Consider the following 144,179-nt stretch of genomic DNA (forward strand, 5'->3'; position numbering starts at 1 on the left):
TGCGAGACATTGTCCACAGAAGCGGAACCTCAGAATTTAAGTGGGAACTGCACCTGCGATGGATTTTCCGCAGGTGCGGTGTCGAAGATGCGACTGAGTGACTGCAGGTGCGGAATCACTGGGAAGAAAAGGCCTAAGTTCGAGAGTTTGATTTCATAATTCATTTTTGGACCTAGAGAGCTCTGTTTGTGGCGATATTTCGGGAGATTTTCAAAGAAAACATTGGGGTAAGAAATCCTAACTCGATTTTGGTTAAATTATACAAATCTATTTTTATTTCATCATTTAATTAGTGATTTGAGTTGGAAATTTGAGGAAAAATTGTGAAAACTTCTTAGGCTAAAATTTAGGAATTTGAAAGGCGATTTGAGGTCGGATTTGAGTAATTCTTATATGGTTGGACTCGTTATCGAATGAGTGTTCGGAATTTGTAATTTTGGTCGGGTTCCGAGATGCGAGCCAGGGTTGACTTTTTGAGTTGACTTTTTATTTCTTTGCAAAGATCATAATTTTATTGTTCGAAATAGTTTCCTATAGTTTATATTTATGGTATGAAATTGTTTTGACTAGATTCGAGCCGTTCGGAGTTGAATAATCAAGGGAAAGGCTTAATAATGGATTGAGTTAGCGTGTTTTGAGGTAAGTGTCTTGCCTAACTTTATGTGGGGGGAATTACCCCTTAGGATTAGTGTTGTTATGTGATAATTGTGATGTGTGAAAGCAGTGTACGTAAAGTGACGAGTGTGTACACGTGCTAAATGTGAAAATTTACCGGTTTTAGCTATGTAGATTCCTTTCATGCCTTAATTGAGTTATCTTATCATGTTATATTTATCATCATTAGTCTATTTTCACATGTTCTACTTGTCTTATCCCTTACTTGTTGATTTCTCTGCATGTTTAGTCGAAGTTTTTGCTTTCTTTATTCCATATTCATTATATATCCGTTGAGTTCTTTACTTGAAGTTGTTATTCTTGGAATATCTTGTTGATGAAATTGGTATTGAGTTATAAGGGCCGTGATTCACATTGAGGCAAAGTGTTAATTTGTGAAATACTATTCTCGTTGAGTTATTCACTTTTGGTTGTTATAGTTGATACTTTTGTGAATAGTGTGGTTGAACCATGGACTACTTGTTGTGAAAATACTAATGTTGTTGGTTTCTTGGCAAGTTGTGATATTGGGCACTTGAGGTGCGATTTGTGATACGTTGTGATATTGATACGCATGCGGTGGTATAAGGTTTTGGGGTTGAAACGCATGCGGTGAGATAAGGTCGGCTTGATACGCGTGTTGCTAGTAGGGGTACAACTTGAAGCCACGCGGTGTGATAAGGTGGGCTAAAAAGCGGGAAGCTATTTCGGAAAAATGATTTTCAAAACTGAATGCAAGGCTCCCGCGGTGATATAAGGAAAGATTGTGAATTGATTTGTGATTTGAGACTGTGAGGCGATACCTCGGTAGTGACTCTTGTTGATACTTTCTTTCTTCACTTGTGTTTTGTTGTTTTGTTCTGTGTCATAGCATCCCTTATTTTCTTTTGTGATGCATTATTTTCCTTAGTTCAGTGTAGCTATTCTCAATGTATTTCTTTAATTGTCTCATTTCTATTGTTATCATTATTTCACTGTTATACACTTGTTCAGTTCCTTATTTATTCCAGTAGGGCCTTAACCTGACCTCGTTACTACTCTACCGAGGTTAGACTTGGTACTTACTAGGTACCGTTGTGGTGTACTTATGCTACGCTTCTGCACATCTTTTTGTGCAGATCCAGATACCTTATACCAGTCCAGGCACTAGCGAGAGCTCAGCTTCGGAGACTTCAGAGTATACCTGCTGGCGTCCGCAGGCCTCGGAGTCCCCCTCTACCTAAATTATTTTATTTCCTTATCCTTTTATAGACACTAATGTATAGAGATATTCAGTGCCACTTCATAGAGCTTGTGACTTGTATTCGCCGGGTTTTGAGAAATTATATATGCTGAGTTGTGGAGTTTTCTTTATATTAGTTGTTGAGTTTTGAGACTTTAATTATTATTTCCATTAATATTGCATGTATGTTAGGCTAATCTAGTCTTAGAGATTAGGCACTATCACGACATCCTACGGAGGGAATTGGAGTCGTGACAGGTACAATATCCTACCGTGGTGTACGGACCAAACCTATAACAATATATTACATGATACTACCAAGGGGAACGGTCCGATCCCATAAGAGTGTGTTACATATACTAGCGAGGCGAACGGTCCGATCCCATAAGAATACTGCTGAGGCGTTCATCCCAATCCCATAAGAATATGAAACATTGATGGGTCATACGTGTGAATTATGAAATTTAATACACTTTCGGACGAATACGCACAACACTGAAGAAATCCGTAAAAGGAAGTATAATTTCCACAACTAACCAAGTAGCTTGTCAAATATCTAAAATAGCAAGGTTCGATACTCTATACAAATCCAGTCTCAAGCTAAAGATAATAATTAAGGCATGTAAATAGGCAAGAATAACTCAAATAATACAATTAAAGTATGGTGTGAGTCTAAGTCTACCCGGACATAATAAGGAATTCTAGCATACGCACGGACACTCATCACCTCATACATATGTAGCTCCCATAACACATAGCACATAACAAGTATAACACCTACGGGATAAACTTTTTCTCACAAGGTTAGACATGAGACATACCATCCAAAGTCCTATAACTGGCTCCAACGCCTCTCTAGCACGTCAAACCAAAGGCAAACGATTCAAAACTAGTCAAAAGAATGTGCAAGCCAATCAATATATACTCAAAGAGTCGCAATTTAACAATAGAATTAATTCCCAACTCCACACAAAAAGTCAACCATCGGGTCCACGCGCCCGGATTTTGAAAAATTTCAAAGATAAATATTACTTATAACACCAGGAACTCAAATATATAATTTATTCCAAATTTCATTCTCAATTTTGTGGTCAAAACTCAAAATATCATTTCTAGGTTTTCTTCCATAATCACCCACTTTCTACAATTTTCTTGTTAAAATCCATACAGGTTCATGAAATATAATCAAAAGTGGGTAAGAAATATATACCCTCAATAGGTGGATGAAATAGCTCTTTAAAATTGCATCCAAAATCGACAGAAAATAAGATGAAAATGAGCAAATTCCCAATTTGCTAACTTATATTCTGCCCAGACCTTGTTCTACGCAATTGCGGAATCAACCTCGTGATCGCGAAGGTCAAATTAGCCTCTCCATGAATTACAAAACAAAGGGAAATGGGCCGAAACTATCCCGTAACACACCTGAGGGCCCCCGGGACCCCGTCCAATCATACCAACAAGTCCACATACTTTATCCAAACTTATCCAAAGGCTTGGAATGCCACAAATAACATCAAAACCAAGAATAGTCGATCAAAATCCTTCTCTTATCTTTCAAACCTTCAAACTTCGCCGAACGCGTCCGAACCACACTTAGACATTCTGGATCAATACCAAACTTCACACACAAGTTCCAATCCACTAAATAAACCTATCAACATTTCATATTATTATGGGATCGGGCTGAATTCCTCAACAATATTCTTATGGGATCGGGTCGTTCACCTCGGCAGTATATATAACACACTCTTATGGGATCGGGCCATTTGCCTCGGCAGTATATGTAACACACACTTATGCAATCGGGCCGTTCACCTAGGCAGTATCATGTAATATAATCTTATGGGAGTGGGTCGTATGCCACGATAGGATATTGTACCATCACTCTTATGGAATGGGGTCGTTCGCCTCCATAGAATCGTGCGTGATATTCAATAAAAAATTTATGTACCTATGAGTCTTTCTGACTTGAGATATGATATTTTATTTGGTATTGATCCTCATGTACCCCATACGAGGTAGTATCTGATTTTTTTATGAGGACTTAGTATTTTCTCTTCTGTTGAGGGTCATGTTATACACATATATTTGCTTCATTGTTTTTACTTACTATACTTCATACATGTCTACTTTCATTGTACTTGATTATTTGACCACTAGTAAGTGTCGTTATCGATCACTCGTTACTACTTCTTCGAGGTTAGTTTAGATACTTACTGGGTACGCGTTGATTTACGTACTAATATTATACTTTTGCATTAATTGTGCAGGTACTGAGACAAATATATTTGGTGGTCATCTAGGCACGTAAGCACGGTTGCTGAGGAGACTTTGTGGTGAGCTTCTCTCTATGTTACGATTTGCAGCACACAGAGCCCCCCTCCTATTCATTTATTGTATTCTGTCTATTTTCTATTCTTGACAGTTGTTGTAGTATTTTATATTCTGGTAGATGCTCGTGCACTTGTGATACCGTATCATTCTATTAGGAATCTGTTTGTTTCAAGTTAATATCCACGTGTCATTCTTAATTTCCTTGATATTCATGGGTGTCTTTGCAAATTATGAAAAGGACAATGAGAAAAATTCTTCTTCTTCTTTTTTCTTTGCTTTCATTTGCTTAGAGAGAAAGTACAGCGATGTAACAATCTGACTGATTGTTTTGTTTTCTAGATCTCTGGTCCCCTAATTACGACTTTTTGTATGTGCTTTTACTGTTTTATGACTAGAAAGGATGGTTGGTTTTATTTTGGAAGCGTTTGGGTTGAAATCGGAATACTTGGTTCCTTAATAGTGGCCTAGGATGGTCAAGTTTGACTCGAGTCAATATTTTAAGAAAATGACCTCGGAATCGGGATTTGATGATTCCAATAGGTTTGTATAATAATTTTGGACTTGGGAATATATTCGGATTGAGTTTCAAGAAATCCGGGAGCATTTCGGTGCTTAATGTCAAAAGTTGGCGCCTTGAAGGTTTAAGAGTTTCTTAAATTTGGTTTGGAATAGACTTCGGTGTTATTGTCCGTTTGGGATTCTGAGCCTTAGAATAGGTCCGTATGATAATTTATTACTTGTACGCAAAATTTGGTGTCATTCCGAGTTGCCTAAGTATGATTCGACGCGTTCGGAGCTAGTTAAAGAAATTTGAAGCTCATAAGTTGATTAATTTGGTTTTGGGGTGCGATTCTTAATTTCGATATTGTTTTATATGTTATGAGGTTTTGAGCATGTCCATATTATGTTTATGGACTTGTTGGTATATTTGGATGGGGTCCCGGGTGACTCGGGTGTGTTTCGGATCGCCCGGAGCTAAGTAGAATTTGTTGTTCTAGTTTCCTTCTTCACAAATGCGGAGTAGGCCTCGCATTCACGATGAAGGAAAGGGGTTGGGGGACATATTATTCTACGCGTTTGCGAGAGAGGTCTTTCCATCATGATGCTCAGGATCACTGGCCATCGCGTTCACGTTCATAGCTTCGTGTTCGCGAAGTGTGAGGGGGAAGGAGAGGGCGATAGCCTTCGCGTTCGCGGAGGTACCCTCGAGTTCGCGAAGGGTAGGTCAGCTAAGCCTTCACATTCGCTAGGCTGGTCTCGCGTTCGAAGTGCATTTTTCCTGGGCCTTGGCCTTTTTCCTTAGCGATCGCAAGTGCTTTGTCGTGATCGCGAAGAAGGATTCACCGGGCAGAAACTTTTAACAATTGGGATTTAGATTATTTCCTTCATTTCTCACATTTCTTGGCCGATTCTAGAGCTCCTTGGAGAGGGATTTTTACCTAGCTATTGAAGGTAAGTGACTTCTATATAATGTGAGCTTAATACATAAATGATGGGTAGATTTTAGATTTCTATATAATGTGAGCTTAATACATAAATGATGGGTAGATTTTAACATGTAAATTGTAGAAATTTAAGTATTTTGTTGAAAAACCTAAGTTTTGGTAAAAATGGGATTAGACCACGAAAATTATTGTGGAATTGAGTAGAAATCATATATTTATATTCGTTAGGTTATGGGTAATATTTATTTACGAAAGAGTTTTGAAATCCGGGCACATGGGCCCGGGGTAAATTTTAGGAATCTTCCAAATTGGATTGGGTAATTACTCTAGTTAAATTATGAACTTTTGAGCAAATATTGATTAGTTTGTACGACCTTTGGCTAGTTTCGAATTGCTCGGTACCGATTTAAGGCAATTAGTGTGGTTGAAGAGTCGAGTAGTGGAATTGTAAGCAAGGTAAGTCTCTTGCCTAACATTGTAAGAAGAAATTACCCCCGTATGTATTTTAAATTATTATTTTCTAATAATTGTGGACGCTATGTATGCACGATGTGACGAGAGTCCATACGTAGCTAAAATCATGCTTATGTCCAGGTAGACTTAGGTCTTTACCATGCAATATTAGTATTATTTGAACCCAACTTTTTAGTTTAATTACTCGAATTTATAATTAAAATTGGATAAGGGATTATATGAGATTGGGCTTTATTACATTGAGTTTTTGGTGGAATACTTAATTGTTAGTAAAAATTATGCCTTCTTTGAGCATTATTCCTACGTAGTAATCGTTGATCTGAATTTGTAGAGTTTCTCTATTCAAGTGGATCCGGTCGAATGCCTCTGTAGTATATTTATATGCATCTATAGTTCGCGTCGGTTGACCCTCGGCAGTGTACACATATTCTAGATCGGGCCATACGACCTCGGCATAAATCATGTGTAATGTTGCTAGGAGTCCGATTATACTTGATATCTCTTTTTTGACTTGAGACTTGATAATTACTTGGTGGCTCTTACGTGTTAAAATTAGCATGTGATACTTTGAGGTCTTAAATTGATATTATGTTAAAGAATCATTATTTATCGTTTCTTATTCCATTGTTACTGTTGTATTTTATGCCTATTTATAATTCCTGCACTTTATTTATTGACCTCTAGTAAGTGTCGATGTTGACTCCTCGTCACTACATTTTCGAGATTAGACTACATACTTACTGGGTACACATTTTTTACGTACTCAAGCTACAATTCTGTACTAATCGTGCATGATCTGAGGCAGGTACATCCGGTGGTCAGTCAAGCGTGCATCCCTGTTACCAAGAGATCTAGTGGTGAGCTGCTTCCTATGCTCCATTTTGCAGCACCCGGAGTCTTCTCCTTGTTGTTTTTTATTTTTCTGTCTATCTTGCTTCAGACAGTAGTTGTAGGAGGTTTTGTATATTCTACTAGATTGCTCATGCACATTTGACACCGGATTTTGGGAACTGCTAGTAGATATTTATGGGTTTTTTTGTTTATTAAATTTCACTACTTCACTCTTATGTTTTATTTTATGCTTTATATTACTATGGTCATTTACTATTAGTTTTCTTATTAAATAAAATTCATGACTTTAAAATAAATAAAATGAGTAATTGAGTGGATAGTTCACTGTTGGCTTGCCTAACAGCGACATTGGGCGCCATCACGGCCTATAGTGGGAATTGGATCGTAAAAAGATACTTGAATTATCGGTGGTAGTAATTCTCACTAGATAGATTATTCTCATTATTCAAATCCTGACCATTATTTGTTTTCCAATAAAAATGCTCAGTATTTTTTCTGCTCCCTGATAGATATAATTGTAGATATTAATTTTTTAGGAAAACAATATGAATGTGAAAATAAAATGGGATAATTAGTACTCTCTCTGTTATAATATATATGTTTTACTTTTCTTCTTAGTGTATTTTAAAAATAATGATATTTTTTTTATATTTAGTAACTCTTTAATTCCAACAACCTATATGGCAAGTTTAAGACCACCAGATTTAAGGATACTTTGGTATATTATACATATCTTTAATTTAAGATCACAAGATTCAAAAATCTTCCTTAATTTTTTAAACTCCGTACCCACTCAAACTTAGACACATAAAATAAAACGGAGGAAGTACCTTTCATGACCAGAATAGTCGATAATAATATTCCTAACACATACCAACTAAAAAAATAGTAGAATAATGCATGAAATAGTGTGTGTATATATATATGTGTGTACTAAATACTGAATACATAGACGACCCTTAAACTTATCAAAACATTTTATTCAGATATTTTCAACTCTTGCCATAACTTATTTGCCGTTGAACCACTCCTCAAAAGAGAAAAGGTATAAACAAGAACAAGAGCTTGCGAAATGAAAAACGATAAAAATACAAATATAAACTACTCAAGGGAGTTATCAAGAACCCCTTCTTTAATGGCCCGACCGGTCATTTTGATATTTAGCATTCCGTTCGATGGTTTGAGGTCTTGAGTGGCTTCATATTATGTATTATAATTTGCGTGCATGGTCGGTTTTGGTTTTTGAGTGATTCGGTATTGATTTCGAAGAATGGTTCTCATTTTAGAAGCTTTAAATTGGTAGAGTTGACCAAGTTTTACTTTTATATATTTGAACTCGGAACGGTATTTTGATGTCTCCAATAGGTTCGTAATGTAATTTTGGACATGGGTGTATGCCCCGAATTTAATTCGGAGATCCCTATGTTGATTTGACTTGTTTTGCCGAAAGTTGGCAATTTGAAGGTTTAGAAATTCCTAAGGTTTGACCATAGGGTGACTTTTTGGTTATCGGGTTCATATTTTGGTTTCGAAACTTGGAATAGGTCCGCTTTATAATTTGTGACTTGTCTGCAAAATTTGGTGTCATTCCGAGTTGGTTTGATAGGAATGAGACGCGTGGTTATGTTTTTAGAAGTTATTGAGTTTCATTGCAAACTTCATATGTTTAGGTGTCCGATTCGTGGTTCCGGATATTATCTTGGTATTTTGATCGCACGAGCGAGTTCGAATGGTATTTATGTACTCATGTGGATATTTTTTGTGGAGCCCCGATTGCTCGGGTGAGTTTCGGACGTATTTCAGAGTATTTTAGGATATTTTAGTTTTGTTGGTGTGTTGCTGGTGCCTCAGGTCTCGCAAATGTGAGATACTATTCGCATTTGCGAGATGGGGATCGCATTTGCGAGGTTCACTGAACAATGAGTAGTTCACATTTACGAACATTTTATTTGCTTTTGCGATGGGGGACTAGGCTACCTTGATCGCATTTTCGATCTCAGGATCCCTTTTGCGAAGGGCCTGACTTCAAAATTTGCGAAATCAGAGTCGCATTTGTGACCTTTTCTGTGATTGTCAGGTGTCGCATTTGCGATGTAATGTCCGCATTTGTAAGGGTTTACAATGGAGAACCCCATGTCGCATTGAGACATCTACACCTGAACAAAAGAGCTGGAAAACGAAACTTAGCTTCATTTTATCATATTTTGGAACCCTAAACTCGGTAGGAGGAAATTTTTAGGAGCAATTTTCACACACAACTATTGGGTAAGTGATTTTGATCAATTTTTAATTATATTATAATTGGTTTCTCTTGAATTATTTAATATTATTTAGTCGATTTTGGTTAGATTTGGACCGAGCGGAGGTGAATTTTAGAGAAAAGTCATTATTAGAGTATTGATTGAGGGCTTTTGAGGTAAGTATCTTGTCTAACTTTGTGTAGGGGAACTACCCCGTAGTATTTGGCTTAATTGCACTATTTGAATTATTTGAAAGGCATGTATATGAGGTGACGAGTGTGTGCACGGGCTTATATATAAAAATTGACCGGTTTAGACTCTTAGGTTTCTTATATGCATTTAATTGAAGTTATCATATCATTTTATATCGTTCATTTTTTAGCTTACTATTATATGCTTTAATTGAAGTTGTATTACATGTTCTATATTTCATTGTTGAGATTATTCTTATATGCATTCGATGGAACTTGTTAGTATATGGAATAGCTTTCATTGTTGTGTTTATTCTCATGTTTCATTGTGTTGTTGTTGAGACTCTTGGATATCTTGTTGTCAAGTCGTGGACTATGCATTATTGTGATATTGGTATTGTCGTTCTGTCAATGTTATGGTATATGGGCACGTGCGGTGTAAGTTGATGTGTTGTGTTGTTGTGATTTTGGTACATGCATACTTGTGAGCGGATTGTCGGGGTGTTTGCACAATATTTCTGTCGTGCTATTGTTATTATTGATATTGCACATGTGGTGAGACAAGATGGGGTACATATATATATATATATATATATATATATATATATATATATATATATATATATATATATATATATTGGTTTTGTGCATGTGGTGAGACAAGGTGGGATAATTATTTATGTATGTATAGCGGCACAAGACGGGCATTTACTTTATTGTTGCACACGCGGCGAGCCAAGGTGGGATAAGTCAAGGATGATATGTGATGTTCTGGGGGCATATTATTGATGATATCATATGGTGGTGTGACTTCTTTGTGTGTGTCATGAATATTACGTGATTTATTGTGTTGTTTCCAATGTGCTATTTCGATGTCTCTTATATTACTTATTGGTTTGAGTTGTGACCATACACTTGCACAAGAATACACTGTAACACGTCATCTATACCAGTCCAGGAGTTGAATCTTGATGTTCATACATCATGTGCATGTATTCTTATATACCTGCATTATGTGTGTGGATTGGACTAGTAGTACGTGAGTTTTTCGTGCGAATATGAGATATTGTTACTAGTGGCACGTGAGTTTTTCGTGCAGATATGAGATATTGATGTTATTGGCAGGTAAGTTGTCTATGCAATTGTGATCGATAATGAGGGCACGAGATGCCATATATATAAGATTCATGATCTGGGACTCGTTATTTGTGATAGTTGAGGTGTGGTACCTCGAAGTGATTTTTGTTATAATCCCTATAGTGGAACGATTTTACAATTAAAATTGTTGTTGTTTTTCCCTTAATTGCTTTCACTTGTATATTATCTGTATTTTGATTATTTTGCTGTTTATCAGATGATCACCCTTCGTTGCCATTTATTTACTTTGCTTTACCGTTGTTAGCTATATTGATAATTTGCACAGGTTATTTAACTAGTAGGTGTCTTGACTAGAACCTCGTCACTACTCCACCGAGATTAGTCTTGATATTTACTGGGTACTGCTGTGGTGCACTCATTGTATACTTGCTTTATATTTTTGTGCAAACCCAGGTACCTCGGAGTGTGCCGGTCATTAGTGAGCTGATTATGAATTGATGTGGAGATTTCAAGGTATACCTGTCATTGCGTTCGCAGGACTCGAAGTCACCTTCTGTTGTCTTTCATTACCGCTGTTTATTTTCATTTCAGAATAGTATTATATTCAGAGATTTAGTCTACTCAGTAGGCTTATGACTCCGTACTACCGGTTTTGAGAAAAATGTATAACTATTGATCTTTTTTAGCTATGTATTCCATTTACGGGTTTATGTTTAATGATTAAATGGTTTAAATCTGTTAATAACTCAACATGTGTTAGGCTTACCTAGTCCTAGGTACTTGCACCATCATGATCCTTAAGGTGATTTTTGGGTCGTGACAAGTTGGTATCAGAGCTCTAGATTCATAGGTTCTATGAGTCATAAGGAAGTTTAGTAGAGACTTGTGGATCGGTACGGAAGTATCTGTACTTATCTTCGAGAGGCTACGGAACTATTAGGAAACTTCACTTCATTCATTCTTATCGTGCGGACTTATTGATTTCAGAGTTTGAGCCTTTGTTCTTCTACTCTCTCGCAGATAGTGAGGACACGAGCTGCAGTTACTGATGATATTGCCCCAAAGCCGATGTTGCTAGGGGCCGACGTAGAGGCCTAGGAGGAGCATGTGCTATAACTAGAGCACCTGCCAGAGCAGCAGCTAAGGAGACACCAGTAACTCTAGTTGGGGGACAGGCACCGGAGGCGCCTGTTGCTACCCCTGGACTTCTGGAGACTTTTGCGCAATTCCTAAGCATGTTTGGTACATTGGCTCAGGCAGGACTGATCCAGTTGCACCAGCTACTTCATACACTGGGGGAGGAGCTTAGACTCCCGCCACCCCTACACAGAGCAGCGGGCTCATGTTGATCAGGTTTCAGGTGTTGTGCCGGTACAGCCAGTGGTCGTGGTTCAGCTTGAGGTCAGGCCAGTAGCATCAGAGGAGGATCAGAAGAGACATGAGAAGTTCAAGAAGTATTTTCCTCTTACTTACAGTGGAGCAGCTTCTGAGGATGTGCAGAGTTTTCTAGAGCAGTGTCATCATATTCTACGCACCATGGGCATCATAGAGGTGAGCGTGGTTGCCCTTACTACTTTTCAGCTGACGGGGTCGGCGTAAAGATGATGGTAGGCTTATGAGGAGGGAAGGCCATTTGGCGCAATGCCACTTACTTGGAACCAGTTCTTTGATTTGTTTTTGAGGGAGTTCGTTTCATAGACCCTCAAGGATGCGTGGCACACCGAGTTTGAGCAGTTGCATCAGGGGACTATAACTGTGTCTGAGTACGATATGAGGTTCAACGATTTATCTCGTCATGCACCTGCTTTTGTTTCTACTATTAGAAAGAGAGTCCGCAGATTTATCGAGGGGCTCAGTTATGGTCTCAGACTTGGGATGGCACGGGAGCTGGAGACTGATACTTTATTTCATCAGGTAGTGGAGATTTCTAGGAGGATCGAGCTCATTCGCGATTTAGAGAGGAAGGATAAGGAGTCTAAGAAGCCTCTTAGACCAGGAGGATCAACTGATCCCTATTTTGGAGGCAGGGCACATCATGGTAAAGGTTTCGTGGGTCAGCCAGTTCAGTCTGCACTTCAGGTTTCAGTGGTGCTTCAGTTATCCATGGGTGATAAGTTGGTATTTTGCCAACTTATCTTGTCTTCAATCTTATATTTTTGCTATGTTTGATTAATAAAATAGTGTATTTAATGTCGTTTACTTCTATTTTATAGGTCTATGTGATTTAGAAGTGATCGAGAAAGAAACCAAGTGAAAACAAGTTAAAAAGAGCTCAAATAAAGAAAATTGGTGAGAGGCCCCAGATCTCACAAATGCAAAATGGGCTTCGCATTTGCGAAAGTCAACCAAAGTAGTCAATGTTCGCAAATGCGAGCTGCTAGATCGAAATGGCAAAGCCAAGTGAGTAAAGCGGAAATTGCAAAAGCAAGGACAGTGTCGCAAATGCGAGGTCAACCAAACAAGTCAACTTTTGCAAATGCGGCCCATTGCATCGCAACTGTGATTGCTCAATAAAGAATCAAAGTTTGCAAATCTCCCAGCCGTCAAGGTAAGAAATCCAATCATGAGGATACGGGTCAAGATGATGAATATATTTAATAATATTATTATTCTTAATAATATTTTTTAATAAAAATAATATAATATATTTAAAACCACAAGGTGGTACTAGTACTTTTAAAACCACCAAAGAATGTTTCTTTAATGGTTAGATGAAATTTTACACTTTTAATCGGAAGTCTCAAGTTCGGATCTTTGGAATGGAGAAATTTCTAATTTGGAAAACTTCCCTCTTTAAAATCATACGTGATACAAATTCGAATTTATCAATAAATATTATCGGATGATTAATTAAAAAAATATATTTTTGGTGCATGAAACGGCGGGAGTCTCGAATTCAACAATTTACTAGCGAATTGTTCTATTGATAAATTTCCTATATACAATTTTATAGGCGAGATAGAGAGACAACTAACAAAATGGAAATGACGTATCACTATCCTCATGGGGCATGTGCAAATTGTGCAATAATGTCATACTCTGACGTGTGGAATTCCATCTTATTCAGTTTAGCGATCAAAAATCAATCTTCTAGTAAGGACGTTAGGGGGATAAGTGCACAGATAGCCATATCAAGGAAATCAATACTTATTTTATCGTGAAATTTAAATTAAAAATCTTAATTTCAAGATAATTTAAAACACTTTTGTCTCAAAAAATTAAACTGAAAATTACAATTCATGACGCACTGGCTAATTTCTAAATAGGAGTCTTTTAAAGTGGTTGCTTGATGTCATTTCTACGACATTATGTCCTCCGGCCAATGAGAAGTGTATGTAGTATCTTTCATATTAAAAAATAAAAACTAAATTTCATATCGATAAACACAAAAAAATGTTGGCTTTATAAAAATGTAAATCTTAAACCTTTTAAGTTCTAAAATCGGTTGTGTTTAATTCAAAGCAGATAATGTCTCAAGTGGAATGGTATAAACATAAGGATATGCCTGCTCGGATCAGCAATTTCCTTTTTTAAAAAAACATGCAAATTTGTCACTTCGAAAAAACAAAATTAAAAGGAGCTTTTGTTTTCCTTCATATATCAGTAAAACTATTTCCAGCAATCAAACAACAGCTTGGGCATTGTTTTTCGAGTGAAAACTAAAAAATTTAATTTTAGAAAAAACAATTGGAAACACAAATAACTATTTCTCAGAAGTATATTTATCTCCGAAAAAATATTCAGTTTTTTTAATACAATATTATATCATCTTTTGGATTAAGATATCATCTATTATTGTACGTTTTTTTCTCACTATGTCAAATGTGATGTTGGAGAATGTAGACAACATAACACAGCATACGCGAAGATTCTTTAAAGAAAACAGTTATTCAAAATACTTAAATTATTTTACTTTTAATCTCTATGTGTACGGGTAAAATCGGGGGCAATGTCTATCCCGATTCCCTGATGAGAGAACGAAGGGGGAGCCCAGAACCGGGAGGTTGTAGTCCAGTTCAAAGGCCTTTCGTATCGAGATCCCGAAAGAGTGAACGGTATATCCGACATCGGACATGGTAAAGCAGCACGCTCGAGCCAAGTGTGAGTTCTAGACCTCGGGAGACATGGTGAATGATTATGCATGACGAATAGAGGGTTGTGATACCCGCCCTCAACCGGATATCACGGCGCGAATCTCGCTCGATGTCGATTATGGATCAACAATTATCGGGAAAAGAAGATTTTTACCTTTTTTAGACTTATACTAGGGTTGAAACTCTCCTACTATATGAAGGAAAATTTTTTTCTGTAATCTGACAAATTGTAACAAGTATTTCAAGGCAATAAAAGTTTATTTTGTTCTCTAAGCTACTGTTGACAATTTTGTTCACTAGTTCTGCTCTTTATTCACGACTGGGCCTAAATCGAAGGCACAATCGAGGACGAGCTCGTTATTCAATCCAAAATCAGCCTTGTCCTTAACATTGCGAGTGGTTGGATAGTTTGTTTCATCTTTAATTTATTTATCTATTATTCGTAATTAACCGTATTAAATTAAATCAAGTATCCTTTAGACCGCGTATAAATTCAATTGTTATCCAATTTTGGAATAAACAGTTTGACTTCGTACGAAAATGCGATGAGTGCCAAAGACACGCCCCGATGATTCATCAATCGGGGGAGATGCTCCACTCGGTCCTGTCTCCGTGGCCGTTTATAAAGTGGGGAATGGACGTCGTCGGTCCCCTTCCATGGGCGCCCGGTAAATTTCAATTCATACTATTCATGACCGATTATTTTTTTAAATGGGTCGAGGCTCATGCGTTCGAAAAGGTCCGAGAGAAAGAAATCATCGACTTCATCTAGGACCACATAATATGTCGATTTAGGATACCAGCCGAGATCGTCTGCGACAACGAGAAGCAATTCGTCGGCAGTAAGGTGAGTAAGTTTCTCGAAGATCATAAGATTAAAAAGATATTATCAACGCCATATCACCCTAGTAGGAATGGGCAAACGGAATAAATGAACAAAACTATACTCCAAAACATGAAAAAGAGACTGACCAGTTCGAAAGGAAAGTGGAAGAAAATCTTGCCCAAAGTCCTGTGGGCACCGTGCGACTTCGAAGTCGAGCCCAGGGCGACCCCATTCTCTCTGGTCTACGGAGCAGAAGCCTTAATACCAGCCGAGGTAGGGAACCGAGCCTCAGCTTCTATTATGATACCGAGGAGTCAAACGGAGAGGCCATACCCACGAGCCTGGAACTATTGGACGAAAGACGGGAGGCCGCCCTGGTCCGGTTGGCCGCCCAGAAACAACGAGTAGGAAGGTACTACAACCGAAGAGCCAACCTCCAACACTTCCGAGTCGAGAACTTGGTATTGATAAAAGTAACACTACACACCATAAACCCAAACAAAGGAAAACTGGGCTCGAATTGGGAAGGACCAGATCACGTTGTCGGAATAACTGGCAAAGGCTCATATAAACTCGAAGCGGGAAATGGCATACAACTACCAAGCAACTGGAACATCGTGCACTTAAAGCGGTACTACTGCTAAGGTACGAACCTAATTTCTTTTTTAATTTTGTTACATTACGGACTAATGTATGCAGGTACTCGACCGATGGCGGATGTGACTATTAGGTCTGAAAGCACGTATAGAACTCTTTTTCTCTTGAACCGGTTTTGTCCCGAAGCGGATTTTCCAGCAAGGTTTTTAACGAGGCAACAGTAAAATATGCTACCTTAATCTTGAAGACCAGCTTTAAACCGGAATTGATGATCATTTATACCAAATCAACAGTATCTAAGCCCTCACAAGTTCAGCCTCGAATAATGGAGTCCATTACCCCTAGATTAAGATCTTTAGCAAGGGAAAAAAAATTTATGTGTCAAAAGCTAAGACTTAGTGATTAGAATTCATTATAAGGGTCAAACGGTCATACGAACCGTGCTTAAATAGTCCACTCTAGCCGCAGCATATGGCTTATGCGCCTCCGATCATGTACGTTACATATTAAAACAATGAAAGAAATCTTTGCTTCCCTTGTACTTTATTACTATATAGTTCACTTCTCCGATCCTGGATCCTAAAGCCCACAGGCTACCCCTACCCGGAAACTGTCAACCGATAAAAATTTGGACGACCCATGCTTCTGAATCCCGGAGGCACCAAGCCTATTAGGCAGTTCCCAAATATGAAAGGCTACGATCTTCCTAAAAATGGCTCGGAGATGTCCGAAGCCCGTACTCAGAAAGTAAGGCCTTTGCATAAAATCAAAACCTATTAAGAGGTTGCCCTTAGTAAAAACATCATCTAAGACACTTAAGCATCTTTAAAAAGACTTCAACTCTATCGAAACCTCGAAACCACGAGTAGCCCAGAATTGCCATCAAAATCGGGCCTCGTGCGGATCTCCGAAGAACGTATACTCCTCGAGGTCAAAGGCCTTTCGTATCGAGACCCCGAAAGAGTAAACGGTATATCCGACATCGGATATGGTAAAGCGGGGAGCCCGAGCCGAGTGTGAGTTATAGACCTCGGGAGACACAGTGAATGGTTATGCATGACGAATAGAGGGTCGTGATATCCGTACTCAACCGGATATCACGGCGCGAATCTCGCTCGATGTCGATTATGGATCAACAATTACCGAGAAAAGAAGATTTTTACCGTTTTTAGACTTATACTAGGGCTGGAACTCTCCTACTATATAAAGGAAAAAATTTTCTTTAATCTGACATATTGTAACACGCATTTATTTTGTTCTCTAAGCTATTGTTGACAGTTTAGTTCATTAGTTCTGCTCTTTATTCACGACTGGGCCTAAATCGAGGGCACAATCGAGGACGAGCTCATTATTCAATCCAAGATCATCCATGTCCTTAACATTGCGAGTGGTTTGATTGTTTGTTTCATCTTTAATTTATGTATCTATTATTCTTAATTATCCGTATTAAATTAAATCACGTATTTAAATCACGTACAAATTCAATTGTTATCCAATTGTAGTGTAAACACTCTAAATAATAGATTAGCAGATCTGGAAATTGTTTCAACTATTTAAGACATTACTTTATTAAATTATTATCTTGATATATACTTCCAAATCTCAACCTTTATAACATATGGACAGAAGTTGTGTCTGCCATGACAGGTAACATGGTATTGCCTTATTACTTATTAGACATAGAATAATAGGAGCAGTTTATTAATTGACAATTATACATCACTAAATTTTAGTAATATATTAACTAGATATGTACATCCCCACATGTTGGACATTGGATCAGAAGAGGACTGTCGTTGCCTTGCAGCGCCCCCTGTAAAGGAAACTGGAATTATGTTGCCACATTCGTATTTAGTATGTTTTTCAATTTGTTTGAATCTTTTTGAAGTATGAGCTAGGGTCAAAAATATAAATTCTTTATATATTGTATACGGTTAAATTCGAATTTGTCCTCCGTATAATTGATCGAGATTGGAACAAGATGAACCGAGGGTCGTTATTGTAACATCGAGATAAGAAGCAAAGTCAGGTTATCGAGCTCAAGATTCAGGGACCCATCAATATCGAGCTCAAATCAATATCGAGCTGTGATATGAAGTAGTGTTATCGAGCTCAAGAGCCAGAGACAGATCAGTACCGAGCCCGAGTCAATATCGAGCTCGAATCAATATCGAGCCCGAGATCCAGAGATCGACCAATACCAGGACCGACCAAGATCGAGCTTAGAGACAAAGAGCCGTTGCAGCCGCACTTAGGGAGAGAATCTCGGCGGGAATTAAGAAAAAGCTAATTAATTAATCTATCATGGGATCTCCACTATGTATTTTTTATTATATCCAAAGTAGGATTTTTCCACTATATTAAGAGTGGGTATCATTTTTGTAAGGGCAGATTGAAGATCCAGAGAAGAAAATATTGATACGCTCACATTTTAAAGATTATTACATTGACATATAGTTGAGATTATCCTTTTTTGAGCTTGGAGATTGATTCATTTTGCTTGTTTATAAATCACTTTCGACTCAATTTGATTTGTATTTCATTCCTTTATACAGTCAATATTCGATATATTTCTACTTATCTTTCCGGTTTATACCAATTTATACCACGTGTCTTTGAAACCGCGTATAAATTCAACTCTATCCGTTTTTCGGGTAAACAGTTTAGCGCCCACCGTGGGGCTAAGGATAATAGTGATTATTTGGTACGAATCTCTGTGAAACACACTATTTTACACTTGCTCTTGGAAGTGTCATTGATTTTAGGTTGAAAATAACGAATTCTCAATTAATGGCCCTACCTATCGACAACGAAGCTGGCCTTCAAGATGAGAACAACAACTTAACCCCCGGGGGTGGAAGGCCACTCGTCGATCCCGTTGGAGCTCGGGTCGAAAAGCCAATAGACATTAATTCACATGTGGCCATCGAGGCAAACCAATGTTTTGACCCTGAAAATAGCATTCATGGTGGAACTCGATCTGCAGCTTGAAATATCCAAAACATTGAAAAAAACGGAATCAGCTTGCGTATGATTTTCAAAATGTTGCAAGCTCAACAAGTAGTAATAGCCCAGTTACAGAGCCAAACCCAGGCACCGACCAGGCTCGAGCGCAGTCCACCCCAAGAAGTCACCCATAAAACGGGACCAGCTGTAGTAAGATCAAATGAGCAAGAATCAGGGACTAATCCCGAAATTGTTAAGATGCTCGAGGAACTGACAAAATAAATAGAGTTAGGAGAAAGGAGGACTGAAGAAAATGACAAAAAGGTGGAAACGTATAACCCCAGGGTTGATCAGATCCCGAGAACACCACCGATATTGAAAGGCTTGGATTCCAAAATATTCGTACAACCCCCCCCCCCCAGCGCAGCTCCGAAACCGATCCCCAAGAAGTTTCGCATGTCCGAAATTCCTAAATATAATGGAACGACCGACCCCAACGAACACGTCACCTCTTACACATGTGCCATTAAAGGGAACGATATAGAAGACGACGAGATCGAATATGTATTATTGAAAACATTCGGCGAAACCCTGTCAAAGGGAGCAATGATATGGTATCATAATTTACCATCTAACTCTATCGATTCTTTTGCTATGCCTGTTTATTCTTTCGTTAAAGCACGCGCTGGAGCCATAAAGGTTGAAATTAGGAAGTCCGACCTTTTCAAGGTAAGACAAAAAGATAACGAGATGCTAAGGGAATTCGTATCTCGTTTCCAAATGGAACAAATGGATCTACCGCCAGTCACAAACGATTGGGCTGTTCAAGCTTTCACTCAAGGTCTAAACGAACGAAGCTCAATGGCTTCACGACGGTTGAAGCAGAACCTGATCGAGTACCCAGCTGTTACCTGGGCCGATGTACACAATTAGTATCAATCGAAGATCAGAGTTGAAGACGACTAGTTGGGTTCTGGGTCCGTTATTAAAAGGGACATCAACCGAGAACAAAGGCCGGTCAGGGACCAATATCGGCCGTATAGTGGAGATCATAGGGGTAACGAATCAAGACGTAACCCCGTACAAGGCGATAAAAGAAGTTATTGAGGCCAAAGGTCTTGAGGGCTGATGAACAAGAATAGGTTCAACAGGCATATTGGACCTAAGGAAGCACCATGGTTATTAGAGTATAACTTCAATGTCGATGCATCCGCCATCATGTCGGCTATCGGACGCATCAAAGATACTAAGTGGCCTCGACCTCTGTAGATAGATCCAACCCAGAAGAATCCCAATCAAATGTGCGAATATCATGTCACCCATGGCCACAGGACGGAAGATTGCAGGCAATTGAGAGAGGAGGTAGCCCAGTTATTCAATAAAGGGCACCTTCGAGAATTTTTAAGTCACCGGGCCAAAAACCATTTCAAAAGCAGGGATTTCAGAAGACAAAACAAACAAGAAGAGCCACAACACATCATCCACATGATCATCGGTGGGATCGATATCCCTCAGGGGCCGGTGCTTAAACGCACTAAGATGTCGATTGTAAGAGAGAAGCGATCTCGGTCTCAGGATTACATACCTAAAGGAACCTTGTCCTTTAGTGATGAAGATGCATAAGGAATCATGCAACCCCATAACGATGCACTAGTAATATCTGTACTTATGAATAAAAGTCAAGTTAAGCGTGTGTTAATTGATCCACGTAGTTCTGCCAATATTATTAGATCGAAGGTTGTAGAGCAGCTCGGTCTACAGGACCAGGTCGTGCCTGCAACCCTGGTTCTAAACGGATTCAATATGGTATGTGAAACTACTAAGGGCGAGATAATTCTGCCAATAAACGTGCCCGGGACCATCCAAGAAACGAAGTTCCACGTGCTCGAAGGCAACATGAGGTATAATGCTCTTTTTGGAAGATTGTGGATCCACAATATGGGAGCTGTACCCTCGACCCTCCACTGGGTTCTGAAATTCCCAACATCGGAGGGAGTCAAAATGGTCTACGGAGAGCAACCGGGTGCAAAATAAATGTTTGCCGTCGATGAAGTAATTCTGATATCTTTACTATCATCGACCAAAGGATCGGATTCGAAGGGGGAATGGAATACCAAATAGCAATCACAAATATCAGCCTCGACCCAACTAGGGAATCAGAAGACTGGAGAAGATGATGAATATGGGATCCCTCGATCCTTCATGGTCCCCGATGATTCCGACGCTACCCAATCAACGGTCAAAGAACTGGAGCAAATCACACTGTTCGAACATCTGCCCGAACGAAAGGTATATCTGGGCACGGGGTTAAATCCCGAGCTCAGAAAAAAGCTTATTCAATTTCTTATAGCTAACATAAACTGTTTTGCTTGGTCCCATCTTGACATGATAGGGATCCCACCAGAAGTAACTACTCATAGACTAAGCTTGGATCCGAAATTCCATCCGGTAAAGCAAAAAAGAAGGCCCTAGTCCGAGGTCAAACATGCCTTCATCAAAGACGAGGTAACCAAACTTCTTAAAATAGGATCCATTCGGGAAGTAAAATACCCCGAATGGGGCTAGCAAATGTGGTGGTAGTCCCTAAAAAGGGAAACAAACTTAGAATGTGTATAGATTATAAATACCTGAATAAAGCATGCCCTAAGGATTCTTTTCCTTTGCCTAATCGTATGATCGATGCCACGGCGGGCCACGAGACTCTTAGTTTTCTCGATGCCTACTCCGGGTACAACCAGATACAGATGAACCCAAATGACCAAGAAAAGACCTTGTTCATCACTAAGTACGGTACCTACTGTTATAACGTAATTCCATTCGGTCTAAAAAATGCTGATGCAACTTATCAACGCCTAGTAAACCGAATGTTCGAAAAACAAATAGGAAAATTAATAGAAATTTATATTGATAACATGTTAGTTAAGTCCATGCGAGCAGAGGACCATTTAAAGCATTTGCAGGAAACATTCAATATACTAAGAGAGTACAATATGAAACTCAACCCCGAAAAATGTGCATTCGGGGTTGGCTCGGGCAAGTTTCTTGGTTTCATGGTATCCAATCGAGGAATCGAGATCAACCCCGATAAAATCAAAGCTATCGAGGACATCACAGTAGTAGATAATGTAAAGGTCGTGCAGAGGCTAACGGGACGGATAGCTGCCCTAGGACGATTCATTTTGAGATCCTCAAATAGGAGCCACCGATTTTTCTCACTACTTAAGAAAAAAAGCAGCTTTGCATGGACTCCGGAATGCCAGCAGGCTTTGGAGGAGCTGAAGTGGTATTTATCGAGCCCGATGCTTCTTCATACTCCGAAAGTGGACGAACAGCTTTACTTATACTTAGTTGTCTCAGAGCTAGCGGTAAGTGGAGTCCTGGTCTGAGAAGAACGAGGTACGCAATTTCCTATTTATTATGTCAGTCGGACCTTAGGCGAGGCCAAAACTAGGTATCCATATTTAGAAAAATTAGCGCTTGATTTAATAAGCGCCTCTAGGAAACTAAAACCATATTTCCAATATAATCCGATACATGTTGTAACAACTTATCCTCTTCAGAGTATTTTTCACAAACCCGAGCTTTTAGGTCGACTGGATAAATGGGCCATAGAAATCGGCGGGTACGATATTGAGTACCGACCCCGAACCACTATCAAATCTCAAATCTTAGCGGATTTTATGGCTGACTTTATGCCAGCCCTCGTACCCGAGATTGAGAAAGAACTATTGATAAAATCGGGTACCTCTTCGGGAGTCTGTACCCTCTTTACGGATAGTGCCTCGAACGCAAAGGGGTCCGGACTAGGCATCGTACTAAAATAGCCCACAAGTAATATAGTTAGACAGTCTATGAGAACTGCAAAATTGACTAACAATGAGGCCGAGTATGAGGCCATGATTGTAGGTCTCGAACTAGCCAGAAGTTTGGGAGCGGAAGTCGTAGAGGCTAAGTGTGATTCCCTCCTCGTGGTCAACCAGGTTAACAGGACCTTCGAAGTCCGAGAAGATCGAGTGCAGAGGTACTTGGATAAATTACAGGTGACTCTACATCGATTTAAGGAATGGACTTTGCAGCACGTACCCCGAGAACAAAACAACGAGGCTGTTGCCCTTGCAAACTTAGGCTCAGCGGTCGAAGATGATGAACTCAACTCGGGGAGTGTCGTACAACTCATAAGATCGGTGATCGAAGAAGGTCACGCCGAGATAAACTCCATCAGTCTTACTTGGGATTGGAGAAACAAATATATAGAATACTTCAAGAACGGGAATCTTCCTTCATATCCAAAGGAATCGAGAGCTTTGCGCATAAAGGCAGCACGGTTCACCTTGTCCGAAGATGGTACGCTGTTTAGAAGGACGTTCGATGGACTATTGGCAATATGCTTGGGACCGGGAGATACCTACTACATCCTACGTGAGATTCGCGAGGGCACTTGCGGGAATCATTCCGGTGTCGATTCGTTGGTCTACAAAATAATCAGAGCAGGATATTATTAGATCGATATGGACAAGGATGCGAGGGAGTTCATTCAAAAATGCGACAAGTGCCAAAGGCACGTGCCCATGATTCATCAACCCGGGGAACTTCTCCACTCGATCCTATCTCCATGGCCTTTCATGAAATGGGGGATGGACATCGTTGGGCCCCTCCCATCAGCCCCAGGTAAGGCTCAGTTTTTTTTTTATGACTGATTATTTCTCAAAATGGGTTGAAGCACAGGCTTTCGAGAAAGTCAGAGATAAGGAAGTGATAAACTTCGTTTGGGACCACATCATATGTCGATTCGAGATGCCATCCGAGATTGTATGTGATAATGAAAAATAATTCATCGGCAGCAAAGTAACTAAATTTCTCGAGGACCGCAAAATCAAAAGGATTCTATCAACACCTTATCATCCCAGCAGGAACGGACAGGATGAATCGACCAAACAAAACCATCATCCAAAATCTTAAGAAAATAGTAATCGACGCTAAAGAAAAATGGAGAGAAATACTACCCGAAGTCCTATGGGCATACCGTACAACATCGAAATCTAGTACCGGAGGCTCTCCATTCTCGTTGGTTTATGGCGCCGAATCTCTTATCCCGGTTGAGGTCGGAGAACCTAGCATCAGGTTTCAATATGCGACAAATGAGTCAAACAAGGAGACCATGAACACAAGCCTAGAATTATAAGACAAAAAACGAGAAGCCGCGCTCGTCCGATTGGCCACCCAAAAGTAGCGGATCGAAAGGTACTATAATCAAAGAACCAATCTTCGACATTTTAAACTTGGGGAATTGGTGCTAAGGAAAGTCACCCTCAACACCTGAAATCCGAATGAAGGGAAACTGGGTCCGTATTGGGAAGGACTGTATCAGGTTCTCGAAATCGTCGGAAAAAGATCCTACAAGCTCGGTGTGATAAACGAAAATCAACTACCAAGCAATTGGAATGTGTCGCACCTAAAACGATACTGCTGCTAAGGTACGACCCTCCCATGTTCATTTATATTTTGAAACTAACCCTTGCAGGTGTTCGACCAGAAACAGGGATAGATTATTCAACTCGAAGCCTTTAGGCCTGAAAGCACGCTTTGCACTCTTTTTCCCTTAGACCGGTTTTCTCCCAAATGGGTTTTTCGGCAAGGTTTTTAACGAGGCAACCATTGATCGTACTAACTTAGAACAATTCAACAGTATCTGAGGCCTCTTTACAATCAACCTCGAATACTGGGGGTCATTGCCCTCGTATAAGTCAAGTTCGATGCAAGAAAGTTACTTCATGTCAAACAGGGTCTCGATAGGAAAAAGTGTAAGGGACAAATGGTCAAATGAACCATGCCCGCGTAGTTTGCTCGAGCCCCGACAAAAAATATGAACACATGTATAATGACTTATAAACTGAAATTTCTTCTTTACCGATATCACATATCTAAGAAAGATATTTCTACTTCATGATCAAACAGGCTTAAGGGCCGACCATAAAGCCTAAGGGCTATTTTCATTTCGAGTTCGATCAAACACTCACTTGACCATAAAGCCTAAGGGTTGTTTTCATTTCGAGTTCGAGCCAACACTCACTCGACCATAAATCCTAAGGACTGTTTTTATTTCGAGTTCGAACAAATACTCACTCGATTATAAAGCCTTAAGGGTTACATTACTTCGAGTTAGAGCAGGCGCTCACTCGACTATTAAGCCTAAGGGCTACTCTTAATTCGAGTTCGAGCAAACAATCACTCGACCATAAAGCCTAAAGGATGTTTTTATTTCGAGTTCGAACAAACACTCACTAGACCATAAAACCCAAGGGCGGTTTTGATTTCGAGTTCGAGCAAACACTCACTCGACCATAAAGCCTAAAGGCTGTTTTCATTTCGAGTTTGAGCAAACACTCACTCGACCATAAAGCCTAACGGCTGTTTTTATTTCGAGTTCGAACAAATACTCACTCGATCATAAAGCCTAAGGGTTACATTACTTCGAGTTTGAGCAAATGCTCACTCGACTATTAAGCCTAAGGGCTACTCTTAATTCGAGTTCGAGCAAATAATCACTCGACCATAAAACCTAAGGGCTGTTTTTATTTCGAGTTCGAGCAAACACTCACTCGACCATAAAGCCTAAGGGCTATTTTTATTTCGAGTTCGAACAAACACTCACTCGATCATAAAGCCTAAGGGTTACATTACTTCGAGTTCGAGCAGATGCTCACTCGACTATTAAGCCTAAGGGCTACTCTTAATTCGCGTTCGAGCAAACAATCACTCAACTATAAAGCCTAAGGGTTGTTTTCATTTTGAGTTCGAGCAAACACTCACTCGACCATAAAGCCTAAGGGTTATTTTCATTTCGAGTTCGAGCAAACACTCACTCAACCATAAAGCCTAAGAGATGTTTTTATTTTGAGTTCGAACAAACACTCACTCGATTATAAAGCCTTAAGGGTTACATTACTTCGAGTTCGAGCAGGCGCTCACTCGACTATTAAGCCTAAGGGCTACTCTTAATTCAAGTTCGAGAAAACAATCACTCGACCATAAAGCCTAAGGGCTGTTTTCATTTTAAGTTCGAGCAAACACTCACTCGACCATAAAGCCTAAGGGCTGTTTTTAATTCGAGTTCGAACAAACACTCACTCGACCATAAAGCCTAAGGTCTGTTTTCATTTCGAGTTCGAGCAAACACTCACTCGACCATAAAGCCTAAGGGCTATTTTCATTTCGAGTTCGAGCAAACACTCACTCGACCATAAAGCCTAAGGGCTATTTTTATTTCAAGTTCGAACAAACACTCACTCGATTATAAAGCCTTAAGGGTTACATTACTTCGAGTTCGAGCAGGCGCTCACTCGACTATTAAGCCTAAGGGCTACTCTTAATTCGAGTTCGAGCAAACAATCACTCGACCATAAAGCCTAAGGGTTACATTACTTCGAGTTCGAGTAGACACTCACTCGACTATTAAGCCTAAGGGCTACTCTTAATTCGAGTTCGAGAAAACAATCACTCGACCATAAAGCCTAAGGGCTGTTTTCATTTCGAGTTCGAGTAAAAACTCACTCGACCATAAAGCCCAAGGGCTGTTTTCACTTCGAGTTCGAGCAAACACTCACTCGACCATAAAGCCTAAGGGCTGTCTTCATTTCAAGTTCGAGAAAACACTCACTCGACCATAAAGCCTAAGGGATATTTTCTTTTTGAGTCCGAGCAAACACTCACTCGACCATAAAGCCTAAGGGATGTTTTTATTTCGAGTTCGAACAAACACCCACTCGATTATAAAGCCTTAAGGGTTACATTACTTCGAGTTCGAGCAGGCGTTCACTCGACTATTAAGCCTAAGGTTTACTCTTAATTCGAGTTCGAACAAACAATCACTCGACCATAAAGCCTAAGGGCTATTTTCATTTCGAGTTCGAGCAAACACTCACTCGACCATAATGTCCAAGGGCTGTTTTGATTTCGAGTTCGAGCAATTACTCACTCGACCATCAAGCCTAAAGGCTGTTTTCATTTTGAGTTCGAGTAAACACTCACTCGACCATAAAGCCTAAGGGTTATTTTTATTTCGAGTTCGAACAAACACTCACTCGATCATAAAGCCTGAGGGTTATATTACTTCGAGTTTGAGCAGACGCTCACTCGACTATTAAGCCTTAGGTCTACTCTTAATTCGAGTTCGAGCAAATAATCACTCGACTATTAAGCCTTAGGTCTACTCTTAATTCGAGTTCGAGCAAATAATCACTCGACCATAAAACTCACTCGACTATTAAGCCTTAGGTCTACTCTTAATTCGAGTTCGAGCAAATAATCACTCGACCATAAAACCTAAGGGCTGTTTTCATTTCGAGTTCAAGCAAACACTCACTCGACCATAAAGCCCAAGGGCCGTTTTCACTTGGAGTTCGAGCAAACACTCACTCGACCATAAAGCCTAAGGGTTGTTTTCATTTCGAGTTCGAGCAAACACTTACTCGACCATAAAGCCTAAGGGCTATTTGTTTCGAGTTCGAACAAACACTCACTCGATCATAAAGCCTAAGGGTCACATTACTTCGAGTTTGAGTAGACGCTCACTCGACTATTAAGCCTAAGGGCTACTCTTAATTGGAGTTCGAGCAAACAATCACTCGACCATAAAGTCTAAGGGCTATTTTCATTTCGAGTTCGAGCAAACACTCACTCAACCATAAAGCTCAAGGGCTGTTTTCACTTCGAGTTCGAGCAAAAACTCACTCGACCATAAAGCCTAAGGGTTGTCTTCATTTCGAGTTCGAGCAAACACTCACTCGACCATAAAGCCTAAGGGATGTTTTCATTTCGAGTTCGAGCAAACACTCACTCGACCATAAAGCCTAAGGGTTATTTTTATTTTGAGTTCGAACAAACACTCACTCGATCATAAAGCTTAAGGGTTACATTACTTCGAGTTCGAGCAGACGCTCACTCGACTATTAAGCCTAAGGGCTACTCTTAATTTGCGTTCGAGCAAACAATCACTCGACCATAATACCTAAGGGCTGTTTTCATTTCGAGTTCGAGAAAACACTTACTCGACCATAAAGCCTAATAGCTGTTTTGATTTCGAGTTTAGAGAAAACACTCACTCGACCATAAAGCCTAAGGGCTGATTTCATTTCGAGTTCGAGCAAACACTCACTCGACTATAAATCCTAAGGGTTGTTTTCTTTTCCAGCTCGAGCAAACACTCACTTGATCATAAAGCCTAAGGGCTATATTACTTTGAGTTCGAGCAGATGCTCACTCGACTATTAAGCCCAAGGGCTACTCTTAATGCGAGTTCACGCAAACGCTCACTCGATTATAAAGACTACACTGGTATAACTTCGATCAGATTGCCTAAAGCCTCGAACTTATGAACAAAACTTTCATAAGGCATGAATGAAACAAAATTTTCACAAGGCAGAAAATGAAATAAAGACAAGTCAAAAAAGAAAGAGATCTTTATATATATGATAACATTTACAAGGTCCGATCAGGACCCTACACAAAAAGATCAAAAATGAAAAACTCTAGGGTTCCTGATTTTCTCCGGGGGCAGCTTCTTCTTCATCGAGGTCCTCCCCACTCTCGGACTCGCTCTTACTCTCGGCATCATCATCATCGGAGAAGGAGGCCAACGCTCAATCATCGACTTCATGCTCTCTAGCCTTTGTTATTTCATCGGAAAGATCGAAACCTCAAGCGTGGATCTCCTCGAGGGTTTCCCTCCGAGATTGGCATTTGGTGAGTTCAGCAATCCAATATGCTCGAGTTCGAGCGGTCTCGGCTGCCTCTCTCGCTTGGACTTGAGCAGCTTCAGCATCAGCCCGGTAGACGGCCATGATCTCCTCTGCCTCGGCCTTTGCCTTTTCAGCTTCAGACTTGGCCTTTGCAAATTCGGAAGCCAACCGGGACTCGAGTTCCTCTATTTTCTTTGCCTGAATCGAGATTTCTTCCTTCATGCCTCGAAGCTGACTTTTGGTCGATGACAATTGGGATAAAGCAGTCTCTTTTTCTGCAGCAAAGTGGTCCATACCTTCTTTCCACCCCAAGGTCTCCGCCTTTATCATATCGACCTCCTCACAGAGCTGCTCGATCATCTCGATCTTCTGCTGCAGCTGTGAAATTGAAATGTTAGCCGCCATTCCTGAATCGAGCCCATGAGTTTTTAAGATTTTCATTTCTTGCTCGGTCAGGTCGGTCTGATCTTGGTGAGCCTTGTCCAATTCGGCTCGGAGGTCCTTGGTCTCCTCTTCTCTTTGCCCACAGAAAAGTCTGAGGGCATTTCTCTCCTACGTGAGCCCTCGAAGGTCGGCCTCATACCGACTCAGCTCAGCTCGAGACAGAGAAAATACTTCCCGATGAAGTGTTGAGGCCTACACAAAAAGAAGAAAAGAAGTTATACAGGAAGAGAAAAACAAACACAAGGATAATACCAACAAGGGGAGTAAAAGGACTCAACCCTTGAGGTTAGGGATTGCACCGGTATCCAAGCAACCGCTACATCACAGAAAAGGATATCGATAAGAAAGAAACAAAGGAACAAAACAATAAATAGGAGCTAACTGTGGGATTGTACTCACGCTTCATATTCCATTTCTCGGGAAATGGCATCTTCTCGGTCGAGATTAGGTCGAAAGTCCTCACTCGAATGAACCGGCTCATCCAACTTCGATCCTTATCTTCGTCTATGCTCGAGAACAGTACTTTGGTAGCTCGGCGTTAGAGTTTTATTAACCCACCTCGATAAAAGCAGGGGCTGTATAACCTAATTAGGTGGTCGAGGGTAAAAGGCATCCCCTCGACTTTGCTCACGAAAAATCATAGCAGAATAAACATTCGCCAAAAGGAAGGGTAGATTTGGCCTAGGGTTATTTGATACTGGCGGCAAAAGTCAACGACAACGGGGTCGAGGGGGCCTAACGTGAAGGGGTAAGTGTAAACACTTAAAAACCCTTCTGCATGGGTGGTGATATCTTCTTCGGGAGTCGGGATCACCACTTCTTTGTTCTCCCAGTTGCAATCTTTCCTTACATGTTTAAGATATCCCTCAGTTATCGAGCATATATACCTCGATACTGGCTCGCATTGACCGGGAACCGACGAGGCTTTATCGGTCTTAAAATCATAAGTGAGAACACACACCCCGGGAACACACTCCTCAGGTCGTGGCTCCACCGGTGTTTTGTCGCCGGTAGGCCGCGATGAAGAAACGTTTTCTTTTTTGAGGAACAGTTTTTGACGTTTTTGCCATTTGGATTTGAAGTTGAAAATAGAGGGAGATGACAAGATTTGGTGTTCTAAGAAGAGATTTGCAGTGAAAATCACATATTTGCAGATGAAGAACTCAGGAGATGCAAAAAAGAACTTAGAAGATTTGGAGATTGGAGATCTGAAAGTAAAAAATGGTGAAGAGAGGAGCTATTTATAGATTTGGCGATGACAGTTCAATATCAGCAATGGCCGATCATCATCTAACACACATTTAATGCCTTGGTAACTGAACCGACGGGACATTTATCACGTACGTCATGGTCGGGCTCGATGCGGACGTCAGTATATATCTAGTCATATCGTTTCTCGCCATATTCTTTACGAGAAACGGGGGGACTATCTGTATACGGTCAAATTCGAGTTTACCCTCCGTATAGTTGGTCGAGATTGGAATATGATGAACCGAGGGTCGTCATTGTAACATCGAGATAAGAAGCAAAGTCAGGTTATCGAGCTCAAGGTTCAGGGACCCATTAATATTGAGCTCGAATCAATATCGAGTTGTGATATGAAGTAGTGTTATCGAGCTCAAGAGCCAGAGACAGATCAGTACCGAGCCCGAGTCAATATCGAGCTCGAATCAATATCGAGCTCGAGATCCAGAGATCGACCAATACCAGGACCGACCAAGATCGAGCTTAGAGACAAAGAACCGTTGCAGCCGCACTTAGGGAGAGAATCTCGGTGGGAATTAAGGAAAAGCTAATTAATTAATCTATCATGGGATCTCCACTATGTATTTTTTATTATATCCAAAGTAGGATTTTTTTCACTATATTAAGAGTGGGTATCATTTCTGTAAGGGCAGATTGAAGATCCAGAGAAGAAAACATTGATACACTCACATTTTAAAGATTATTACATTGACATATAGTTGAGATTATCCTTTTTTGAGCTTGGACATTGATTCATCTTACTTGTTTATAAATTATTTTCTACTCAATTTGGTTTGTATTTCATTCCTTTATACAGTCAGTATTCGATATATTTTTACTTATCTTTCCGATTTATACTAATTTATACCACGTATCTTTAGAATCGCGTATAAATTCAACTCTACCCATTTTTTGGGTATATATATATATATATATATATATATATATATATATATATATATATATATATATATATATATATATATATATATAATGTAAACCTTGTTTGATTCTCCAAATAGTAATAAGTTTATTTTTTTAAATAGAGGGAGTATTTAAGCGGTACTATCAAAGGTTATGGTAGATTGGATGGGATCCCTCCATCCTTAATGACATTTACTTTTTTAACGGTCCTACGTGGTGCGAATCTGAATTAAACGGGCCTCCGATGTGATCATCAGACACGAATGGGAAACCAAACAAAAAGTTAGGCGGTTGTTGGATTACAATATATTGGATTAGTTAGTGTTTGATGGGAGTATTTATATGGGAAAATTATCATATATTTACTTGGAACACTTAAGATCAAAAGTCCGATAAGAAAATTGGTTAAGCAAATTGTTCATGTGCTCCCGTCACCTTCAAATTCTGAATTCGCCTATGATCGACCTCAAAACCTATTGTTACATAATCTAAAATGTGAACTACATCATAATCGTGCATTTGATGTGTCAGATATGTACAAAAATTAGGATTCGTAAAGTTATTATCATATGAATTCTCCAAAGAAAAAAGAATGAAAATTAAAAGGCTGAGATTTATCCATAGAAGACTTGTTTGTTATGTAGCTGGAATTCAGTGGGTTCCCATAGAATTGTCATGAGAATGTCCAAAGCCGCAAATGAAAGGGCAACGAATTCCTTATTTTGGCTTTTCATTCTCTTCTAACTTCTCTTCAAAATTCAGTTTATTTTAAGATAAACAGTTGTGGCTATATTTCTTTTTTGGCTCTTGAAAAGGACAATACTTTAACGAGTAACATTATAGGGGATTCGCTTTCATGAAAATGCTGCATTTGTACGTTTTCCAAATAAGGATGAACTATGAAAGAAAAATTGATATTATTAAAGTAAACTTTAATTTCGACAAAAATTGATATTATTAAAGTAAACTTTAATTTCGACATGTATTACTAATTAATGATTCATAAATTGATTTTTAAAAAGAGTCTATAAACGTCAAAATATAAGTATTCGACATTACGAAAGTCCTATTTATTGAATCCGATACAATTGAATCCCCTTTTAGAATTGAAAAACAAAATTTGCTCGTAATTACGAATATTTAGACAATAACGAAATTTACTTCTTTTTTTAATACAAAGAATAAAATAAAATATTAAAGAGACGTGCAAACTAAACAAAGTGACATTTAATGTAGTCTTAAGGAAATCGCACTTCTCTTAATGACTTAATTTGTTAGTTAATGATGAAAGAGAATTTGGATTTTCTATACATAAAGGAACTCTCTAGATTAAGAAAGAATTTCTTTGGTAATGAATTAGCATCCTTTTAAGTGAGTCGGAGGAGGCTTTGTATTGAATGAATGCGTCAAACCATCGACAAATAGATACTCACATGTTAAATAAAATTAGTAAGCCGTGTAATAGGCGATTATTGGCTTAATGGAGAGTATAGCTTAGGCCACTGTTTTTTTCATGGCACCAACCGCTTCTCAGGCAGGGGAGGAGTTCAGACTCCCGCTATCCATATCCCAGAGTAGATGGCCCATGGTTATCAGATGCCAGGAGTTCTACCAGTTTGGGTGGTTCGGCCTATTGTTGCCACACAGCACGGGGACAGGCCCCCTGATGTTAGCTGATGAGCTAAAGAGGTTGGACATGTTCACGTAGTTATTTTTTCCTCACTTTAGCGGTGCACCTTCAGAGGATGCCCATAATTTCTTGGACCGTTGCCAATCTGACTCAAGCGAGTGAGTGGAAGGCATGGCAAGATAGCGATTTCGACTCGCGAACGATCAGCAAATGAAGGACCGATCCTTTTGCGCCAATACTGTTGCGAGACTGGTATAAGATTCGCGCAATCTGGTGATACTTGAGTCAGCCCCTCGATCAAAGCCTTCCTACCTATGCGACACTCAATCAAGTCAATAAATACAACGGAAAAGAGCCAAAAATGCCCTTAAACTATTTGAAATAGCTCAAAAATGCTCTCTGTTTATTTTTGGTATTAAAAATATCCCTGTCGTCTATGTTGTGGACCACAAATACCCTTAAACCGTTAGTCTTGCCATTGAAGGTGACATGGCAGTCCAACTGGGTTAGATTTGCTTACATGGCCATCCACCTAAGCAATCCAGCATGGCAAAATTATTTTTTCGGAAAAAATATATTTTCGAAAATTTTTATTAAAATACAAAATCAACACTTATTCCGAAAAAAAGTAAAATATTTCCAGAAAAATTATTATTTCAAAAATTTTTATTAAATACAAAATCAACACTTATTCCGAAAAAAGTAAAAAATTCCCGAAAAAATTATTTATTTCGGAAATTTTTATTAAAATACAAAATCAACTTTTATTCCGAAAAAAGTAAAACAATTCCGGAAAAATTATTTATTTCGGAAATTTTTATTAAAATACAAAATCAACGCTCATTCCAAAAAAAGTAAAAAAAATTCCAGAAAAGTTGTTATGTTTTAAGATTTTCCCCACGCAAAATATTGAGAGCGTAGGTTTTAAAGCTTCTTGAGGTAGTACAAGTAGAAAACCTCCGGATGTAAAGAGCAAATGTTCTACTGGTGTTGACTGTAGTGCTTATTCCGAAAGTAAAAAAATCCGGAAAAATAACACCCAAATATTTATTTTTTCGGAATTTTTTTACTTTTTTCAGAATAAGTGTTGATTTTGTATTTTAATAAAAAATTCTGAAATAAATAATTTTTCTGGAAATTTTTTACTTCGGAATAAGTGTTGATTTTGTATTTTAATAAAAAAAATTCGAAATAAATAATTTTTCCGGATTTTTTTTACTTTTTCCAGAATAAGTGTTGATTTTTTATTTTAATAAAAATTTCCGAAATAAATAATTTTTCCGATTTTTTTTTACTTTTTTCGGAATAAGTGTTGATTTTGTATTTAATAAAAATTTCCGAAATAAATAATTTTTCTGAAAATTTTTTACTTTTTTCTGAATAAGTGTTGATTTTGTATTTTAATAAAAAAATTCGGAAAAATATTTTTTCCGAAAAAATAATTTTGTCATGCTGGATTGCTTATGTGGATGGCCATAAAGCAAATCTAACACAGTTGGACTGTCATGTCACCTTCAATGGCAAGACTAACGGTTTAAAGACATTTGTGGTCCAAAATATAGACAACAAGGATATTTTTGGTACCAAAAACAAATAGAGAGCATTTTTGAACTATTTCAAATAGTTTAAGGGCATTTTTGGTCCTTTTCGTAAATACAAATATATGCTTAAGGGAAAAGCATCTCAATTTTCAAAACAATATTGTATTTAAACCTAAGTTATATTATAAGTGGACCTATCATCTATGTCATCGTCTTTAACACTGTGAATTAGCATCAGCATTTTGACTTTTGTGTTTACTTTTTAGAGAATTAATCTTAGGTTCCATTTTAAAGAACAATGTGCATATTTGAAATTAGATAAGTCAATTTTGAAAAACAGTTTTATTTGAACAAGTCTCATTAAAGTTTGAGAATGAATATAATAAAACCGACCAAATAATTTTATATTTTCTGTTACATATTTTAAAATAAATATTAAAAAGAAAGAAAAGAAAAAAAAACAAAATACAAGTGGTCATGAGGCTATTTTGATTGGACCATGTTCAACTTAAAATTACTTTCCAAAGCCAACTTGGAAACATTATTGTTTCTCAAAACAGCCAATCAACGCATTTTCCTACAAATCCTCTCTCTCATTCCTACTTTTGCGTATATAAATAGTTGTACAAATTGCACTTTCAAATCTAGTGTCAGCTCAACTTTTTCCTAGTTGTTACAGAGGAAAAAAAAAAAGCTTTACATCTTTCTCAGAGAAAGTCAAGTTTCTGAATCTTGAAAAGCCAAAATTTGGAGCTTTTGAACACCAACGTGTAAACCCATAATTACTCCTTTTCGGACATTCATATCTCTTGAATCTTCTTGATTTTCTACTAGAAATGTCTGTATATTTCCTTATATAGAAAGTGTTGTGTTTTGTATATGTCTTTTTCTCTTTTTTGTGTCTGTGAGATGCCGACCTAAGATTTCAAGCTTATGGGTTTGTAATTCTAAGCATTTTAATTTATTAGGTTCTAAATTATTAAATTGTAAATAATCTATGAATTGTTCACAGACAAATAAAGAGTTTTAATCAAAGTTACTGGTTCGTCGAACCCGTGGGCAGAACACTGGCTCCGCCCCTGTGTGTGTGAGAGAACTCCATAATTCTCGAATCTGCAAATTCAGATCTGAATTTGCAACTTTCCTCTAAAAAGTTGAAAGTTTTCAAGATCTTTCATTTGTCACCAATCCATTACTTTTTACATTAAATATAGTTGTTATATTTTCTCCTTGTTTGGTTTCTCAATTTCAACCCAATTTCAAATCTGGTTTCTGATTCTGAGTTATCACTCATTCTCTTCTTCTTCTTTTTTTTTTTTAATAATTATGTGTTTACATATTGGTCTTATATTTATTCATGGCAAGTGTGCGATTTTGCACATTGCATGTATTATATGTATGTATGTATGTAGAAATAGCAAACTGCAACTAATTAATTGGATTTTCTGATTTCATTTATTTATGTTACATTTTGCTATGTAGGTTTTTGTGGGGATTTAAATAAAAGATGAAGAATTCTATATCAGAACAGAGTTTTTACATAGAAAGTGAGGAAGAGGATGATGAACAGGAGAAGCATGAGAATGAAGAAGAAGGGAATGAATCTGATTTTTCCAATTACTCGAATGAAAATGATGACGAAAATAATCGCCAGCAGAGCAAACCTAATTCCTTAACCTCTGCTTGGCCTCAGAGTTACAGGTATTTATATATATTCACCTTTTCATTGAATTGTTTGAATTTCATTAGAATTAACTTCATAAGCACATTGTTAGATTTCGGTTTAGTATGCGAGTTAATGTTGATGTAAGCCTGTGAATTAAGGTCCCAAATTGTAATAATTTTTGTAGGCAATCTATGGATATGTTCAGTAATGTACCATCTCCAAGTCTTAACTTTTTGGGAACGCCTTCATTATCTCGTCTAGGGAGCTCATTCTTGGGCTCGTCACTCATAAGGAGACACACTCCTGAGATATTGCCCTATCTTCAGAAGCCTCTGATACCGTCAGCAGAAGAAGAAAAAGTAGCTCACCGACGTAGTTCTCATGGTTTGCTGCCTCCCATACACCCCAGGAAGTCTTCTATGAAGAAAATTCCTGAACCCTCCAAGGATGCACATGGACTTACCATGTCTCGCCAAAGCTCCTACGGCCAAGCTGTGGTAAATGGTAAGTTCTCCAATATATACGTACTTTCATGTGGAAGTTTCGGTTTTCACTCAATCTTTCTAGGATCGGGTCTTATATTAGGGGTCTGGGAGTGGTATTACTTCTCAATCCAATTTATTCTGCCTTTTCCTTCTTTGGTTGGTTTCATACAGGCATGAATGTTCTCTGTGGGGTAGGAATCCTTTCTACTCCTTATGCTATGAAGGAAGGTGGATGGTCTGGACTTTCAATATTATTCATTTTTGGTGTGCTTTCTTTCTATACTGGCATTCTCCTGAGATCCTGCTTGGATAGCCAACCTGGGCTCGAAACGTACCCTGACATTGGTCAGGCTGCCTTTGGTACACCCGGACGTATTTTTATATCAGTAAGTTCCATTACTTTAACTTGTCTTTCATTCTGAAGGAACATTTCTGGTGGCAAGTTCTGACTGTATTCTGCATCTAGGTCGTTTGATAGATTTAGAGATGTTTCCACACCATTACGTTCCAGTAACTGTAGAAACTACTCTTTGAAGGGAAATATGATCTTCATTTGCTAAATAGCCGTGTAGTATTATTGACTAGAGTAGAAACATGTTGCTTATATAAATACTGAGATTAGATACTTCTATTGTATTATTTTGGCTAAATAACTTATGTCTTATATACGTTTAACATTTCTGGTTCCTCATACTGACTCTTTTTTATATTGTTGTATTTTTGTGGATGCAGATAATCTTATATGTGGAATTATACGTAAGTTCTTCTAACCTAAAAATTGGTCCTTTTTGTTTTTCCTAACAAACAGTATGAGTTACATTTTTAATATCTAAGTGTCTTGCCAACATCTTGATATATGCTTCATTTACAAATTATTTGGTATTTACGCTTTCTTATTCTAATCTTTTTATCCTTCACTCGCAGTTCTCTTGTATTGAATACATAATCTTGGAGGGCGATAACTTGTCTGCTATATTTCCAAATGCCCATTTAAGTCTGGGTAGCTTTGAGTTAGATGCTCGCCATCTTTTTGTTTTCATAGCAACCCTGGCTGTTCTTCCTACTGTTTGGCTGCGGGACCTCAGCGTCCTAAGTTATATCTCAGGTGAGTGACTAACTTCCTACAACAGGAGACAGCTTCATCACTGAACTGCCAAAATTATAAGCTGATACAATTGTTAGACAACGATACATGAAACAGTGATACCATAGTCCTACAAGAAAAATGCAGATATGTGGGTACTTGGTGTGCATGTATATAAATTTCTTGTACTCCTGAAAAAGAAGTTCACAGAATTCTTGGAAACCATTGTCGCTTAAGTTTTTACATGCTTTTTTTTTTTAAGTGTTAACCATGATTCTGAAATAAATGACTGTAATTTTCAGTTGGAGGAGTTGTTGCTTCTGTTTTGGTGGTTCTTTGCTTGTACTGGGCTGGCTTGGTGGATCATGTAGGCTTTGAAAGCAAAGGGACTGTCCTTAACCTATCTACTCTTCCTGTTGCTATTGGACTTTATGGATTTTGTTACTCTGGGCATGCGGTCTTTCCCAATATATATACATCCCTGGCTGATCGTAATCAATTTCCTGCAGTCCTCTTGACCTGGTAATTGTTTCACCAGATTCTTAGAAAATGATGCTGTGTATCCCTGGAGTTTGTTTTTATATCCTGTTTTTCCTTATAATTTTGCAAACTTTGGTTTAATTCGGATGCAGTTTTGGTATGGTGACTCTGTTGTATGGTGGAACAGCTGTGATGGGATACCTAATGTTTGGGGACTCAGCTGATTCCCAGTTTACTCTAAATTTGCCCAAAGGTTTAATAGCTTCTAAGGTTGCTGTGTGGACAACTGTAAGTAAAACTAACCTTCTGATCGAGTTTACTACTACCGTTTGAAGATGATGTAATTATAACTTGTCTCTCCTTCTTTTGCAGGTCGTTAATCCTTTCACAAAATATCCTTTACTGAATCCATGATGGTTACATTTATCACCATTTTGGTCCTCAGCAAGTATCTCATGCCTAGCTCTTGCATTAGTCTAAGTCATCAGCTAGAATTTAATTAAGGCGCTTCTTGTCAGAAGATTCTGTTCTTTGTATTCTGTCTGATTTAGCATGCAATTATTCTAACAGCCAGAATTTCTTGTGATTGAAAAAGGAAAGAAAAATTTCTTCCTTAATTTGAAACACATATGCTTTAACCTTGTCTCCTGTGGCAATGAGTTTGGAGGAATTGTTGCCGTCAAAGCACGCCAAATCTCACGTGTACCCAATCCTCATTAGAACTGCATTGGCATTCTCCACATTAGTGGTTGGTCTTTCTATTCCCTTTTTTGGTGAGTTTTCCTGCTATAACTCCACTATCGTTCTGAGCAATTTGCCTTTGATCCCATTAACCCCTCAGAACAGTAAATCGCTAATGCAACTAATCTACTGAGTGGTCCTGCTATAACTTATGGTTATTGCATGCTTCAGACGGTTTCATTTCCAACTAGATGTCTCCTTCTCTTTGTAGCATGACGTACATTAAGCATTAGTATTTGTCCTGCAGGTTTGGTGATGGCATTGATTGGATCTTTACTTACAATGCTAGTGGTGAGTCCTTCTATGCCTTATCTTAAGTTTGTTTTCTGTTGCTATTTATCAATCATAAATTTGTACTAATGGAAGCTCTAATTCCAGACTCTGATACTACCTTGTGTTTGCTTCCTGAGAATCTTGAAGGGAAAAACAAGTCGCCTTCAGGTATAGAGAAGTTTCGGCACTCACTTTTATCTGATTGCATCTGGATATATAATGAAGCCCATATCCCCTGCTCTTTTCTCGTTTTTAGTTGTTAGTCGCCCAAATGGATCAGAAGCCTCTTTGTGTTATAGTCCTTCAATTACTTTTTATGACAACTCGACTACCTAATTATACTTCATATTTAGCTTATTATTAAGATGTTTTATTGATCATCAGAATAATTAAACATCTTAGGCCAAAAACAAAGACATTGTGACAATGTGCACCGTACTGTAAGACGTCATGAGAAGTTGGGAATTTATTAGTATCTTAACTACTTAACCAGGCTGCTAGTAGTATTCAGTATTCACTTGTAATGGAACTTCTTCTCTTATCGTTTTCTATGCAGGTTTCAGTATGTGTCCTTATTATCACAGTAGGTACTATATCAGCAGTTATCGGATCCTATTCAGCTGTCTCCAATATCATCCAGAGTTTGAGCTGAATTTTGGTAATACTGACGATGGCACTAGATGATTTTGAGCTTAGACTACACTAGTTTCTAATTATAAGGACTACACAAGTTTCCATTTTCTTGGAAGAGAATACATAGTCCATTTTCGGGCTTGTGATTTTGATGGTGATTCTTTTTTTTTCTTTTTTTTTACATCTGCAGTCCATTGTTTTTAGAGAACAAATGCACTTCCATTTGATTGAAAGTTTTCTTTCCTAGACTTCCCAGATTATTATGTAGAGGGGATGTATCCAATTTTAGTTCAAAGTTATATTGGAAAACATATTTCTCCATTCAAAGCCTTTCTTTCATTTTGTTCTTACAATGCTAATTCAGTCTTGGAATCTTCTTCTGAATATGTTAGGAAGAGATATTCTGGTAGAAAGGGTTTTGAAACTCAGAATAGGATAGGTAATATGCAACTAAACCACAAGAATGGATGTTGCAGTGCAAACAACTTTAAGAGGCAGTCCAAGGCTTGGGTTGACAAAGTTGTTCACTTGCCTCCACCATATATGAATAAACAATGAATTTTAGGCCAGTCACTTGCCTCCACCATATATGAATAAACATGATTTCGCCGTGATTGAATTGGTGCAATAACCAACCCTGACTTTCTCTCGGATCCACAAAATTCAAAACAGAAAGTCAACATACCTTTTGATTTGGCTTCAATTATCTCCATCAACAAGGACAACGCCTCTCTACTTTACTCTAACTCTTTCAAGGGCTCTACTGTATACACCTCTCTACCTTACCCCAACCCTTTCAAGGGCAGTACCTCAGGGCTGGTTATTGCACCTGTGCGATCACAACGAGATCACAACGCAACATATAAGGTTATTGCACCAGCGCGAGCATAACAAGATAACTGACTTTCCAAACCATATATTGGTTTTAAAATTTTATTTAATATGTATAAATTACAAAAATTTAGAACCTCGTAACTTCATAGAGATAGAATCCATAACCTATGCTACAAACTTGGATCCGCCATTACTTCCAAGCCTTTGATGCAAAATCTGTAGCAGCAACCTCACAGAGAACACTGTCTGTAATGTTCATTAAATCGCACCCAAGTCCCTCTCTTTCATGTCTGTTGACGAGCACAAAACACGACACGAAATTGATGCTCGCTAGCGAAAGATAGCATAGTTTGATTATCGTCTCCACATGGATTGGATTTAAACAATGTTCTAAGTAATTTCTGGCTTAAATGCTATTCAGGATGATTAACATTTTGATTGGAATGATTATGAACTAAAATTAACAATTAAAACTAAAGCAATTAACAATTGATCACGAAAAAATAAGAGTTGAGCAACACAGAAATAATCAATGGGAGAAATAAGGGTCACGACAGGATAGGTGCAAGATAGCTATTCGGGATTTAAGTCTAGTTAAATTCACTTCTAATGTTCTAATGATTCTCATGAATTCACTCGACGATTAGTTCAATCCTATAGTCAAGACTCCTCTTTCGATTAAATCTTAACTCTACGAGGTAAACTAATATAAAGCACTGTGAAGGTATACAAGAACACGTTAATGGACTAGTCTTTAGGAAAACGTCTTTCGAATATTCTCCTAACTTGGTTTAGTCAACAATTCAAAAAGCTCTTTCGATTACTAAGAAGAATTGATAAATTAAACCAAACAAAATAATACAAAGATGATCACCAAAGTATTCCTCTTTCGATTAAATAATTCGGTGAATGAAATTGCAATCAATTCAAATCTCCATAAACAAATTCATGCAAAGAACTAGAGTTAAAATCTACAAATGTCAATTTAAATACCATATCCGTCAAATCCTAAAGTAAACTACTCCATAATCATAGAGAAAGTCATCACAAATAGAGTTAAAGAATAAGAAAACATGAATTCAATCCAAACTTGGGTGTTGAGTTGAGGAAATAATAATGAATCCTTGTGTCTTAGAGTCTCCAATGCGCTCCCAATCTTCCGTAGGTCAAAAAAAAAGTCCTCCCAAAATCGTATTTTTGATGTATTTATACTATGTAGAAGTGAGTTCGAACCGAACTGCCCTTTCCAAGCCGAAGTAGGAAAATACTCCGACGAAAGTGCACAAACGTGGCGTGCCACGCTAGTGGGGATCTTCAGAGAGCTTGTTCTGACAAAAATTGTTCAATTGTCGCGTCGCGCCTCACGACGCCCCATGCGGCGCGGTAGTACAAATTTCTCAGAGTAATTTTTTTTTACTTTAGTAAGTGCAAATCACCATCATTTAAGTGCAAACACGGGTAAAATACAGTAATTCGAGTGTAAAATAAGGCTAAAATACGAATTTCTAGCCTACCATCAACTGTCTTTTCTGACTCAATTTCCTCTCTTTCATGTCTATCTTTTGGTGTGAGTCCTAAATACAACATGCTAAATCAATTCTAAAAGATGTATCAAATTGGATTCGAACTCGCATCTCTTGAGAATAAAATATGGCTCTTCACCCCTGGCACCTTACACTCTCTCGTTACTTTGGGGAATCTGAAACCAAAGTGTTATTTTTTTGGACTGAAAGCACAAAAATATGAGGAAAAAATATGTGACCATTTTATGTATAGCGCATGGATTGAATACGCTATACCTTAATGATACATTTGTCCGTTAAGGTATAACGCATGCAATCCATGCGCTATACTTCTCAATTGATTGACCCACAATAATTGGTGGGTATAGCGCATAGCGTTATTGCGCTATACATATAGCGTGTTTAATTAATGTGCTATACCCTCTAATTATTGTACCCTCCGCATAACTTTTTTGCTTGTTTAAGGAGCTTCATCCTTTTTTCAAAAATCCATTCCGAAAAATTCAGTCTTCTGCATCCTTTTTATTTTCCTTTACTCATTCCGAAATATTTGTTTACTTAACTTTTTCTGCATTTTTTCATAATGTCTGAAGAGCGAAAAATTAGGATTTCATTATATTTGGGAGGGGGGTGAGGTTATCGTGGAGAATAACTCAGTACACTATAGTTATTCTCCACAGTGTATTGTTAAATTGCTACTTACATTGAAGTACGATAAATCGGTATCGTTGATATGTAAAAGAATAAGTGTGAAGAAACGTTCGATTAATATTTAATTAACCGGAAGATATCCATATTCTCTTACTCCGCAAAGGGTTGTTTGTTATGCTAAGTTTAACATCGAAGACGATAAAACTTTGAAAGATTTTTTGAGGACTCCGGATGAACACCGGAAACTTCTTGTGATAAAAATGCTGGAAATGTACGTTAAGTCTGAAGACGTTCGCAATATTGAGGTTCCGCAAAATAGGGATAACCCTTAATCATTGGGTGGTGTTTTTTATCTATCATATTCGTACTAACACTCATATATTCCAAAGGGGGTACCGGCCAGATATGAATTTTACAAGTTATGAACCAACCAACATTTGAAATATGCCCAATTTTGGTATTTTGGATCATAGTGGTCCATCCGGGAGTCATCAGCAACTCGATAATGTGCATCATGAGATATCAACAGATTATGAATTGTAAGTTCAGAGATAAAGTTAATATATAATGTTGGGATAAATTTGAGAAACTTATTATTTTGTTAGTTGTGCAGTGAAAACGAGCAACTTGAAGGTCATGTCCTTACTCAGTTGCCCGAAGACAATATATTTAATCAGGATCTAGCCGATGCAAAGAGTCAGGAATATGATAGTGATTATGACAACAGTGCTGATAAGTCTGGAGATGATACACCCTTCCCTGATGAGGGCGACGATGATAAGGAAACGCGCTTTGCTGATGAGAATGAAAATGAGCAGCCTGATTTGCCAAGGGAGCATGATGCCACCAATGAGCATGCTCCATATATGCAGACTCAACCTCCCATTAGACCCAGAGTGTACGAGTCCCATGTGCCCTTTCATACAAGGGTGATTCCCTACCTTGATCACTTGCCCAGTATGCCGGATGTGGATGCCCTCACAAGGAATCTTGATGACATTCAGACAGCAATGTAGGATGAATCTAGAACAACAGTGCTGTCAAAGAATATGTTTTTTGCTGATAAAGCGCGCCTTAGCAGGGCAGCATAAAAGAGTATCGTGAGATCGAGGTTCATGAGTCATCTCCGGAAGTATATAAGGTTATTTATCGTAGATAGTTTCAATGTTATAGATGGATGTTGCGTGCGAGAAAGTTGAAAAAAAATATGTGGATTGTGGGGAAATACATTGGCACCCACACTTGTGATATGGACACATTCAGTGGGAATCATTTTAACTTGAATGTTGACTTGATTTCTCTTATCTTGATTCCACACATTGAATCATCCATAAGGTATAAGAATAAAGAGTATATAACATTTGTCGACCAGGTATATGGTTGTATCATTACCAAAAGAAAGTCATTTCTCGGGCGTAAACGTGCGTTTGAGATTGTTTATGCTAACTGGGATAAGTCATTTGTCGTTCTACCCAGGTACATGGCTGCTTTGCAACAATTTAACCCGGGACTGTTGTTGAATGGAAGCTTGAGCATAGTTCGGGAATACCAGAATTCATATTTAGATGTGTGTTCTGGGAATTTAAACCAGACATTAATGGTTTTGTGCATTATTAGCCGGTAATCTCTTTAGACGACACTCATGTCTTTGGAAAGTATGATATTAAGATATTGATCGACGTTGCAGTAGATGCTAATTGAAGTATATTTTCCCTTGCATTTGCTATTTGTGCCAATGAAAGTCAAAAGACTTGGACATAATTTTTGAACCACTTGAAGGAGCACGTTGTCAGACATCGTTCGGGTATTTGTCTAATATCTGATCTGCATGGTGGGATTTTAAGTTATGTACATACTTTGGATGCATGGCAAGAACCGTATGCCTACCACCGTTATTGTGTTAGGGACTTGAAGGCCAACTTCCAGCGGGCTCATTCGAACAAGAGCTTACATGGTTTAATATGGATGGTTACAACAGATCATCAAGAGTGTAAATTCATAAGGCGAATGAAATTGATTAGGCAGGAAGACCCGGAAGCCTATCGTTGGTTGATGCGACATGAGCTTGATAAGTGAACTTTGCATAAGGATGGTGGTAGAATATGGGGAATTTTAACTACAAATGTGTCAGAGTCTTTCAACGTGTTGTTGAAGTCTGCTTGTGGATTGTCTGTCACTGCCATGGTGCGGATATTATTCAAGCAGATGGCAGAGAGGTTTGTTAAAAGATACTGGAGTGCATTGTCCTTGTTGGAAAGGGGTGTTCAATTTATGCCACAGTTGATGAAACGATTTGAGAAATATAGGAAGCGAGCATAGTGGCATACATTTTTGCAGTATTGCAACGAGCAAAATATTTTTGAAGTTTGCAATGGTCTGCATCAAAACCGCGATAATAATACCCATACCACCAATGGATCCAGAAGATTATGTTCATGTGAGAAATGGTCAATCTATCACGTGCCATGCTTACATGCCATGAAGTGATTTCAACATGCAAGTTTTGAGACGATGAGGTACGTTGATAAAGAATATAGTATTGTTGCATATGTAAACACCTATAGTGGCCACTTCTAATCAGTGGGTGCTGAGCATTATTGGCCGCCAGAACCATTTAAAATGGTGTGTAACAAGGATTATGTGCGTCACCGGCAAGTGCAAAAAAGAACGCGGATACGGAACCAAATGGATGTTGGTGATATCGTTTATGCATGTAAATGTGGTATATGTTCTCAAACAGGACGCAATCACCGTAATTATACTTCACTTGGTTTGGAAAGCGGTGGTAATTCAGTTCCCGGTGGTAGTTCATCCAATGTGCCCAATTTTCAAAGATAAACTTAGTGTTTTGTTGCAGTATTTTTGTTGTACTAATGTCTGTAATGGTGATGTTTAGAATATTTATGAAATAAAATTAAGTTTTCAATAGGCTTAAATCTAATTGACATTTAGCATTGAAGATTCAATACAACAATTATAAATAACTTCAACAAATAAATAACGATTTTCATTCTCCATTATTGTTACTATCTGGCACTATTTCATTATCATTGTCTTCATCTTCTTTGTCAACATCTTGTACCCATCCGTCCGGACTGAGGGTATCATATTCTAGGCCCCAGTTGACACACATTTCTCGTATTTTATCGATAATCAATAAGACCACTTGCTTGATTTCTACTACAATATCGGACTCCTACGTCTAACGTCTGCGGTAGAAACATAGGTAGTCCCTTCCACTCGACAACTGTTAGAAATACAGGATAATCAATGTCTCTATGCAATTTTTTATTTTCTAATAAATCCCAATACTTATCCTTCATTCCTTGCAGGTAGTTAAGATCATCCAGTGCATGATGAACGGCTAGTGCCTTTCATCTCTAAAATCTCCTTCTTTAAATGTCGAATCACTTCTGGTTCATCTTTGTGTGTGTTTATTTGGAATGTTACAGACAGTGATTATGGTACAACTAGCCCATGACAATGGCATAATACTTCATAATCACACCTTTTTTAGTAAAGGGGAACCCATTATAGTTTTTAACCCCAATTTCGCATACCATCAAGCTTTATAGAGTGTGCATCCCCCTCAATAATGTACCCTGAAACTTTGAGATCAGTGTGTATATTGATAGGCTTATTTTTCAAGGGACGTAGAACACCATACCACTTGTAATCCACCAAATCAGAATAGCAACCTAGCATGTATTTTTTAAGGTAGGGATCGATTGTGTTATGACGTGTTCCGTGTGAATCTGTTGAACTATCTTCACCTTTTTGCCTCTTCTTAAACCACTTATTAAATATTAGTGGCATTTCTAAAATGGATGTTTTAATGGTTCTTGAAATGGTTCTTGAATACTGGAATGTTAGTTCAACTTAAAAAGAACTAAACTACACGAACTTGTATGTTAAACGTAACACATCAACAATATGCGTTATGTGTATTGTCATGTCGACCTGAAAACGCTGTCGACCTGAAAAATTTGCACCGACTTGTACCATAAAGAATCATTAGCATGTTAAACATAGCACATCAACAATACGCATTATGTGTATTGTTATGTCGACCTAAAAATATTGTCGACCTGAAAAAGCTGCATCGACTTGTAACACAAAGAATCGTTAGCACGCGAAACATAGCGCATCAATAATATGTGTTATGTGTATTGTCATGTCGACCTGAAAAAGCTGCACCGACTTGTAAGAATCGTTAGCATGCGAAACATAGCGCATCAACAATATGCATTATGTGTATTGTCATGTTGACCTGAAAAAGATGCACCGACTTGTACCATAAAGAATCGTTAGCATGCAAAACATAACGCATCAACAATATGCGTTATGTAAGCTAAAATCACTCATAGATGCCTATAAAAACCCCGCGCATTTTGCATTATTATTTGTGACGTAACCAAACGAAGAAAACAACTTTCCATAAATTTTTCAAGTTCGAGCATTACGACATGTCTGGACTCAATGACGTACCAAGGTGTTACTATAGCACACGTGCGATTTTGAATCCATGTTAGTCAAATTGCAATCTAGGTCGCATACGTTGGATGTGTAAACAAATTGTAAGTTATTATTATTGAAAGTTATATTGGTTAATAGATTATTTATAACATGTTAATTAATAGTCTTTTGTTGTCATCCCTATTTGTAGGACGAAAATCAATGTGATTTTGAAGAATGGTATGATGAACCCATTAACCAAAAATACTACAAATCATGTTTGCTAAATATTTGGAATCTGACCGGTGAGTACGAACTTCGGATCTTGAAACTCCAAGAATAACTTGCGGCAGTGAAGGAGAAACCGAAAGAGGCAGAAGAAGAAAATAATCAGTTAGAAGAAAAATTTCAGTGGCTGAAGCATAGAATAATGTGCGATAATGATTAAACAAACACATGGATACATCAAGTGTAGTTTTTTATTTTTATGGTGTACGTGTCATGTATTATCTGTAATTTTAACGAATTTAAATTTATGTTAATCTGTCTTATTTTCTTGTATTCTAGTTTTAAACTAATAAATAACCCAAAAATTAAAACCACATGCATAAATTATGGAAAACATCAATAATTTTACTATTAGATATTTAATGTCATATATACAATTCAAAATACATATCAATGAGTCTCACATCTTGTATGCTTTAAAGCATTGGCTGGCCTGAGGCACATACCATCCTGTTCGGCTACGCTATCAGGATCATCCTCTTCACGTCGCCTCTTTATCGGAGGATGCGTTGTAGCATGATCGTCAGTAAGGCTGGCAAGCTCAGTAGAAGCGGTCGTTGGGCTATCAGTAACCTACAAAATAATAATTTATTTTAGTATATGAAATATAGAATACTAACGTACGTGTTAGCAAACAAATTTAATGGTCAAACCATGGTCTCAGCCGGCTCCTGAATAAGATCATCTGTCTCCGGCAAGCGAGTATAGCACAATGTGGCCTCTGTGACGGGTGATGACGAAATCTTTAAAACAATATAAACAATTTAGATATTACTGATTAATCTATAAGGTAAAAACAAATTGAAGTAGTAATAATACAAACAAACCTACGCCTGAGTAGCCACACAATGCTCTGTAGGAACTCCGAGGTGCACTGTAGTAGATGAAGGCTGTGACGTCTTGACCCGATGTGATGTCTCCCTATTTGTGCCTGAAATATCCTCAACAGCCGTCGATGATGAGCCATAACTCAGACATCGCCCACTATGCACCTCTCATATCGGTCGATCCTCAGCAACCCTCGATGGATCTGGATGACCAGGAAAATACTGATCCCAATCATACTACGTAATGGCGGTGCCCGCGATCAACACTGGAGCTGACGGGGTCAACTATGATGTCCCTAGTGACAGCTGAAGGTTGAATGATGGCATATTATGACGAGCATCATGTGGCTCAGGGTAGTCACCCGGCTGATCATCTCTAATATCCTCCACGGGTGCCTCAACGCCCCCTTGATGGGGACCTCGTCCTCGTTGACCACCACGACCACGTAGGCCACCTCTTCCTCTCTGGCCACGCCTGTCACGTCTACCACGTGCTAGGGCCACGTGTGGCCCATGATGGTACTCCTAAGGCGGAACATACGCAGCCTCGTAACCTAACCGCGCGCCCTCTCAAACACCTCTCAATGTGTCAGCAGCAAGATCAACAACCCGACGACCAAACCTGTGCACAACTGTCACTCTGTTACTTGCATGTTGTAGCATCTCCAGTCCCAACTGGTAGAACCGGTGTAAGCCAATAGCCTGCTTAGCATATACCATATTAATTAAGGAAGGATGTTAAGGTAATGTAACATGATAAGTAAGTATATCAAATAACATACCAGTGCTTCATGCCTCCCGGTGTATGGAACGTATCGACCACCAGTGCGATGAACCCATGTACTCATGCTCCCCGTCCAAATGGTCATGTGGAGGGTATGGCTGAATCAGGCCATATCTATGATCCCAATCCTCTATCTGGGCCTCCAGCCATGCCAAATATGTATGGTCGACCTTGCAGCCATCATCCCGCTCGTAATGTGTCATGTGCCAAATGGGCGAAATAAGTATAAGCTGGCGTCGACCAAACTGTCGAAGGACTCACTTGGTGGCATGTTGCTCGACTATATCGAGACATATAAGTGGGACTGAAGACATCCACATAGCTCGACCATGAGAGCAATAATCTGGCAATCCGGCAATGAGCTCATCATTGTATGGCCTCCATCTGAACTATTTATTAAACACAAGAATCGTGAGTAAACGTAAGACAGATCAAGCATTATCAAACAAACTTAGTCATATATGTACATGATCGTCTTCAAGTAAATCCAACAGATCCCTGTAATAAGGGAGATGATGTCGAGCCTCGACCTCACGGGTGCAGCCTCTCCTATCAACCCACCTCCTAGCAAGTGGTAGAAACGGTGGAGGTGATGCATATGGAGCTATAGATACGAGAGGTGGCTGGATCTGTAGGAACCGATCCTAGGCCCAAACCAAATATTGATTGTGGATGTAAAATTTTAGTCATTTTGTACTATCTCTGTTATAATCATGAAAATAATTGATAATGTTATCACCTGCAGCAGCAGAATAAAACCGGTGACGTCTCTCATGGTGCCCATGGACGACTGGCATATCTACCTATAAAGTTAGGCTAGAACAGCTCCACCCCATATGTAATTAGGTAACTCATCTAGGCGCTCCAGATGATGCAGAGATCGCAAGCTAATTAGGTTTCCCGAAGTGTTTGGGAACAGAATACGACCAAACATCATCAGCAGCAACAGCCTCATCTGCCGCTCGATAGCCTATTTCGGTGAGTCGTCAGTAATCTCTGCGTGCAGCGCCACCAGGTGCTACCTAACGAGCGACAACTACAATCGACTGGCACCACTCAAAGCAGTCGGCTCCACAGGCTGGAAACCGGTGAGCCTCTGCAACATATGTAGATAGTCCTCTCTCGTACACTTTGTAAGAGCCTGCAAGTAGCTGACATCCATACCATCAACGGGCAACCCGAATAGAACCTCCACGTCCTCTAGCGTGTTGGTAGCTTCGCCGATAGGTAGATGAAATATGTGCGTCTTCGATCGCCACTACTCTATCATAGCCGTGATCAGGGGCCAGTCGAACTGCAACCGGACGATCTCTATAATCCAATAAAACCTCGTCCGCTCAAGGCGTTTAACTATACGAGGATGAAGTGGGTGGTCCCTAATGAACTCCCAAAGATCGTCTATATGTCTGGGGTGGAAGGTATGGGACAGCAACTGTCCATCCCAGATGTGAGAAGACCTATGGCCACCCTGGAGTAACAGTAGCTCTCGAACAGCAAGTCCAGGATGCACAGGGGGAAGCTCAATGACGATATTTGTAAATTGAACAATATTAATTAAAGTATTTTTTTCTTTAATTGTTTAACATCTTTAATATATTGCGATATTTTTTATATTAATATTTAATCGATAAATTTTCTATATTATTACTTAGTTTGATAAATTTTCTATATTAATATTTTATGTGTTAGTTTCTTGTATTTTTTGACTAAAATTCGGCAGGGTTTTGTTTGAACTGTCATCTTTTTTTCAGATATTTTGGGGTTATAAGAAAATTAAATATTTAATTTTCATAACTAACCAAGATATATTTAATAATTATTCATATAAAAAATACTTAGGTTGATAAATTTTCTATATTAATATTTTATATGTTAGTTTCTTACATTTTTTGACTAAAATTCAGCATGGTTTTGTTTGAACTGTCATCTTTTTTTAGATATTTTTGGGTTATAAGAAAATTAAATATTTAATTTTCATAAATAATCAAGATTTATTTAATAATTATTCATATAAAAATACTTAGGTTGATAAATTTTCTATATTAATATTTTATATGTTAGTTTCTTACATTTTTTGACTAAAATTCGGCATGGGTTTTGTTTGAACTGACATCTTTTTTTTAGATATTTTTGGCTTATAAGAATTAAATATTTAATTTTCTTAACTAATCAAGATATATTTAATAATTATTCATATAAAAAATATTACAAACTTAATACTAACTAATATTTAATTTATTTCATTTGTAACGATTTGTTTGTTAACTTTTATATTTTACCCAAAAATCCAGCAGCGTCTCTTTTGTACTGTCAACTAATTATTTTATGATTCATATCTAATATTTGATTGTTATTTAGTAATACATTTAATAAACACTTAATAATCGATTAACATTTGATCCATAATTGAGTACTCTAACCGGGTTAGTTAATGAGGGCACGTAGTTTTTATTCTAGACTAAAGAATCCTAAAGAGCACTAAAGTCACACTGCTCTAAATGGCCATAAACAACATCTACTAACATAAACTAAAATTTATTTACTAGGCTAAATGGCACTACATAACAATAAAAGGCACAACATAACACTAAAGGGTAATAAACAACAATAAAGTCACATATTATTATATGTACAACACTAAAGTCACATGTAACACTAATTATTTAACAAAAGAACAATATACAATTTTCATAATTTTTTGCACATAAATAAACTAATCAGATAAAAAAAAAATAGCTTTATCAAAAAACGATCACAAAAAGCATACAACACAACAAAAACAACTAATTAGTAAATTATATACATGAGTTTTACTATAAAAGTGATTCGGAATACCTAGTTTTAGAGTTTTTTGAATTGAGAAAAATTGAAGATTTGACCACCGAAACGAGCAATAAAAGAGATCAACTACACGATAACGCCTTGGATCGGGTGTTAGCTCGCTAAAATAATGAGAGGACACGATTTTTGGGGGACAGGTAGGCTCCAATAGAGCTTTTAAGCTTTAAAAATGGTGGGTGGGGTGGGGGGGGGGAACCTTTTTTTGGTTTCTGTCGCGGCGAAGAAGACTGGACGCTTTTTAATATAGGTATGGCGCATATATGGGATGCGTTATACCTATCTATCTTTTCTACTTCAGGTATAGCGTATCCCGTATATGCGCTATAGTTGTAGTTTGACTGACATTTGAAAATCAGGTATAGCGCATGGACTGCATGCGCTATAGCGCATGGACTGCATGCGCTATACCCTTAACGGACAAACGTGTCGTTAAGGTATAGCGCATGCAATCCATGCGCTATACATAAAATGGTCATCAATTATTTTTCACTTATTTTTGTGCTTTGAGTTCAAAAAAATTACACTTTGATTTCGGACTCTGCTTTAGGTGGCACAATTAGTATTTAGTTTATTTTTTATACAATATGCACAGAGTTTCAACTGATAGGTCCGGGTGGCTTAACACCCGAATCTTCTACATAGATCCCTCCACGTTGACTACATTCTATATATGTATTGTAATTCTTTATTGAATTTAATATTGGGTCTATCATGTTCAAAACTTGGAGGTATGGTCCACACCATCCTCTCAACTCAAAGCATTTGCATTCTCTCTCGGATTTTAACTTGGGAAACTATCAGCTATATCAATTTATAAGTAGCTTATTATAAAAATTGACTAATTTATAAAATATTACTAATATTAGCCAACTAGCTATTTGTAGCTAAAAAAAGGTCAAGTTTTTACTTTTCTTTGAGTGGGTGTTATTAGAATAGATTTGGTACATCTTAAGGAGCTTGAATCTCAGTTTTGTAATGATTTGGTGGAGGTTTGAGGTGGTTTGAATTGAAAATTCAAAGTAGAAGATGAAAAAAAAAATAATATGTGTATCACACTGTGTATCACATATATATCATATTTGTATCAAATATGTATCACGTGCATATCCATGTATACCTGTGCGTGAGATACACGTGTGATACATGTGTAGCAGAAGAATTTTTGAACTCGATTTTAACTATGAATTTTGATACCAAATCAGTCCAAATCACCTCTTATCTTCCTCAAATTTTGTACATTGACTCATCTATATGTTTTCAGTAAATTTCAACCATACCCATTGAAAAATATCCTTTTTTGCTTTGATTTTTGGAATCTTGTATATATATATATATATATATATATATATATATTATTATTATTATTATTTATTTATTTTGTACTTCATCACCTTATTTGCTACCTCATCCATAAAATTTTCTTTCCGTCTTGCATCTAATGTTGCTAATCACGCTTTAAAATATGGAAGGAGATCTATGCGTGTGATTTTTGAAAAGAAAGAACCTTATTTATTTGAGTTTTTAATTTTTATATGTGTTTGAATAATTTTAGTAAATTTAATTAATGGCTAGATGTTGGTAAGTTGGGACTTATTTGGGAATGTAAGATCCCTTTTAACTTTCGCACTTCGTGTATTTGGATTTCACAATCAATAGTTAATCTAGTCAGACTATTTTTAACTTTTGTGTAAATATTAGATTAATGAGGTTAGGATTTACACTTTTAAACGTCGCTGAAGAAAGTATAGGGATCTCTCAAGTTATTACGTCAATATCAAGAATAAAAAAGTTGCCTAATCTTTTCCTTTTTAAAAAAAATTCTTTCTTCTTTTTAGTGAAAACAATAAGGGGTCGTTTGGTTTGAACACAAATTATGTTAGGATTAGTTATGCCTGGATTAATTATGTTGGAATTAGTTATCTTGGTATTATTTTTTATAACTATTTGGTATGTTATATTAATTCTGAGAGTGTCAAATTTACTACTTTATCTTGAGATAACTTATCATGTGAATACCATTCCACCCTCTAACAAATATAAGTTATCTTATGTTATGAACATGCCCTTTACCAATTATACTATTGGGCTGGTATTTGGGCTTGTTAAAATGACGAAATACCAATATATAACATGGGATCCGGGTTGAGAAAATCTATTAAAATATTAGAGTGCTGAAGGAAATATAGAAAATATAAATAGCAGGAGTGTGTAGTTATTAGGCTAAGCTACAACTTAGTCTTTTCTTTTCATTAGTTATGTCGTGGACTGCTTTCCATCATCGACCCATGACCCCTTGGACGCGTCCCGGCAAGCCTCCCAACGCCTAGCGCCACGGTCGGCCCCGTGGTCTCAGCAGCGCCAAGTGACAAGCGCGCATGCACCTCTGTCGCCCCACCGATAATCAGTGCCAGCGCCCAGCGGCTAGCGAATGCCATCAGTGCCGCGCGCACCGACAATGCCGCGCACACAAACCATCATGTTGCCAATAGCGCCGCACGCACAGACAGTGCCCCGCGCGCAGATCCAATGCCAAGCACTAGCACCCAGCCACTGGCAGATCCAAATAGTGTCGCGCGCGCCAACAGCAATGCGCGCGCAAACCCTGATGCTCAAGACAAAGTTGCTGCCATCGGACTTGCTTCCACCTTGTAGAAGACTAAGTCCTTTTCATTGTAATTATAGAGTAGTTTTTACTTCATTCATTTTCAGTGTGCTTCTACAGCTTTCTTAGGTCAACTTATGTAACTTTGGTTTTTTTTTAAGCATTATTAAGGGGGACCAAAGCATTCAAACATTCAAGCATTCAAATAATTCTCTGTACCGGTGTCTTCCTCCCACCCCCCCTCCCCCCCGACACCGCATAGCATCTTGTAATAGCTTTTATCATCATCAATACAATTATCAGCTTTTATCATCAATTGCTCATTTTTCGCTGCTCAATTACTCACGACATTGGTTTTCCCGTACGGCACTAACAATCTAGTCTAGCGTACGGAGGGGACCTCGGTTGGCGCATAGCAACCGCACTGACATCGGTTGCTTAGCCTTACATCGCCCTTTCAAGGAACTTCAGGAAGGCGCCGCGTAATAGTTGGTATCAAAGCCTAGGCTCGACATCGGACGAGGGAACTCATTACCATCATCATTACCATTTCTGACCATGGTGAATTAGGGAGATCGCATCACGACCCTAGAACAGACGGTTGACACATTACGGTCCATCGTGGATACGTTGCCTGATCTAAAAGCCAACCTAGTCAAAGGTTGGACGACCTGGACCGCAGAATGCGGCAGGCAGAAATTGACATAGCAAACATCAGTCACGACTTTGAGGAAGATCGGCAAACGGCTGCCATCGAGGCAACCAAAATTCATGGCAAATTCGAGGACCTCCAACAGGAGCATGCCGAGGATTTAGCCCATCGGGAACTAGAGGCAGACAGATTGACCGTCATGCAGCAAACCATAGACAACTAGACAGGCCAGCTCAATGTTGTCAATGCTGCCCTTCAAAGCCTACTCAAAGGAGGTGAAAACCACATCAGGGGTGCCATGAACATTGCCCCCATGCCACAAAAGCAGAAATTTCCGGAGCCCAAGCCATACAACGGGGCCCGGGATGCTAAAGAATTGGAAAACTTCATATTCAATATCGAACAATACTTCGATGTTGTGGGACAGTTGGAAGAATCTAAAAAGGTAGCAACTGCTACCATGCATCTTCAGGGTGATGCAAAACTCTGGTGGCGAGTCAAATACGAAGCCATCAGGGCCGGTGAAGATACTCTCCAGACATGGGCAGAAGTGAAGGCCGCCATACGCCTGCAGTTCTTCCCCGAAAATATGGAATACAATGCACGGAGAAAGTTGCGTGAACTCTGCCACACCAAGTCGATGCGGGACTATGTGCGTGAATTCTCTGCACTCATGCTAAACATACGGGATATGGGGGGACAAAGACAAACTGTTCGCATTCATAGAAGGTTTGAAACCTCATGCTCGTATGGAGCTGCAAAGACAACGGGTAGATACCCTGCCTAAGGCCATTCAAGGTGCAGAGTGCCTTGGGGATTATCAGTTGGAAACTCAGAAGGATAGGCCACAGCCGCCTGTCCGAGGGGGATACAACAGGAGCCAACCTAGCAATGGTAGTCCCAACAGAAACGGAGGAGATCGAGGTGCATCCAAATCCAAGGCTCCTTACTCAAGTAGTACTAGTGCTGCATTAGTCAACAACAATTAGGGGAGAAAGCCCCCTTCAGAATGTTGTCATTGCGGCGGGGAACATTGGAACAATCAATGTCCCAATACACAGATCAATGCTCAACAGATTGTTGAAAATGAGTCAGATACCGACGACTCAGACGGCCCCGAACAACTAGGTGCCTTCAACGCATTTGTTGGCTCCATTCATGATACCTTGGCGGGAACCGGTGCCGGTAACCCCAAGAAGAACGCATGCCCAATCGTCAAGAAAGGGAAAGGAAAGGCGGACGAAAGGCCTCCCACAAAACAAAAGAGGACGTTAATGTTCGTTGACATGAAAGTAAATGGCAGACCTATTCGGGCATTGATAGACACGGGTTCTAGCCACAACTACCTGGCCTCAACTCAGGTGAAACGCCTCGGTCTAGCAGTGCAAAAATGCAAGGGTCGTGTCAAGGCTATCAACTCTCCATCTCAGCAAGTGAGGAATAGCCAAAGAAGTGCCAATGAAGCTTGGCCCATACAAGGGAATATTCGACCTACACATAGCTATCATCGATGACTTCGAACTGATAGTGAGATTGGAATTCCTCAGGCAGACCAACACCATCCCGGTACCATATGCAAACATGCTCCTAATGATGCCCGCACCATACCGTGCATACCCATGAAGATGGCTGCTGGAAACATCACGACCATGCAGTTAAAGGAGGGAACCAACATACTTGAACCTACGGTTCCAGCTGCCCTCAACATCATCAAACAAACATCAGATCATCGGCGTCCAACAGCTCATGGCGCCCCTCATTGTGTGAAGACTTGTCAAGCATTCCAAAAGGACAAGTTGGATCACTCAGCACAAGCGGGATTCTTGGAGCCGCTACCTGTCCCACAGAGACCTTGGGAAAGCATTTCCCTGAATTTCATCACAGGATTACCCAAGGTCGGAAATCATGCAACCATCATGGTGGTAGTAGACCAATTTTCCAAGTATGCTACCTTTATCGCAGCCCCACAGAACATATCGACAGAAGATACAGCTCGAATCTTCTTTTCTCATATTGTCAAATATTGGGGTATGCCGAGCAACATCATTAGTGACTGCGACCCACGCTTCACTAGCAAATTTTGGACCCAACTCTTCAGTTGCCTCGGATCCAAATTGAGTTACAACTCAAACCATCATCAGCAGCAAACATATGATTAAACAGACCGGTTCAATGACATGCTGGAGGAATATCTCCGCCAATTTGTAGCCGGGTCACAAACACATTAGGTGAAGCTTTTTGATGCTGCTCAGCTGTGTTTCAATTCACAAAAGTGTGCCCATACAAACAAAAGTGCTTTTGAAATTGTTACCGGACAGCAACCACTACTCCCACTAAATGTGAATGAACCAAACGTGCCATCATCTCATCGAGCTGCCAGTTTCTCTACAGAATGGGAGCAAACTTTGAAGATAGTGCGGAGCTATCTTGTCAAAGCCCAAGAGAGGGCAACGAGGTATGCCGAACAAAACCTTTACTTTGCCCAACATCAAGCAGGGGACAAAGTGATGGTAAAAACCCCGAAGCGGAACTTGTTTGCAAAGAGGACCCAAGATCCTCACCTATTGCAAAAATACATCGGACCATTTTCCATTGAAAGGCGCATCGGTAAATCCACATACCAGCTGAACACACCAGGCTAGTGGAAAATCCATCCAGTCTTCCATGTCAGCCGCCTCAGGCCATTTCAGAAATACATGGAAGATCATTCAGATAGCCACCTCACTACACCGAGGGGAACAGACCTCCCAGCCAACAAGAGCTTGACCAATCATCATCATCCGGCAGGTAAGGCTCCGAGGACGTCGCCAACTCAGGTGGGGGAGAATGTCATGGGCTGCTTTCCATTATCGACCCATGACCCCTTGGACGCGCCCCGTGGATCCCGGCAAGCCTCCCAATGCTAGCGCCACAGTCGGCCCCGTGGTCTCGGCAGTGCCAAGTGACAAGCGCGCAAGCACCTCTGTCGCCCCACCAATAATCAGTGTCAGCGCCTAGCGGCTGGCGAATGCCATCAGTGCCGCGCGCGCCGACAATGCCGCGCACACAAACCATCATGTTGACAATAGCGCCGCACGCACAGACAGTTCCCCGCACGCAGATCCTATGCCAAGCACCAGTGCCCAGCCGCTGGGAGATCCAAATAGTGTCGCGCGCGCTAATAGCAATGCGCGCGCAGACCCTGATGCTCAAGACAAAGTTGTTGCCATCGGACTTGCTTCCACCTTGTAGAAGACTAAGTCCTTTTCATTGTAATTATAGAGTAGTGTTTACTTCATTCATTTTCAGTGTGCTTCTACATCTTTCTTAGGTCAACTCATGTAACTTTGGTTTATTTTTTTAAGCATTATTAAGGGGGACCAAAGCATTCAAACATTCAAGCATTCAAACAATTCTCTGTACTGGTGTCTCTCCCCCCCGACACCGCATTGCATAGCATCTTATAATAGCTTTCATTATCATCAATATAATCATCAGATTTCATCATCAATTGCTCATTTTCCGCTGCTCAATTGCTCACGATATTGGTTTTCCCGTACGGCACTGACAATCTAGTCTAGCGTACGGAGGGGACCTCAATTGGCGCATAGCAACCGCACTGACATCGGTTGCTTAGCTTTACGTCGCCCTTTCAAGGAATTTCAGGAAGGCGCCGCGTAACAGTTAGTATCAAACCCTAGGCTCGACATCGGACAAGGGAACTCATGGCCATCATCATCACCATTTCTGACCATGGTGAATTACGGGGATCGCATCACGACCCTAGAACAGACGGTTGACGCATTACGGTCCATCGTGGATACGTTGCCTGATCTAAAATCCATCCTAGTGCAAAGGTTGGACGACCTGGACCGCAGAATGCGGCAGGCAGAAATTGACATAGCAAACATCAGTCACGACTCTGAGGAAGACCGGCAAACGGCTGCCGTCGAGGCAACCAAAATTCATGGAAAATTCGAGGACCTCCAACAGGAGCGTGCCGAGGATTTAGCCCATCGGGAACCAGAGGCAAACAGACTTACCGTCATGCAGCAAAGCATTGACAACTTGACAGGCCAGCTCAATGTTGTCAATGTTGCCCTTCAAAGTCTGCTCAAAGGAGGCGAAAACCACATCAGGGGTGCCATGAACATTGCCCCATGCCACAAAAGCTGAAAATTTCGGAGCCCAAGCCATACAACGGAGCTCGGGATGCTAAAGAAGTGGAAAACTTCATCTTCGACATCAAACAATACTTCGATGTCGTGGGACAGTTGAAAAAAATCCAAAAAGGTAGCAACTGCTGCCACGTATCTTCTGGGTGATGCAAAACTCTGGTGGCGAGTCAAATACGAAGCCATCAGGGCCGGTGAAGATACTCTCCAGACATGGGCAGAAGTGAAGGCCGCCATACGCCTGCAGTTCTTCCCCGAAAACATGGAATACAATGCATGGAGAAAGTTGCGTGAACTCCGCCACTCCAGGTCGGTGCGGGACTACGTGCGTGAATTCTCTGCACTCATGCTAAACATACGGGATATGGGGGACAAAGACAAACTGTTTGTATTCATAGAAGGTTTGAAACCTATTGCTCATATGGAGCTGCAAAGACAACGGGTAGATACCCTGCCCAAGGCCATTCAAGCTGCAGAGTGCCTTGGGGATTATCAGTTGGAAACTCAGAAGGATAGGCCCCAGCCGCCTGTCCGAGGGGGATACAACGGGAGCCAACCTAGCAATAGTGGTCCCAACAGAAACGGAGGAGATCGAGGTGCATCCAAATCCAAGGCTCCTTACTCAAGCAGTACCAGTGCTGCATTAGTCAACAACAATCAGGGGAGAAAACCCCCTTCAGAATGTTGTCATTGCGGCGGGGAACATTGGAACAATCAATGTCCCAATACACAGATCAATGCTCAACAGATTGTTGAAAATGAGTCAGATACCGACGACTCAGACGGCCCCGAACAACTAGGTGCCTTCAACGCATTTGTTGGCTCCATTCATGATACCTTGGCGGGAATCGGTGCCGGTAACCCCAAGAAGAACGCATGCCCAATCGTTAAGAAAGGGAAAGGAAAGGCAGACGAAAGGCCTCTCACAAAACAAAAGAGGACCTTAATGTTCGTTGACATGAAAGTAAACGGCAGACATATTCGGGCATTGATAGACACGGGTGCTAGTCACAACTACCTGGCCTCAACTCAGGTGCAACGCCTCGGTCTAGCAGTGCAAAAATGCAAGGGTCATGTCAAGGCTATCAACTCTCCATCTCAGCAAGTGAGGAATAGCCAAAGAAGTAACAATGAAGCTTGGCCCATACAAGGGAATATTCGACCTACACATAGCTATCATCGATGACTTCGAACTGATAGTGGGATTGGAATTCCTCAGGCAGACCAATACCATCCCGGTACCATGTGCAAATATGCTCCTAATGATGGGAGACAACGGGGCCAAACCCCGCACCATACCGTGCATACCCATGAAGATGGCCGCTGTAAACATCACGGCCATGCAGTTAAAGGAGGGAACCAACAGACTTGAACCTACGGTTCCAGCTGCCCTCAGCATCATCAAACAAACATCAGATCATCGGCGTCCAACAGCTCATGGCGCCCCTCATTGTGTGAAGACTTGTCAAGCATTCCAAAAGGACAAGTCGGATCACTCAGCACAAGCGGGATTCTTGGAGCCGCTACCTGTCCCACAGAGACCTTGGGAAAGCATTTCCCTGAATTTCATCACAAGATTACCCAAGGTCGGAAATCATGCAACCATCATGGTGGTAGTAGACCAATTTTCCAAGTATGCTACCTTCATCGCAGCCCCACAGAACATATCGGCAGAAGATACAACTCGACTCTTCTTTTCTCATGTTGTCAAACATTGGGGTATGCCAAGCAACATCATTAGTGACTGCGACCCACGCTTCACTAGCAAATTTTGGACCCAACTTTTCAGTTGCCTCGGATCCAAATTGAGTTACAACTCAAACTATCATCAGCAACAAACATATGATCAAACAGACCGGTTCAATGACATGCTGGAGGAATATCTCCGCCAATTTACAGCCGGGTCACAAACACATTGGGTGAAGCTTTTTGATGCTGCTCAGCTGTGTTTCAATTCACAAAAGTGCGCCCATACAAACAAAAACGCTTTTGAAATTGTTACCGGACAGCAACCGCTACTCCTACAAAATGTGAATGCACCAAACGTGCCATCATCTCATCGAGTTGCCAGTTTCTCAACAGAATGGGAGCAAACATTGAAGATAGTGTAGAGCTATCTTGTCAAAGCCCAAGAGAGGGCAACGAGGTATGCCGAACAAAACCTTTGCTTTGCCCAACATCAAGCAGGGGACAAAGTGATGGTGAGAACCCCGAAGCGGAACTTGTTTGCAAAGAGGACCCAAGATCCTCGCCTATTGCAAAAATACATCAGACCATTTTCCATTGAAAGGCGCATTGGGAAATCCACATACCAGCTGAACACACTAGCCTGGTGGAAAATCCATCCAGTCTTCCATGTCAGCCGCCTCAGGCCATTTCAGAAATACATGGAAGATCATTCAGATAGCCACCTCACTACACCGAGGGGAACAGACCTCCCAGCCAACAAGAGCCTGACCAATCATCATCATCCGGCAGGTAAGGCTTCGAGGACGTCGCCAACTCAGGTGGGGGAGAATGTCATGGGTTGCTTTCCATCATCGACCCATGACCCCTTGGACGCGCCCCATGGCGTCCCGGCAAGCCTCCCAATGCCTAGCACCACGGTCAGCCCCGTGGTCTTGGCAGCGCCAAGTGACAAGCGCGCATGCGCCTCTGTCGCCCCACCGATAATCAGTGCCAGCGCCCAGCGGCTGGTGAATGCCATCAGTGTCGCGCGCACCAACAATGCCGCGCACACAAACCATCATGTTGCCAATAGCGCCGCACGCACAGATAGTGCCCGCGCGCAGATCCAATGCCAAGCACCCGCACCCAGCCGATGGCATATCCAAATAGTGTCGCGCGCGCCAACAGCAATGCGCGCGCAGACCCTGATCCTCAAGACAAAGTTGCTGCCATCGGACTTGCTTCCACCTTGTAGAAGACTAAGTCCTTTCAATTGTAATTATAGAGTAGTTTTTACTTCATTCATTTTCAGTGTACTTCTACAGCTTTCTTAGGTCAACTCATGTAACTTTGGTTTATTTTTTTAAGCATTATTAAGGGGGACCAAAGCATTCAAGCATTCAAACAATTCTCTGTACTGGTCTTTCCTCCCCCCCCCCCCCCCGACACCGCATAGCATCTTGTAATAGCTTTCATCATCCTCAATACAATCATCAGCTTTCATCATCAATTGCTCATTTTCCGCTGCTCAATTGCTCACGACATTGGTTTTCCCGTACGGCACTGACAATCTAGTCTAGCGTACGGAGGGGACCTCAGTTGGCGCATAGCAACCGCACTGACATCGGTTGCTTAGCCTTACGTCGCCCTTCCAAGAAACTTCAGGAAGGCGTCGCGTAACAGTTATTTTATAATAGCAATCCCGAACCTCCCTTTTCTTATTTTCCATTTTTTATTCCATGAATCAGTTGTAATTCCTTAGTTTGGTTTAATATTAGATTATTGTTACATTTAGTAAATATGGATCAATTACATTGGTGCTCTCGTTGTTCTTAATCCATGCCTCTCTACCCTTCTTCCATGCCCAATGCTCAGTTCAACAACCTCTTCGAATCGGTGAGGGCGCTGCAAGAATTGGTGACAGTGATGCAAGAAAGTAATTCTCGTATGAGCTCTTCCATTTGCCGTATGCAATCACTGGTGCAGGAGGAACTGCAATTGGACTCCACGGCTTTAGACGATGCAAAAATAGAGGAGGTCTCTGTGGAAGATACAAGGGGCGGTGCTAGGATAGTCGGTGTCGGCGACAGTGATTCTGATTTGATCGCTGAAAACTCAGGCTTGCTGGATAATTCCAAGGTACCTCCTGAGATGTTAGAAAATCCCGTAGCAGATTAGCTTCTGGGGTACTCTGCAAGTCCTGGACGCCAGGTGTTCGACATAATGTCCAACAGAAGCTACTGCTCCAAGTTGTGGGAAGTTGTTTATAAGGAGAATGGAATTGATTCCACCAGCCGATTCAATGGTGATTATGCTCTCCAACTTGAGAGAATAACTCTCCATTCCTATGACATCAGGGGTGTTAATGAGGTACAAGATGAACTGAAAGGAATTGTCCACTACCTACGAGACCCCAAGCTTTGCACTCGTCTTAGTGGTCTGCTTGGAAATGTAGTGTTATTTGTTGATTTCCTTGAAACTTGCAATAATATGTTGGCTAGAACCATGCTATTTCATTTTCCATTTGATCTAGGTTCAGATTATGGTCACCCACGAAACGTCGCCAAGATGTTTGACGACATGCCTCACTGCCTCTCCATGGTATTTGCTGCTCAACAAACCACCCGCACGTCCGGAAAATTAGTCTGATTTGGACGATAATCACTCACCCCATATGTTCAATGAAATGTCCCATAGCTGCTACTCCAAGGTCATCACTGATGTGCAGTCGAATTCGCAAATCATGGCCCCTGCGATAGCAACTGATTTTGATGTGGGTAAATTAGAGATACTGATTTCTAATGTCGCTCAGGTGTTTGATGAAAGCTCCAGCTCTACTCCTAATATCGAATATGATTCAGAAGATGGAGCCTCAACAAATTTGAACCAGGTGCTTGCTAAAATTACTGAACGAGATATGCGCAGCGAGTTCAATCTAATTACCACCTCACCTTTCGTACAACAATGTGATAAGAGATCAGAATGCAAAAACGAGACCACTGCACTAAAGTGGTTTGATGATATGTCGGGCAGGTATATATATGCATATTCTTTTGATCTTGGCTCAACTAGGTGCATTGAATCTGGGGGTGACATCTTAATTATGGCTGGAATCATATTGATGCACAAGATTAAATGGTTACAATGTCTGTTTGATCCTGGTGTATATGTTGCGCATGATGTTCGATGGGGTGGAAGTTCTCTTAGGCATGTAGACTCCACATTTGGTGCAATTGACGACTTCATTATAGATACCACAAAGCTTTCATTTAAAAGTCCAAATCTGAGAGAACTCTTTAAAGAGCCACTGAAGCACAACATAATGAAAGAGTATATTCGAGTCAATGGGTGGCTTGTGATATATGTCTCCTCATGTGCCTATTGATATATCCAAACTCATCAAGCAATGACCTCTTTCACTTAATTGCAACTAAGTTTGGAGTGACTGATTCATCTGCATTGCTTGAACTGAAATCCAAATGGGATACTGAACCGTCCAACAAGAAGGCTAGAAATATTCTGCAACCTACATTGAGCATGCTTGCCATATCTAGCCCTGCATTTTCAGAAGATTTATCGTTTGCTGCTTTGCTCTTGGAAACAATGTCAACGCTTGATATTGTTATTGAGGTGGACTACATTCTAGGAGATATCCCAAGAGCCACAAGTTACGTGATGGGATATGGCAGTACTTACCAAAGGCAAGTTGGCCATAATGCTTACTTTTGTCTTTGTCGTGAATGATCCTATTTTTGTCAATTGTTGTGGAGTCTATACCACCTGGTTTAGCAGAAAGTTGAGTCTTTCTAATTTTCTCATTGGTGTCATTTTCTGTGTGTTGCTACCTACAAGCTCAACAGGTTGGGGTTACTGCGTTTTGTGTAAATTGAGTGAAGATCAACAATATCTTGATGATTGGATGAGTTGCTGCTGTGGTGGAACTAATAAGGAAAATATGCAGAGTTATGAACAAGAGCTAAATTTCTTTGATACTTCTACATCACCTTTGAAATGGGCTTTCATGCAAGGTTTTACAATGCTCCTTCAGAACAGATATCAAAGGCAAACAATTTATATTCATATTACATTACGCAAGGCCAAGGGAATGAATGTTGTGTGGGAAGAGCCTGTTGAAGTAAATGCCCAATTATTGATGTTCTTCCTTGTACTATTTCTCTTATAGGGATTAAAATCATATGTTGGAGTCTTGTTGCTTCAAACTATATTTACTGGTTTTACAAATGGCAGGCAGAAGCTTGCTTTGAATCTGGAAGACACGGGAGATATGTATTTAACTATAAAAGGCTTAATCTTGCCTTGTAGTCAAATTATTGCAGATGGTGCTTTGAGACATTTTGGAGTGAATTGAATTCTAGTGATATATTGCCTATGCACAATGAAGCAAAGACAATTCTTGAGGGCAAATTCCCTAGCTCAAACATTGAGGACAAGGTTCTTATTGAGGGTGAGAGTATTGTTATGAACATGACCTTTACCAATTATACTATTGGGCTGGTATTTGGGCCAGTTGTTAAAATGAAGAAATACCAATAGGTGATGTGGGATCCGGGTTGAGAAAATCCATTAAAATATTAGAGTGCTGAAGGAAATAGAGAAAATATAAATAGTGTAGTTGTTAGGCTAAGCTAAAACTTGGTCTTTTCTTTTCATTAGCTATTTTCTAATAGCAATCTGGAACCTCCCTTTTCTTATTTTTTTTTTTTTTTTTTCATGAATCAGTTGTAATTCCTCAGTTTGGTTTAATATCGGATTATTGTTACATTTAGTAAATATGGATCCATTACATCTTATATCAGTATTATTTTTAATTCCCATGAATATTAATCAAACAAGGGATAAGACGGTATTAAATTTTTATGCCAAAATTATTTTTGCTTATGCATCCTACCAAAGAGTTCAAGACAAACTGGATCTAATTTTTACAACTGGAATTTCCTTTATATACATCAATCAATACCTATGCATTAATCTCGAACTAAGTTATCAACCGAGAAAAGAGAGAATTTCTTTTTCTATATTTATATTTTAGCTTTTACCTTATTTGAATATACGGAAAAGTTCCAAATCGGAAGAGATTCCTTAACTACAGTGCTACTTTGTAGGAGAATTTCTTTCCAAAATTCTCTCCTTCTGAAAAAGTCTTTATTTGTCATACGTACTTAATTATTTTATTATTAATATCATCACGTTTTTCACGATTAGTATATTTCTTTACGAAAAAAGCCCCCACCCCATGCACGTAAAAGTTAAAACATATCCTAACCCCATCCCTTAAACGTTAACACCGTCATAATATTTTTCCTAAATCCTAATCCAACAACTTTAATTAATCATAATTAGCGTTTGAATAAATAATCGTTTCCTTCCCATAATACACATCCTTTACGTCGCTAGCTCAAAACGCATCACATCACTTTGCTTCCCTTCCTCCTTCCCTCTCCGGTGAGTATTTTTTTCTCTTTAATTTCTCATATTATTTATGATTTTCTTGAATTACATCTGATTGTTCAAGATTAAGCATATGTGAACATCTTTATGTGTCAACATTGTGTTTAATGCCATTATATGATGTGAATATAATGTTGGTAGAGCCTGTTATTGATATTGATTTTCTTTTTCTTTGAATTCAATTTGGGTGCGAATACATTGTAAAAATTATCGATCTTTCTTAAGTAGATTCATAGTAAAAGGATTTGTTTTTTCAATTTGCTGTGGTCAATTGATTTATTGGAATGTAATTTTGTACTACCATTGATATAATTCGGTTCATAATTTTGTTTTATTTTTGATGATTTTTCTTTGTGGGTGAATAGGGTTAGTGACAAGGAGTGGGGAAGATAATATTATCCTACTGATGGTAGGACCAAATTCAAATGGGAATTTAGAGGGGAAGAATAGTATGGAGAATGAGCTTCAGTTATTGCTACTAAGACAGCAACTTGGCCGTAATTTTGGCGGCGTAAGGGAGAGTGGAGATTTGAACATAATTAATAGAAGTGGCAGTGCTCCACCTACTGTAGAAGGAGCATTTAGTTCAATTGGAGGTTTGTTTAGAAATCCCAATTTTCAACAGTTTAGTGATAATGGCAATAGTAGTAATGCAATCTTGACGGAAGATGAAATTCGATCACACCTGGCATACTTATCGTATTATTATTCACACGAGAACGTTAATCCAAGGTTGCCCCCGCCATTGTTGTCTCGAGAGGATTGGAGAGTTGCTCAGAGGGTTCAAGCAGGAGGAAGTGCATTAGGTGAGGTTGAGGGATGGAGAAGAAAGAATTTGACGGATGAAGGTGGTAGTTCATCCTTGTTCACAATGCAGCCTGGTCGGGCAGAAGATGAATTGATAATGTTGAGGAATGCTGCTAGCTTGACAGGAGAACTAAGCTCTGGCTTGGGTGTTAGGAGAAAGAGTTTCGCAGACATAGTTCAGGTTATTTCTCTTGTCTTCTGCTTGATTATGTACTCATCTCCGCCCTCTTTATCTTTGCTCCCGTAGTCTTTTTATGTTCATTCAAATGAATAATGTCGCTGGTATTTTGCATCTCTTAATGTGTAAAAAAGGCCAGCCCGGTGCACAAGGCATCTTGCGTTCATGCAGTGTCCGGGGAAGGGCCGCACTCCAAAGGGTGTGATGTAGACAACCTACCCTAATGCAAGCATTAATGACTGCTTCCACGGTTCGAACCCGTGACCTATAGGTCACACGGAGACAACTACTTGTGTTATATATTACTCCCTTCGTCTCATGTGGCGGTGGTTTGACTCGGCGCAGAGTTTAAGAAAGAAAGGAAATACTTTTGAAACTTATGGTCTAAAACAAACCATAGATATTTGTGTGGCTTTAAATCAATCCATTAAAGATAAAGTAGGAATTCTAAAGATAAATTGTTTCTAAATAAGTAGAGGTGACATCCTTTTCGGACTAACTAAAAAGGAAAGACTGTCACATAAATTGGGACGGAGGGAGTAATATTTTTTTTGCGTTTGCTTTGCTCAAGTGTAGTAGTCAAAAAAAATTCTTCTTATGAATAAGTATTCTTAAATTATTAGTTATAAAACACAGTGAACAGCATAAGATGATAGATGCCATTTTGAAATCGCAATGTTTCGGGAAATCTGTTTATATGCTGAAAGGCATTAAAAAGAAAGCGGTCCCAGTGTATGCATCTGGTTTGATGCAATTAATTAAACTAGGCACTTGTGATCATTTTATTCAAAGATATGAACATTCATAAGAAAGAGATATCAATCAAGAAAAGTTAAATGGACGCTATGACCATCCCTCTGTTGATATTTTCTGAAACTTCCAAACTAAAATGAGATTTTCATTACTCAGGAAGGACTTGACCGAAGTGCATCCCCATCAAATCATCTAGCACATTCAGCAACCACAGAATCTACAGAGGCATCACATACTGGCAAAGCTCCCCCGGGCTTTTCTGGAGTTAAAAAAGTTCAGAATCCCAAGCCATATAGCCCTAATTCTTTTTCACCTGCCATCGATCCATCTTTGAGAAGAAGTATTCCTAGCTCAAAGGGACCTAATGGTCTTTCATCCGGGATGAGTGCAGTTGCTAATACTACTGTCTCTTTCTCCGGCTTAAAACTTCATTGTGATGATAACCTGCGGCTTCAAAGGAACGTACCAAATGGTCATAGTCAGAGTTTGCAACAACAGTTAATTGAAAAGTCTGGAGCTGAAAAATTGGCTGCTATAACTAGTATTTCTGATATTGCAAGGAATAAAAGAGTTGTAAATGACCTTAGTGCTTCTACCTTTGACCTTAATGCACATATGAATTCCCTTAGGGCACCTTCTTCTAACATTCTTCAATCCCAGCTGAATTCTTCTGAGTTTGCCCGTCAAAAAGATTCTAAAGCCCTGCAGCAAGTTGATTATACTGGATATGTACCTGGTGGATATGTGTATAAGCAGAAGATGGAGGCATTGAATAGCAATCTAGGTAAGGATTTCGAATCAAGTAATGATGTTTCCTTTTTGAATTAAATTTTGTATCACTAGTGCTTTTCTTGCTCAAATTGTTCAAAATCTTTCAGGTTTTAGTTTAAATGATGTCGGGGGGAATGGTCGGCATTCGAGGAGTGAAAGCAAGGATCTTGAAAAATTGTATCTTGAGACATTGCTTGCTCAAGAGGAGCAACAACTTCAATCATCCCTTATACCAAATTATGGCAGCTTAAGTGATTGTTATTATGGGAATCATGCTTTTGGCACTGGTATACCATGTCAAGGGAATAAGATGGCAAATTCTTTACACTTGACAGTTGGATCTAGAAGTCATATGTACCAGAATGATCCGCTCCGCCAGATTCCTTCTGTCTTAAGTAATTCCATTGAGGAATCTGCTTTTTCATGGCATTCAAAGATCGTTGCTGACATGGATGGAAGGTTTGCACCGTCTCTACTCGACGATCTCAAGAACAAGAATAGGTCCTTGGAACTTATGGATGTTGCTGATCATGTTGTAGAATTCAGGTTTGGCATAATCTCCGCATTCTAGACACTCTATTGCTTGTCATTTGTATTCCTCCAAATTTATCTACTCTTCGTACTCAGCACCGATCAGCACGGGAGTCGATTTATTCAACAGAAGCTGGAAACTGCTAGTGTCGAAGAAAAGATGAAGATATTCCTGGAAATTCTTTCTCATGCTCATAGTCTAATGACTGATGTCTTTGGCAATTATGTTATACAAAAGGTATATAATGTCATAAACCTATAATTATCTAGATGAATGTTATGTTGATGGTGAAATTGTTTGATCATTATGCAGTTTCTTGAGCATGGCACAGAGAGTCAAAGAAAGGAATTAGCGAGCCAACTTATTGGTCACGTTTTGCCTCTGAGTCTACATATGTATGGTTGCAGAGTAATTCAGAAGGTTGATTCTTATGCTTTCCTCTATGAAAACAGCTTCGTTTACTGTTAGCAAATGTATTTGCATAGGGTCATGTCACATGCATTGCATAGTGAAGTGAATTATCATAACTCTAACTGTCTATTTGTTCAGAATGATGGCATACAAATGCACATTTATCAATTCTTTCAATTAAATGCAGCAGATACAGTGGCCAACTTTGTTCGTGCTAAAACCATGAAAAGAAATAAAAAGAACTTCTTTGTATCTTTTTTTTCCCTCTTTTGAAGTGGTGCTTACACATCCTTAAGAGTCTTTCTCTTCTACTTGAATGGACCAACCCTTTTAGCATCTGTTCCGGTATTCTTCAGGAGGAAGAAAAGAATTGTTCAACCAAATATCCCTCCCCGCCTTTTCTTGTATGATAGATCAGGGTTGGTTACTTCTGGCTATGTTTCGAAATGGACTATTCTCTGAACTTCTTGCTTGCACTTCCTCAGATTTGAGAATCAACCCTTAAAATAAAGTTCAGATATCAGCGAACATTTTGGAATCCGTACACAGAAGGATTAACCAAAATCGTGACAAGGAAAAAGTGTGGAGGTGGACGAAAATGGGGTTAAAGGAGGACAAGAGAGAGATATATTTTGCTTTTTGATGAGCTTATAAAAATATTTTATTGTCTATGATGTCGAATTAACATAAAGAGACGAGATAGAATATTAAACACCAGTGCCTAATATTTCATTCCTTTGTCCCATTTAATAAGTTGTGTGATGATCATAGGCTTTGGAGGTCACTGATGTGGAACTGCAGAGTCAAATGGTTACAGAGTTAGATGGCTCTGTAATGAAATGTGTTCGTGATCAGAATGGTAATCATGTTATCCAGAAGTGCATAGAATGTGTTCCGCAAGATCAAATCCGCTTTATTACAGCATCCTTCTTTGGGCATGTTGTGTCTCTATCTACTCATCCCTATGGCTGCCGTGTAATTCAGGTTTGAATAATTTATTTTCTTAGTAATTTGATTTGATACAACAGTCCCTTTGATCACTTTCTGTCTATCTGTTGTCAGAGAATCCTTGAGCACTGTGATGACCCGGCGACGCAACAGATTATCATGACTGAAATACTGCGGGCTGTATGTACTTTAGTGCTGGATCAATACGGGAACTATGTCGTTCAGGTACTGACTTAAATATAGAGATTTTCTTTCTGATACGCAATCATAACTTGACATCTGCGCCCACTAAATCAGTCCTTTTACAGATATTGTTATGCGGAGCCTTTTTATTTGTTCTGATATTCTTATAGTTGTTTCCTGTCTGCTGCTTATCTTTTTGTAAGAAGCCCGATAGATGTTTTACGTGTGAACTTAAAATATCTCTCTGATGCTCATAGATTTCTTTAGTGACTCGCTGAAGGAGAATAGGGTGTGAGATAATAGTTTGCAGTTGATGAAAGCTTTACTCACACGTCTGTTTTCGTGATCCCATCTCTTCCTTTACATTCTATACTTCTCTAAGATATATGCAAAGAGAACGAGCAAATAATTCTCAGAAACAGAAGTGAGGCAAGTTAGAGGTAGTATCTACTTATGTGCACTGGAAATTCCAGTGCCTGCGCAGTTTCTGATTAACCTGAGGGTTGGAGAATTCCTTTGCACTGTTTTCCTGCAATAACCCTGTAAAGTCCTAACATCAGGTTTCCATTTTCTGGTGTTCTAGGTAACAGTTTTCCTTGTCAATTAAATGATCTCCGATTCATGGGAGGGACAAGGACTAGAAAAGTAAACTAAATCTGGAAACAATACCAATGAATTCCTTTGACAATCTGCACTCTAGCCATAGACGTCTTCAAACTCATATATACTGATGACATGGTTACTACGCGACATGACACTTTCCTGTTGCATATAGGATTCTTCTGTGGATATTGCTTTAGATTTCTGTCTGCATATATTTCTAATAATATATGTGTCAACTTCTATTTCACTAGGGTATCAGTAATCACTTTTTCAGTAATATTCAAAGTCTGAAGTATTTTTGCTTTCTGTATTATAAATTGGGTCGTGAAGTTCACCTTTCCTCTTGATTAGCATGTGCTGCAACATGGTAAACCACATGAGAGGTCTACTATAATAACCAAGCTTACTGGACAAATTGTGAGGATGAGTCAGCATAAATTTGCTTCTAATGTCGTCGAGAAGTGCTTGGTATTTGCCAGTCCAGAGGAACGTCAGATCCTTGTGAATGAAATGCTTGGTTTGACTGATGAAAATGAGCCTCTACAGGTGTGTGAATATTCTATCGACATTTTTAATATTGGCAATAATATACAAGATCATTGAACTTAACTCCTCTTGTATGATTGTTAGGAGTCTACTAAGTCCAACATACTTTTAACTGTCATTTACAATACGGGAAAATTGCACTTCTGGTCCTTGATATCAACAAATTCTGGTTTGGTCCTTATGATATATGGTTATACACATTTAACCCTCAATCAATAAAAATGTGCACTTTTGATCCTTCTGCTCGTGAATCTTCAAAAAATTAATGAACTATTAACTGTTAAACCATTTAATTGCCCATAATTTGTTTAAATTTTGTACTGTTACTCTTTATTTGAGGGTAATAGGGTTCTAAAAATAATCTAAATACAACAACAACAACAACAACAACAACATACCCAGTATTATCCCACACCGTGGGGTCTGGGGAGTGTAGTGTGTACGCAGACCTACCCCTACCTTGTGAGGATAGAGAGGTTGTTTCCAATAGACGCTCGGCTCAGGAAAGCATAAGCACCATATTAATGAAATTATAGACAAGAAGGGACAATACCAAAAATTCATATAAAAGCAAAATAAAAACGACAAAACTGTAAGGTGATCAACAATGAAAGAAAACAACGGTTAGTCATAAAACCTACTACCAACAGAAAGCGAGACTGCGTGCCAATACAACTGTTATGAACACTCTAGACTACCTACTCTACTACCCTAATCCTCGACCTTCATACCTTCCTATGAAGGGTCATGTCCTCGGTCAGCTGAAGTTGCGCCATGTTTTGCCTAATCACCTCTCCCCACCTCTTCTTTGGCCTACCTCTACCTCTCCGTAGGCCTTCCAATGTCAACCTCTCACACCTCCTCATCGGGGCGTCTGTGCTCCTCCTCCTCACATGACCAAACCACCTAAGACGTGCTTCCCGCATCTTGTCCTTAATAGGGGCCACACCTAGGGGTGGACATATTTCGGTCCGAACCGAAAATATTTTTATTTCGGTTTTGGTTATTCGGTTTTTTCGGTCAGTTTCAGTTTAAAATTTTAAAATTTTAGTTTTTCGGTTCGGTTTTCGGTTATTAATTTATTTGGTTCGGTTAACCGAAAAACCGAATTATTAGCATATAGATTCTTTAAGTTCTATATAGGCTAAGCCCATAGGTAATAATATAGGCCCAATTTTGAAGTCCATCAAAGACCCAATCCAAATAAGTAACCCAATCGGCTATTCCTAATTTCCCATTACTTAAGACTTTTAACTCTTAACGAAACTTATCTTTTTTTTCCTAACCTACCGAAATTTTGAAAGAAAACCAACAAATTCGTCAGTCCAATTATTACATAGAGAGAGCCCAATATGATAATGTTCAAACCGAAAACCGATTAGAAATAAACCGAACCGAAATTAGAAAATCGAACTTATTTCAGTTCGGTTTCGGTTACTACTTTTACAAAACCGAAAACCAAATAATCGAACCGAATTTCTTCAAACCGAACCGAATTTCTTCAAGCCGAACCGAACTGACCGAACGCCCACCCCTAGCTACACCCACCTTGTCGCGAATAACCTCATTTCTGATCCTATCTAACATGGTGTGCCCGCACATCCATCTCAACATCATCATCTCTACTACCTTCATCTTCAGTACATGAGCGATCTTGACTGGCCAACACTCAGCCCCATACAATATCGTTGGTCTGACCACCACTCTGTAGAATTTATCCTTAAGTTTCGGTGGCACCTTCTTGTCACACAAAACACCGGAAGCGAGTTTCCATTTCATCCATCCCGCCCCAATACGATGTGTGACATCTTCATCAATCTCCCCATCCCCTGAATAATAGACCCATGGTACTTAAAACTCCCTCTTCTAGGGAAGACCTGCGAGTCCAGCCTCACCTCCGCTTCCCCTCCTTGAGTCTCGCCACTGAACTTATAACATATTTTTTATATGTAAAGGGATCAAAAGTATACATTTTAATTAATTCAAGGTTAAATATGCTTACTGAAATATCATCAGGAGGGCCAAAATTGGAATTTACCAATAACAGAGGGATCAAAAGTGCAATTACCCCTTTACCATGTTTCTCCTACTTGGAAAGTATAAGTTCGAAGACATCTAAACTTTACATGAGAGATGAGCGCTTTCCTCTCCTAAAAACATCTATATTTTCTCCTTAACCATATATTGTTCAGTATACCAGATAGTTTAACACTTCCCCATATTCTATAGTTTAACACTTCTTCCATAATTCATCCCTGTCATCAATCATCATTATATCTTAGCTTACTGACATTTAAGCGGGGAACTTTTTGTTGTGGAGGAATTCAAATTCTTTACTCTAATATCTCCATCTCTATTATCCACGAACGCTGTGTTTTGATCTAATTGAATTCAATCTCCTCCTTTCACAGTTTCCCTCCCACAGAAAGTCTTTCCTCCATTTGTTTAGCTATTTTCCCACTTTTGATGCTATGGAAAATAAGGGCATCGGAAAGGTGGTAATGCATCCAGAATGAAAGATATTGCTTCTTCCGTGGGGTCTCTTCTCTACACTTCTCAATGATGCTTTTCCTTATTCAGATTCCTTGTGTTTTGCTCCCGGGAATAGTCACTTCTCCACCTTTCATCCCACAATCTCAGCCAGATTTGCTCAGTATGGTCTGCATTATGCCAGTGGATATCTACATAATTCGTCTTCTTTCTTTAATGGGATTTTTGGCACCTCTAGTTTAAGTTCATACCTCTGTTAGTTATTATGTCCTAACATCCTTTCTCGAGATGGCTTTTGCACAAAGTCCATCGGTGTTCAAACTGTTCGTTCTGAATAGGAACTTCATTTTCACATGCGAGGAAGGAAAAAGAAAAGAAAGATGAGACTAGCAACTGCGAACATATCTTGCCTTTTCTTTTTGTGCGTATATGTTATCAGCAGAAAAGTTAGTTCATTCAATTTTAATGTTGTTCAATCTAGTTTTACCCTTGATCACTTCAATTGCTGAATGTAGGCTATGATGAAGGATCCGTTTGGAAACTATGTTGTGCAGAAGTTTCTTGAGACCTGTGATGATCAAAGCCGTGAATTAATTCTTTCTCGCATTAGAGTACACCTTAATGCTCTCAAGAAGTACACTTATGGCAAACATATCGTATCTCGTGTTGAGAAGCTCATAGCAACAGGAGGTCAGTAGCCTTGTTTGTCGAAACTCTCTGAATATGCTTACAATAAGTGCCTTTTGGCACACATTCTTCAAGCTGCTTCTCACAACTCTTCATTATGTTCTCTTTTCCAGAGAAACACATAGCTTTATCGTTGAATCCTTCTCGAGGCAATCCAGTTTTGAAGAATTGAAGTTACTACTTATTGTGCACAGCTTACAAACATGGTGGTGTCTTGACTTCTAAAATGATCTTTTTTCGGCATTTGCTTTTATGGGAGGCTGATATTAGTTTTAGTTGTAAATAAGCAGCATTCCGATTAATGCTTCTGCCTGAATAAGACTCTACCTTTCTTAATGTAAATACCACTGTAAGTATTTGCATGAAGAGAGAGGGCCGTGGCGGTTCTGTCATTTTTTGCTGTAAAGATTTACGTTTGTCTTAACAACTGTAAATAAAAAGTGAGTGTTAAATTTTGATGGTCAATAGTCACTACCATCTTGGAGCAGAAATTTTTTCACAGTATATAAGGTGAATATGTCGCGTATTTCTTGTAATTCTTTTCAGGTAATTAGATTGTATAATTCTTATTTGGAAATTGAGTATTAACACCTGCTTAGAGAATCATGATTTGCATAAAAAAAAAATCAGTTATTAAGATAATCTATAGATTTATAAAGAAAAATTTGGTTGAGGTGACAAGTAGAGTATTTTAGAACAATTGAGGGAACAATGTCGAAGGGACTTTGCAAAAAGACCCCTAAGGCTGATTTTCCTCATTTTGTGGTTGCTTTACACATTAAAACTCGAGAGAGGGAATGAGGGATATACTGCTTGATTCGTTATCTATATGTTTGCTTCTTATTTTGTTATTTTTCTTTTTGTTATCCAATTTCTGCGTTTAATGCAATAAAAGACGTACCAATACTTCAATTTCTGATAAATTTTTATCTTACATGTATAACTATTCATTATTTTATTTTTTTGATGTTTTGGTTGAAAATATGCACTTATAGACTGATGATTTGGACCAGCAATGTAATCCAAATTGATTGCAACAATTACTATGGATTTGACTCGATTAATATGCATTTTAAAAAGGAATACATGACTAATCTAACTCGTTTAGTGTAGGATAAACTGGACGAGTTAAACATTTCTTAAAATTATTGGGGTTTTTGCATCTATACCCGATTTTGGGGTCACAATTGAACTTATACCCACTTTGCAAAAAAGTTTGCAAGCGTACCCACTTTACGATCAACTTCAGACTTATCGGGTCTGAAGTTAAAAAAGATTAGTCTGAAGTAAAAAAATTACACTTCAAATGCACTTAAGGTCAAATATGTCTGAAGTGCTTCATGCACTTGAGGCTAATAAGCCTGAAGTACAACTTAAGGCTAAAAAGCCTGAAGTGAAAAATTACACTTCAGATGCACTTGAGGCCAAAAAGCCTGAAGTGCAATTCACTTAAGGCCAATAAGTATGGAGTGAAAATTTGCACTTGAGATGCACTTAAGGCCAAATAGTTCTGAAGTGAAAAATTACACTTCAGATGCACTTAAGGCCAAAAGGTCTGAAGTGCAACAAACGTTTTGCTACACTTAATGTCAATAAGTTTGAAGTGAAAAATTGCACTTAAGGCCAAAAGGTCTGAAGTGCAACAAACGTTTTGCTACACTTAAGGCCAATAAGTCTGAAGTGAAAAATTGCACTTCATATGCACTTAAGGCCAAAAGGTCTGAAGTGCAACCAACATTTTTATGCACTTAAGGTCAAATAGCCCTAAAGTGTAAATTGCCCAGAAACAGAAATTTGTTCTTCGAATTATAACAATCCAATATACGATTTAATACCTAAATCTACTCCAAATGAGCTCAAATTTGAAACATAACCTCCAAATACCATCGGGAACAAACCTCCAATCATCAATTTGTCAAAACAATAATAAATCTAATGAACCCATTTTGCAATTACGAAAAGAAGAAGAAGAAACTCTAAGCAATAGTAAAAAATTAAGCGTCATAACAGCTCACCACTGTAAACATTATAAACTACCTTAAAATATGTTCACAAACACCATATAAAATCATTGTCATCCGAAGAAAAAGAAAAAGAAAAAGAAGACAAAGGAGGAGGAGGAGAAAAGAGACCTCAAGTTATTTAAAAAATGGGTACAAGTTAAAAAAATTTTAAAAAGTGAGTATAGGTAAAATGGGGGCGACAAAATAGGCTGTCTGTGCAATTTTTTGAAAATTAACGCTATAAGTAGGTTTTGGACAAAAAAGAATATGAGATATGAAAAAAGTAATTTTTGAAGTTGAGTTGCAACAAAATATTTGAAAATTTAAATTATATTTGAATATGCATTTCTTTTACAAAGTGGTGGTTAAATCGACATTGTTGTATGGGATGGGGTATTGTTCAGTCAAGAATTCTCGTGTTCAGAAAATGAAAGTAGTTGAGGTGCATGTGCGGGCATACCAAGTTAGATAAGATTATGAATGAAATTATTCGGAAAAAGGTAGGAGTGGCCCCGTGGAGGATAAGGTGCGAGAGGTGAGGCTGAGATGGTTTCTGGCATGTGGAGAGAGAAACACCAGTCAGGAGGTATGAGAGGTTGGCCTTGGTAGGTATGAGGAGGGGGTAGAGGTAGGCCAGAGATGATTAGGCGGGATATGACACAACTGCATCTTAGAGGACATGACCCTTGATAAGAGAGTGCAAATGTCAAGAATTATGATGGACGATTAATATGCAGCCGCGTGTTTCCAGTTTTCTTTCTAAGATCGGCAGCGGTAGTGTTAGCATGATATCTGTTTATTCTTGAATTGCTGGTACTATCTAATATTTGATTGCATTCTTTCGTTTTAGTTTTCTTGATACCTTATTGTTGTTACCACTTATTTTTTTCATCTTGTCTTTAGCCCAGTATCTATCGAAAATAGCCTTTCTGTCCTTCTAGGGTAGGGGTAAAATCTGCATACACGCTACCTTTCCCAAACCCACTCGTGGGAACTTACTGAGTTTGTTGTTGTCGTTGTATTTAGACATGAATTTCACTTGGTAAAAAAATTACAGTTTTAAAATAAAAAAATACTGCTTGCTTAAAAAAAAAGGTAAAACTCACTTTTCATATTTAGAACTCATCAAAAAAATTCGAAATCCATCTTCAAAAATTCAGTTAGATATATAACCAAACAATATTTTGAAGATGAGTTTCGGAATAAAGGAAAAAAATTATACATGAACAAAAAATTTGTTTATTGAAAAGTTACTACTGTTATAAGAGAAATCAAATTATGTTGGATGTCTACTCTTCCTCCATGATCTTCTCAAATGCTTAATGACATATTCAATGACATATTTCTATGCTTAATGACATATTCAATGACATATTTTTATTCACTTTTCATGCCTATATAAAAGCCTTATAATAGATAGGAAAAACACACAATTGAAGAAGAAATAAGAATCTATCTTCCTCTCTTTCTCTCTATATCTCTTAGCTTATTTTTCCTTGTTCGATATTGTTATTTTGAGTTATATTTATAACACGTTATCAGCACGATTGTCACCTTCATTTGCACAATCACATCCTAGTTGTGTTCGATTCTCCTTCAGGTATATCACTATATATTCTTTTAGTTTATGATAATATATATGCACCAATATACTATTTATTAACAAATTCATATACTGTTAAGTATTTATTTTAGTTGATCATGTTACTGAAGTTCTCTTACCTCGCTTATTGTTAAAGAAAATATAAGATATAGATCTTAAGTGCGTTAAACTAACAAAAATAATTTAATAAATATGTGTGGACTTGCGTAGAGCAAAACTTATCTCCAAGACATTCTACAAAAATAAAATAGTGATAACCAAGGCGACAAAGTAATTATTGTACATACTAGTTTAAATTACTTTACAATTGGTGGAAAGTAATATTTGAATACATTCACTCTTATCACCGTATATGGTTATTCCTCAAATCCACATTTATAATAAATTGCTTTTCTTTTACCATACTAAATATATCTCTTTGTATTTATTCGTATACTCCATAATTCTTGTTTATTTGACATATATATTATATGTTACTTTTTATACTACATGCTTGAAATGATCAACTTCTTAATTAGTTGTCTGATTTATTTTTACAAGTATATTTTAATTGTAAATTATTTTTATTTGTTCTAACCCATTTACTTTTGTGATTAGTTTCAATATGTCAAACTTGTCAAAGCTTGAATTCGTGGCACTAGACATTACCGGGAATAATTATTTATCATGGGTCCTTGATGCTGAAATTCACCTTGACGCTAAAGGTCTTGGAAATACTATTATATAAAAAAATGAAGCATCAAATCGGGATAAAGCGAAGGTCATGATTTTCCTTCGTCATCATCTACATGAAGGGTTAAAAACTGAATATTTAACTGTAAAAGATCCACTTGAGTTATGGATTAATTTGAAAGATCGATATGACCACCTAAAACTTACGGTATTACCGAAAGCTTGGTATGAATGGATACATTTAAGGTTGCAAGACTTTAAAACCGTAAGTGAGTATAATTCGGCTCTCTTTAAAGTAAAGTTCTCTATTAAAATTATGTGGAGGCACTATCACAGATGAGGACATATTAGAAAAAATATTTTCTACTTTTCACGCTTCAAATGTGGTGTTACAACAACAATACCGTGAAAAGGATTTTAAGAAATATTTTGAGTTAATCACATGCCTACTTGTGGCAGAGCAGAATAATACTCTATTAATGAAAAATTATGAAACCCGTCCCACTGGGTCAGCACTATTCCCGGAAGTGAATGTTGTAGCAGCATATGATAAGTCTGAAAGAAAAAAAAATAATTACTTTAATCGTGGACATAGTCGTAGACGTGGACGTGGCAGGGGACGAAACAATTATCGTCATTATGGTAAAAATAAACAGGAGAACAATAAGGGTTCTCAAATTAATCCTTCAAAAGGTAAAATTAGTATGTGTCACCGATGTGGTATGAAAGGTCATTGGGCACGCATTTGTCGTACGCCAGATTATTTTGTCAAACTTTATCAAGCCTCCCTTAGAAAGAAAGAAAATAATCTGGAGGCACACTTGACCTTTCAAAATAATGATGATGAAGCAGGTCCCTCAAACAAATATGATTCTGAGGCACATCTTGCATATAAAGATGATGATTTTGGAGACCTAGCAAATATTACTCATTTAGAAGCTGGAGACTTTTTTGAGGATATTGACTGAAGAACTAATCATCTTACTGGGAATAAAGCTATAATAAAAGTTGTTATTTTATTATGTTTGCAACTAGTTTATTTTTCTTAAGTGTATTTTCCTAATGTATCATGTGTTGCTAGTTTCTACATTCCTAATGTATTTCTTAATATATATTTTGTTTGTCTTTCATATTTCTTATAATGTACTTTTTGATATTTTTTTATGAAGAATATGAAAATTTTTCGGTCTTCAGTTGGACTCAAGATTAATAAAGATGATATATGTCTTCTGGATAGTGTTACAACACACACTATTTTAAGAGATAAGAGATATTTCTCTTATTTGGTAATGAAAGAAGCCAATGTTAATATAATATCCGGTAGTACAAAATTAATTGAAGGTTCTGGAAGAGCTAATTTATTACTACCAGGAGGAATAAATTTGGCTATTGATGAAGCACATATTGTAGTAAATCTCAAAGAAACTTATTAAGTTTCAAAGATATTCGCCAAAATGGCTACCATATTGAGACTACAAATGATGAAAAGATTGAATATCTTTATATTACTACAATAATGTTTGGTAAGAAATATGTGCTTGAAATGTTACCTGCTCTTTCCTCCGGCTTATACTACACAAGTATTAGCAAGATTGAAACGCATGCCATAGTAAATGAAAAGTTTACTAATCAAGATAAGTTTATTACTTGGCATGACCGGTTGGGTCATCCTGGTTCTACAATGATACGTAAAATAATTGAGAATTCACATGGACATTCAATGAAGAACCATAAGATTCTTCAATTTAAAGAATTCTCTTGTGCTGCATGTTCTCAAGGCAAATTAATTATTAGACCATCAGCTATTAAAGTTAGGATGGAATCCCCTATATTTCTGAAACGTATACAGGGTGATATATGTGGGCACATTCACCCTCCATGTGGACCATTCAGATATTATATGGTTTTGGTAGATGCATCTACAAGATGGTCATATGTGTGCTTACTATCAACTCGCAATATGGCACTTGCGAGATTGTTGGCTCAAATAATAAACCTAAGAGCACAATTTCCAGATTATGCAATTAAGACAATTCGTCTTGATAATGCTGGTGAGTTTACATCCCAAGCCTTTAATGATTATTGTATATCAACTGGGATAACAATTGAGCATCTGGTTGCTCATGTTCATACACAAAATGGTCTAGCGGAATCATTGATCAAACGCCTCCAATTAATTGCTAGACCAATGCTTATGAGAACAAACCTTCCCATTTCAATATGGGGTCATGTTATTTTACATGCAGCAACACTTGTGCGGATAAGGCCCACAAGTTATCATAAAGTCTCCCTATTGCAATTGGCTTTTGGTCAGGAGCCAAATATTTCTCATCTTAGAATCTTTGGTTGTGTGATATATGTTCCAATTGCTCCACCACAACGCACAAAGATAGGTCCCCAAAGAAGGTTGGGAGTATATGTTGGGTATGAATCTCCTTCTATTATAAAATATCTGGAGCCTATGACTAGAGATTTATTTACAGCAAGATTTTCTGATTGTCATTTTGATGAATCAGTATACCGAATATTAGGGGGAGAAATAAGCAGCTGAGAAAGAAGATAGATTGGAATGTATTATCACTATCTCATTTAGATCCTCGAACAAATCAATATGAACAAGAGGTTCAAAAGATAATTCATTTGCAAAATATTGTAAATCAACTGCCAGATGCATTCACTGACCTACCAAGGGTGACTAAGTCATATATTCCAGCTGCTAATGCTCCAATTCGAGTGGATATCCTGGTAGGATAATTAATTAAAGCAAATAATTTTAAACCACGCTTGAAACGTGGTAGACCTATCGGTTCTAAGGATAAAAATCTTCGAAAAAGAAAAGGAGCAAATGATCAAAGTGATCATAATACGGAGGTAGTGACTCAAGAAGAGCACAAAGATATAACAAATGATAAAACCTCAAGGGAGGTTCAGGTACCTGAAAATGAAAAGAATAGAGAGATCTCAATAAGTTATGTCTTAACGGAAAAAAGATGGAACCGAAATAATATTGTTATCGATAACGTTTTTGCTTATAATGTCGCTATTGAAATAATGCAACAAGATGAGGATCTTGAACCAAAATCTGTTGATGAATGTAGACAGAGAAATGATTGGCCAAAATGGGAAGATGCTATCCAGGCAGAATTAACTTCACTTGCGAAACGTGAAGTTTTTGGGGTCTGTAGTCCAAACACCAAATGGTGTTAAGCCTGTTGGCTATAAATGGGTTTTTGTACGTAAAAGGAATGAGAAAAATGAGGTACAAAGATATAAGGCACGCGTTGTTGCACAAGAATTTTCACAAAGGCTTGGTATCGATTATGAAGAGACGTATTCTCCTGTTATGGATGCTATAATGTTCCGTTATCTCATTAGTTTTGCTGTCCATAAAAATCTTGACATGCATTTAATGGATGTGGTTACAACCTACCTTTACGGCTCACTTGATAATGAGATATACATGAAAATTCCCCAGGGATTTAAAATGCCTGACGCACATAATTCAAAGTCCCGGAAAATGTTTTCAATCAAATTGCAAAGATCTTTGTATGGTCTAAAGCAATCAGGTAGAATCTGGTATAACCGCCTTAATGAGTATTTATTAAAGGAAGGTTATATAAATGATACCATTTGTCTATGTGTTTTTATAAAGAAAACAACATCAGAGTTTGTTGTACTTGCTGTATATGTTGATGACATAAACCTTATTGGAACTCCTATAGAACTCCAAAAGGCAATTGATTATTTAAAGAAGAAATTTGAGATGAAAGATCTCGGAAAAACAAAATTATATCTTGGTTTGCAAATTGAACATTTGGCAAACGGGACTTTTGTTCATCAATCTGCCTACATAGAAAAGGTATTGAAACGGTTTTACATGGATGGAGCACATCCATTAAGTACTCCGATGATTGTTCGGTCACTTGATGTGAATAAGGACCCGTTCCGACCTCAAGAAAAGAATAAAGAACCTCTTGGTCCTGAAGTACCATATCTTAGTGCAATTGGTGCACTTATGTATCTTGCTAACACTACAAGGCCTGACATAACTTTTTCAGTTAATGTCTTAGCAAGATATAGCTCTGCTCCTATAATGAGACATTGGAATGGAATCAAACACATATTGCGATATCTAAAAGGGACTATCGATATGGGATTATTTTATGGAAATGATTGCAATCCCGATCTTGTTGGTTATGCCGATGCTGGGTATTTATCTGACCCACATAAGGCTCGATCTCAAACAGGCTATGTGTTTACATATGGAGGTACTGCCATATCTTGGCGATCGACTAAGCAATCAATAGTGGCTACTTCATCTAATCATGCTGAGATAATTGCTATTCATGAAGCAAGTCGAGAATGTGTATGGTTGAGGTCTATAATACACCTTATTCGAGACAAGTGTGGTTTGAAGTGTGATAAATTACCCACAATTTTGTACGAAGACAATGCAGCATGCATAGCCCAATTGAAAGGAGGATTCATAAAAGGGGATATGACAAAGTACATTTCACCAAAGTTATTTTTCACACATGATCTTCAAAAGAATGGTGATATCAATATGCAACAGATCCGTTCAAGTGATAATATGGCTGATTTGTTCACCAAATCTCTACCGACGTCAACCTTTAAGAAACTAGTGTACAAGATTGGGATGCGAAAGCTCAAGGATGTGAATTGATGCTCTCATCAGGGGGAGTTAATACGCGTTGTACTCTTTTTTCCTTACAAGGTTTTGTCCCACTGGGTTTTTCTTGCAAGGTTTTTAATGAGGCAACCAAAAGACGTATTTCTAAACATGTGTACTCTTTTTCCTTCACTATGATTTTTTTTTTCAATAGAATTTTTCCTAATAAGGTTTTAGCGAGACACATTATCTATGGACATCCAAGGGGGAGTGTTATAAGAGAAATCAAATTATGTTGGATGTCTACTCTTCCTCCATGATCTTCTCAAATGCTTAATGACATATTCAATGACATATTTTTATTCACTTTTCATGCTTATATAAAGGCCTTGTAATAGATAGAAAAAATACACAATTGAAGAAGAAATAAGAATCTCTCTTCCTTTCTTTCTCTCTATATCTATTTGCTTGTTTTTCCTTGTTCGATATTGTTATTTTGAGTTATATATATAACAACGGCTAAAAAGTTGGAATATTTCAAGACGAAAGAGGGCAGAGAAGGGAGCGGGGAGGGCAATTTTGGAATATCATGGTAGGGACAAAATTGGAAATCTGGCACTAGGGTTTTAGGCACCCTTTTTATAACACCACCATTATTACGTCTTCCTCTTGCAGGCAACAGCGGCGCTAGAACTTGGTATCCTCCCCATCTCAGCCCCAAACATGGTACATTTCCCCTCAATCTTTCACCCTGCTTTCTGGATATTTACTTGCCTTGTTTTTTTTACGGTTCAATTTTAATAATGTCATACTCCTATTGTTTTTAATTTTTTTTTTTTGTATCGATTCCATTTTCGATTTTTAGATGAGCGCTCATCTGTAAGCATTTTTCAGTTGCTAATTGCATAGCTTGATTTTCTGGTTTAGTATGATTCGGGAAAGTTGGGCCAAAATTGGGCCAGAATTGGAATTTACTAATTAATTGGACGTAAACCTTAGGAAATTGCCTGACTGCGAGATATTTTGTGATATTAATTTTTTTTAATTTCTTTTCTCCTTTCGCTAGCAGTAATTATGTTACTTTCTAAGAAAACATTGTGCTATTTGGGATGCTTCACGAGAAAGTATGTTCCTTTCATTTTACTGATATGTTTTAAGTAATTGATGAATGGGGAAGTAGCCTTTTTCTTGCCTTAACAAATACAGGTTTTTGTTCTGTCTCTTATCTGTACTAGCTATATGCACCAACTGATAATTGTATGTCATGTTCTACTATATTTATGCAAACCTTGTCACTTAACCACTGTTAAAGAAAATAGAAATATACTAGTAGATCTTCATTAGTCAAAGTGAAACACATGAAATTCATTATAGACCTTTATTATCAAAAAGGGCAGCCTTGTGAGTGAAGCACCCCGTTTTAACGCGGGGTCCGGGGAAAGGGCCTCACCTTATGAGGTGTGATGTAGGCAACCTACTTCGATGCAAGCATTAGTGGTTGAATCCACGGCTCGAACCCGTGACCTCTAGGTCCCATGGAGACAACTTTACCGCTGCTCAACCGCTGCCCTTCTGGACTTTCTTTATTATCAAAGAAAGTAAAATAAAAAATAACTTTGTTTAACACTGACTCATTAATATTACTCTTTTAACTTGTTAATGGTTATTACTTGGTTTATGCATTCAGGTTCAGGTAATACTATTAGGTCCCTTGGTCTTTTTCACTTCACTTATAACATGTATATTTACCAAACAAGTCTGTGTTTATATTGTTTGCTGGAAAATTGACAAAAAAAATTGTTTTACCTGGTAGCTTTTTACACCCTTGAGTTGGATGAAAGCAAACTGATGATAGTCCATAACTAGATTGATGTGATTCATTATTTTTGTTCTGTTGTTGTTTCAACTCAATTGATTGGTTTAACAAATGCTTTGGTTAGATGAGATTATGTCTTGGGTCCTACTGAGAGCTCCATTTTTCTGTCTCTTCTCTTTTAATCTGCTCTACAAATGTGAAATTTTAACCAAACATTTTAATACCAGCCGAAGCAAATACATGAGATCAAGGATTTCCTTCTCACAGCTAGAAGGAAGGATGCACGGTCAGTCAAGATAAAGAAGAACAAGGATATGGTCAAGTTCAAGGTTCGCTGCTCCAAGTACCTTTACACACTTTGTGTGTCCGACTTTGAGAAGGCTGACAAATTGAAGCAATCACTTCCTCCAGGTTGGTATTTCCTGACGTGCTAACTTTGTGCTATGTATTTTGATATTCTCTACACAACAATGTATGTCTCTGCCTTCTGCTATATCTAAGTCACTGCACTTGCGATGTATGATACATTTTATTTGTGTGTACATGATTTTCAAGAACTTAACAGATGGAATATTTTATGATTTGTAGGTTTGAGCGTGCAAGACCTCTGAAGATGGAAAGCATCAATCTTTTTCCTTACAAGTTATTAGACAATGGAGAATTTTGAAAGAACTCATATGTTTGTTGTTCTTTCATATTTTCTTGCCTTTCTGCCGTGTCCTAAGTATTGAGCATTTAGAAACACATTGCTTTTTTTTTACCCCGGTTACATTAATATGAACCCTTTTCGTGTCAAATGAATTTTGATTGTTAGATGCCAAGATTTACACACTTAATTTACTTTCTCATTTAGTTCTTTTGGGAATTTTCAGCAGAGTCTTTATATTCTGAGGATTCTTGACATTATCTTTAGATTTTTGATGTGCATCGCCATCCTCTTGCTGTTTTTCGGCCCCTTTCATAGAAAGGAGTTTAGCAGAATTTCCTACCAACTGCTGAACTTTTCGGCCACGTGGTCAACATTTAGACTGTCTGATACCTGATAAAATGAATTTCGTTCCTAGGATTAAAAGCTTAATGAAGTCACATTTGGCCGTTGTATTGTATTCGTTTGCCTTTACTGTTTTGGAAGGGCATTCCCCTTGTAAGGTAAATGAGCGGTGATTTGCCCCTTGTTCGCCTCATGGGCAATACTTTTGATTTTTGAACTTAAAGGTTTGCCCGTGGAGATAAAATAAATCACAGACTATCCATTTTCAAGGTGGAGTGTAATTTCCTGAGAAATGAGCAGGGCTCAAATAATGCTAGAAGAGCATGTAGAACTTAAGTAGAATCTCATCAATAATAAATGGGTTGTAGCCCTTTGGCCCAGAATTAGCACCTTAGTTATCGTTTTAAAGCCTTAAATCCTTTGCAGCTCAATAACTCCACTTACGTCTGTCTTTTATAGGTAGATACGTATGTATACATTTCTATAACCGGAGAGTCCCTGTACTCAATACTCTCAAGAGATACACACCCATCAAGTTAGTATGCTAAAGGATATCAGTGCTCTTTATACAGAAACTTCTCCTGAAAGTGCCTTTTTACAAAAGAACTCTTTTAATAGCATCAATGAACTGTAGTTCAGTCTTCAATTTCATATCTAACTCCACCTTCACTTTATTATATTAATACTATATTAATGTATGAGTGTATCTCATAGGAGTCCAATAGATTGTATATATCTATCTATAGATTTCACGAGTCTTGTCTAAATCACTTACGGCACAGCAAGTTTCAATAACAAGAATAGGGCTGACAATTGACAAATGTTGATGAACTTCACTTGGCAAATGTGAATGAACTTCAATTCCAATGAAAGAATTATCTTTGTGCTCAAGCATAAGGCAATGTGAAACTCAAAAGTGGTGATTTGACGTGCGAGAATCAGAATGGACCAACGTACAGATGGAAATTGACACCAATACACAGTTTTAGCACCTCCGGATCAGCATATGGCACCTAGCCAGAGAACTTGCTCTCAGCAACAACAACAACGACGACGACCCAATAAAATCCCATTAGTGAGGTCTGGGGAGAGTAATGTGTACGCAAACCTTACCCCTACCCCGAGGGAGTAGAGATATTATTTTCGAAAGACTCTCGGCTCAAGAAGACGAAAAGAGACAATGTCAGTATCACCAATAAAAACCATAGGAAAAATAACATCATGAAAATGAGAAAGTAGATGCAAAGCAAACGCGATAGACAATACATAGACCCGACACTATGGAAAACAAAAGCGTAGTAAGACACAACCTTGCTACTAGTTGACATCGACAAAAACCCTACCAGAGTAGCCTCACAAAGGTACGAAGTAAGGGAGACTCAACTATGTACCTCCTAACCTACAACTCTAATATTGACCTCCACAACTTCTTATCAAGAGCCATGTCCTCGGAAATCTGAAACCTCGCCATGTCCTGCCTGATCACCTCTCCCCAATACTTCTTAGGCCGTCCCAGTGTTATAAATAGCGCTCGCCTCAGCGCTAATAGCATGAGGCGAGGCGATGCGAGCAGCCTGCGCTATTTTGGTTTTGTTGCGTTGCGATTGTAAAAGGCGAGCGCCTCTGCCTGCGTAGCGAGAGACGCTATGTAGCGAGAGGCGAGCTGTGGCGTTGCTTTTTGAAAATAAAGAAAGAAAAAGGCTTAGATATTTAAAAAAAAAAAGACCAACGACTTAACACATTAGGGTTGCAGCGATTTCATGTTTCTTTCTTCTTCAACCTTCTAACAACAGAGCAGCCAAGACCACCCAGCCCAGGTAAGCTTCTCTTCTTCTTCGACTTCCTTTCTTCTTCTTCTTCTTCTTCTTCTTTCTTTCTTCTTCTTTCTCCTTTCTTTCTTTCTTCCTTTTCCTTCTTCTTCTCTTCTTCTCTTCTTCTTTCTATTTTTTTTGCTCTGTTTTTTGTCGAGCAACAGTGCAGAGCAGAGAGTCTGTTGCTCTGTTTTTTTTAGTTTTTCTTCTTCTTCTGACCTTCTCTTCTTCTTTCTATTTTTTTTGCTCTGTTTTTTGTCAAGCATCAGTGTAGCAAAAAACAAAACAGAGAGTATGTTTATGCTCTGTTTTATTTTTTCGTCTTTCTTCTTCTTCTGATCTTCTCTTTATTTTTTTTTTGCTCTGTTTTTGATTGAGCAGCAGTACTGCACCCTGTTTTTGTAGAGGCAAAGGCAGAGAACTTCTAACTTCAAACCTGAAATTTCCTCCTTTTTCAGTTATAGAGTAGAATTAATTGCATATTGTGAATTGATATATTTATTAATCTATTATTGTTATTGAGTTTTTAGTTATATATATAATATTTTAGTTTTTTGTATAAATTGTCGCTTCACATAAAAAAGGCGAGCGCTTCGCTGCGCGCCTCTCGCCTTGACTGGTTCGCGACTCATCAATCAGAACTATGTCATCGGCGAATAACATACATCATGACACCTCCCCTTGAATATGGTGTGTTAACACGTTCATCACCAGGGCAAATAAGAACGGGCTGAGCGCAGAACCTTGGTGTAACCCCGTAACAACTGAAAACTGCTCAGAGTCGCCTCCTATAGTCCTAACCCGAGTCTTAGCACCATCATACATGTCCTTAATTACCCAAATATAGGCAGCCGGCACGCCTTTTGCCTCTAAGCATCTCCAGAGAACTTTTCTAGGAACCTTGTCGTACGCTTTCTCTAAATCAATAAACACCATGTGCAGATCGTTCTTCCTCTCCCTATACCGTTCCACCAACCTCCTAATAAGGTGTATAGCTTTCGTAGTAGAACGACCCGGCATGAACCCGAACTGGTTGTCGGATATAGACACTGTCCTCCTCACCCTCGCTTCAACCACCCTCTCCCAAACTTTCATGGTATGACTCAGTAATTTGATACCCCTATAATTGTTACAACTCTGGATATCACCTTTGTTCTTATACAACGGAACCACCGTACTCCACCTCCACTCTTCCGGCATCCTATTCGTCCTAAAAATAACATTAAACAGTCCAGTCAGCCACTCTAAGCTTGCTCTACCCACACACTTCCAAAATTCAATCGGAATTTCGTCTGGCCTGGTCGCTCTACCCCTACTCATCTTACACATAACTTCCACGATCTCCTCAACCTCGATGCGCCTGCAGTCCCCAAAGTCACGGTGATTCTCGGAATGCTCCAGTTCACCTAGCACAATATCCCGATCCCCTTTTTCATTCAGAAGTTCATGAAAGTAAGTCTGTCATCTCCTCTTAATCTGAGCATCTTCCATCAATACTCTACCATCGTTGTCCTTGATGCATCTCACTTGGTCCAAATCCCGGGCCTTCCTCTCTCTCGTCTTCGCCAGCCGGAATAACTTCTTATCTCCACCTTTTTCCCCCAGTTCCTCGTACATACGGCCATAGGCTGCAGTTTTAGCCTCCGTAACCGCCAGCTTTGCTTCCTTCCTAGCTACCTTATACCACTCCAAGCACGCCCTCCTCTCCTCCTCACTTGTGCTCCCTACTAATTTTAGGTATGCTGTCTTCTTCGCTTCCACTTTACCTTGGAACTTGCTCTAAGCAAGAATTTAAAAATTTGCTATAAAATGTCTTAACACATAAACGGCTTCAGATTAATAAACAAGTATTGTAGGAGATTGCAACAGTACTGACACAAGATATAGCAGAAAGGTATCGTCAAGTGAATTGGACAACAAATTATTAATATACATGTGCCTCAAAATAGAAGCACCTCAATTGTAACACAAGTACATAGGATCAGTCTGGTGTATGATAAATACATGGAATGATGGAATTGAATGGACAATCAGTTTGGACAAAAGAATTCAAGTTTCTAGAGAGAAAATCAACTTCCTAATTTGAAAGCATCAACAAAGAGACCTAGAATAACACCTGCTTTCCAGTAGTTCACCATTGAAACCAGAGACTGCAACCTCCTGGAAGGCAGAGAAGGTGGCTTTTTATACATCAGCATTCCGATTCCCTCAATTGCAGCTACAACGACTCCTGCTACTAATACATCCCAATCGCCAGTCTGTCCTAGGATCGTAGCCAAGGCATTTGCCGTATAAAAACCCAAGAGAAGCAGAAATACTTTCATCGGGAAATTTTTCCGAGCTGAATTGAGCTTCTCCAAGAGCTGCCTGCCTCCACCACCAACTATCCTCCCCAAACGAGTTCCACCTAAATCACGGCCATCACCATTGAGGTCATCTTGATCATCACTACTGGGAATTCTGCCTGTATCCAAAGCAAATGCTATTCTTGATCCACGTCTTCTTGTCTGCGACCTGTTTTTACAAAACGAAGCTTATATAATCATGCAAAAGAAAATATTTTCCCCACAACCTGCAAGACAAATAGATAAATAAATAATTTGACCATAACTGCCTCTTGTTGATCTTCTCCGGTTCAGTCCTATGATTTAAAACTCAATTTCTAAAACATACAGTTCCAGCATGTTATTGACATTGTTTAAGAGAAAGCAATTTAACTTTAAATGGAGAAAAGCAAAGCCATAGTTCTTATTTAAGTAAACCTTCATATGTTGGTAGAGGACTGATTCATCCTTAGTACAGGCTAAACTTTAAACAGACTTTTAGAGTATAAAAAGAATTAGATATCTTAAGTAGCAGACACAAACACTAGCATCGTGTTAATTGCCAAGACAGATAGGAAGATATAGTTTTTTTTGAAAATATGAGGGCTATAAAGATATAGTGTGGGATTACGTCGTAGTTGAATGGTATTAGTGAAGATCAACTAATGCACAGATATATATATACAGGCACAAAGTTTGAAGTGCAAAATCACAAACTTGTAGATTTAACAAGGTATAACAATTGTGTTGTCCAGGCACTACCAAAAATCACGATGTCAGGCACTAAAACAAAATATAGGGCAGCGAGAAAACGGTATCAAGAATTTTTTTGTTAGGCTGTTGATTTACACTGCTACGCCCAGAGCAAAGATTTCCCCTCACGTTTTTTTTTTCTTCCATAAAGGTTGGTGTCTGGGCAAGCTTACACTCGCCTATTCCACTGAGTACCTGCTATCTCCCACCAGCACAAGTAACATGTAACTTTGAACATCTTAGGCAGATGGGAAAATATCACCTAATGTTTTTTTTTGTCTGTGCTGGGATTTGAATTCTAGTCTCCAAGGTTTGCACTCACTTCATTTGACTACTAAACCCTCACTCACCTACTTAACCCCATGCCTACCATAGCTAGAGACAGAGTTTAAGCATTGTCTACCTGCAGCAAAAGTGAGGAGGAAAAGGGAGGGGACTCTATCCTTCACCAACTTTTGGCCAAGAAGTGGGAATTGGAAGAGCTCTGAAACCTTCAAACTTCTCGGATTAAGAACATTGATTTGCAAAATTTGCTTCCACTTCTTCTATCGATGTGAAATAACAACAATTGCATCATAAGATATACCTGAATAACTAGTTAATTTATAAAGGCTTCCACTGCACTTTGGAAATGCAACTGACAATGTTTCGAGCAGCAAAATTTAAACCATGAAAGAAATTAATTATCAGACAAAATGAAATCAAGTAGATATCCCAAGATTCAAAACCAACAATTTGAATGTTACCTAATATTAAGAGATGGCATACATTTTACACCAAACTTTGAAATTTGTTCAGTTACTTCTAGTCTGTTGGAGAAATCCAGGATAGCGGAACTTCTTGAAACAACAAACAAATGTCCAATGCTTTCATTCTCGACTGCTGGAAAAGACTGCAGCATTATTGCATCCATTCTATAAGCCATGAACTGTAAAGTATATAAAAGAAGCAATCAGAAACCAACTTAATAATAAGATATTATGAAAAGAGAGGAGAGGAGAGGACATGAAAGAATCTGCGGGGATCCTTCTGTGTGTACATATTATTCAAAGTTTTCATATTAGAAGACCTACTGCAGATATCTCATGGCTCAAAATATATATCACTTTATCAAAGTGTCAAATTTTTTATTTTTATTTGGTATGATAATGACATGAGCAGAGGCAGATAAATACAGGGTTTGTATCAAAGTTACTGGGTTTGGCCGGAATAGTAAACTACACTCTGTCCCTGGACATGAGTTGAACTTCAATGGAGAAATATGGTCAGCGAGGATTTATATAGCCACCCAACTTGTTTGGGATTGAGGCGTTGTTGTTTTTGTTGTATCATAGTGTCAAACTATATGCACAATCTCAAACTAGATAAAGTCTCTTGAAGGTATTTTTTTCTTTTGATAGACAAATCTTTATGACCCAAAAAGAAATTTCTGGAAGGAAATCTCTGTTACCATTTCATGTAAGAGGCATACAAAGAAAGGAAAGCTTAAGATTACCCAAAAAAGTGGCTGAGTCATGAGTACAAATCCGAGGGGTTGACCCTTCTAAACATCACAACCGATGACCTATAGCCTTTATTATAGAAACTATAATGTAACTGAAAACTACAGAATAAAGTATGAACGTCCACGAAGTTACAAACGGATTTCGGAACAACCTTGCATACAGGACGTCAGGATAACAAATAAGAAATCGGTAGCAGCCTCAAGAAAAAGAGAGTAATATTTTCTTTCTTTTCAAGTACTGCAACGGTTGAGTCTGATTATAGGTACCATCCATTCTTAACTTGACAAAACCTTCATCCATCATGTATTAGCCGAACCAAGGCCTGATATAAGGGTAAACCAATAGCGAATAACCTTTTCTTCCCGGCCTCCTCGACCTTCATTCCCATCCTGGAGCCAAAGTGATAGCGGCTGTAGCATCCACCGGTAATGTGTGGAAGAGGGTAAGATTTCTATGTGGATAGGACATATCAACAACTTTTGCATCTTTTCATTTCCTTCCTTAAGTGCAGATTTTAGTAATGAAATACAATTACTTAACCAAAGAAACAGAAGTGGCTCAGTGCCTCAGTCATGACTATTCTGCATTCTGTATTTAATCTGCTTTGTTTTTCTTTTTTCCTCTTTGATAAATCATAAGTTTGATTACACCAATACTTTTTAGATTTCATAACAAGCTGAACTATATATATCATTCAGCTCCAGAGTCCAGAGCAAGCAATACGAGGGCAAGTCCATTTGCAATTACTATTAAACCATCAAAAGTCTATTTTACTTTTTCACATTGTTAGCAGGATAAATACCGCTAAGACTATCAAAATTCAACTTCAAATTGCAGAATACCCAATCAATTTTACAAAATGCTGCAAAAAAGAAAAGGACCCAGCATTTACATATTCGAACAGAAGCATACATAATTGTGCTTGTGCGTGTGTGTGTGAGAGAGAGAGGGGTTGGAGGAGGAGTGGGAGGTTACCTTTTAGGAAGAATAATAAATCTATTCAGGTATCCCACAACAAGTAACTGTGCGCCTTTTTCCTATGCATTCAGAGAAACAAGTAGCCGAGTCTAGTGACTCAACTTTCTTTTTGTGTTGATGGAAATGTTGACTGATATTTCATAGAGAAAACTAACCTGGACAATCGGAAACAAATTAAAAGAGTAATATCCTAAGGTATCGTTTGGTTCAATTATGAGATATATCCCATATGATTAGTTATTCTAACTTTTATATGGGATAATTAATTCCATCATTTTAATGTAAAAATTATCCTGAAATTAGCTAGTATCCCAAACCAAACATGAAATAAAGTTAATCCCAAACTTTATCCCGAGATTATTATTCTTATCTCATGTACCAAACGACCTCTAAAATAATATTTTTATCATTTCCTATCCAAAATCTTTTTTAAGGTGCATATGACGCACACTCCTTAACTTTAAAATGGGTGTCAAGGGGCCGGGCCGGGCTAGAGGAAAAGTAGACCGACCGGTCTCCGTATCGGTCCGGTTACCGGTTTCAAAATACCGGTCTTACCGGTTCCGAGCCTCGTCGGTACAAATTTGAACCCGAACAGTTCCGGGCTTGAGGGGCCGAGCCAGGCCGATTTTATTTAATTTTTTTTGGAGTGTATTTTGTATAACTATCGTAATTTATATTAAGATAAAGTAAAAATATAAAACATAAAAACAATCTTATAAAAAGAGTGTTTGAATAAATTTCAAAGTCTTTAAAAGCCTTATATTTAGAATTTTGAATAAAAACTTCAAAGGCTTTAAAAGCCTTATATTTGAATATTTCATTAAGAATTTAAGATAATACAATGAAGAAGAAAAAAAATTTAACTTATAATTTGCAACTTTTTTTTTTAAATTCAAACTTGCAAATTAAAGTTTACATTTTACAACAACTAAATTAAAGGAAAAAGAGTAAATTTAAATTTAAATTATTAAATATAAATCAAGAACTTCAAAGGTTTTGCATTGCCTTAGTAAGTTCTTCATAATCAATATGAGCTTCTTGGCCATCTTCTGGAGTGTTAAATCCAGATGGGTTACCATGTGTTAATATATCTCCAAGTTCCTCGTCTTCTAGTTTATCAATATCTTCACGTCCTTGATTTATTCGTTCCGATCTAATCCAATCTCTGAAACATACTAAAACTTCCAAAGCATTGCTTCCCAATGAGTGACCGGTGTCTCCTAGTTGTTGTCTTTCTTGACTAAATGCACTCTCTGATGGAACAATTAAAATTGACACATTTAGCACATCCCGAGCCATTGCGGAAAGAACATGAATTTGCTTTTCATTTTCATGCCATAATGCCAACAGTGAAAATTCCTTTGTGCTAGGCTCTGTTTGCTTTTGCAAGTAGAATTGAAGTTCATCAATGTTCATGCTAATGATTTGAGTGAAAAGAAATGTAGACTAAATATTAAAACCATCAAGACCTTCATCTTCATCCATAGTAACAGATGTAGTAGAAGTAGTACAATGAATAGTGAGATTAACATTGTCTACATTATTGGCAGCAACATCAATTATATTTGCATAATTATTATATAATTATTATATAATTATTATAAATAATCATTTAGCTTGTTCATACAACAATATATATCTAGGATTTCAGTTGGTCCAATATCCATATAAATATATAAAGCATTGATTAATTGGTGATAATTAGACATCTTAATAGAAGGATTTAAAACAACATCAATTAACTAAATTGGAGGAATTGGAAAGAAGTATTTTTTTTGAGTTTTGCTTGCATTTTATCAACAACATTCTTATATTTTTATTTCTTCTTAGAATCAGAGAGTAGAAAAGAAATTTTAACTATATGTACTAACGCCATAGTAACAGTAGGGTAATATGCTTTAGAAAACTCAACAGTAGCCGTATAAAATTTATGTAAAAATTTAACAACATCATTAATGACCTTCCAAGTATTAGTTGTTAACATATGGTTTGGATAAGTACAATACGCATTAACAACTTCAGTTATAGGCAATCTATATTTGTAGCAATATTTTAAAAATAAGTATGTCTAATTCCATCTAGTAACAATTTCATCTGGCATGAATCTGGGGTTAAGGTTATGTTCGGTATACTTAGTCTTAAATTCCCTAATTCTAGATTGTCTATTATTTCCTTGAATAACACCAACTGCTCTTCTGACATGAGTAATCTCAGTCGAAAATAAATCAAGGCCACTTTTAACAATTAACTTATACACATGACATGCACACCTAACATGAAAAATTTCGTCAAGTGGTAGGTGCAAATGCAGTCTTAATATTGAAATAGCGATATTAGAAACATTATCAAAAGACATACACAATACTTTTTTTTAATTAAGATTGTAAAATACAATTTCGCAAATAGTAATACTTATAAAAATAGCAGTATGATTCTCATCTTTATCAAATTTAAAAGCGATAATACGGTTTTCCATACAATAATTATCATATATCCAATGACATATAATTATCAAATAATCATTTTCATTAACAGTGTATATATTTAAAATGTATTGAATTTAGAATTCATAAATTAAATTTGGACTATATTTGAAATTCAAGATATATTTGTTCAAATAAATTTATTGGGCTAATATAATTGGATAAGTTATATACGCCCAATATATATATGGATTAAATATATAAGTCCAAATCCATTGGGTTAGTCACCAAATCATCAAGTACCTCCTTTTCTATTTCCCCGATTACCCCGAGCAACCCTATTACAAACTCGTTTTGCAGCATTAAACATATTATGAAAATTTAACTACTAATAAAAATTAAATATGCAAATAAAATATTAAATAAGAGAAAGAGTTGGAATAAGTGGACCGAATTCCTCAATAAATTGAACACTTGATGATTTTTGAAGTCTTGAAATTGAATTTCGCAACTCCGATGTTACCACGAAGAAACGCCAATTGTTCAAAGTTCAAACTTCAAATAATACCATAAATAAATTTCCAAAAAAATGAGAGCCAAATAGTTGATTGCAATTTAGGTGAAGAATGAGAGAATGACAATTGGGAATTTGGGTTTGAGAACTGAGAGATAAGTGAAGAAATGAAGGGGGAGGGAAAGGGGGGGGGGGGGGGAGGGAATCTATTTATAGTTTTTCAAAGGGCTAAATTAGTACATAATAAAAGTATTATTTTTGAAAAAAATAACCAACAAGGACTATTCTTGCAAATTAGCCGTTGGGCAACTGTCAAAAGGGCAGCTGACCGTTGCCAACGGTCAAGAATAAAAAAAAAAAATTGAACTAGTCATTGAACCGCATCCGGGCTGGTCCGGTTAACCGGTTTCCAAATGACATGACCTTATCAGGTCGTACCGGTCTGGTTAACCGGTATCAAAATTCATCCCGTCATAGGCCAGTTCCCATCCCAACCCAAGCCTTCCCGCCCCCCTTACTACTAGGCCGGTTCGGTCCAGTCTAAAATCGGTCAGGGCCGGTCCGGAATCGGCCTAGCCTGGCCCAACCCGTTTGACACCTTTACTTTAAATATGCCAAGTTTACGACACGTGACTAATAAATTAAGCCTAATCTAATTATTAATTTAATTAAATATTTAAATGAATAATAAAAAATAAAAAGGTAAAAGCCTTTGTACTTCCATCTCCTTCCATAATGGTTACTTTTCCGATCAATCTGAATTTTCGCTAATAAAACTCAATTCAACCTCTCTTTTTTTACATTAACTTTCGATTTCACTGTATATTTTAGTTTAGTACAAGATTTTGTATTTAAATAATTAGGGGTTTACAAGAAAGAAAAACCGTGGAGAAATGAATAAAGGAAAAATGAAGAACAAAGGTAATTTCAATAGAAACAGGAGAAGAGAGAAGTTTCACATGGAACCTATAAGGAGAAGGAATAATAAAGGTACAAATTTTTTAGAAGAAAGGTAGACGAATGAGAAAAAATCTAGAATATAAAGAAAATTGAATTTGTAACACTAATTATTCGTTAGAGTATGCCAGGTGGGGCCATTTTTTTTGGATAATTTCATCTCTTACGCGCCTTCAGACAAATTATCTCTCACATTTTGCCAAAATATTAACAAGGTTTTTTTAAATAACTAGAAGGATATAGTTCAATGGGTTTTTGGAGATATAAGATAATTTAAGTAGAATGTCACAACCCAATTCGTCATATAGGTCGTGATGGCGCCTAACATCGCCGCTAGGCAAGCCAACAGTGAACTAATCATTTGATTTCTCCTTTTAATAAATTTTCAAGTAATTAAATTTTACTTATTAAGAAATTAAAGAGTACAAAATTTAGTAAATCAACAAAGACAAATAAGTGGCAATCATAGTGATATAAATACTCCAAACCATAAAGTCTACTAGTATATATGTGCCAAGACCTCGTATCACAAGTGTATGAGTAACTAGTAAAATATACAAAACTCTAACTACTGTCTGAAATAAAAGTAGATAGAAAAATAAGTGCAAAAGAGAGACTCAAGGTGTTGCGGAACGACTCAGGAAGCATCTCACCGCTATGCCTTGGGATAATGGGGGTGCGCGCCGATATGACCGCCAGATGCACCTGCCTCAGATCCTGCACGATTAGTGCAAAAGTGTAGCGTGAGTACATAAACAACATGTACCCAGGAAGTATCTAGTCTAACCTCGAAGAATTAGTGACGAGGGGTTGACATCGACACTTACTATGGGCTAACAATAAAAATACGAAAATTCCAAATGAGCATGGTTTATGTAAATAATAATAATATCTCAATAACAACAGGAAATGAATAATTCTTTCACAAATGGTAAATTCAAATCAATTTCTGTTATATATGCTTCTAACCTCTCAGGCCATGAAATAATATCAAATATAATTAAGTTTCGAGTATTATCACGCACGATTATGCCGAGGTCATACGATCCGATCTAGAATAATGTGTACACTGCCGAGGGTCGAGTGGCACGAATCATAGATGTATCTATTCTACTGCTGAGGCGTTCGGCCCACTCCACAAGAAGAGATGATACTTTATAACATTCAGTTTAAAAGCTATTACAAGGCTAATACACAAAGAAACACAATTTCTATTAATAATCAAGTACCTCGCCAAAACTCAAGTAAGTGGGAGTCGGTCTTTTACAATTCCTCTATCGAGTTCCAATATAGTTTAGGCATTTTAATAAATAAATAGGGTACAAATATTACAAGTTTTTTATAATTTGTGTCCTAAACTACCCGGGCATAAACATAAATAGTAGCTACGCACGGTCTCTCGTTACCTCGTGCATACGTCGCCCCCACAATTAGAAGAAAATAGTAATTTAAATCACCTATGGGGTAACTTTCCTCTTACAAGGTTAGGCAAGAGACTTACCTTGTCTCAAAGCTCGTTTTTCGGCCTCAAATTTACTCTAAAGCCTCAACTCGGTGCCGAACAATCCGAAACTAGTCAAATATTGTGTAAATTAATCAATACATGTTCAAAAGTTCATAATATAACTATTAGAGTGATTACCCAACCCCAATTGGAAGATTCCTAAAAGTTATCCCCAGGCCCGCATGCCCGGATTCTGGAAATTTTTGAAGATAATTGTTACCCATAACCTCGCGAACTCAAATATATAATTTTCACCCAATTCCATAACTATTTTCGTGGTTAAATCCCATTTTTATCAAAACCTAGGTATTTTTTTAATCTAAACCTATGATTTTCATAATTTTACATGTTAAAATCTACCCATAATTTATGTATTTAACTTACATTGGATGAAAATTACTTACTTCCATTAACTAGGTGGAAACCTCTCTAAGAAGCTCCAAAATCGCCCAAGAAGTGAAAGACATGAGTAAATAATGGCCTAAGTCCCGTATTAAATGAACCCCACTGCCTCCAGCACTTCCGCTTCTGCGGCTCCATGGCCGCATCTGCAACTCCGCTTCTGCGGACAAAACCTCGCAGATGCGGATCATGCCCAAGCTAGCTGGCTCCGCTTCTACGGACGGGATCCTGCTTCTGCGGAGGGTGGAGCGCATCTGCTGCCTCCTCGCACCTGCGGACTTCCCCATCGCAGAAGCGAGGCCGCTTCTACGCAGGCTTCTCCGCTTCTGCGGACCACTGGCCAAATGCCCAAAGCCACGTCTGTGGACAAGTGCTCACACCTGCGGGCTCGCACCTGCAGCATAAATCTCGCAGGTGCGGGCACACCAGAACTGGTGTACCAGCAGCCCTTTTTAAGCTCTAACTCGATCCGTGCAATGTCCAAGTAGCGCCCGAGGCCCCCGAAGCTTCTTCCAAATATACTAACAAGTTTGTAAACATGAGACGAACTCGCTCGAACCCTCGGAATGCGGAAAATAACACCATAACTATGAATCATACCCCAAACCAAATCAAATCAACTTATGAACTTCAAGTTCTTCCAACTTGCTTCGAACGCGCCGAATCATACCTAAACTACTCAGAATGGTACCAAATTTTGCGTGCAAGTCTTAAATCACCTTACAAAGCTATTATCAGGCTCAGAATCCCAAACGTATATCGATTACACCAAAACCTACTCCAAACCAAATTTAAAGAACTTTTAAACCTTCAATAAGCCAACTTTCAACTTTAGGCACCGAAATGCTCCCGGGTAATCCAAAACCCGATCCGGATACACGCCCAAGTCCAAAATCTTTATATGAACCTATTGAGACCGTCAAATCTCGGTTCCGATATCGTTTACTACAATTGTTGACCCAAGTCAAACTTAATCTTTTAAAGCCAATATTAAGGAACGAAGTATTTCGATTTCAACCCGAACCCTTCCAAATCCCGAACTAACCATCCCCGCAAGTCATAAAATAGTAAAAACACATACAAGGAGTCTTATTTATAGGAACATGGATCTATATAGAAAAATGACCGGTCGAGTTGTTACATTCTCCACCTCTTAAACAAACATTTGTCCTCGAACGAGTCTAGGATCATACCTGGAGTGCCGAATAAGTGTGGATATATGCTCCTCATGTCCTCCTCGGCCTCCCAAGTCGCCTCCTCGACTGGTTGGCCCCTCCACTGAACTTTTACCGTAGAAATCTTCTTGGACCTCAGCTGGCGAAATTGTATGTCGACAATGACAACTGGCTCCTCCTCATAACCCATGCTCTCATCTAGTTGAACCATGCTGAAGTCTAATACATGTGACATGTCAGTATGATATCTCCGAAGCATAGACATATGGAAAATCGGATGAACTACAGATAGACTGGGAGGCAAAGCAAGCTCATAAGCTACCTCCCCAACTCGTCTCAATACCTCAAATGGACCTATGAACCTTGAGCTCAACTTGACCTTCTTCCCGAACCTCACGATTCCCTTTATCGGTGAGACTTTCAAGAGAACCTTCTCACGCACCATAAAGGATAAGTCACGTGCCTTCTGGTCCGCGTAACTCTTCTGTCTGGACTGTGCTGTGCGAAGTCGCTTCAGTGCCGGCTCAACCATAACGAAACTAAAGCAATCTAAAGTTGTATGTTGTATGTTGTATATTATAAATAAAATACAAATTCATGCATATACTATTAGAAGCGGAATTTTTGGAATAAAGTAACTTTTTACCTTTTATGTGGGGACCGTTGGTGTCTAATTTCTTGCCTAATTATATCCTACCACCTAACATGGGTCCACATGACTATTCCTATATTTTTATCTTTTTCATTGTCTCTTTCACTTATTCTTACTCTCTTCTTATTAACTATTTCTATATTCCATTCTAGAAAACTTACCGTTGTGTGCTCACAAAAAGATCAAAGTTTGCTTTTGGGTGTCTTCTTCAAAATTTCAAGCATTGCAACAAGACAAAAACAATCGTTATTTTGAAGCAGTGCAATACTATTTCGATACCGTTATATCCACTTATCAAATTCTTGAGCCAGATTTTATTATTCTAACTTTAAATTATATTTTTTCATTGAAAATTTGTCATTATTGATATTCTTACTTACTAAGTATACATTCTTGTTTTTTAGTTATTATTAGATTTTATTCAATTTAAATATGTCAACTAGAAAATATGAATCCGGTTATGCAAAAAGAGAGAAAAAAAAGAAAATGTGAAGAATTAATTAAATCCCAAAAGGGAGCCCTTGATAGATTTTTAACAAATAATAAAAGTCTTGAATCAGAAAACATGGGAGGATGTTCTTGAAATGAACAAGTCAGTGATAGAGTTGAGTTAGATGATAATAACATCCAAGAAGAAAATCTAGAAGAAGTGACTACGAAATCTGACATAGTTCCAGAAAATCAAGGACTCTTAAATGATTTGAATAACTACATCTATAAAAATATATACGATCCAAGTCAATGGAATATGGTAGATACAAAGTTGAGAGATCTATTAGTAGAAAAGGGGACAATTAGAATAACTGTTGCCTCAACCGAAAGAAGTTTTTCAAAACTAAAATTAATAAAATCTTATCTAAGATCAACAATGTCTCAAGAGAGATTGAATGGATTAGCTATATTATCAATTGAAAAGGAATCATTAGAACAAATCAATTATAAGATAATAATTAATGATTTTGCATCTAAAAAATCTAGAAAAGTAATTTTAAATTAAAATATATATGACGATCTTTTTTTTTTTTTTAAAAAAAATTTAGTGCCTCTCTATGAAGTTTGGCTTTAGGCCTCCAATCTTGTTGAGCCGGCCCTGAGTCGCTCCTGAATCAACTTTACTTTTTCCAAGGCATCATTCACTAGATCAGTACCATATAACTTAGCCTCGCTGGGCTCAAACCATCCAATGGGCAAACGACATCGTCGACCATATAAAGCCTCAAATGGAGCCATCTCGATGTTGGACTGATAACTGTTGTTGTAAGAAAACTCGGCCAAAGGCAAGAATTGACCCCACTGCCTCTTGAAATCAATCACGCATGCTATGAGCATATCCTCCAAGATCTGAACCTTCCGCTCCGATTGTCCGTCGGTTTGCGGATGAAAGGCTGTGCTGAGTTCTACCCGGGTCTCCAACTCACTATGTACTGCCCTCCAAAAATGCGAAGTAAACTGAGGGCCTCTATCTGATATAATGGAGACAGGCACACCATGCTACATAATAATCTCCTGAATGTAAATCTGGGCCAATCTCTCTAAAGAGTACGTGGTTACTACCGGAATGAAGTGTGCCGACTTGGTCAACCTGTTGACAATGACCCAAACTGCATCAAACTTCCGCAAGGTCTACGACAACCCAACTACAAAATCCATAGTAATACGCTCCCATTTCTACTCAGGTATAACCATCTACTGGAGTAGGCCACATGGCCTCTGATGCTCATACTTAACCTGCTGGAAATTAAGGCACCTCGCTACGTACTCAACTATGCCATTCTTCATATGCCGCCACCAATAATGCTGCCTCAGGTCGCGATACATCTTTGTGGCACTTGGATGAATAGAATACCGAGAACTGTGTGCCTCTTCTAGAATCTTTTCACTCAATCCATCAACATTAGGGACACATAGGCGACCCTGGAGTCGCAGAACACCATCCTCACCGACAGTAACCTCCTTGGCACCACCCTGTAGTACCGTCTCTCTGAGAACCAACAAGTGCGGATCATCAAACTAACGAGCCTTGATCTGATCGAATAGTGAAGGCTGGGCGACGATGCATGCAAGAACTAACTGGGCTCTGAAATATCCAACCTCGCAAGTCTATTAGATAAGGACTGAATGTCCAAATCTAGTGGCCTCTCCTCTGCTGAAATGAATGCCAAACTATCCATACTCTCCGCCTTTCTGCTCAAGGCATCCGCAACTACATTCGCCTTATCCGGATGATAAAGGTTGGTAATATCATCATCTTTTAGTAACACAAGCCACCTGCGCTGCCTCAAATTGAGATCCCTCTACTTGAACAAATACTGCAAGATACGATGATCGGTGTAAACCTCACAGGACACCCCATAAAGATAATGCCTCAAGATCTTGAGAGCATGAACAATCATGGACAACTCCAAATTATGTACGGGGTAATTCTTCTCATGGGGATTCAGCTGACATGAAGCATATGCAATAACTCTCCCCTCCGGCATCAATACACAACCCAAACAAATGCGTGAAGCGTCGCAATACACAGTATACATCCCTGAACCGGAAGGCAGCACTAATACTGGTGCTGAAGTCAATACGGTCTTGATCTTCTGAAAGCTCGTCTCGCAATCATCGGACCATCAGAATGGAGCACCCTTATGGGTCAATCTAATCAGAGGTGCCATAATAGATAAGAAGCCCTCCACAAACCGACGATTATAACCTGCCAACCCGTAGAAGCTCCTGATCTCAGTTGCCGTGGTTGGACGAGGCCAACTCTGAACTGCCTCGATCTTCTTGGGATCTACCTTAATACCCTCACCTACTACAACATGCCCCAAGAATGCCACAGAATCCAACCAGAACTCACACTTGGAGAACTTAGCATATAACTGTTATTCCCGCAAGGTCAGAAGCACCACTCTCAAATGCTGCTCGTGCTCATCCATTCTACGTGAGTAGATCAAAATGTCATCAATGAAGACAATGATAAACGAATCAATATATGGCCTGAACACCCGGTTCTCAAATCCATAAACGCCGCCGGGGCATTGGTCTAACTGAACGGCATCACTAGAAACTCATAATGACCATATCTAGTCCGAAAAGCCGTCTTCGAAACATTCGAATCCCAAATCTTCAACTGATGGTACCCTGATTTCAAGTCGATCTTAGAGAACACCCGACACCTTGCAACTAGTCAAATAAGTCATCAATACGAAGCAACGGGTACATGTTCTTAATGATAACTTTGTTTAACTGGCGATAATCAATGCACATCCGCATAGTCCCATCTTTCTTCTTCACAAATAACACCGGTTCACCCCAACGCGATACACTTGGTCTGACGAACCCCTTTGCTAGCAACTCCTCAAGATGTTCCTTCAACTTCTTTAACTCTTTCGGTGCCATGCGATACGTTGGAATAGAGATAGATTGGGTACCTGGAGCCAAGTCAATATAGAAATCAATATCACGATCTGGTGGCATGCCTGGAAGATCAGAAGGAAACACATCAGAGAACTCCCGGACCACGGGCACTGAATCAATCGCTGGAGTCTCTGTGTTAGTATCCCGAACATAGGCTAGATAAGCCAAACAACCCTTCTCGACCATGTGTCGAGCCTTTAGAAAGGAGATAACTCGACTGGATGCACTGATAGACAAACCCTTCCACTCTAATCTAGGAAGCTCTGGCATCGCCAAGGTAACAGTCTTGTCATGGTAATCAAGGATGACGTGATATAGGTACAACCAATCAATGCCCAAGATGAACTCAAAGTCGGTCATATCAAGCAACAAGAGATCCGATCTAGTCTCATAACCACAGAAAGTCATGATACAGGACCGATAAACCTGATCCACAACAATAAAGTCGCCCACTAGAGTGGACACGTAAATAGGAGTACCCAAGGACTCACAAGGAACTCCCAGGAAATGAGCAAACATAGATGAAACATATGAATATGTACACCCTAGATCAAATAGTACCGAAGCATCCCTATCGCAGATAGAAGTAATACTTGTGATCATGACATCTGAGACTACTGCATCTGGTCTGGATGGAAAGGCATATAATCTAGATGGAGCACCACCTGGCTGGCCTCCACCTCTAGGACGGGCCCTACCCACCTGCCCTCCGTCTCTTGGCGGCCGGACGGTTGGTATGGCAACTGGTGCTGTAATCATAGGCTGCTGTCCCTGCTGCACTGCCTTGCCCTGAAGCCTAGGGCAAAACCTCTTCACATGACTAAGATCCCCACACTCAAAACAACCTCTCGGTATGGCGGACTGCTGACCTGAAGTCTGGCCCTAATAGCATAATACCCACTGGAGGGACCCTGAATAGCTGGTGGGCAGTAGGAGCTCTCTAGAATAGCGCTAAAATAAGGCTGCACTAGAGCACCCCGAGGAGGAGGCGGTGCTGGATAGGTGGGACAGTTAGACCGACCCCTCACGAATTGAACCCTGCCCCCAGCCGGGGCACCACTGAACTCTCCAGAATATCAAAACCGCTTATCCCTGACCGACTGGTCTAGACTCCGCTGACGGATACCCTCGATCCTTCGACCTATCTCCACAACTAGCTCATAAAAAGTCCCCATCTCAACCTCTCGGGCCATAGTGGCCTGAATAACAGAGTGCAACCCTGCAACAAACCTTCGCACTCTCTCTGCATTGGTAGAATGTATCATAAGTGCATGGCAAGACAACTTAGAGAATCTCGCCTCATAGTCGGTTACTGACATCGGACCTTGCTGGAGCTGTTCGAACTGAAATTGCAACTATTCCCTCTGAGAGTGTGGGATATACCTGTCCAAGAAAAGGCGTGCGAACTGATCCCAAGTCATGGGAGGAGAACCTGCTGGTTTTCCAAGAAGATTGGACTGCCACCATCTACGCGCCTTGCCCTCCAGCTGTAAGGTGGTAAAGTCCACCCCGTGGGTCTAATATCCTCATGTTGTGCAGTCTGTCCCTGCACCGATCAATAAAATCCTGGGGGTCCTCATGCCTCTCACCCCCAAAGATAGGAGGATGTAGCCTAGTCCATCTGTCCAATTACTTCTGAGGATCGCCGGCCACAGCTGGTCCGGGCTCGGGAATAGCTGCTGTAACTGGCTGAGCTCCGTCTACGGGCAGTGCACTCGGGGTCTAATATACGACAGCTGCATGCCCTAGAGCCTGAGCGGTAGGTGTCTGTGCTCCCCTACCTCCTGAGATGTGGCTGGGTCTGCTGGAAATAAACCGTCCTGAATCATAGAATTCATGAACCACATCATACAACCCATGACCTCCTGGAATCCCGGTGCGGACATGAAATCCACCGGGGCTGGCTTTGCTGCAGGCTCCTTGCCCTGCTCCTCAATAATAGGATCCTCTACTAGATCCACTGGTGGCATGACTGGAACAAATCTAGGACACTCTCGTCCTCTACCACGAGCTGGAGCCCTCCCTCGGCCTCCGCCTCTAGCAACATTAGGAGCAATGCCTCCATGATCGGGTACATCTTCTGCGCGCGTTCTCACTATCTGTGAGAGAATAATAGAAAGATACTTAGCACAACATCAACTGCACGATAAGAGATGAAGAAAGAGTAGTTTCCTAACACCCTATATCCTCTCGAAGATAAGTACGGACGTCTCCTCACCGATTCGCAAGACTCTATTAGTCCTGATCATAACTTGTGAGACTTACGTGAACCTAGTGCTCTGATACCATGTTGTCATGACCCAATTCCTCCTATAGGCCGTGATGGCGCCCGACGTCGTTGCTAGGCAAGCCAACAGTGGACTAATCATTTCATTGATCCTTTTAATAAATTTCCATGTAATTAAATTCTACTTATTAAGAAATTAAAGAGTAGAAAATTTAGTAAATGAAGAAAGGCAAATGAGTGGCAATCATAGTGATATAAATACTCCAAACCATAAACTCTACTAGTATATGTGTGCCAAGACCTGGTGTGTCACAAGTGTATGAGCAACTAGTAGAACATACAAAACTCTAACTACTGTCTGAAATAAAAGTAGATAGAAATATAAGTGCAAAAGAGAGACTCTAGATGCTGCGGAACGACTCAGGAAGCAGCTCACTACTAGGCCTTGGGATAACGGGGGTGCGCGCCGATATGACCGCCAGATGCATCTGCCTTAGATCCTGCACGATTAGTGCAAAAGTGTAGCATGAGTACATAAACAACATGTACCCAGGAAGTATCTAGTCTAACCTCGAAGAATTAGTGACGAGGGATCGACATCGACACTTACTATGGGCGAACAATAAAAATACAGAAATTTCAAATGAGCATGGTTTATGTAAATAATAATAATATCTCAATAACAACAGGAAATAAATAATTCTTTCACAAATGGTAAAGCCCAAGTCAGGTTCTGTCATATATGATTCTAACCTCTTAGGCCATGAAATAATATCAAATATAATTAAGTTCCGAGTATAACCACACTCGATTATGCCGAGGTCGTACGACCCGATCCAGAATAATGTGTACACTGCCGAGAGTCGAGTGGCACAAACCATAGATGCATCTATTCTACTACCGAGGCATTCGGCCCACTCCATAAGAAGAGATGATACTTTATAACATTCGGTTTAAAAGCTATTACAAGGCTAATACACAAAGAAACACAATTTCTATTAACAGTCAAGTACCTCACCAAAACTCAAGTAAGTGGGAGTCGGTCTTTTACAATTCCTCTATCGAGTTCCAATATAATTTAGGCATTTTAATCAACAAATAGGGTGCAAATATTATAAGTATTTCATAATTTGGGTCCTAAACTATCCGGACATAAATATAATTAGTAGCTACGCACGGACTCTCGTCATCTCGTACGTATATATCCCCTATAATTAGAAGAAAATAGTAATTTAAATCACCTATGGGGTAATTTCCCTCTTACAAGGTTAGTCAAGAGATTTACCTTGTCTCAAAGATCGCTTTCCGGCCTCAATTCACTCTAAATCCTCAACTCGGTGCCGAACAATCCGAAACTAGTCAAATGTTGTTTAAATTAATCAATACATGCTCAAAAGTTCATAATCTAATTATTAGAGTGATTACCCAACCCCAATTGGAAGATTCCTTAAAGTTATCACCGTGCCCACTTGCTCAGATTCCGAAAATTTCGAATATAATTGTTACCCATATTCTCCCGAACTCAAATATATAATTTTTACCCAATCTCGTAACCATTTTCGTTGTTAAATCCCATTTTTATCAAAACCTAGGATTTTCATCTAAACCTATGATTTTCAGAATTTTACATATTAAAATCTACCCATAATTTATGTACTTAACTTACATTGGATGAAAATTACTTACCTCAAATAGCTAGGTGTAAACCCCTCTTTAAGAAGCTCCAAAGTCGCCCAAGAAGTGAAAGAAATGAGTAAAAAATGGCCATATCCCGTATTAAATGAACATAAGTGCCTCCAACACTTCTACTTCTGTGTCTCCATGATCGCATCTGCGGCTCTGCTTCTGCGGATCATGCCCAAGTTGGCTAGCTCCGCTTCTGCGGAGGGTGGAGCGCATCTGCGGCCTCCTCGCACCTGTGGACTTCCCATCGCAGAAGCGAGGCCGCTTCTGTGGACCACTGGCCAAATGCCCAAAGCTGCTTCTGCGGACAAGAGATCACACATGCGGCCAAAAGCTCGCAGGTGCGGACACACCAGAACTGGTGAACCAGCAACCCCTTTTAAGCTCTAACTAGATCCGTGCAACGCCCGACTAGCACCCGATTCTCCCGAGGCCTCATCCAAATATACCAATAAGTTTGTAAACATGAGACGGATTCGCTCGAACCTTCAGAATGTAGAAAACAACACCACAACTAAGAATCGTACCCCAAACCAAATCGAATCAACTTATGAACTTCAAGTTCTTCCAACTTGCTCCGAACGCGTCGAATCATAGCGAAACTACTCAAAATGGTACCAAATTTTGTGTGCAAGTCTTAATCACCTTACAGAGCTATTCTCAGGCTCGGAATCCCAAACGAACCTCGATAACACCAAAACCTACTCCAAACCATATTTAAAGAACTTTTAAACCTTCAATAAGCCAACTTTCAACTTTAGGCACCGAAATGCTCCCGGGTAATCCAAAACCCGATCTGGACACAAGCCCAAGTCCAAAATCATTATACGAACCTATTGGGACCGTAAAATTCTGGTTTCGAGATCGTTTACTAGAATTATTAACCCAAGTCAAACTTAATACTTTAAAGTAGTAATTAAGTGTTCCGATTTCAACCCGAACCCTTCCAAATCCCGAACTAACCATCCCCGCAAGTCATAAAATAGTGAAAACACATACAGGGAGTCTTATTTAGGGGAACAGGGACCTATATAGTAAAATGACCGGTCGGGTCGTTATATAAAAAATTGACAAAAACGTAATAATTTAGGAGTATTAACTCATTGAAAAAGAGAATACAAACTTTCCCTTAAACTTTCCTTTTTTATTCTATGATTTATAAACCAACTTTCTTTAGTGGTTTATATTTGTTTTAGATTATAAATTTTAAAATATTTATTTTTTCCTTAACATGGTACCAGTCAAACAAAATTAGAGTAAATTTCTTTAAAGTTAAATTTATAAATATAAAAAATCTTTTTAGACAAACTAATAAAATATTTCAAATAAATTAGTATAGTAGGAGTATTTGTCATTTGTGATATATTTCCTAAAAAAGGCATTTGGCCTAGTTTCCAAGGTCCTTCGGTTAATCGACCATTTTTACAAGCTAAATTGGTGAATTAACCCTATAGTTATAATTCTTTACAAAGTAATTCATTTTTAAGGTTAGGGAGAATTAGGATTAACAAAGTGAAAAAATGTATGCTGCCACCACGAAAGTCTTATAAAATATAATTTGGTCCAAAATATAAATAAGGATATTTTGCCAAAAACAAAAACAAAAAAAGAAATCAATTCCCTCCATAAATTTCTCGCTTCCGGTGTGCCCTAACAGTGCTTGCAGGCAAATTACCCCATTGATTGAGCTTAGATTTTGCTCCATCGCTAGCAACTGTCATCAGTTCCCCAAGCTTCCTCCATCCCTATTGTTGTCTTAGCTCACTTGCATCCCTGTTGTTTACCCGAAAAACGGATAGAGTTGAATTTATACGTAGTTCTAAGGATACGCGATATAACTTGGTACAAATTGAAAAAATAGGTAGAAATATATCGAATATTGACTGTAAAAAAGGAATAAATACAAACCCAGTTTGAGTCAAGAATGATTGATAAATTAACAAGATGAATCAATGTCCACAACCCCAAAAAGGATAATATTTACTATATGTGTGTAAATCTCAATAATCTCTGAATGTGAGAGTGTATGAATGTATATCAATATGTGAATCCGTCCGCCTTGAATGAATGATAGAAACTCTTAATATAGTGGAGGAATCCTACTTTGGATATAATTAAAAATACATAGTGGGGATCCCATGATAGATTAGTTAATTAGCTTTTCCTTGATTCCCGCCAAGATTCTCTCCCCTAGTGCAGCTATAACGGCTCTTTGTCTCTTGGCTTGATCTTGGTTGGTCTAGGTATTGGGCGGCCTCTGCATCTCGAGCTCGATAACACAATTTCACATCATAGCTCGGTACTGACTCGAGCTCGGTATTGATTGGCCCCTCAATCTTGAGCTCGATAACCCGGTTTCACATTACATCTCGATATTATAATGACGACCCTCGGCCCATCATGTTCCAATCTTGACCAATTACACGAAGGGCAAACTCGATTTTGACCGTATACAGATAATCCCCTTGTTTCTCAGAAAGAAAGTGTCGAGAAACGATGTGATTTTTCAACCTCTGACTAGATACATACTGACGTCTGCGTCGAACCCGATTGTGACGTATGTGACAAATGTCTCGTTAGTCCAGTTACCAAGGCATTAAATGTGCGTCAGCTGATGGTCGGCCACTGTTAATTTTGAACAGTCACCGTGAAATCTTTAAATAGCCCCCCTCCTTCCTTATTTGAAAGTTTTACTTTCAAATCTCTTTTCATTCCAATCTTTACAGTTCTTCGTCTTCCCCAAAGCTCTCTATTTCCAAGTTTAAAGATTTCTTTGCTTGTTCTTCACCAAACACCAAAATATTTTAATTTCCCATCTTCTTTGTTCTTGAAAATTTATATGGCCAAGATATCTAAATCGTTCCTCAAAAAGAGGCTGCTTCCTCATCTTGGTCGGCCGGTGTGAAACCGATGGTGGAGCCACGCCTTGAAGAACTCGTTCTCGGGGGATGCGTTATCGATTCCGACTTTAAGGTCGAGAAACACTCATCGGTTGCTGGTCGATGTGAGCCGGTATCCCCAAAGCCTTCTTGATTTGGTAAAGAAAGATTGTGGTTGGGAAAATAAAGAGGTTGTGATACCGGCACCGGAGGAAGAGATCACTACCCACGTGGCAGGGTACTTGAGTGTTTACACTTATCCTTTCACGCTGGGTCCCCTCGATTCGTTCATCATCGACTTCTGCAAGAAGTACCAAGTGACCCTCGGCCAAATACACCCTTATTTCTGGATGATTGTAATACTGCTCTGTTTCTTTGTGAGCACGGTCGACGGGCTTCCCATCACCCTCGACCACCTTGTAAGATTATATAGCCCTCATCTTTACCGAGGTGGGCTGATAAAGCTTCAATGCCGGGCCACCAAGGTATTTACCTCGAGTATAGACGAAGATAAAGATCGGGGTTGGATGGGCCAGTTCGTTAGGGTGAAGACCTCGGACCTGATCCCGGCTGAGAGTATGCCATTTTTCGAGAAATATAATATAAAATGTAAATATGATCCCCTATTAAATTTTTGTTTGTTGTTTTACTTCTTCAACCTTTATTAGAGTTCTTTTCGATACATCCGTTGCTTGGATGCCGGGTGCGGTTCCCCACCTTGAGAGCAGGGTCAGGAGCCTGGTTTCGATGTCAAAATTCGCCAAGCGCACATGGCGCGATTTGTCAAAGGGCCGGTGGGAGGCTCGTACTCATGGTAAACCTTCTTCTTGGCTTACCGATTTGCTTACTGTTCAAGCATTTTCTCGGGCATAAGTTTTTCTTACTTTCTTTCTTTATAGGTCTCGTAAAAGATGCGGTAATGAGACCCCCATCAGGTGATGAAGAAGATTTACCGCCTATCTCAAAACCAGAGAAGGTGATTAAGAGGAAAAGGGCCTCGAACTTCGAGGGTCAAAAACCCAGGAAGAGAGCGGCTCGAAAACCCAAGGTGAACGTAATCCCCTTGACTATGGAGTCGGTCCTGAGTCTAAGGGATGAAGAAGAAGAAGAAGAAGAAGAAGAAGAAAGTGATTCCGGGCTGGGTGCCCGTGCATGGGCTAGCATCGATACTCAAAATACCTCGGTATCGGTGGGAGTTAATACTGCTCCGTCCAGGCTTGATGAGGTCGAGGAGGAGACTTTGACCCAAGTTCCCGAGCCAAGGGGGACCGAGGATATTTTGCCTTGGGGCAAAGAGATCGTCGAGGAAGCTGTGGATGCTAGTGTGCGAACCGAGTTCGAGGCTTCCCGAGACGGAGGCGGTGCCCAAAAAGACCTAGTCGGGGCAATAGAGATCGGGGATTCCCCCTCTTTTCCTTCATTTTCCTAGTCGATGATACGTGACGCTCAGGCTGTGGAGACTTGTCACGGGGAGGGAGCCCATGGAGAGGAGGATCCTTTCCATGGTTATTTTATCGGGGTAGAAGATGCCATCGGTCCGAGTGATTTAGAGGTTTCGAAGAAGAGCTCGAGCGAGGTGGGAGCGCCTTGCCTTTTTAACGAAGCCCAACAGGCCCTGAATCGGGTAAGTTCATACTTCCTTTGCCAATTTTTATACTTGTGTTTTTCTTTCCTTGTATAATCCCTTCCTTTTATTTTTGTAGGCTTCTGTGCTTCATCACGAGGCTTTTCTCCAATCCCGAAGGGAGCTAAGCCAGTATGAAGCCGAAGTTCGAAGGCTTACTGAGGAGAGAGATGCCTTTAAGCTTCTCAGTGAGCAGAGAGAAGGAGAAGTAAAAAGACTTTGGACTGAGCTTGAAGCTTCTCGAAAAGAACAAGCTAAGCTAGTTGAGTAGGTAAAAAGAATCTTTGAATATAATGATATTGATTCGGGAGTGATGGCTAACAGTTCGATCCCGCAGGTCGAGCAAAAGCGCGACGTGATCAGGGAGCTTCGTGTTGAAGTGGATGTAGTGAAGTCAGAGGCCTAGGAATGGAAGAAGAACATGGACCACCTCGCCTCAGAAAAGGAGACTGCCCGGACTCAACTGGCTTTAGCTGAGGTCCAACTCCGAAGCTTGGAAGAGAAAGCCTTGGTGCAAGCCAAGAAAATCGAGGAGTTCCAGTCTCGGTTGAGCTCAGCAAATTCCAATCGAGAGAAACTGGCCACTGAACTCGCAGCGGCCATATCGGAGGTCAAGAAAACCATGGCCAATGCCGATGCAATGGTGTCTATTTATTGGTCTGATGCCGAAACTGCTTAGGTTTGAGCAAATGAGGTTGTTGAAGCTGCTCAGGCTCAAGAAAACCGGGTTGCCGAGCATGCTAAATGCCAATCTCGAATGGAGACTCTCGAAGAGATCCATGCTCGTGGCTTCGATCTTACAGCCGAGATTGAGAAAGCTAAGGAGCTTGAAGCCAAAGCCAGAGTCTTGGACTTTCCTGACGATGATGATACCGGGAGTGAGAGCAGATCTGAAAGTAAAGGGGGCCTCGATGGCGAAGACGATACTCCCAGAGAGGACTAAGTCTTTTAGTATTTTTTGTGTTTCTCATAGGACCGTTTTTTGGTCTTTTGTAAAGAAATTTGATCGGGCCATGCTGCCCTTGTAAATGATTTTTTACATGTATAAAATACTTTCTTCCGTTCTGCCTTATAGATTTTTGAAGTTTGAATTCTAAGGCTGGGGTTCAGATAATTTGATCAAAACCGAACTGGTGTAGCCCTTAGGCCTTTTGATCGAGTGAGTGCTTGCTCGAACTTGAAGTAAATAATAGCCGTTAGGCTTTATGGTCGAGTGAGTGTTTGCTCGAACTCAAAGTAAAGTACAACCCTTATGCGTTATGAGAGTGATTTCTCGAACTCGAATTAAGGTAGCCCTTAGGCTTTGTAGTCGAGTGAGGATGATTTCTCAAACTCGAAGTAAGGTAGCTCTTAGGCTTTGTAGTCGTGTGAGGATGATTTCTCAAACTCGAAGTAAGGTAGCTCTTAGGATTTGTAGTCGTGTGAGGATGATTTCTCAAACTTGAATTAAGGTAGCCCTTAGGCTTTGTAGTCGAGTGAGTGTTTGCTAGAACTCGAAGAAAAAATATGATTTCTCAAACTCGAAGTAAAAGTATCCCTTAGGCTTTAAGGTTGAGTGGGGATGGCTTCTCGAACTCGTATTAAGGTAACTCTTAGGCAACCGAGTGAAAATGATTTCTCGAACCCGAATTAAGGTATCCCTTAGGCTTTATATAATTCGATCTCGTTGATTTTTCGAACGGCAGTCCCCGATTTATGGTGTAATCATTCGAACTCTGGTCTTGGTCGGCTCTTAAGCATATTTACATAATAGATCGAGAATATGAAGTGGAAAAACCTTTATAAGGTATGAGATTTTGGTAAAGAAGAAATTTCTCTTTATATGTCATCATACATGTGTACATATTTTGTGCTGGGGCTCGAGCGAACTATGCGGGCATGGTTTGTTTGACCATTTGGTCCTTATAAATTTTCTTGTCGAGACCCTGTTACCATGATTTGTGCCGAGGCTCAAGCAAACTATGTGGGCATGGTTCGTTTGACCATTTGGCCCTTACAAATTTTTCCTGTCGAGACCCTGTTGCCATAAAGTAATCTCCTTGCATCAAACATGATATATTCGAGGGCAATGCACCCCCAGTATTCGAGGTTGATTGTAAAGAGGCCTCCGATATGTTGAATTGCTCTAAGTTAGCACGCTCGATGGTTGCCTCATTAAAAACCTCACCGGAAAACCCATTTGGGACAAAATCGGTCTAAGGGAAAAAGAGTGTAACACGTGCTTTCAGATCTAAAGGTTTCGAGTTGAAGAATCCATTCTTGTTTCTGGTCGAACACCTGCAAGGGTTAGTTTCGAAATACAAATGAACATGAGAGGGTCATACCTTAGCAGTAGTATCGCTTTAGGTGCGATACGTTACAATTACTCAGTAGTCGTTTGCCGTTTATTATACCGAGCTTGTAGGATCCTTTTCCAACGATTCCGAGAACCTGATACGGTCCTTCCCAATTCGGACCTAGTTTCCCTTCATTCGGATTTCGAGTGTTGAGGGTGACTTTCCTTAGCACCAAGTCCCCGATTTTAAAATGTCGAAGATTGGTCCTTCGATTGTAGTATCTCTCGATTCGCTATTTTTGGGCGGCCAATCGGACGAGAGCATCTTCTCGTCTTTCGTCCAACAATTCTAGGTTCGTGATCATTGACTCGTTATTCGACTCTTCTGTTGCATATCAAAACCTGATGCTAGGTTCTCTGACCTGAACCGGAATAAGATCTTCAGTGCCATAAACCAACGAGAATGGTGTTGCTCCGGTACTGGATTTCGATGTTGTGCGCTATGCCCATAGGACCTTGGGTAGTATTTCTCTCCATTTTCCTTTGGAGTCGGTCAATCTCTTCTTAAGATTTTGGATGATGGTTTTGTTGGTCGATTCGGCTTGTCCGTTCCCACTGGGATGATAAGGTGTTGATAAGATCCTTTTGATTTTGTGATCCTCGAGAAATTTAGTTACTTTGCTGCCGATGAATTGTTTTCCATTATCACATACAATCTCGGATGGCATCCCGAATCGGCATATGATGTGGTCTCAAATGAAGTCTATCACTTACATTTCTCTGATTTTCTCGAAAGCCTGTGTTTCAACCCATTTAGAGAAATAACCAGTCATAAACAAAATAAACTAAGCCTTACTTGGGGCCGATGGGAGAGGGCCACCGATGTCCATTCCCCATTTCATGCAAGGCCATGGAGATAGGACCGAGTGGAGTAGCTCCCCGGGTTGATGAATCATGGGCGCATGCCTTTGGAATTTGTTGTATTTTCTAACGAACTCCCTTGCATTCTTGCCCATATCGGTCCAATAATACCCTGTTCTGATTACTTTATGCACCAACAAATCAGCACCGGAATGATTTCCATAAGTTCCCTCGTAAATTTCCCGTAGGATGTAATCGGTATCTCCCGGTCCCAAACATATTGCCAATGGTCCATTGAACATCCTTCTAAACAATGTTTCGTCTTTGGATAAGATGAACCATACTGCCTTTGTGCGCAACGCTCTCGATTTTTTAGGATCTGATGGAAGCTTCCCGTTCTTGAAGTACTCTATGTATTTGTTACTTTAATCCCAGTTTGAGCTTGTGGAGTTTGTCTCGGTGTGACCTTCTTCGATTACTGATCTCATGAGATGTACGACAGTCCCCGAGTTGAGTTCGTCATCTTTGACCAATGAGCCTAAGTTTACAAGAGCGTCGGCCTCCCTGTTCTGTTCTCGGGGTACATGTTGCAAAGTCTATTCCTTAAATCGACGTACAGTCACCTATAGTTTATCCAAGTACCTTTGCATTCATTTTTCTCGGACTTCGAAAGTCCCGTTAACTTGGTTTACCATGAGGAGGGAATCACACTTAGCCTCTACGACTTCCGCTCCCAAGCTTCTAGCTAGTTCGAGACCTGCAATCATGGCCTCATACTCGGCCTCATTGTTAGTCAGTTTTGTAGTTCTGATAGATTGTCTAACTACATTACCTACAGGTTATTTTAGTACAATGCCTAGTCCGGACCCCTTCGCATTCGAGGCACCACCCGTAAAGAGGGTTCAGACTCCCGAAGATGTACCCAGATTTATCAGTAGTTCTTTTTCAATCTCGGGTACGAAGGTCGGGGTAAAGTCAGCCACGAAGTCCGCCAAGATTTGAGATTTGATAGCAGTTCGGGGTCGATACTCAATATCATACCTGCCGATTTCTATGGCCCATTTGGCTAATCAACCCGAAATCTCGGGTTTGTGAAAAATATTTCGAAGAGGATAAGTTGCTACAACATGTATCAGGTGACATTGGAAATATGGTTTCAGTTTTCTAGAGGCGCTTATTAAAGCAAGTGCTAATTTTTCTAAGTGTGGATATCTAGTTTCGGCCTCGCCTAAGGTTCGACTGACATAATAAATAGGGAATTGCGTACCTCGTTCTTCTCGAACCAGAACTCCACTTACCGCTATCTCCGACACAGCTAAGTACAGGTAAAGCTGTTCGTCTAGTTTCGAGGTATGAAGCAGCGGTGGGCTTGATAAATACCGCTTTATTTCTTCCAAGGCCTGCTGGCATTCTGGAGTCCATGCAAAGTTGCTTTTCTTCTTAAGTAGTGAGAAAAATTTGTGGCTCCTATCTGAGGATCTCGAAATGAATCGCCCTAGGGCGGCTATCCGCCCCGTTAGCCTTTGCACGACCTTTACATTATCTACTATCATGATGTTCTCGATAGCTTTGATTTTGTCGGGGTCGGTCTTGATTCCTCGATTGGACACCATGAAACCAAGAAACTAGCCCAAGCCAACCCCGAATGCACATTTTTCGGGGATGAGCTTCATATTGTACTCCCTCAGTATGTTGAAAGGTTCCTGCAAATGCTTTAAATGGTCCTCTGCTCGTAGTGACTTAACTAACATATCATCAATATAAACTTTCCATTGATTTCCCTATTTGTTTTTCGAACATTCGATTTACTCGGCGTTGATAAGTTGCACTCGCATTTTTTAGACCGAATGGTATTACGTTATAACAGTAGGTATTGTACTTAGTGATAAACGAGGTCTTTTCCTGATCCACCAGGCTCATCTGTATCTGGTTGTACCCGGAGTAGGCATCGAGAAAACTGAGTCTCGTGGCCGGCCGTGTCATTGATCATACGATCGATATTAGGCAAAGGAAAAGAATCATTAGGGCATGCTTTGTTCATGTCTTTATAATATATACACATTCTAAGTTTGTTTCCCTTTTTAGGGACTACCACCACATTTGCTCGCCATTCAGGGTATTTTACTTCTCGAATGGATCCTATTTAACAAGTTTGGGTACCTCGTCCTTGATGAAGGAATGTTTGACCTCGGACTGGGGCCTTCTTTCTTGCTTTATCAGATGGAATTTTGGATCCAAGCTTAGTTTATGAGTGGTTATTTTTGGTGGGATCCCTGTCATGTCAAGATGGGACCAAGCGAAACAGTTCATGGTAGCTATAAGAAGTTGAATAAGCTTTTTCCTGAGCTCAGGATCTAACCTCGTGCCCTGTATACCTTTCATTCGGGGAGATGTTCGATTAGCGTGATTTGCTCCAGTTCTTCGACCGTTGATTTGGTAGCGTCGGAGTCATCGGGGACCACGGAAGATCGAGGGATCCCGTAGTCATCATCTCCGTCAGTCTTTTGATTCTCTAGTTGGGTCGAGGCTGACGTTTGTGATTGCTATTTGGTATCCTGTTTCTTCTTCGAATATGATCCCTTTGTCGATGATAGTGAAGATATCAGAATCACTTCATCGACGACAAACATTTCCTTTGCGACTGGTTGCTTCCTGTAGACCATTTTGATTCCCTCCGATGTTGGGAATTTCAGAACCTGGTGAAGGGTCGAGGGTACTGCTCTCATGTTATGGATCCATGGCCTCCCCCAACAGGGCATTATATCTCATGTCTCCCTCGATCACGTGGAACTTCGTTTCTTGGATGGTCCCGGACACGCTTACTGGCAAAATTATCTCACCCTTAGTAGTTTCACATGCCATATTGAATTAGTTTAGTACCAGGGTTGCGGGCACGATGTGGTCCTGTAGACCGAGTTGCTCTACGACTCTTGATCGAATGATATTAGCCGAACTACATGGATCAATTAACACACGCTTAACTTGAGTTTTATTCATAAGTATAGATATTACCAGTGCATCGTTATGGGGCTGCATGATTCCTTCTGCATCTTTGCCACTAAAGGACAAGGTTCCTTTTGGTATGCAATCATGAGTTTGAGACCGTTTCTCTCTTGTAATCGACATCTTAGTGCATTTAAGCACCGGCCCTTGGGGGACATCGATCCCTCCGATGATCATGTGGATGATGTGTTGTGGCTCTTCTTGTTCGCTTTGTATGTTGAACTCTTTGTTTTTGAAATGGTTCTTAGTCCGGTCACTTAAAAACTCTCGAAGGTGCCCTTCATTGAATAGCCAGGCTACCTCCTATCTCATTTGCGTGCAATCTTCTATTCTGTGGACATGGGTGCCATGATACTTGCACATTTGATTGAGATTTCTCTGGGCTGGATCGGACTGTAGAGGTTGAGGCCATTTAGTATCTTTGATACGACCGATATCCGATACGATGGTTGATGCATCAATATTGAAGTTATATTCTGATAATCGTGGTGCTTCTTTAGGTTCGGTATGCTTGTCGAACCCACTATTGTTCATCAGCCCTCGAGACCCCAGGCCTCGATCATCTCTTCTATTGCCTCGTACGGGGTTACGTCCCGGTTTTCTACCCCTATGATCTTCGTTATACAACCGGTATCGGTCCCTGTTCGACCTTGGTTCTCAGTTGATGTCCCTTGTAATAGGAGACTCAAAACCCAACTGGTCGTCTTTGACTCTAATCTTCTATTGATATCGATTGTGTATGTAGGCCCAGGTAACAGCCGTGTACTCGATCAAGTTCTGCTTCAACCGTCGTGAAGCCATCAAGTTTCATTCATTTAGTCCTTGGGTGAAGGCTTGAACGGCCCAATCGTCCGTGACCAGTGGTAGATCCATTCGTTCCATTTGAAAATGAGATACATACTCTCTTAGCATCTCGTTGTCTTTTTGTCTTACCTTAAAAAGGTCCGACTACCTGGTTTCGACCTTTATGGCTCCGGCATGTGCTTTTATGAAAGAATCTACAAGCATAGCAAAAGAATCGATGGAGTTAGGCGGTAAATTATGATACCATATCATCGCTCCCTTTGGCAGGGTTTCACTGAACTTCTTTAGTAATACGGATTCGATCTCGTCATCTTCTAGATCGTTCCCTTTGATGGCACACGTGTAAGAGGTGACATGTTCGTTGGGGTCGGTCATTCCATTACATTTATGAATTTCGGGCATGCGAAACTTCTTGGGGATCGGTTTTGGAGCCGCGCTCAGGGGGAAAGGCTTTTGTATGAATTTTTTGGAATCCAAGCCCTTCAATATTGGTGGTGCCCCCGGGATCTGATCAACCCTGGAGTTATAAGTTTCCATTTTTTTGTTGTTTGCTTCAATCTTCCCTTCTCCTGACTCTATTCGTTTTGTCAGTTCCTCGAGCATTTTGATGATTTCGGGATTAATCCCCAATTCTTGTTCATTTGACCTTACTACAGCTGGCCCCTTTTGTGGGTGACTTCTTGGGGTGGACCGGGCTCAAGCCTGCTCGGTGCCTGGGTTTGGCTCTGCAACTGAGCTATCGCTACCTGATAAGCTTGCAATATTTCGAAAATCATACGCAGGCTAATCCCTTCTTCTCCAGCATTTTGGGTATTTTGAACTGCAGATCGAGATCCACCATGAATGCTGTTTTTGGGGTCAGAATGTTGGTTTACTTCGATGGCTACATGTGAATTAACGTCAATTAGATCTACATCCCGAGTTTTGACGGGATCGACGAGTAGCCTTTCAGTCAGTGGCGGAGCTAGAATTTTCGTTAAGGGGTGTCAAAATATATAAAAATAAACATATCAAAAAATTAAGAGGAGTCAATACATAATATATATACATATAATTTATTTATTTTACCTAGATATATGATTTTCTACCTAGTAAGGTAAAAGTAGATCATTCTTTTGTCTTGAATGATCAACTTGTGACTGCAATCTTCTTGATATTGCTAGCAATAACACTAGGCCTATTCTATGATTAAATATCTCAATAATCTTCAGCAGCAACAACAGCACCACCATCGCCGCCACCACAACCACAATCATTAGTTGGTGAATATATAATTGACAGTGAAGGATTACAAAATTCATGGATTGAATCATTATTAAAAAAATTCAATAAATATGTATCACGATCCAAAATACAACTAGCCGCGATGACACCTAACCTCATCCGCTAGGTAAGCCAAATAACAACAATCCGATTCAATTAATATTTAACTGACTCTAATACACTCCCGAATGACTGATAGTACAAACCATGAGTTTCTAAGATTAAAATTTACAAATCTGGTGTGAAACAAAAATACGTCATCCGTATGAAGTATGCATGAATAGATCAAAAATTCTAAAGGGCAGCAATAACTGAAACACAAGTACATCTTCAAATCCATCTCTCGCAGTACACAGCTACATCAGCATCAGAAATTTGCACGCAAGGTGCATAAGTATAGTATGAGTACAACCGACCCCATGTACTCAATAAGTAACAAGACTAACCTTTAGGCTGAAAGTAGCGACGAGCTTAACATGCACAATCCAGTATAGAAATAACAGTACAGAAATACAAGCATGCATTTAAGTTCAACAGTTAAAATCACTACGAGTAAAATAGATCAATTCTAAATGATATGAGGAATATGACATCTCTATATCTACATGCCAATATACATGTTGTATGTGATGCACCTTAGTGGAAACCTCGTGTATTCACAATCTCAAAATACTTAATCACTCAGTACTGCATATGGCCAATCCAGCCCAAGGAAGATCCATCATATATATATATATATATATATATATATACATACATACATACATACATACATACATAAAGTGACAGTCAGTCACTCAGTACTGTATAAGGCCAATCCAGCACATGGGAAGATCCATCCCCAAATATAAATGATTCGGACAAGATCCATGTCCAGGGAAGACCTATCCCTAAGTATAAATGATTCGGGGAAGATCCATGTCCAAGGAAGATACATCCCTCAATATAAATGATTCAGACAAGATCCATGTCCAGGGAAGATCCATCCCTCAATATAAATGATTCAGGCAAGATCCATGCCCAGGGAAGATACATCCCTCAATATAAAATGATTCGGGCAAGATTCATGCCTAGGGAAGATACACCCCTCAATATAAAATCAACCGCGCTCACTGTGGGAGGGTGCAGACTCTGGAGGAACTCCTTCAGCCCAAGCGCTATAATAGCCAGATCCAGACATAAATAAATAAAACATGTTGCGGCGTGCAGTCCGATCCCATAAACATCACTCAAAATCTCCAGTCTCTCGGGCTCTCAATGACATGAAAATCAACCCGACATGATGATATGATGTATCAATGAATGACAACAAAGACCGATATATGATATGCAAATGATAGATGTGACTGAGTACATAATTGTAAATTTAAACAAGTAATTCAATAGAAATAAGACCTCTGTGGGTCCCAAAAATATCGGCACGCAGCCTAAACATGATCTTTAACATGAGTCTAAGCTCAATTTCCTCTAACACGTGGAGGGTATGTGGATAATGACATGATTATTTGATTATGCAACTCCACAGAATTAATTAAGTCACAATTTTTATGGTGCATGCCCACACACCCGTCACCTAGCATGTGCGTCACCTCCAAATAATTCATATAACACAAAATTCAGGGATTCATACCCTCAGAACCAAGTTTAGAAGTGTTACTTACCTCGAACAAGCCGAATCCAACGTCGAGCAAGATAAACAATACTCCAAAAATTTCATTCCGCACGTATCAACCTCCAAACGCCTTCCTATCTCCTCAATTAAAGCCAAACAATCCGTATCTATTCAAACGACATACAAATTAATCACAATGTACTCCAATGCTTACAATTTAACTATTTATAAAAATTTCCAACTCCGATCGAAAAATAGACAAAGGCTCCACGTCTCGGAACCCAACGAAACTCACAAAATCTGATAACCCATTCAACCACGAGTCCAACCATACCAAAATTACTCAAATTCGACCACAACTCGACCTTCAAATCCTCAATTAAAGTCAATAAAAGTTTCTATCATTTTCAACCCAAAACACTAATTTGTTGATAACAACAACAATAGATTCGTGCAATTTAATCAAAATAGAGTTAGGAACTCTTACCCCAATGGTTTCCTTGAAAATGTCCCGAAAATCGCCTCTCCCCGAGCTCCAAATCGTCAAAAATGGAAAATGAGACGAAGTCTCATTTTTCAGAACTTAAGTTCTGTTGCCCAGTCATTTACCCAATGAGATCGCGAAAAATGCTTTGCGATCGAGAAACACAAAATTTTCCAGCACATTTTTACTCTATGCGATTGCGGCCATTCCCCCGCGAACGCGATGAACAAATTTCCAACAGCCTTGTCCAACTCTTCCGGACAGCCTCTAGTATAATGGTCATAAGTTTTTGTATAGAACTCCAACTATTAAATGGTTTAACTTTCTACAAACTAGACTCCAAGGGCTACAATATTTAGTTTTGGGTCATCTCCAAATTTCTTATAGATTGCGAGATATAAGCTTCCAAAGTCGGGTTAGTGCAACAGAGATTTTATTCTATGCGATCGCGTGAAGGCTACCGCGATCGCGATGCACAATTACATTTTTCCTATTTTTCTCTTCGCTATTGCTGCTAGGTCCACGCTATCGCACCGTACACCCCTGTAGCCAAAAACCATCAACTAGAAATGACCTAGAAATTATCCGAAACCACCCCGAAACTCACCCGAGCGCCTCGGGACCCCGTCCGAAGATACCAACAAGTTTCAAAATATTTTACCGACCTACTCGAGGCCTCAAATCACATATAACAATGTCGAAATTATAAATTTCACCTCGAATCGAGCTTATAATTTTTTTAAGTTCTATATCTTGTGCCGAAATGTGCCAAAACAATCCGGAATGAACTCAAATTTTGCGTACAAGTCATAAATGACATAACTAAGCTATTAAAATTTCCGAAATCTCAATCCTGACTCGATATCATAAAAGTCAACTTTCGGTCAAACTTCCAAACCTTTAATTTCTTACTTACGCCATTTCAAGCCAAATTTAACTATGGACTTCAAAATAAATATCTAGACACACTCCTAACTCCAAAATCACCATACAGAGCTATTAGAACCATCAAAACTCCATTCAAGAGTCGTTTGCATAAAAGTCAAACTCAGGTATACCCTTTTCATTTAACCTTCCAACTTGAAAGTCATTCTTTCGATCTAATCCGGAAACACCTAAAAATCAAAAAGACGATTCACACACGTCATAATATATCATATGAAGTTATTCAAGACTTCAAATAGTTGAAAGCAGCGTAAATGTTCAAAACGACAAGTCGGGTTGTTACATTTTCCCCCACTTAAACATACGTTCGTACTCGAACGTGCCAAGAGTTGTCCCTAAGCCTTTAAATTACTGTTCCACCTTATCACACACATAACCAGGGGTGATCCCACACCACCCTATTCCATATAGGCCTTATAACACACCATAATTGAAGATTATTACTTAAATCTTAGTCCGTAAACCTTGGAATTCAATTTTCAACATTCAGAATTTCTTTTTAAGACCCGAATCTCACATCTATACACTGTATAAGTCTGAACAAGCTGTATCAAGCCATAACCATAACTCCAGATATAATCATATAACATAGTACACAACTCGCATGCTCGCAGTACCATTCCCGATCACAGTAACTACCAGCCATGTACTAGTATTAAACCCCACATTCCACAGAACCTCGTTCCAAAACCTTTGTACACTCCCGATAATGAAAGAAACATACAGGAACTCATAACCACTCACCATATCAAAAGGTCACAGAGCTTTCCCTCGTTCAACAAGTACCATAGCCAATTGTTTAAGCTGAATTCTAAATTATTCTTCCAACACACTGTAATCAAACCTGATAGTACCCATTCTAGGTCAAATGACCTTATATTATCAAACACCAATATAACTCAAGCCACAACTGCGCAATCCGTGCACCCAAAAATAGGAAATATCTCAAAGAAGAGAGCCGTTTCGCAAGTTCAACAAGCACTACTACAACCGCAATGCTATGAGCTCATCATATATAGTAGAACCAAGACACACGAATCTAATAATGGTAACCAGCTCTTCTAGAGCTCACATTAACATCACCCGCACGAACAACTCACGTGTTATAGTATCAATATCTGGACCCACACAGTCAACTCACGAGCCAATAATATCAGTATATGTATCCGCACGGACAATTCACGTGCCAATAATATAATCCGCCTGCCATGGTCATAGGCTTCCAGTCCAAGCATATCATACATGAGCAATCAAATAAGTACACATATATATGATAAATGAAATAAAATTCACATGCTCCTGGACTCGTATAAATAACACGCCATTGAGTAGGCATGTGCAAAGTGTGCTATCACAACTCAAATCGGTAAGTTAACACAGAAATAGTAACTACCCAGTTTATTCATGGAATTAGCCTCTTTGTAACCTCAAGTATAGCCCAGATAGTTCTCAACAAAGGTACAAATATGAGAAACGTTATAACTTTACGCTTAACAGTCAACTCTAGGCATATCATAGCCTAAGCACTCTTTTGAGTATGAATACTTGCCCCGATGCCCGCACATGGGCTCAAACCTCACATATATACTCACTCGTAGCGCGTAGCTATCATAATTAATTAACACAACTAGTGCTTCCACCGAGTTTAAATAAAATACCCACCTCAAACAAGCCGTAACCCTGAAATAATATGCTTATGATAACTCCTAGTCTCCAAATTCATAGAACACATGAATCACCGTAACTGGTCCCAACTCCAGTACTCGAATGACTAACACATATTTCATGCACGATCATACCACGAGGAATACTTCCATAATTCTTCCGTGCCACATAGCAATAATTGAAATATCAGCAGTCTATCAACCAGGTGAGTACTGCAATACCGATGAACATTCGTAAGTCAAAACACAATACGCCTTCTGAAATGCACACCCTTCTCAAGGATTATCGAGCAGTTATAACTTTCATCTAAATATCTGAAACTGACCATTCTGTCCAAAATTCATGACCTTCCCTTCAAGACTGAACTGCCACCTTGTACATGTAAATCTTAATCCCACACAACACACCACATCTATCATGCCATCATGTGACAAGCACCAGAATCTCATCATCAACTGTGAGTCACCAGCAATTTACATACCCGATTAGTTAGAAACCTTCCTATTTCTCCCATACATGAGGAAATCACACTACACAACATATTCCTGACACCTGTAGAAAATATCCTGTTCAAACCATGGTAGAAACCATCAAGAACACTTTGAAATTAATTTGCACATAACCAAGTTATCAGAACTGAATTCCTCTAACTCGACCAAGCCACACAGGTGGTTAAATCCAAGAATATTGCAACCAAACTATTTGTAAAGTCTCACCACATCGTAATTACCCAAAAGAACCGAGCATACCATTACCATACTGGTCTAGTCTACTACTAAGTTGTCCTATTTTCTTCGAGTTTCTTCTAAATTACCCTCAAGTTGACACTTCTCCTTATTAGAACACCATGATCCTTACCCAAAGCTCACTACAAGACATCCTAACATAAAACAACACTGCCCTAAGGCCCATAAGACATTGTATTCTTCTTAAGCACCCCCATAAGTACCACAACCAAAATGCCCACTCTGAAAATACTGTCACGCCCCGAACTCGAGGAGCGCGACCGACGCTCAACCGAGTGAACCTAGTCGAGCAAGCCTATGTTACATCAACCTCTCATCATAACTCATGCATGATTTATCAAAACATAATTAAATCATGACTTTCATATTTGAATACATTTGGCTCAATGGCCCGTAAATATTTGTTTTTCTCGTGATGGGTACATAGCTTTATAAATATCTGTGAACATAAATACATGACGAAACTCAAAAACTTAAGTACATGACTCACAGTGTACATGGAGCTTCTACGACAATAGATACCTAAGTACATAAAACCAACCAAACTCGAATGCCTATTGGAATTGTAGCGGGCTCACCATAATCTGCGGAAAAGAGTGTACTGCTATCACTGATCAATGCCACCTGCTGTAGAACCACCTGCATCTATTAAAGATGCAGCACCCCCAGCAAAAGGGACGTTAGTATTGTCGAATAGCACTAGTATGTATAGCTAGAAATCCTCTTTCAAAATAGAATGCCCATATATTTATACGTGGAACACATAATATAATGTAATTGAAACAACCTGTACAAACAAGGACAACGAAAATGGCACCTATTGTCTGCATTAATAATGTGTCTCATTAGACCGTCCATATCCCTCTCTTATCTTACAACTATATATTTCATAGACCGTCCTTAATGTTCACATGTCATGTTAAACACTTATGTCTTTCATAGAACGTTCACATGATTCCATAGACAATACACCTACGCATCTCATGGACCATTCATAGGATTCACATATACCATACAATACATATGTGCGTTTCATAGACCGTTCACAGTGTTTACATACACAATACACCTGTACGTTTCATAGATCGTTCATAGGATTCACATATACCATACAATACACATGTGCGTTTCATAGACTGTTCACAGTGTTTACATACACAATACACATGTACATTTCATAGACCGTTCATAGGATTCACATATACCATACAATACACATGTGCATTTCATAGACCGTTCACAGTGTTTACATACACAATACACCTGTACATTTCATAGACCGTTCATAGGATTCACATATACCATACAATACACCTGCGCATTTCATAGGCCGTTCACAGTGTTTACATACACAATACATATGTGCGTTTCATAGACTATTCACAGTGTTTCATAATATAATATACCTATGTGTTTCATAGACCATCCACAGGATTTCATAACACAATATACCTATGCGTTTCATAGACCGTCCATAGGGTTTCATAACACAATATACCTATGCGTTTCATAGACTGTTCATAGGATTTACATATACCATACAATACACCTGTGCGTTTCATAGGCAGTTCACAATGTTTACATACACAATACACCTGTGCGTTTCATAGTCCGTTCACAGTGTTTCATAACATAATATACCTATGCGTTTAATAGACCGTCCACAGGATTTCATAACACAATATATCTATGCGTTTCATAGACCGTCCATAGGGTTTCACACAATATACCTATGCATTTCATAGACCATTCATAGGATTCACATATACCATACAATACACCTGTGCGTTTCATAGGCCGTTCATAGTGTTTACATTCACAATACACCTGCGCATTTCATAGACCATTCACAGTATTTCATAACATAATATACCTATGCGTTTCATAGACCGTCCACAGGATTTCATAACATAATATACCTATGCGTTTCATAGACCGTCCATAGGGTTTCACAACACAATATATCTATGCGTTTCATATACCATCCACATGATTTTATAACATAATATACCTATGCGTTTCATAGATCGTCCACAGAATTTCATAACACAATATACCTATGCATTTCATAGACCGTCCATAGGGTTTCATAACATTTAACGTCGTAATTACTCACATCATTGGAATACTTCATGTTCATGCTTATCATGGAGAAACACAACTCATTACATTAGCGCATGCATGGTAAATCAATAAGTCGATTTCAATGTCACATGGCCCCAATTCCTTTTCTTAAGGTTCATCGTCATTTAACAAACGGCATCTCCCTTCCATCTCATTATTTATTCCCTTGACATCTTGAGATCATTATCTAGGTTCATGACTCTTGGAGACTTAATAATCAAAGTCATTTACATATATTATTTCACAAGCATACAACTATAGTTGAAACCATTAGGACATACAACACTTCGAAATTCTCATTTAGGCAACGATCACATTTCATGTTCATACTATCACTTACTTGTACTTGCTATGGGTGATCATAGAACATTAAGAGCATTTAGAACATTTAGGAACATCATAGACTTTACTCGCAAGAACTTAGGGGCTTATAACACATTGAAAATAAAAGTACAAATACGTATATCTCATAACCTTTCACACCCTATATCACGTTATCCGTACTTTCAACCACTTACAACATTATTATTTCATTGGCTCTCTTGGCCATACATATGATTCTTCTTTCATGGCACAATGGCCATATTTCATATTCCAAACTTTCATATATTTCCTTTCATGGATCATCATCCTAAATATCAACATATATAATATCCCGAAAATCACAACTTTAGGTTCATTAGTAAAGAAGACTTTAAACACAATGGATTTCTTCTTGAATTACTTTTTACAATACACAATTTCCACTCACGAATATGTAAGAATGCAAAACACATTAAAAATACTCACTAATCATATCATTAGCTAAAACAACCACATATGGGCATCACTTGAGTTCATAAGCTTTTAGGAAATTCTATTTTCAAAGTCAATTTTTTTGAATAGTTGAATCAAAGCTCATTTCATAATCTTTCTCACATCATCTCATTTTATGGGCACCATTGGACACAAGTATAACTTTCCTTCTTGGCACGTTGGGCACACTTTATATCCCCAATTCACTTATTTCACTTCCAACCATCTTTATAGGTTATCAACAATAAGACATTTTCGATCAATACTTTAGGTACACATATGAGCAATTAAGAGTCTTAAGAATATTGAGATTCTCTCACACAATTTGGCATACTATCTTTCATTGAAACACAACTCAAAGCCATAACATTTTAATACGCAACCCATACTTTGAAACTTAAGGGAACATTATGAAATTCAATTCCAAGAGAGAAAGTTTAGCCAACATACCTTGATGGAGCTCTTTAGTGCTACTAAAACCACCTACTACTCTTACAACTTCAATCTACAATAACAACATCCAATGGAACCAATATTAGTAACAAATTCCATGGTTTAGGCCATTTAGGTATTTTATCAAACACCTAGTAGGCATGAATCTCTACATCTCTTACCCATAGAATTAGTTCATCCAACTACTACCATTTACCAACAATTTATCCCACCATCATTCATAAATAATTTATAACTTCCAACATCACATACATGACCATCCATCCACACCCAACCAACAAACTTCTATCAAATAATCACCTTTCAATCTCTACAATGGATATGTATTTAAATTGGGAACTTATGGCTTCCAATCACCATACCATAAGTTCCAATACTTAATTCATACACATATTCCCATAATATATCCATACATGTAAGTCTAAGGGTGTAGGATGACCTTTTGGAAGAAATCTTGCAAAACCCTCCTTTGAGTGCTTGAAGATCTATGTATTTTATGGAGGATTGAGTTAGTTTTAGGGTGGAATTGATGGAATGAAACATAAAATTAGTAGGTATTACTCACCTTGAAGATGGGGGGAGTTGGAGGTCTTGAGAGAATGGAGGAAAACCCCAAAGTTCGGCCAAGAGAAATGGGGTAAAATGAACCCCGAAATGAGTATATAGCATTTCGGGCGCCACAGGTGGCGTGGGGCGCTGCATGTGGCACTGGTTCCAGTAGCTGAAAGATCCCAGCGCTAGGGATAGCGCCCCGCGCTGACCTGGGCACTGGCGACGGGAAATGGTTTTTCCTGACACAGGAATGGGCATAACTCTCTCATACGATGTCCGAATTCGATAATTCTTTTTGCTATGGCTCCGTTAATTTCAATACGGATCTAATGCTTCAATCAAAACTGAATTTGGAGCTCATTTGATTATTGTGATACCACATATACTTGAAGAAACGACATCGTTAAAACACTTTTGATGTCAAAATAATGCGGTTCCGCCCCATAGGTCTCCTTTGATACTCGAATACATTATTCCCGAATATCGTTGTCGCACTTTAAAATCTTAAATCATTAGGCAATTCTAACGGGGCCTTACAATTGCCTTATTTGATTTAAAATTGTTCTTTTACATTTCTTACACTGGAATGTAGAATCCATAGTCATACAGAATTATCGCAAGTCCCACACTTTCAAATGCAAATCTCTGATTTTATCCATACACATGTCCGGAAAAATTCTAAATTGCTATATATAAATCTCGAACCAATTAGAAACTTCTCGAGAGTCACCCACTTTGCCCAAATCTATATTGCACCGCCCAAACAGGCAGAAAGACACATGCCCTATTAGTACAATAACACTCAAAGAAGTAACCCTACTTTAAAACCACAAGTTGAATTCATACTCCACGCGCACTACATTCTTAACAAATAACAACTCACTCATCCCTATAATTTTCATATACTCATAAAGTGCAATATAACCCGTATCCAGGAATTTCCTTTCTCGAGTCATCTTCGATCTTAACCTCTACAAGTCCTAACTAAACCACAATTATGCCTCAGACCCAAACTAAAATTTAACATATAACCATGAAATTGAATTGTCAATAGCAGTCTCCCCCACTTGGCTCAAAGCCATTGAATAAAACACTCGATAACTCACAATACCCATATTCTATTACCGCCATAATACCGCAGTTAGCTCAACAAAAGTTCTTCTCAAGCTCATGCAACACCAACCATAAAATATCTCAATCATCCGCTAAGTTCGCATTTATTCTATTGACAGTCAAGTCAACTTTCTCAACCAGATTTAAATTTAAATCTCAATACATACACCCCGCTGGTAGAAAAGAAACTCTCCACTTAATATTATAAGGGTCACACCTATGTATATTACTCCACAAGAGGTAACCCACATGCTTAGCCTCAAATTGGCATCTTGCTATACCCTTTCGCAGCCACAATCACTACGCGATCACTTAATCTAAACTCATTAACAACACATGAGAATTTGATTTGTCCCACAATTTAACAACGTGAAAGATCCTTCAATACATGCATAACTCGAGACTATATATCAAATCAAGACGAAAATCAAGCACCCAATGGCCCGTTGGACATCTCGAGAAACTCTTCTCGTCATATTCAAACCATCTGAACGCATCCTACAACCGCATCATACTCATCATTCAGTCATTCCACCGCTCATCGTGACACAAATTCCACTTATAGGGACACTACCGGACATATGAGTCCAAATGTACAAGTTACAACTTAAGCTACCGAGCTTAAGCTGCGGTCTAACCCTAGCCTCAAGTCCTCTAGACATGCCCATCACCAAAATGCAAAATACTCATCTCGAACCTCGTTCATAGAATCATAAGCCGGTGATGCACAACTGATACCGAGCGCTCATATGCGCATATGAATGTGTGGAAGGAATTCAAAGAGTTATGCTTCAAGCTGAATCAATTTCGCACGATAAGGAAAGAAAGATGAGAAATTATACTAAATGCCATGTAGCCTGTCAAAGATAGGTATGGACGTCATCATACCGATCTACAAGACTCTACTAGACACTTGCTCATGACTCGTAGAACCTATGAACCTAGAGCTCTGATACCAACTTGTCACGACCCAAAATCAACTAGCCGTGATGGCACCTAACCTCATCCACTAGGTAAGCCAAATAACAACAATCCGATTCAATTAATATTTAACTGACTCTAATACACTCCCCAAGGACTGGTAGTACAAATCATGAGCTTCTAAGATTAGAATTTACAAAGCTGGTATGAAACACAAATATGCCATCTGTATGAAGTATACATGAATAGATAAAAAATTCTAAAGCTACCATGAACAAGAGGCAGCAATGACTGGAACACAGGCACATCTTCAAATCTAGCTCTCATCGTATGCAGTACATCAACATCAGAAATCTACATGCAAGGTGCAGAAGTGTAGTATAAGTACAACCAACTCCATGTACTCAATAAGTAATAAGACTAACCTTTGGGCTGAAAGTAGTGACGACCTTAACAGGTATAGTCTAGTATAGAAATAACAGTACACAAATGTAATCATGCTTTCAAGTTCAACAGTTAATCTCAGTACGAGTAAAATAGATCAATTCTAAATGATATAAGGAATATGACACCTCTATATCTACATGCCAATAAATATGCTGTATGTGATGCACCTCAGTGGAAACCTCGTGTACTCACAATCTCAAAATACTCAAATTACTCAGTATTGCATATGGCCAATCCAGCCCACGAAAGATCCATCTCATATATATATATATATATATATATATATATATATATATATATATATATATATATATATATATATATATACACACACACACACATCAACAGATAGTCAGTCATTCAGTACTGTATAAGGCCAATCCAGCCCAGGGAAGATCCATCCCCAAATATAAATGATTCGGACAAGATCCATGTCCAGGGAAGCTCCATCTCTAGGTATAAATAATTCGGGCAAGATCCATGCCTAGGGAAGATCCATCCCTCAATATAAATGATACGGACAAGATCCATGTCCAAGGAAGATCCATCCCTCTATATAAATGATTCAGGCATGATCCATGCCCAGGGAAGATCCATCCCTCAATATAAAATGATTCAGGCAAGATCTATGCCCAGGGGAGATCCATCCCTCAATATAAAATCAACCGCGCTCACTGTGGGGGGTGCAGACTCTGAAGGGGATCCTTCAGCCCAAGCGCTATAATAGCCAGATCCATGTATAAATAAATAAAATATGCTGCGGCGTGCAATCCGATCCCATAAATATCACTCAAAATCTCCAATCTCTCGGGCTCTCAATGACATGAAAATCAACTCAACATGATGATATGATGTATCAATGAATGACAATAGAGACTGAGATATTATATGCAAATGATAAATGTGACTGAGTACATAATTATAAATTTAAACAAGTAATTCAATAGCAATAAGATCTCTGTGGGTCCCAAAAATATCAGCACGTAGTCTAAACACGATCTTTAACATGAGTCTCAGCTCAATTTACTCTAACACGTGGATGATATGTGGATAATGACATGATTATTTGATTATGCAACTCCACAGAATCAATCAAGTCACAATTTCTGTGGTGCACGCCCACACGCCTGTCACCTAGCATGTGCGTCACCTCCAAATAATCATATAACACGGAATTAAAGGATTCATACCCTAAGAACCAAGTTTAGAAGTGTTACTTACCTCGAACAAGCCGAATCCAATGTCGAGCAAGATAATCAATACTCCGGAAATTCCATTCGGCACGTATCAACCTCCTAGCGCCTTTCTATCTCCTCAATTCAAGCCAAACGATCCGTATCAATTCAAACGACGCAAAAATTAATCACAATGTACTCCAATGCTTACAATTTAATAATTTATAAAAATTTCCAGCTCCGCTCGAAAAATCGACAGTGGGTCCATATCTCGGAACCCGACGAAACTCACAAAATCCAACAACCCATTCAACCACGAGTCCAACCATACCAAAATTACTCAAATTCGACCACAACTCGGCCTTCAAATCCTCAATTAAAGTCTATGAAATTTTCTACCATTTGTAACCCAAAACACTAATTTGTTGATGAAAACAACAATAGATCTGTGTAATTTTACCAAAATTGAGTTAGGAACTCTTACCCTGATGTTTTCCTTGAAAATCTCCCAAAAATCGCCTCTCCCCGAGCTCCAAATCGTCAAAAATGAAAAATGAGATGAAGTCTCTTTTTTAGAACTTAAGTTCTGCTGCCCAGTCATTTATCCTATGCGATCGCGAAGCATAAAATTTTCCAGCACATTTTTACTCTATGCGATCGCGGCCATTCCCCCGCGATCGCGATGAACAAATTTTCAATAGCCTTGTCCAACTCTTCCGAACAGCCTCTAGTATAATGGTCATATATTTTTGTACAAGACTCCAACTACTTAATAATTTAACTTCTGAAAACTAGACCCCAAGGGCTACAACTTTCATTTTTGGATCATCTCCAAGTTACTTATAGATTGCGAGATATAAGCTTCCAAAATAGGGTTAGTGCAACAGAGATTTTATTTTATGCGATCGCTTGAAGGCTTCCGCGATCGCGATGCACAATTCCATATTTCCTATTTTTCTCTTAGCTATCGCGTCCAGGTCCACGCTATCGCACTGTACACCCCTGTAGCCAAAAACCATCAGCTAGAAATAGCCTAGAAATGGTCCGAAACCACCCCGGAACTTACTCGAGCCTCTCGGGACACCGTCCGAACATACCAACAAGTTTCAAAACATATTACAGACCTACTCGTTGCCTCAAATCACATATAACAATGTCGAAATTACAAATTTCACCTCGAATAGAACTTATAAATTTTCTAAATTCTATATCTTGTGCCGAAACGTGCCAAAACAATCCGGAATGAACTCTAATTGCGTACAAGTCATAAATGACATAACGAAACTTTTAAAATTTCCAGAATCACAATCCGGATTCGATATCATAAAAGTCAACTTCCGGTCAAACTTCGGAACCTTTAATTTCTTACTTACGCCATTTCAATCAAAATTCAACTACGGACTTCAAAATAAATATCCAAACACACTCCTAAGTCCGAAATCACCATACGAAGCTATTGAAACTATCATAATTCCATTCAAGAGTCATTTGCACAAAAGTCAAACTCCGGTCAACCCTTTTCATTTAAGCTTCCAAAATAAAATTTATTCTTTCGAACTAATCCCGAAACACCTAAAAATCAAAATCGATGATTCACACACATCATAATATATCATATGAAGCTATTCAAGACTTCAAATAGTTGAAAGGAGCGTAACTGTTCAAAACGACAAGTCGGGTCGTTACATTATGGATATTGCAGCAAATGATAATGTGCTAGAGAATCATAGCATCATTGCAAGCAGTGTTACTCCTGGAACACAATGAAGCCATGATTTTAATGGCGACAATGGTTTTTTTTTTGGGAAAACATTTAAAAACAAGTAGGAGTTAGTTGGGGCATTGAAGCTAGCTCCCGTAAAGAAGGGGCATGAAGCTTTGGCTCAGTACAGTAGCATTTGACTTTGGGAAAGAGAATCGATAGCTTACCTTGCTTTGGCATGCCAGAAGTATTTCGCTGTGCTTCTCATTGATTAAGTCGATCCCGATACTTTGTGAGTGCCAACCGGGTGCAGCTGCTGGACATAGCAAAATACTGCTAAAACTTACAAAAAAGCTATGCATCTGTCTGTTCTAGTTAGCGATATGTGATCGCAACATCAAAAATAAAGTTTGAATTTTCTACGAAAGTCGGCTCGAAATATTTGATCTTAGGTGCATTTCTCTCTGGAATAAAAATAGTAAATCATTGTATATAGAGGCATGTGATATACAAAATTACCAGTGAAAATTGCGCGCAATTAAGTACGTCAAAAGGGAAAAGTTCTATATTAGCATCTATAATAACGAGTACACTTATGGTGTTTAAAATCTCAAGAGCCAACATCGACATGCATCGACGTCTTACTGTTATAAACATGGATAAGTTAGATAATGCTTATGGACCAGTTATTTGGACAAAGGCTGGCCAAGCGATTGGGCCTGGGGCTAAACCGCGATATGGCCAAGGAATTAAACAGCCCAACTGTACATCTGCTTGGGTTCCAGGTTGAGTAGGGAAGTACGTGACAAAGGGAATAAAAGGGTGTCATCGGCAGTTATGGAAATCAGACGAATTATGTCAACTGCTTAGGCAAAGTCTATGTTTTCTCATCCCAATTCTCTCTATACTCCTCACCCCTTCTTCTACTATATTTGTTCTTAGCAATTTACTTTTAGTGTTTAGTTTACCTTTGTAATTCCTATTTTTATCATAGTGAAATACACTCTTTAATCTGTTGGGCATGGAATTGTGTGTGTTTAGTGTTGGGTTCTATACATTGGTGCTTTCGTCCATCGGACTCTAACAACGGTAATATTTCTGCCTAGATTCAGCGGCGACGACAACCCTGAGAGCTGGATTTTTCGAGTCGAGTTATACTTCACATACCTTGGCTTCTCCAAGAAGGATTGGCTGCCTCTTCCTTCCTTCTATCTAGAAGGAGATGCCCTCACATGGTTCGATTGGTTATTTCGCAACAATCAATTCTATGATCGGAACCATTTTAAGGAGAAGATTCTTCTGCATTTTCAGAAACGGACCTTTACTGATCTGCTATGTATTTCAAATTTTTATGGGCTGGAATATGATTTTGAACCAGCCAACAAGACGAAAAAAGCATTCGATGCACTCTCTACTAGAGTCTCCCCTAATACAATTGCTAATAGTTCTTCGGTTACAACAGTGAATTCCAAAACTCATCCCCCATCCTCCTCAGATTCATTGACAAACCTTCAAATCCCTGAAATACATGATCCCACCTCTACTTTACCTGGTGGAAAAAAGTGCGCACCAGCAGAAGACACAGTGCTCGATGAAATTCTCCATAGCGATGAACCTAATTTGCCTTGCCATTTTGCAAGCAATGCAGCACTCCTCGTTTCTCTTGTCGGGCGAGATTGTCTCATGCCTAAAATGATTGAACAATCTGCTTTTACAGAAATTTTGTCTATAAAATATGTGAGATTTTTCGAGGCAACTGAGATAAACTTTGATTCAAATGATGGCAAATCAAAGGAGGACCAGCAAGTATACGCGATGGTGGAGAAAAATTCAAGCAACGCTGTAGTTCAGTTATTTGACAAATCTGCTCATAGGAAAAGGAACTGATTTTTTGGATGATATACCACCGTGGATATCTATTAAAGACTCTGCTCACATTTTAGAAAGTGACGCGGATAAAATGTTTGATAAAATTATTCAGAGAAAAGCAACTGGTACGACACTCATCAGGGAGATTGTTAGCCACACCAATCTAGTGCTCTCTCAACAAATCAGTACGATTGCTCTAGTGAGTGTTATATCTAATGCAAAAATTCCAATTCTTGCCATTGAATTTGATATGATATATGGTTGCTGGAATCAATTACTTACTGAACATCCTAAAATACTTTGCCCTCGACATGATACATTCGACTTACATTTTTCGTTTGATCCTGGCTCTGGTGGTATTCCTTTAATCAGGGTGGAGTCACCTCAGAGGAGGTTAGAGGACCATTTTACACCCTCAAATCCAAGTAGGCAACATCTGAGAAAACATAAGGGAGTTTTTAAATATATGTTGTGGTTCCAATATGATATCAGTGTACATATAACTAATTTGTTTGACATTGGGCAGCGACCTAAAGGTAGTAAGTTCTCTCTAGCTTTCTTTGTGATTATTCCGATTGATAGGTGTGTGTATGTCAAAGTTAGTTGGTTGGATATTGGGAGAGGGATATTCGATGTCATGATTGATGGGAACATACTCGCTGTGCTCGAGTCTTTTGCACCAATAACTACTGTCTATAGTAGTTTCCATGTGATGCTACTTGGATCTGTTAAGTCTGTCCAGTCTAGTAAGCTAGCGCTTGCACTTACTCATGATGTTGTGAATCCCTCAACTAGAAGGGGAGATATCAGACGCTTGCATTTTGCTTATGTTAATGCTTCAAATGAGCAGATCTGTAGTGACGCCACTCTTACGCTTGGAGATGATGTGATTCTTGTTGTGTTTGTGTCCAATGCTAGAATTTTGAAACTGATTTGTGGTTCCTCCTACAATGAAAAGTCAGCCCAACATATTATAATTGCTTGGATACACTATAATGGGTCAAAGTTAGACAAGCCCCTTGATTGTCTACTGCCTTTTGACCTTGCGAACCTATATTTTGGCTAGCAGGAGAGAGCCAAAGTTACACCTAAGGCTCCAAAGATCATCACAACCACTTCGAATATGCTACAAGGACGCAATCTAGAAGAATGGATGACTTTGGCACTAGGACCCCAGGTCAGTACCAAGATTGTGTTAGTAAAAGATTGCAATATACTCCTTTGTTTTGTCTCACAGGTAGTTTATGTTGGAGATCAGCATGTTATTGGAGTATGTACACATTTATTCATGCCTCAAGATTTAACTGGTACACTAATAAAGAAAGTGAAAGCAGAGATGATTGTGGACCTCACTTGTAGAATAATAGCTATTTTGCTATCCATTCTAATGCTTTATGTGGCTTATGAAGTATTCAAAGGAAACACAGTATATATCTCATCATGTCCTTATCCAAAATGAAGTCCACTATGCAGTCACTATTGTTGTGCCAGACATGAATAGAGCTTGGTATGACGCTCTTAATTTTGCTCAAGAGGAATTGGCAGGTGCTTTCCATCTAGTGCACTTCAATCTTATTGAAGTCCACGTAACTACAACTAGTTTAACAAAGCCTGTGAGCCTGGGATTTCTTAACTCGAACCTTGAGGACAAGGTTCTTATTGAGGATGAGAGTATTGTTGTGAACATGGATAAGTTAGATAATGCTTATGGGCCAGTTATTTGGACAAAGGTTGGCCAAGCTATTGGGCCCGGGGCTATACCGCGATATGGCCAAGGAATTAAACAACCCAACTGTACATTTGCTTGGGATCCAGGTTGAGTAGGAAAGTACGTGACAAAGGGAATAAAAGGGTGTCATCGGCAGTTTTGAAAATCAGGCGAATTATGTCAACTGCTTAGGCAAAGTCTATGTTTTCTCATCCCAATTCTCTCTATACTCCTCATCCCCTTCTTCTACTATGTTTGTTCTTAGCAATTTACTTTCAGTGTTTAGTTTACCTTTGTAATTCCCGTTTTTATCATAGTGAAATACATTCTTTAATCTATTGGGCGTGGAATTGTGTGTGTTTAGTGTTGGTTTCGTTACACTTACATTACTAGTTTCGTGATAAATGACTTTGTTGATGGTAAAGGGCTATCAATTAAATACATTGAGAGCACGGTTCATAATCATTTGGAATGTGAGACGAGTTACTCGAAGTGCTGGTAGGTGTTCTTGCTAAAAATCTGATAGGTGAGGACGTGTATATTATTTTAGATGCATATCGTTATGTTCATGAAAGTGAAAATTGAGGCAGTAAGACTGTATTAAAGCTTGATGCAGAGGGTTTTTTCGTAGCTTATGGAGCTTGCATCAGAGGATTTATGAACATGAGGAAGTTTTTAGCTGTTGATGGGACTTCTTTAACAGGCAAGTATGATGGTGTTCTGTTAATTATGGTGGAACATGATACTGATAACAATGTCTATCCAGTGATATTTTGTGTAGTGTACAAAGACTGCAATGACTCATGGGCTTTCTTTTCGAGCGTTTGAGGACTGTAGTTGATGATAATCTAGAGCTGTGCATAATCTTTGATAGGAATCTTAGCATAACCAATAAAATTTTTCGAGTTTATCAGCATGATCATCATAGATTTTGTATGAGGCATCTTTGTGAATACATGCACATAAGATCAAGTGTAGAGATTATCATCACCACTATTATTTAACAGAGCAAGCATACAATAAAAATAAGTTCTTTGGCCATTTTAATGATTTCGGGAAAAATTCCCCACAACAACTAGATGACTTGAGCTTGAGGCGGGTTTCACAATAGACACCGTCTTATTTTTCAGGAAAGATGCCATTTTTCACACCTATTAATCCCTTCTCCAATCACACTCTCCTCACCTCTACCATTGTCACCACCACCAACCATACATTGCTTCCCTCCTCCATCACTACCACCTCTTCCAAACCACTACTAACTCACTACTACCTACAATGAATTAACAACATTACACCACCTCCCCTACATATGCCGAACACCTCCCCCCTCCCAAAAAAAATTATTTTTATCTTAAACTATTTTTTTACATAAAACTCAATAATTTTCATATGAAAATAAAGCTTATTTTGAAAATAGTAACCCAAATTCATATATCACAAAATCAACAATCAAAATTTTACGAAGAGATTCCTAAAAATATGGAGAGATATGACCTCTGTTGTTAATGTAATTTATGGTGAGAGATAAATTTTTGGGTTCCTTTTCTCTTATTTTAATTTTATTTTATTTTTAATGATAATATTTATGTGTGATTATAGGTAAATTAATAGTATATTTATACAAACGATATTTTTGGTAAGACATGTTGTTTGGAGCCTTTGAGCATTTATTTTAATATGTTGGTGGAGTCAGTAATGGTGTTCAAATGTCACATCCCAAAATCTCATCTCTAGGTCGTGATGGTGCCTAGCCAAACTTGCTAAGCAACCCGACTCGAAACTAACAAACAATTTTTTTCATTATTTACAGAGATATGTAATAATAAAAAATAAAAATAGTCTCAAAAATATTTATTTTAATATGTTGGTGGAGTCAGTAATGGTGTTCAAATGTCACAACCCAAAATCTCACCTCTAGGCCGTGAGGGTGCCATGCCAAACTTGCTAAGCAACCCAACTCTGAAATTAACAAACAAATTTTATTTTCATTATTTATAGAGATATGTAATAATAAAAAATAAAAATAGTCTCAAAAAACAGTGATAACAATTTGATAAAATCCAAGCACAACCTAAACACGGCCAATACAATATGCCCTCAAATTAGGTGGAACAAGTACACGAGCAAACTATGGAAATGAGATCAAGTATGTATACATGTCAAGTTGTCTGAAATACAAATAGACAGAAATATATAAAAGGAACACAGACTCGGGAATTGCGAAATTGACCAATGAAGTGCAGCTCACCCCAAGTCTCTGTGATATCTCCCAGCCCAATTAAGAAGCTCTGCTAGGACCCACCGGAGGATCTGCACAAAAAGATGTGCAGAAGCATAGTATAAGAATACCACAATCGGTACCCAATAAGTATCAAGTCTAACGTCGAAAAAGTAGTGGCGTGGCTAAATGCTTTCGAATACTTACAACATAGTATAATAACAAAATTTAACAACTGAACAATAAGTAACATCATGAATAACACGAGTCACATATATCAGCAGTTGAAAAATAGTAGGCATGCTTTTCCGGAACAAAAATAACCACAACGCTGCTCGGATATCAAAATAGAAGATAACAAACCTTAAATAATGGGGCCGAGGCTCTCAATTAGTATATAAGGATGTCAAGTAACAATTAATAGTTAAATGAATATCCCTAAATGAGTCATTAATAAGAATGCATGCTCAACCTGTACAAGATCATTATACCCCTCATACACAATCCATGTATGAACATAACCCCATACATAATTCATGTATCAACCCGGCACAAAATTCATGCATCGACCATGCTTACAGGGCCCAAAGTAACATGGGTTATCACCTGACTCCAGAGGGACAGATCCAAATCCAAGCTCAAGAGGGGTATAATAACATCCTCATAACCGATCATCATGTCTAATGTACCATAACTGTATCTCGCCTGCACGCTTACCCTTTGTGGCCAAATCCTGAGTCCAAATCACATATCGATTATTGAAAATATATGTATATGCTCAAGAATTATAGATAGAAGGTGCACAAGAACTTAATAAATATCATACGTACATGTGCTCATAAACTTTTTATGTGGTTACAGATAATTATGCATTTTAATATATCAAGAATAAGTTCCCATATCTTCATAATTAATCATAAGCCAATACATGATTTTTAATATGCGTGAAAGAGCAAACATAGTCACATAAGTCAAATAATTCATAAATCAAATGAGCACATAATTGAAACAAGGCATAAAATATTTTGATTCTATCTCGGTCATGATATAAATTTGGTAAATGCATATACACTCGCCACCTCATGTATACACTACCACCAATACCTTAAACACCTAGAAAAAGTCAAATCATAGGGGTTTCCCTCTTAACAAGGTTAGCCAAGAGACTTATCTCCACCCAATAGCCTCTAATATCCCAATATAACCTTTCCTCTCAAGTCAAACTCTGAACGAGCCGAATCTAGCCAAATACAACTAAATACTATCAAACAAGGACATAAATATCAAATCCAAATAATAAAGATTAAATCTGTAATTAATCGCACAAAGTCAACTAAAAAGTCAACCCAGACCCACCTCTTAGAACCCGATAAAATTCATAAATTCCG

General features: G+C 38.9%; 6 protein-coding genes and 1 long non-coding RNA gene across 13 annotated transcripts; 5 read left to right on the plus strand and 2 right to left on the minus strand.

Annotated features, from left to right (window-relative positions):
- Positions 1–35,102: 35,102 nt before the first annotated feature.
- LOC104086346 (amino acid transporter AVT1C-like) lies at positions 35,103–40,186 on the plus strand. Of its 5 annotated transcripts, none has more exons than XM_009590591.4 (13): positions 35,107–35,335; positions 35,980–36,198; positions 36,348–36,667; positions 36,820–37,034; positions 37,381–37,404; positions 37,573–37,753; positions 38,035–38,254; positions 38,365–38,500; positions 38,585–38,604; positions 38,840–38,985; positions 39,201–39,244; positions 39,332–39,394; positions 39,783–40,186. In XM_009590591.4, the coding sequence occupies exons 2-13, from the start codon at positions 36,005–36,007 to the stop codon at positions 39,876–39,878; spliced, it is 1,659 nt and encodes a 552-aa protein (XP_009588886.2). In that variant the 5' UTR covers positions 35,107–35,335; positions 35,980–36,004; the 3' UTR covers positions 39,879–40,186. The 5 variants fall into 5 exon arrangements, with proteins under 5 accessions (XP_070052811.1, XP_009588886.2, XP_009588885.2 ...); XM_009590590.4 differs by having other exon boundaries at positions 35,109–35,267; XM_018767387.3 differs by having other exon boundaries at positions 35,326–35,434.
- Positions 40,187–62,856: 22,670 nt separating this feature from the next.
- Positions 62,857–65,929, plus strand: LOC138906968 (uncharacterized). Its single transcript, XR_011414588.1, has 2 exons — positions 62,857–64,839; positions 64,999–65,929. It is a non-coding gene; the product is annotated as an uncharacterized lncRNA (long non-coding RNA).
- Positions 65,930–66,442: 513 nt separating this feature from the next.
- LOC104094924 (pumilio homolog 4-like) lies at positions 66,443–76,007 on the plus strand. Of its 3 annotated transcripts, none has more exons than XR_011414589.1 (11): positions 66,443–66,601; positions 66,973–67,595; positions 68,502–69,129; positions 69,224–69,662; positions 69,744–69,885; positions 69,961–70,068; positions 70,831–71,043; positions 71,122–71,232; positions 72,145–72,338; positions 75,337–75,519; positions 75,630–75,743. XR_011414589.1 is itself a non-coding variant. In XM_009600949.4 (11 exons), the coding sequence occupies exons 2-11, from the start codon at positions 67,014–67,016 to the stop codon at positions 75,686–75,688; spliced, it is 2,652 nt and encodes an 883-aa protein (XP_009599244.1). In that variant the 5' UTR covers positions 66,443–66,601; positions 66,973–67,013; the 3' UTR covers positions 75,689–76,007. The 3 variants fall into 3 exon arrangements, 2 of the variants coding, with proteins under 2 accessions (XP_009599244.1, XP_018625798.1); XM_009600949.4 differs by having other exon boundaries at positions 72,145–72,339; positions 75,345–75,519; positions 75,630–76,007; XM_018770282.3 differs by having other exon boundaries at positions 72,145–72,339; positions 75,384–75,519; positions 75,630–76,007.
- A 4,266-nt stretch (positions 76,008–80,273) lies between these two features.
- On the plus strand, positions 80,274–80,762 carry LOC138907365 (uncharacterized). The gene has a single exon (XM_070197963.1). The coding sequence runs from the start codon at positions 80,274–80,276 to the stop codon at positions 80,760–80,762; it is 489 nt and encodes a 162-aa protein (XP_070054064.1).
- A 4,248-nt stretch (positions 80,763–85,010) lies between these two features.
- LOC104094916 (large ribosomal subunit protein eL38-like) lies at positions 85,011–87,061 on the plus strand. The gene is made up of 3 exons (XM_009600941.4): positions 85,011–85,150; positions 86,468–86,651; positions 86,829–87,061. The coding sequence occupies exons 1-3, from the start codon at positions 85,148–85,150 to the stop codon at positions 86,849–86,851; spliced, it is 210 nt and encodes a 69-aa protein (XP_009599236.1). The 5' UTR covers positions 85,011–85,147; the 3' UTR covers positions 86,852–87,061.
- Positions 87,062–90,503: 3,442 nt separating this feature from the next.
- On the minus strand, positions 90,504–90,977 carry LOC138907366 (uncharacterized). The gene is made up of 2 exons (XM_070197964.1): positions 90,915–90,977; positions 90,504–90,821 (listed from the first exon to the last, which is right to left on the minus strand). Exons 1-2 carry the CDS (start codon positions 90,975–90,977, stop codon positions 90,504–90,506), a joined length of 381 nt encoding a protein of 126 aa, XP_070054065.1.
- LOC104094906 (ycf20-like protein) lies at positions 90,927–94,759 on the minus strand. Its single transcript, XM_009600931.4, has 3 exons — positions 94,600–94,759; positions 92,866–93,047; positions 90,927–91,556 (listed from the first exon to the last, which is right to left on the minus strand). Exons 2-3 carry the CDS (start codon positions 93,042–93,044, stop codon positions 91,112–91,114), a joined length of 624 nt encoding a protein of 207 aa, XP_009599226.1. The 5' UTR covers positions 93,045–93,047; positions 94,600–94,759; the 3' UTR covers positions 90,927–91,111.
- Between the last annotated feature and the right edge of the window lie 49,420 nt (positions 94,760–144,179).

Source organism: Nicotiana tomentosiformis, chromosome 3 (genome assembly GCF_000390325.3).
Source record: "Nicotiana tomentosiformis chromosome 3, ASM39032v3, whole genome shotgun sequence".
Classification (NCBI taxonomy): domain Eukaryota; kingdom Viridiplantae; phylum Streptophyta; class Magnoliopsida; order Solanales; family Solanaceae; genus Nicotiana; species Nicotiana tomentosiformis.

What these genes read in the sequence shown, in the direction of transcription:
- LOC104094916 (XM_009600941.4), top strand. An exon ending in GAAGCAATCACTTCCTCCAG is followed by an intron (nt 86,652 to 86,828) that starts GTTGGTATTTCC and finishes TATGATTTGTAG; the next exon opens with GTTTGAGCGTGCAAGACCTC.
- LOC104094924 (XM_009600949.4), top strand. Translation starts at nt 67,014, where the DNA reads ATGGTAGGACCAAATTCAAATGGGAATTTAGAGGGGAAGAATAGTATG. An exon ending in ACGGGAACTATGTCGTTCAG is followed by an intron (nt 71,233 to 72,144) that starts GTACTGACTTAA and finishes CCTCTTGATTAG; the next exon opens with CATGTGCTGCAACATGGTAA. An exon ending in GAAGCTCATAGCAACAGGAG is followed by an intron (nt 75,520 to 75,629) that starts GTCAGTAGCCTT and finishes TCTCTTTTCCAG; the next exon opens with AGAAACACATAGCTTTATCG.
- LOC138907366 (XM_070197964.1), bottom strand. Translation starts at nt 90,977, where the DNA reads ATGTATATTAATAATTTGTTGTCCAATTCACTTGACGATACCTTTCTG. An exon ending in TTCTGCTATATCTTGTGTCA is followed by an intron (nt 90,822 to 90,914) that starts GTACTGTTGCAA and finishes ATTCTTGCTTAG; the next exon opens with AGCAAGTTCCAAGGTAAAGT.
- LOC104094906 (XM_009600931.4), bottom strand. Translation starts at nt 93,044, where the DNA reads ATGGCTTATAGAATGGATGCAATAATGCTGCAGTCTTTTCCAGCAGTC. An exon ending in ATGCCATCTCTTAATATTAG is followed by an intron (nt 91,557 to 92,865) that starts GTAACATTCAAA and finishes TTGTAAAAACAG; the next exon opens with GTCGCAGACAAGAAGACGTG.
- LOC138907365 (XM_070197963.1), top strand. Translation starts at nt 80,274, where the DNA reads ATGAAAAATTATGAAACCCGTCCCACTGGGTCAGCACTATTCCCGGAA.
- LOC104086346 (XM_070196710.1), top strand. Translation starts at nt 36,005, where the DNA reads ATGAAGAATTCTATATCAGAACAGAGTTTTTACATAGAAAGTGAGGAA. An exon ending in TCTTTCTATTCCCTTTTTTG is followed by an intron (nt 38,986 to 39,200) that starts GTGAGTTTTCCT and finishes TTTGTCCTGCAG; the next exon opens with GTTTGGTGATGGCATTGATT. An exon ending in GAAAAACAAGTCGCCTTCAG is followed by an intron (nt 39,395 to 39,782) that starts GTATAGAGAAGT and finishes TTTTCTATGCAG; the next exon opens with GTTTCAGTATGTGTCCTTAT.